Source organism: Hakea prostrata, chromosome 4 (assembly GCF_041222555.1).
Source record: "Hakea prostrata isolate BN-2017 chromosome 4, UWA_Hpros_2, whole genome shotgun sequence".
NCBI lineage: Eukaryota > Viridiplantae > Streptophyta > Magnoliopsida > Proteales > Proteaceae > Hakea > Hakea prostrata.
Window position 1 is genome coordinate 15,330,432 of NC_142603.1, and position 104,514 is coordinate 15,434,945.

The window sequence follows — 104,514 nt, forward strand, 5'->3', positions numbered from 1 at the left end:
AATGTAGCAGGATATGGTGGGGTGGTAAGGAATGCACTAAGTCAATTTCTATTTGCCTTTGGACAAGGTTGTGGTTAGCAAGATTCACTTACAGCAGAAGCTTTAGCAGTCAAATTAGCATTACAATGGAGTTTTCAACTCTCATTCCATTGATCACAGTTGGAAAGTGATAACCAGACATTGATTAACATGATCAAAGGTTCCACGACAATCCCTTGGAAGCTCTTTCACATCATTAATGATATCAAACTATTGGCTACATCCTTCTCCTCCATCAAGTTTGATCACGTACTCTGAGAGGCTAATCTGATGGTTGATTGCTTAGCTAAGGAAGCACCCCTCTTCCAAGATACTTTTGTACATTATGCTTCTCCTTCAAATCTTTATTTGGTTTCTCCTTTTAGATTCCATAGGTTGTAATGTTCGTAGGGGCTTTTCTTTCCTGGAATAAACTATGCTTTTATACCACACAAAAAAAAAAAAAAAAAAAACCACACATATATCTCTGACGATACCCAAAGTTCACTCAAATTAGAACCATTTATCGATGAGATACTGGTTCCTCAACTAGGTGTATAAGACGGCTTGCTTAATATATATTTATGTTTAAAAAAATAAAAATAAAAATCGATGATACTGGTCCACAAGAACGGTCAAAGGTCAAAAGTCAGTATTTATTGATTGACCATCCGCTGATTCCTCTCCTCTTCACGTCAACAAGGCGAGACTTCATTTCCTTCCACTCTTGTTCATTTCAATAATGCAGAAGAAGAAGAAGAAGAAAGAAGAAGGAATCAGAAACAAAATTGAAACCGGCTTGCCCATACATGCGACGCTTTCTCTACCTCTCCCTGCTCAATTATGGATGCCGGTACAGGATACCTGGATTTAACGTTGCAAACGCCCATCAACGGCACGCATGCATGGACATTTGGGTTCGATCGTCAATTAGTGAACGCCGAATGCGTTCAAAGAATTGGGTTCTGCAAAGGTATCTTCTATGGAGACGATCCCTTCGACTTTGTGGAACCAGTTATCCTTTTGCAACTTAGCATAATCACTCTCCTTACAAATTTCTGTCAGCTACTTTTCAAACCTTTAGGCCAAACTTCCGTCATCGGCCAGCTCATGGTATAATTTCGTGTTTGTATGAATTGCTTCTTTCGCATTTTGTTGAGTTCTACACTGCTAACCATTCTCTAAGTGTTAGGAATCCCTACCCACATAGAAAAGAAAATTTTCAGCTCACTTGATTGAATTTTCGCGCAATTGGGTGGAAAGGATTTACGTGCTACTCAACATGTACTAATGTTGTGCTTCCCGTCAGGGTGCCTTTATTGCAGGGCCGTCGGCTCTTAGCCGAAACCCCGTCATCAAGGAGAAGTTGTTCCCCAAACCATGCAGATACGTGCAGGAAACGTTGTGCTTGAATTCTAGTGTATTCATCTTTTTCTTGGCTGGAGTGAGAATGGATATGGGCACGATCAAGCACTCAGGAAAGAAAGAATGGGCTATCGGTGTCTTCTCATTCATAACGCCTATGTTTTTAACCATACCCGTTGCCCTGTTTTTCAAGTTTATGCTTACTCTCGATGAAAAAGTCCACAGAAACGTCTGCCTAGTTTCAATGCTCATGTCCACCACTTCCTTCCATGTTGTGGCTAGTTTCTTATACGAGCTCAAGCTTCTTAATTCTGAGCTAGGGCGCCTAGCCATGTCATCGTCCATGGTCAGTGTTTTGCTTAGTTGGATCACGTTGGACATTGGCTTGATAATCAAGCAAACAATGTTGAAGAACGATGGAGTGGATGTGTGCTTGAAGTTGTTCATGTCTACGGGTATTTTGGTGGTTTTGATTTTTTATATTGTACGACCAACCATGCTTTGGATGATCCAACAGACAGAAGAAGGAAGACCCATCAAGCAGAGTTACCTCTATCTTATCCTTATCATGGTTCTAGGTTGTTGCTTCCTGAGCGAGTTTCTGGGCATGCATGTATCCTTCACGGCAGCGTTTCTGGGTATCTGTGTTCCTGGAGGCCCACCTTTGGGTTCAGCATTGGAGGAGAAGGTTGATTGCTTCGTAACGAATGTACTGTTGCCACTCTACTTACTTGTGAATTTTGAAGACGTTGATTTGTATAACATCAGACTTGACAGTTTTCTCACAATAGGATGTTTAGGCCTGCTTGCAGCCTTAGGCAAATTCATTGGAACCCTATTTACTGGCTTCTACTTCAACATTCCCGTTTCAGAATCTGTCCCTCTTGGCCTTGTGTTGAGCACTCTTGGATTGCTTGATATTCAGTTCTACAAATCCGCACAATTGCTTGGGGTACGAAGCCTTCTCTTCTTTTTTCTTTTTTTAAGCTCTCTTGATCTATCTTATCACATGACATCTCATGCAATCTTTTTATAATATTTCATTTGATTGTGTATATCCATCTCTTCAATGGGCAATATATAGTTTCCTAATAGGATTATTATGGATTTTGCTAGGCCGGCCGGTGCGTCTGACATGGAGATGTTGTGGTGCCTAGCGTTGGATGAATGTCACATGGACTCTCCATCGAATCTCAACTGTACAAAAGAACAAGTGCAGATTATACCAATTTAGGTGAAATATACTGTTTTTTCTTGATCTGGACCAAACCATCATTTTGTTAGATTGAGATTTGATGCAGAGCACTTGGTATTCATCTCATGCTTGGCACTATAAGGCACCACCAATATGTCAGACGCACCAGCCTAACAAAAAGACACTGTAGAATAGGAGATGTCCAGGGTATATAAAACCGCATGAGATGCCATGACAAGATTCTCCATGTTAAGATTAACTAACAACACTGACATTATTCTCATTCTTCCTTCGTGCAGTTCATTGATAGCAATATCTTTGGGGTCATGAGTCTATTAATAATAGTAATAACAGGTTTCATTGGTCCTGTTGTTAGAGTGATTTACAATCCATCAAGGAAATACAAAAGCCACAGGAAACGAACCCTTCAATACACCAGACGCCAAAACGAACTTCCAATACTTGTTTGCGTCTACAACCAAGAAAATGTTCCTGCCCTCGTCAACCTCCTCGAGGCCACCAGCCCCTCCAAGGATCACCCCATGGCCGTTTACCTCCTCCAACTCCTCGAGCTCGTCGGCCGTGCAGCGCCAGTTCTAGTCCCTTACCAACCTGACAAAAACAATGACTCTCAACGCTCAGGCCGTGCTGTTTTCAATGCTTTCAAAATCTTCGAAAGAAATAACCCTGGAGTGATCACAATGCAAGCCTTCACAAGCATAGCTCCCTACGCCACAATGCACGATGATATATGTACAGTTGCACTAGACAAGAAGGTATGCTTCATCATTGTCCCCTTCTACAAGCAATGGCACATCGATGGTGAGGTTGAATCGGTGAGTCGCAGAAATGTTAATCAAAACGTTCTCATGATGGCTCCATGCTCCGTCGGTATACTAATCGATCGAGGAGCTGTGACTGGTCGCCGTAGATCCATCTTAGAGAGCTGGGTTTACTTCCGTGTTGCAATGATATTCCTTGGTGGCGCTGACGATCGTGAAGCACTATCTCTCGCAATGCGAATGGCGCAACACCCGAACGTTAATCTCTTGGTGATTCGACTGATCACGATCGCTGATTGTTGCTTTCTCAAGGATGAAAAGGAAATAATTTTGGACGAAGATGTGATCACGGATTTCCGGCTTGCCACTATAAATAGCAGTGACCGTGTTCTTTATAAAGAAGTTGGAGTGGCTGACGGAGTTGGAACGGTTAATGTGATAAGGTCCATTGATAACTCATGTGATCTTATTCTTGTAGGAAGAAGGCATGATAAGGATTCACCATTCTTGGAAGGATCAATAGATTGGCTTGAGTTTCCAGATGTTGGATTTATTGCGGATATGCTCATTTCAGCAGATTTGAAGAGCAGATTTTCGATTTTGGTGGTGCAACAACATGATTTGCAAAGTCGAGCTCCGACGGGCAAAAGTAGACTTGACCATATTTACAGTCGTGACTTGCCATGAGAAGTTATTGTACAGTTTTTAACTTTTAAAATTATCATAGTAGAATGCTGGGATGATTAAGTGATTTAGAGTAGGAAGAAATATGTAGAACTCCCAGTTTGCAGACTTGCAGTTTCCATTAATCTGTACAAAACTTGTTCATCAAGAGAACAGAATCAGAATGGAAGAGATTCCCATCGATTCCAATTGATTTTTATTTTTATTTTTTAATAATATTTGATTAATAAATATGGGATCTTCATTCTATATATATATTTGGAAATTGATTGAAACATGCGAGTTTTTGTAAGAAATAATAATACTTATTTGTTTAGGAGAGTATATATTTTGTTAACATTAATTAGGTTAGTTCAATTACCAACTTGAGAATTATATGTTAAGGCATGTTAATATCATTAAGAATGTAAGGAGCCTGAATTTACTAACCCAATACAAGGGAGAGGCGCTGTCCGAAGCATTATATGGTTGGATCCTTGTGGATTGCTTGCCCCCAACCTCTTCTTGGGGTAGTGGAATCAAAGTCAAATGTATAGACATTTCATGTAATGCAATATGAGATACTAGATGTTTTGAAATACGAAATACTAAGACTTAGGGCATCCAAAATAAAACAACGTTATGACATCTAGAACTCGAACTATGGTCCATAAAGAAGATGATGTTGTGACACCTAAAGTGAAAAATAATAATAATAATAATAATTTCCAAAGAGAAGACACCATCCTTAGAATAATATTTTGACATTTTTTTTTATTCACAAAAGAAAAGGGAAACATAGACAGAGAGAGACCGTCTCAAAGGTCTGGATGAGTGTTTAGAGCACAGTAGGTACCTTGCAACTCTTCCGGAATTCTACCGATATCTGAGCTTGGTCTAAAATTTTTAGACCACCATTAAAAAAAGGAGAGAGGTAAAGAGGCTTGGATCCTCTCTTTATAAACAACACATTTTCCCACATCTCAGAGCTGAAAGCACAAAAAAGGTTCTGAGTTTTAGAGATATTCAGGTTTTTATTTCAAAAAAGAAATTGCCAAAATGTGCACTTCATCCATGCATGGTTCTAAATTATGTTTCTCGTGAATCAGCTCGGATAGGTTGGCCTTCACTAAAGATTCCAAAAAACCATCGAGCAAGTTCATCTTGGGCACCTACCGACCCTACAACAAGAAGACTTGAGTTAGGAAAACTTAATGAGTTAAAAGACACCTATGTCATCCAAATTGTGTCCTCCATATTGTCAAGTGTTGATAATTGGGTTTGGGGATTTAGAGTTACCACCGAGTACTGGATCTCTTGCAGGATAGAGGTCGGATTGCAAGATGCATTGCACCGTTAATTCTTATTCCTCCTGTTCCATATAACATAATATTGAACAATTATAACACCAAAGACCCAATTTAACGTGTTCATGTGCCAATTAAACAAAGAGCAGATATGGATGCAAAACTGTAAAAAAGTTGTTGTGTCCAATAGATCAATTCACACACCCAAAGGGCCAGAGGCCCAAAGTCTTCTAATGATTTCACAGTTAAGAAAGAGATGACTCAAAGTCTCCTCACAGAACACACACAGAGAAGGGCAATCAGGCTTCCATCTAGCCACCATCGAGGCCACGAGTAGGCCTCCGTGGATCATTTGCCATAAGTGTATTTTATGTCCAGGAAGCAATTTTAGCTTCCAAAAGAACTGTCACCATTAATTTCACAGTCCCCCTTCGTATTTGGGCAGGTGGTAACAGTGACTGGGTTGCCTTCTTGGTAGTAAAAGATCAGTTAGAAAACGGGGTGAACACCCCTCGATTTAACTCCGAAGAGATAGTAATATCAGTGATACATTCCACAACGTGGGGAGGGAGAACCTGGAGATTTGCTTCAGGTGGAAATTTCTTTAAAAATGAAACCGGTGCGAGTCACCTAAGCTCGTGTGGCTTTACTTTTTTCTCTCTTTTCTCAAACTTACACAGGGGGGGGGGGGGGGGGGGGGGGGGGGGGGGGGGGGGGGGGGCGTGTGGCCCCGATCATGCTATAAAAAAAGTGTTACTTCCATTACCAATCTTCGGCATAATCCTGCCTCTAAAGAGTGTTGAAACAGAAATCAAACTATTCCATATAATCAAACCTCCTTTTCATTGGATTTAATGGTCAAGAAAGGAGGCAGAATAAAAGTATTTACCCTTAATGACCCTAGCCCGCAAGTATTGTGGTTCAGTCAAAAGTCACCATCCTTGTGGGTCTTAGTTTTCCTCACACCAAGGCCCCTCTTATTGGCAGGGAAGGTAGATTTTATACCAACAGATGAGGTATGGATTGGACTTCTCCCCAGTATTCCCAGTCCAACATTTGGAGGAAAGTAGTCCAGTTTATGACAAATTTGCTTTGGTATCTGAAAAACTTGTATAAAATAGGAGGGGGCAACATTAAGTGTCACATCCACATAGTTGGTATCGGACCCATCCAAATACCCGAGGGAGTGATCCACAGTCACTAGATCATGTTCACACGCAAGTACCAACCAGTCTACCTAATAACATAACCTTGGGCATAGAATGCTAAGTATCAAAGAATATTCCCAAAGAGTATCAAAATGGGAATAAAAAGAGTATCAAAGAAAAAGAAAGTAATCAAAGCTTCCAAAGTTCACATAGTTCAAGCATTATTCATTAAGTGGTAAATGTGAAATTCAAATGTTTCAACTTCTCTAATGGTCTTTGTCTTCCTAAGCATAGGGCCGAGCTCTGTATGAACAATCCTGACATGCACACGTGTCATCGTGCACGTCGTCACTCCTGTAATCCGGTATGTTGTAGGCATTGGTTGTCAACGTCTCCTAAGTTTGAAGCGTCAAGGCATCGTAATCTGCAACAAATTATAAAACAAACATTCTCACGAGAGATGAATTCCAAAGAACTCAGTGAATAATTCAACAACATATATCCACATAAGCAAGGCAAGAGAAATGAATGCATGATAATATGAAATGTAATGCAAATGCAATGATGCTCTTATACTCTAACCAATGCAAATCTCTAACTAGGTAGATACACATTAAGGTATGGACCACCCTCTTCTAAGCAGAGTCTCACATTAGGCCCTAACGGCTTCGACGGAGCTGAGGCGTCAAGATTAAGGTATAGGGATATTAGTCATCTCATCAACCATGACTAGGAATTATGGCCTCACCCTCTCACCACTACTATTGGCATTAGATATTGCACGTGTCAGAGTAATACCTAGTCCAATGCCAAGTCATCTGCTTAATCACACAATTCTAGGTTCAGTACATACCTTATGGCACCGGCTAGCTAGGTTCAATATCTCCCCTATCTAGGGTCAACGCATTATATGGCACCGACCAACTCGAACTACGCCTCCCCTTAACCTTATGATTGGGGGGGGGGGGAGTTCTCATGTCCTCTTATAGGTTAGCTACCGGTCTTGAATGCCTATGAGCCCAACCCTATCATATGCAACCGTATCATTGAATGACCCCCATCATGCAGTTGTGTCCCTCACGGGTTGGTTATCGATCTTGGGCGCCCACCAACCCAACACCACTACTACGGGTCACTCATCATCAATACCCCCGCCAAGAGGGTAAAGACATGATGGGTAGTACATAATCATGTGCAAGTAGACACCCTAGATATGCAACCTACACTACATGTCCATACTAAGGTTTCAAGGGCAATGGTCATGCCATAACCCCAAGTTAAGTCCATGCATAACTTTATAACTCACACTCAATCATAACACATCATGATTCAGCAAAGCACAGATATAGTATGATTCTAAGAAATTTCTAGTCCATATATTAACAAAAAGATTCATATAATAGTAGCATGTAACCCATCATAAATGTTTAATGATAAATCAAGCTTCAATCTTATGTGTTGGTGCAACCTAAAGAGGGGTGATTAGGTTGCAACTGGTGGAATTCCCCAATTCTTCGGTTTGATTGCAAATTCAAGGTAAATAAAAATTTTGAATGAAATTAAACAATAACAAACAATGACAACACAAAAATTTATAGTGGTTCGACTTTACAAGTCTATGTCCACTCCTCTTTTGGCCTTAAGAGAGATTTCCACTAGTGATTATCTTTCAATACAATGGGTAGAGATCAAACCCTAACAATCTATGTTCAATAGAGCAAGAGCACCCTTTACAATCTTTGTTCTAAATAGGACAAGAGCACCCTTTACAATATTTGTTTATATTAAGACAAGAGTATCCCCTTCAATCTTTGTTTAAGGGCAAGAGCACCCAAACAATATTTGTTCATGGGCAAGAGCATCCAAAACCAATTCTAGTCAACCTAGACTTAGAATATTTGAAGACAACAATATACAAGAGAAGGATGTTACCTAACAAGAAGTGTGACATGTACTTTACTTCTTGTGTGAGTGTGATGCAATGAGAGTGTATGCTCAAATATAAATGAATGCACCGCCAACACCTTCAATCACCTCAATCTTGGTTTCCACAAGTGTGACATTGTTTGTGGTAATGTTGCTCATCTTTCAGAACCAATGGAGAGAAGTAGAGATATAATCAAATTATGGAGAGCAATCAACTTTACAGCCTTGATTAAGTTCTCTTTGAGCAACTGCAAGTTGCCAAAAAACATTTTTGTTCCATTTGTGACATATTTGGTCACTTCTCTACTTAATAAATCCCAATTGGAGTGCTAGAAAATACTAGAGAAACTCGTGGGACCTAGTGATTTTAACCCATTCATACCAAATTAACATTGCAAGTTCAATCTTAGAGTTGATGATTGGTTTGAGGACCTTCTCTACATCCTTAGTGTTCACTCTTCCTTTCATCATCTCAAAGTAAGTTAGATAAAAGGAAGTGTTGCCGAACGGTATATTTCTTTGGAAAGATTTAGAAATACTTGAGCAACTTGGTCTCTTTGCACTATGATGAGATTTCCATGATCAAAAGTTTATAGACCTTATCTTCATAGTAGTTACAAGTCCTCTAATAGTGCTTTAGACCAACTTGTGAAGTTTGATCTAGCATGAACATCGACATCAAGGGGAGGATGTTTGGTGGAATGTGGGGATAGTGGTGGCTGACAAAGGTATTTGGAAGAAGATGGGTGAAGGGATTTCCCTTTCACCCACCTAAGGGTTGTGTATGGGATGAGATATAAGGTTAATTTAGTAATTTAATATTGTGAGGGTATTTTGGTCATCTAATATTAAGAGTAAATGGAGCACTAACTGAAACTGTTAAATTATGGGTTCGACATAATTTAGGTCACTTAAGGAAAACAATATGAGTTTTGGCCCAACTTAAGAGGGGGCAAACATAAAAAAACTCTATTATTTTTTGTTTGGTAAAAGATAACCACTATTTATAATGGAACATAAGATACATCTTTTTTTTTTTTGGTGGGGGGGGGGCAAGGAACAAGACGAGAAATCATAGTCATTGGAATTATGAAATAAAGGGAAAATTTTTAGCAATAGCCCTAGAGTTATCCCTTAATATTTTTGCCATCCTTGAGTAATTCAATTTATCAGACAAGTCCTCTATTACTAATTCCGTTAGTCTTAGTTAGTTTTTACTTGTCCATTTCCAAAGTTTCAATATTACCTCTATATCTTAAGTTTAAAAAAACTATTTATAATGCATACCTTCTCAATTTTTTTGAGGATTTATGATGAGGAGGAGAAGAAGTGTGGATGGTAGAGGAAGACCAAGAAACAAGTTAAGTGTGCATGTTTCATTTAAGATTATTATCATCCTTTTGAAATATTTAACTTGTTTATTTTAGCACTTAAGTGTGATTTTCTAAAAAAATAAAGATATCTTTGATATATTTTTGTCTTACAAGGGTCTCATTGATAAGTTGAATAATGTAAAGGATACATTAATTTTAGGGGTAAGGGGGTGGTGTCAAAAAATTCTTAAAAAAAAAAATAAAAATACATAAATAAAAACCTAAACTCCCAACCACGTGGTCCACATGGAAGCACAACAGGTGGCGATTTGCAAGTTAATGCAGTGGAAGAGAAGTCGTTGATAGGAATCGTGGAACGTTAGAAGGAAAGAAGAATCTAGCGACCAAAATCGCCGTTGCGGGGTTTTCTATTTTTTCTGATAAGAAAAGAATTAGGGGTTTTCTATTTGTCTGTTTACTAGGGAAGAAGTGAAGAACAAAGCTTTCGTGTGGAGAGGATTTCTGTGAAAAGCAAGAGGACAAGAGCACCGAATATAAAAAATGTAAAATCTATGTCGCCATGTGGACCACGAGCGGTCTAATAGCCGCTTCCCCACACGGCTCTACGTAACGGCCGAAACTTTTCGGGTAATAGTTGCATTTTATTTTTTCGTCATCACAAACTGCAGACTTCTCATCTTCTACTTTTCGCTCTTTCTTCGCTCATCGCCACCATCTCCTTAAGAATTAAGACCTCAACGCAATTCTCTTAAATGAAAGATTCGGAAAAACTGGGGACCGGTTTCGTCATCAAATCCTTCGAAGAGGTGACTGTGTATCTTCATCCAGGTGTACTGTTACTGGTTATTTTATCTCTGTGAGCTTTCTACTTTGGTTCACACGTGAAGGCAGTGGTTTCCTTTATTTTGTTTGTTTTTATTTTTGGGTTTTCTGAATTGGTTCTTTCTGGATTCTATTTGAAATTCTCTTAATTTTGAGTTTCGAGCTGCTGTTAGTTGAAGAATTTATCCATAGATGAGTTGAGTTGTTAGCCTGAGAGACGTACAGTTTCAGTTTATATGATGGTGGGTTTATTGTTCCTATTGTGGATTTATTGATATACTTTCGGCTATAGCTCGTTCGTTTACGTACACTCATGCACCATTTTTCCTCATCTTTTTTCAGTTTTGTGACTCTTGAATTCGGTGCCGCGGTTTCTTCTTATTTTGTGACTCCTGAATTCGGTGCCGCGGTTTCTTCTTACTTGTGGTTTTTGCGCTTTACCCAAAATCGTATGCTCTGTTGAGATTTCTATTCGGCGAGACCTTAGCAGCCAGAAATTTAGCTATGTAGTCTTTCCTATTATGATGAATTCTTGCTATTTATTCTTCTTTATCACAGAGACTTGAGAATACTGTAACATTAACAGATTAGGTGGAGGATTCAGTACTTCTTTTTCAAAAGTTACTGTCTTGCATGGAGACATTTCTAGTTTATTTTTAATGTTTATGTTGCTACTGTTCTGAACATATTGCCCACGTAATATGATGTGTTTTTGGAAGCGCTATATAGTACTTAGGTTACAAACTCACAGGATAGAAACTCGTTTGGTAACCGATAACATATAAACCAGATATAGGGATGAATTAATAACTGAACATTAACATTTAGATGGGGCTGAAAGTAAGATAGTTCAGTGTCTCGAACCTGCTGAACATATGCCCCCAAACTCAGTTGATCCAATGATTGGATCAGCCAAACTAGACGACGAACAAAATCAGTAACAGATAAAACATAATTTAGTAACTGTAGAGAAATTGAAATAACTCACAAACCAGAGGTCAGATGGATCTTCAATCCTGGTTGAAGGAGGCTCCTATTGAGGAGAATAACTGGTCAAAGATTTCGTCATATTCGATGGATGGATTGCTGCCTGAAAGAGTAAGTTTAGTATCTCTAACCAAAATATATAAAACTAATTCCAAGTAAATAATATTAATTCCAACCCTTGTTGGACCAATTACTGTTGGACAGGTTCTTGTTGGGTTTGGGTTTCCAAAGTCTAGCGTATACTAATTCCAACCCTTGTTGGACCAAATACTGTTGGACAGGTTCTTGTTGGGTTTGGGTTTCCAAAGTCTAGCGTGTTGGGCCAACCAGCTAAGTGACACTGCATCACTTGGACATGTTTGCTTAAGGGGTTTTACTGGGAGTGGGACAGTTGTGCGGACTACAGAAATATGGAAAAGTGAAATGTTAGGTTGGCTGGGGTGGGATGTTACTAGGCAAGTCCTAGAAAGCAAGTTTTCCTGGTCTGCTGGTGTGTCCTTCAGCTCACTTCTTCCGAAATCCCACCATATTTTCATGACTCTTGTGCTGTGCTTTGAAGGGAATCTGCCTGTAGTTACTTTCTCATTTTCTTCATCTTCGACTACTCTTATCTTTGTCAGCGTTATTGTGGACTGGTGCTGTGAATTCTGTTTGATCAACAACCAATTCACTGTCCTCTCTCCTTACTTCCATACTACCCTCTTCATTTCTCTTTATTCCTTTTCCACCACTTCCCACCACCACTGCATTACCATCACCTGATGCTTTATTCTATTGTTGCTGCAGACTTAGGGATTAAGAAACCTAGCAAGTTATGGGTTCTTGTTTCTGTGTGTGGTGTTAGTATGTGGAGAAGAAGAGGATCATTAGTGTCTCTCCAATGTGCAGCCTCTGCTGGAATGCTACAAATGATGTAGACTATTTTTGATTGCATTTCTCTAACACTATCTGGAAGGGGCTTTTATTCAAATGATGGCCCAGAAGTAGTAATTCTCTCCTTCAATAGAGAATTGATCGGGGTTGACAGGTCTTTTGCTTGGTCTACCATCTGTTTTTCTGTTGGTAACTGGCCTTTGTCCTGTCATCAAGTACATTCGAATGAAATGAAATTTCAGGAAATGGCCCACCAACATCATGTTCTGGTGAAGACAAACTTAAACTTCCAGAATGTTCCAGGGGCCCCATTTTGGGGCCTAAACATGCCTAGATGGCCTAACAATGGCATTCACCACTGATGGTAGGCCGCAATCAGAGTCTTCCTTCATCTTTATATTGAAATCATCACACTGGTCACCGTGGATGTAGCCTTCAGGTGAGCCATGTAAACTTTTGTCTTTTGTGCGTGTCTTCCTTTCATTTTTCACGTTTTTGTTGTATAGCTTAGCTCACACTCTAGGCTTCTGCATTAGATTTAGACCTTCATTTGTACTGAAATTGAAGCTAGTATCTCAATATCTGCTGCTTCGTGTCTTGACACCCCAAGGAACAGGCGCTTATTGTAACCTGAGATCTTGATGCCTTGTCACTGTCTCTGCAGACCTTGACTTCTCATGTTTGAAGCTTTTGGTTTGTTCTCTTTTGTTTTCTCTTTAGCTGTTCTCCCTTTTGTGATGGATTCTTGTATTTATCCCAGACAAAAAGTTCTAACAGTCATCTGAACATCCAGTGACATCTATGGTACTGTTATTGCATCTTGAAGCTTATTCTCCTTGTTATATGCTATCTTTTGTCATTTTGGTCAAACTCTACACACTGAAAACCGAGTTTAGCTTAAATTTTGGTGCTCTGATTTATTTAAAAATGGGAGATGCTCTTATAGATTTATGAGTGGATAGTGATTCCTCTACAACAACAAAACAAAAACTAAAAAAAAAAATAATTTAAAAAAAAAATAATATATTAATTGGTTGAGATGAAGAGGGCAACAGAAAAAAAAGAAAAAAGGAGAAGAATCAGCTTTGTTTTTCTGTTTTATGTTTTCTTTTCTTTTTTTTTTTTTTTTTTTTTTTAATTTAATAAAAAAAAAAGAAAAGAAAAGAAAAAGCCGGGCGGGGGGGGGGGGGGGGGGGGGGCCCGCCCCGCGGCGCGCGCGCGCCGGCCCACCCCCCCCCACCCTTGCCTCCCTCCCGCGGCCCCCCCGCCCGAGCGGCTTCAGCGCCGGCCCCCCCCGCCCGGCCCCCCCCCCCCCGGCCGGGGGGCCGTACTTTAGTAGAATGGCTTATTGATCCATGATCTCAAGCCCTTTATTTATAATTAAGTGGAAAGTAGATATTACAGGATAGAATTCTATTGAATACAAACTCTAACTTAACTCCTATACAAACTCTTATTAGACTCCTAATAGATCCAACACTCCCCCTCGTGAGGCATGATATTACTCTGCCTAACTTGCCTACATGGAGGAAATCTCTTTCTTTCAATCCCTTAGTGACATCTCTAATTGGTCTTCGATCTTCAGGCATGCGATAGCCCTTGTTCCAACTTTCCTTTGACAAAACCCGTCAATTTCAATGTGCTTAGTTCGATCATGTTGCACTGGATTATTGCAATACTATCGCCTTGTTGTCCAATATAACATCATGGGGTTTGGACTTGGACTCCAATATCTTGCAGCAAGCCTTTCAACCATAGTAGCTCACAAACTCCACGAACGATAGCCCTATATTCAGCTTCGTACTGATAAAGCTACCACATTCTGTTTCTTACTTCTCCAAGTGACTAGATTACCTCCAATAAGGTACGGAACCTGAAATTGACTTCCTGTCCGGAGATCCAGCCCCCGCTGCATCGGTGTATGCTTCTACTTTTAGATTATCGGTGGGTGACAAGTATTCCTTTTCCGAGTTCCCTTCAAATCCGTAGTATTCTCGATACGCCTTCATATGAGCTAAATATGGATCATGCATGAATTGACTCACTATACCTACAGCATAAGCATGTCTGGGCCTGGTGTGAGACAAGTAGATAAGCTTCCCTACCAGCCTTTGGTATCTTCCTTTGTCCACGGTTCTCCCTCTTTTCTTTAAGTTTAGCTCCAGCTTCATGGGGTATCAACTACTTTACACCCCAACATTCCCACTTCGATAATGATCTGGACATACTTTCTTTGGGATAGGTATACCTTTATTTGATCGAGCCACCTCAATCCCTAAGAAATCGTAACTTCCCTAGATCTTTAATTTCAAACTCTTTGCCAAGATAGTTCTTCAACTTTTGAATTTCTTCACCATCATTCCCTGTGATGACAATATCGTCTACATGACAATGAGAAGTGTGATGTTAGTATTTGACTTCTGACAAATAGTGTATGATCAACATTGCTTTGCTTGTACCCAATAGAAGTCATTGCCTTCAAGGCGTCCAAACCAGATCTAGAGACTGTTTTAACCCATATATTGACCTCTTCAACCGACGGACTTTCCCTGCGCAGATTGTCATCGGAAAAACCATGTGGGATTTCCATATGACCTCTTCTGCTAACTCCCCATGTGGGCATTCTTTACGTCTAGTTGGTGCAGTTCCAGTGTTTGTTCACAGCTCAGACACGTAACTCGCGGTATTTAGTTTCGCACGGGGCGGTCTCCCGATAATCATCCCATGGTCCGGTAAACCCCTTTGCAACTAGTCTAGCTTTCAACTTGTTGCTGATCCATCCATATTTTGTTTAACCACAATACCCATTTGCGCCCACGGTTTTTTTTCGGAGGAAGTGTACCAGCTCCCAGTGTCATTTTTCTTCATTGCCTCGCATTTCCTCTACCATGCTTCCTTCCATCTCTTATCGATGGCTTCCGCCAACTTTTAGGCGATCGATGACGAGAGGATATAAAGCACGGTAGGAGTCGGACAAAGAGTTATAAGAAACATATTTAGCTATGGGATGTTGAGTACAAGATCACCCCTTTTCTAACAAGAATAGGAAGATCGAAGAAGATACCTCGAGAATCGATTCGAGCGAGACCGTGGTAACTATCCCCTTTCTCCACCCGCTTTAGCCGGTTGTATTTCTTCCTCCGATAAGTCCGCACCTCTTTATTTTGGTCAACGGTTTTGAAAGACCCCAACGGTGTCTCACGAGTGGTCTCCCCTTGGCAGGTTCTTCACTGGTTCGAATTGAAGGGGAGGATTGGAGTCCTCGGTATACCGGCGAGTCTCCCCGGTCGGAAACTCTTCCGGGACTCTTAAGTTGTGTTGGTGTGTGAAAGGAAGATCTAGAGTCGGAAAGAACACCTCTCCTCTAGGACTCTCCCCCGGAGAGGTGTATAGTAAGGGCAAAACTCATGAAAAAGTACATCCATGGATACAATGGTTTTCTGGAGGGAGGATGATAACATTTGTACCCTTTCCGAGTGCGATACCCCAAAAATATGCAGCGTAGGCGCGGGGAGCCAACTTACTCCTGGCCGTGATTCTGCATAACACACGCATCCAAAACCTTTGGGGAAATAACAAAAGAAGAGGCTCCTAGAATCTCATTAGGACATTTAAAACCAAGTATCCTACGGGCATCCTATTCATAAGGTAAGAAGCAAGTGAGAATAGCATCACTCCAGATCGGTCGTGTACATTCATAGCAATCATAATGAACGGGCTATCTCAAGAGATGCCGATTCTTCCTTTCCCACCCCATTTTGGGCAGCCGATCAACGCAACTAGTCCGATGTATTATGCCGAGTCGGAGAGATATCTTTAAATTCACCATCAATATACTCTGCCATTGTCACCTGCAAGGATCTTCACAGGCATTGAACCGAGTTTTAATCATATTATGAAAATCACGAAAACATCGGAAAACTTCATTTTTTGTTTTAAAAGATAAATCCATGTAGAACGAGAGTGACAATCAATAAAAGTAACAAAGTACCTATGGCCGAGTGATGGACACACGTCGGCGGGACCCCACACATCGGTTGAATTAACATAAAAGGAATATTTTTCTATTATGAAGAGAAGGTAAATAAGTAGAACAGTCTCTTCGCAAAAATGCAGGCTTCACAAAAAAATCATCCTCATTCAAGAAGAAACTAAATCGGAAATATTTTCTAAGAGTTCCGGGGGGTGACCTAGCCTACGGTGCCACCGATGAAGGTCCGATATTACCGAGGACTCGATTGAGATGTAGTCGGGTATAGATCCTTCAATCGCTCGAGCAAATAAAGTCCATTGTCTAGTTTACCACGTCCAATCTCCTTCCCCGTTACCGATCCCGAAAGACACAATAAGATGGGAAAATGTCACTTTACAATTTAAGTCATGTGTAAGACTGGCGATAGAGAGCAGTTAGTAGAGAAAGAGGGAACATGTAAAACTTTAGACAAAGCGGGATGGGAATGTTGATGGTCCCTTTTCCAGATGGAAGAATAGGAGCCATCATTCAACTTTATCCTTTCGTTGGAGAATATTGTAAGAAAAAGAGGATAAACCCGTCATATGATCTGTGGCTCCGGTATCAATAATCCAAGGAGTAGAAACTCAAGAAACTTGGAAGCTTGTAAAGTTTTACCAGTAGCAAGGTGGAGTTGGTTGTTAGTGAGGAAGCGATGGAGAGGTTGTCCGGCGAGAGATTGCATACGCGCAGAGTTAACTCCTCCCGTGAGAGACCAACATCTCGAGAGGGTGCCGTGGAAACCTGCCGGTAGCTTTCATTTTCCTTTTTTTGTGCTCTTTTTCTCAAAATCCAGGCTTCCCTGGAGTTTCCAACAATTTTCCTTAGTAGATAGGGTTTGTGCGTCTCACACTTGACAATCTCCTTGCCGGATCGATTTGTGCACACGTGCTGTTTCTCCAAATAGAGTATGAAGCATGGCTATCGCGACTTTCCTCACATCAACAAGAGCATAAGCTGTTCAGTGTAGGAAAGGAGAACGACTTAAGACTTGTACTCGATCCATCGTACTCCCGTTCAACCTCGCAGAGTCTATACTCATCTTATCATGTGCTTCTTATAAGTCGCCACATCATCCGGATTGTGGGTGATAATCCCCATAATGATCCAACTCTTGCCAAAGAGATCGCACTCGTAATAGTGGGCCCTCGTTCCTTTTGGGTAGTCTCATGGCTTCTTCGTGCTCATAACCTCATCTTCCCACCGTCCTTGTTTCGTAGCCTTCCGTTTGGGCGCGATCGTAATAGATATCCACGGGCAATATTTGGAATCATGGAATTCAAGAGAAAGGACATAATAAGAGAGTCTCGAGATCCATTTTTCCCGGAAACGCCTGTGGTGAGGTTTGTGTGGTGCCCGTATGTATCCCGTCCTCTTCCAGATAGTTGTGCGTCGTGCCAAATCAAATAATTTGTCCCATCAAATCTTCCGAAAGAGGATGAAATTTGGGTAATGTTCGGCGGGGCGTCCATCTGTTGCCATGTTGAAATTGTCTCGTTCTTCCACCTTGTGAAAACGCGCCATGCAATAGCCAAACAATGATATGATCTCTCCCTTTTTTTTTTTTTTTTTTTTTTTTTCTCTCTCTCTCTCCTAACAAATAAACTCGAATATGAACCCTTGAAACATCATATATATATATAAAATAGGATTTTCGTGGGCTTATTTGGGAACAAAATATGGTTCGTTGGTCCGGTTTGGTCCGCTTGGGTTTTGGAGGGCCGCTTAATGGGTTTTAGAAGGGCGCTTAAGAAGGAGCGGGATTTAGAAGGGGTTACCTGGTTCGTGGCGGTGGGTGATAAGACTCGGTTGATGCCGTGGCTGAAGCGTGATGGCCATGGCAAGCGATGAAGCCGTGGCTGAGCGATGAGCGTGGGGAGTCTTCCATATCGTTCGGCGTTTCTCGTCGGCGGTTCCGTTCGAATTCGCTCCAAAAAAACTCGATGGTGATGGAGTGCCTCTTTTCTCTTTCTTTTCTTCCTTCTGGTGTGTCGTTTGATCCCTTCCCGGGCGTGGTTTCTGTTCCTTGGTTGTCTTGGTTTGAGCGCTCTGGGTTTCGCCTTCCCGATGCGAGAGGGGAGGAGGTGTTCCCTCTTCTCTCTTTTTTTCTATTCCCTAATCGAGTTAGGCTCTGCCGGTCGTTGTGTGGCTTATTGTCCGTCTCGCCCTTTATTTATAATTGTGGAAAGTAGATATTCGGAATAGTTCTTGATACCCCCCCTATACCAACCCTTTTTAGACCCCAAAAGGACCCCGCGGGGGGAACCCCCCGGGGGCGCGGTGGGGGCCCCCCCAAAATCCCGCCCCCCTCAAACCCCGGGGGATGTAGGCCCCAAGAAGAAGTTTCCCTACAGTGTCAGAGATCATAGAACCTCCAAAAGTAGAACCAAACCAACGAATCTCAATGTCCAGGGGTTGAGGATCTCTAAATCTAGGCCAAATAGAAGAGAGGGCAAGAAGCCAAATTGGATGGGAGAAAGTGCATGTAAAGAAAAGGTGAGGGATGATCTCATCTTTGGTGCAAAAATGCTGGACGTGGATGAGAAGGGTTTGGGTTGGGAGACAATGGTAGAAAGCTCTTCAGACGGTGAAGGCCGGGGGGGGGGGGATGTGGCCTTTGAACCAAGTGAGCTTGGCCTAGGGGACCGGAGGGGAGGGTTACAAATGTGATTCCGAGCAGAGGCAGTGGAGAAAACAGAATCCTTAAAGGGAACCTCAGGAGTTTATCTTGAGGGGGAGGGGGAAAAGAAAAGGGGGAGGAGACACCGGATGAGGTCAAGCGCAGGAAGGGGGAAGGATTGGGGGGGGGGGGACCGTGCTCTAGAATTAACAAAGTGAGAGAGAGGGCAGAGGGTGCTAAGAGTCAAGCCAGAAGGAGATATTAGCACCATCCACTATTTTGAAGGACATAGCAGAGAGAGCCAAAGGGTGAAGGGAGAGGATTTTTATCACCAAGTCTAGGAAGGGTTTGAGGGTATGGTGGGGGTCTAGAGTGAATTATTTTTCAGCAGGTATGAATGGAGTTTTCCTTGGAGGTGATTCTACAAATGAGTTTGAGGAGCTTGGCAATATTGAGGTCTTCAATTGTGGATGCTTGGGCCTCCAGATTTGGGCTTGCAGACAATGAACCATCTGATTGGGTGAAGGAATCTGGAAGTTTCTTGACCTTTCCAAGAAAACTGCAAAAGAGGGACTTCGTGGTCTGGATGATGGATGTTGGTGGTGGATGAAGTCATGAAGAATGATAATGTGATTATTTTGGGCTTCTGGTAGATCTTTAGGAGCTTGTACTTTGCCCTGCATCATTAACACATCCTGAAGTTACCTCTTTGATGACTCTTGTTTTTATTTCTTCCTAGCATGATATATCGAGGGTCAGGGCAGAAAGGCAGAAGACAAAAGGATAATATAATAGAGGAAGGGTCAATCTGGGGAGAAGTTTGCCCTGAGATTTCACTTGGTTTTCATGTAATTAGCTTTCTAGTGAAGGTGTTGTCTTCATATTTGGTTTCTTCCCTCCTGCTTCCCAACTCTCTCCTTTCTCTTTCTACCATTTTTATTTGATATTTATTTTCATAAGAACTTGACATATTATCACCAAAAGAAAAGAAAGCAAAAAGCATCATCATTCTCATTGTATTTGACAAAGTTTTAAGACATTTATATGTCATTTCTAGGCTAATTTCAGTATCTTCTGCTCTGAGCTAAACATCTCATTTTATGTTTATATGTTTCAGATATTGGAGACCTTTGGCCCATTAAAATTTGTCCTACCTCCCAAATCTCTTTAAAAATTCAACTTTGGAGAGTGTTGAGGTATGTGCAAGTTTTGGGTAGTTTTACTGTTCACATGAACAGTAATGTGAATAGTACCATGCTAGTGATGCTACTCTACTTTCTATTTCAATGTAGGAATCTTGCTATACAAGTTTTGGGAGTTTCTAGAAAGTATAGTTTCTATTTTCTGTTAGTTACTAATTTTAGAATTTTCATTTTTCAATAATTTATATTTTGGACAGATTTTAGGAGTTAGAAGACTAGAAAATTCTGTCCATAAGTTGTACTCTTTATTTCGTTTTTTAGAGGGCAAGATGGCTTGCTTCTCAAGTTGTAATCTAGACTATTGATATCTATAAATATAAGGCTGCGATTCTAGGAGTGCTAAGCTAGAATCGCAGCCCATTGTTGCTTCTTCTTCTTCTCCATTATCTTTCAAGTTTAGCTACTGTTTTGATTGATTAAAGCTTATTTTCTAACAGAGAGTATTATGAGCTCATGCTGCTAGTGGCATCCCTAGTTTAAGCCAATTTAATGGCCTTTTCTGGTTCTTTACAATTGTCCCATGAGTTGGGAATTGGCAAGAACCATGTATGTGGTAACCGATTCAAGGTACATAAGTTCTGTTTTTTGTTTCTTTATTATTAAGTATTATGTTGTTGAATTGCATTTGTTCTTTAATGTTTATGCTGCTGATTACATTTTCGATTCCTTGCTCAGAGCTTGGCAGGGAGAGGCCGGTTACATTTTTTAAGTGCCTCCTTTTCATCACATGCTTCGGTATGGTTCTTTTTTGACAGAGGATCTTTTGTTGATTGTCTCTATTTTTCCCCTAACCCTGCATTAAGTATATTAGGTCTGTTTTGCTTACTGTTGCTTTCTTCTTTGATTGAAGTTTGTTAGTGACTTAGTTCTATGTCACTTTCTGATTCCTTAGTTTTTTATTTTTTTTGGGCCTGTGGGGGGGTGTTTTTCTAAACCAAGCAAAAGAAGATTTGATAACCATTGGCATTTCAAAGTAATTGATCACTGAAAACATAAACTTTCCATACTTGAATCATCGATTTATTTCTGATTTAGATTGCTGAAGTTTGCTTGTCTTGTCTTTGATGTTAAGCTGTGGAACGTCAACTGTTTATGGTGCTTTATTGGCAGTTTGCTAGGACTTTAAAGATGGATAAAGATGTGTACTATTTGCAACTGTATCTCAATGTAGAAGCACCTGGGCAAGCACATAATATCTGATATCATGGCTGGTGATTCATGTCCTAACAAGCCTTGTCCCAACTAAATGGGGTTGGCTACATGGATTCTTGCCTTCCAATCAGCTCTGTTTGAGGCTGTACTAGATATAAGGCCTAAGTTATGCATATCCTTTCTCACCACTTCTCTCAAAGTTATCTTAGGTCTGCCCCTAGCTCTTCTAATTTCTTCAATCTGAATTTTGGATGGAGAACACATTTGGTGCATTGAAACTCTTTTCACTAGAAAATTGTTGATGTTTCTTCTCATATTGTCTGTGTCCAAAATACATCCTATTTAAACACTATTCTTTTTATTCAGAATGCTCTCTGGTGCTTAAAATCCACTCTCATTTTCTCTCAAACTCGATAATTTATTTATTGTTTTTTTTCTTCTGTGCTTCCTTTTCCAGTGGCAAGATGCTTGGAGTTTGCAACTTTTAAACAGTGTAAACAGGCAAACTTGTTCTGTACATTCCAGATGTAAGGATTTTATCTGCCGATCGTCTTTAGTACCAGGTCAAGCAAATGTGATTCCCATTGTGAACAAAGCTGCCCTGGGATTGACAAGGTATTTGTCTATTTATTATTTTTTTTGGAATTTTCTTTTTTGGGGGGGGGGGGGGGGGTGGGGGTGGAGGAAGAATATTTAGTTGTGAAGAGGACCATTAAATGTTTGTCCTGAAGCATGGAGTAGAAGTCAATTCTTTCCTTGAGAGTGTTTACACACCTAACCCTGAAACCTAGCCACTTCGTTCTTTGAGTACGAAAAGGGATGTCTTGGGAAAGAGAGTGTGGCATTGCAGATTTATTCTTCTGACTGGGTTGATGGTTTCCATGGTCCTTAATCCAGCTTCCATAAAGATCTGTTATAATTGGCCTAGGGTTCTCCATTATATTTTAGTTCACACTGATCTCCCTTAATCACAATTTAGAAGTTTAGAAATTCTTATTTAATAGTGCCCTCTTCTAACCTTCAATTTTCTGTTATTCTTTCATTTTCATGGTTAATTTAAAATTTATGCTATATAAATTAATTTTTCTGTTAAGGAATATTAGCATGAAGTTGACAGCATATGGGGCATTATTTGATGAAGTACTTGGGTTCCCTACTGCCTTTGTTCATAGCACAAATGCTGCTTATGTATGCCCCTATTCCAATTGATGGTTTCTGTCTTGGTTAAGATTAAACTTGGCAATTATGAGTGATTAAAACTATCTATTATCTAATAATGTTTGAAGGGCACTTGTGAGGACTCCTGTTATACTCCTGAACTATAAAGGCTACCATACATCTTAGAATTGTTTTATAGTACTCGCTTTGCTCTGCTTGAGGTGTTTATGCTGCTCTTAACTGATTGGGATTTGGCTTTAGTGTACGGAAATAACTTCTGTGTATGTGTGTTTAAATAACTAAATATGTCATATTGGAAATTGCCCATTGATTTATAAATATAATTTTATTTTGAAAATTACAATTATATCCTATTCTACATACCTTCCATAATGGGTAAAACTGAAATTTAGGATTTTATTTTACCAAGGGTAACATCTAGACTCTAAAGTCAATTAAAGGCAAGTAATTAAGGGCAATACTGAAAAGTCACAAGATATTAAGGGCAATTTAGGAATTATGAAATTATCTAACCATTAAACAACATTTGCTAATGGAGTGCACCACTGTGCACATTTCAAGAGACATTTTGGGGTGTCTCTGCCAATTTAATATACTTTGGGGTGTCTGCTTTTTGACAATCATCTTGGGGTGTCCTTGAAAAAGTTCCTTTTATTTTTTATGCTCAATTCCCCATAATAATAAAAAATGTTACAAAGTAAGCACGTCTGTCCTAGTGATACAATTTTGTGAACATCCAAGAACAATTCCATCATCAATGTCACACTCTTTTCTTTCTCATTGGCTACAAATTGGCATCCCATGAATGTCCCAGCTACTATACCAGTTTTATATCTGAATATTTCAAACTTCATATTAGATGATGTAAAGTAAAATGGAAACTCTGTTTGCTTTCCCATGGTTCTGAAGTTATGTTATGATTAATGGGTATTATTGAGGTTCTATCTTTGTGGGAAGGTTGGAATTTGGCAACTGGTATTTAACCCTGTTTCCTGTTGCTAATTATTTTAACACAATAGGGAGACCTTTTCCTCTATTGTCATTTGGTGTCTTAGTGACCCAGTCTGTCAAGCATTGGTTAGTTTAGTTTCTGAGTTAAAATCTTCCCCCCCCCCCCCCCCCACAAAAAAAAAAAAAAAAAACCCTATGTGAGGAGTTGTCCTCTGCAATGTAATTACTATAGGCAAGTCATTTTTTTGTGTGACTTTTTTTTTCCCCTTTGTTCATGGGGGTGGGGAAGCTAGATAGTTGATTCTTCTTTTCCCTTTTCTCGTCCATATTTTCTCTTCTTTTTGATTCTTATTTGTATTACCTTTTGTTACACCTGTTTGTGAAGTGATGTCATCCTTCTTTTAGATATAGTTTATTTATTCATTGTATCATGCAGACCATTTCATGCTTTACATGGAACTCCTCTTCTGCTTCAACTGGTTCCAGCCGTTGGTATCATTGCTTTCACTGTATGGGGACTCGGGCCACTCATGCGCCAAAGCAGGAATATGTTTCTTCATGTAATCCACTTTCTTTCCCCTTTATTATTGTCTTTCTCCCAAACAGCATATATAATTTCTATTTAAGAAAAAGCAGTTCACAGTTGAGAAATCTAAACAGAAGGGGATAATCCCAACATGAAAATTTACATCAGAAGCCAAGCCTACTTCAAACTTTTAAGTTTTACCATCCTAATTAAAAAAAGAAGGAAAAGACCAAAAGATTTTATTTCTTCTTTTTTCTTAGAGCTTGAATCAGGGTTTTGGTTTTTATTTCCCTTGTGAATTTTCTCTCTCTCTCTCTCTCTCTCACACACACATGAACTCTCCTGTTCTTCTCTGCAGAAGAGTGATAGCAGTTGGGGAAAGAGTAGTACGCATTATTTTATGACCTCTTATCTTCAACCTTTTCTGCTGTGGACTGGAGCAACACTCATATGCAGGTATCTTTGACATTACATTTCTGGAATGCAAGAATAAAGAGTTTCTCTTTTCCACCTAATATTTTCATTGCAGTCTCTGTACTTGGTATTTAATGGGTCAATGCTTCTTGTAGGGCATTGGATCCGGTAATTCTCCCTTCGGAGGCTAGCCAGGCTGTTAAGCAACGTCTCCTGACATTTGTAAGATCATTATCAACTGTGCTGGCCTTCGCCTATTGTCTATCAAGGTGAGAATGGTAGCTATAACAGTTATGCTTTTGTGAAATTGTTTACTCAAAGTTATTTGTGTTATTTAATTCTAGAACAATTGACCCCTATGTAGAACAAGTAACTAGCTTAATAATTTCCACTAGGATATTTGAGATTGTTGTAGATGGTTCAAGATCTCGCTCTTGACACCCATCTTGCCCCCTAAAAAAAGAGAGATCTTGCTCGAGATCTGGTTTTTTTCTCAGCCAACTTGTGGGAACTTGAGGGTCCATCTCGGGTTAGGTTGGCCCCAGAGTTGGTAAATACCCTATTTTAGGCCTTCAAAACAACTGGTGGCCTTAAATTTGTGAGAAGATAACCCTAAGTATGAGTTCTAACTTGATCCCAAGTTTGAAATCGAAATGCTACAAGAATGAACATGCAAGGTTATAAAATATGAAATATAGAACTATTACGACCTATAAATGAAAAGTAGGTGATAAGATACATTAAATAACTTAAATAGCAATAGAATTCCATCCATATGAGTACGATACAACATCACATTCTTGACTCTCGAGAGTACAATAATACCATCATAAGTTTATAATAGAAGTGTTGGGTATGGTTCATGCTTCACATTCTGTTACTGACGACCTTCCCTCCTGAGTCATGGGGTCCAGGGGGCCACCCTAGCGGGGTTACAAGTGGACAACGCTCCCGGGCTTGTAGGCCTTATATGATTTTGGGCCTCAGGTTTCCTTTGCAGTTTGGGCTTGGGTCCTTGAATAGCTGTTGTGCCCTTGATTAAAGAACTTCTCAAATGGCTTTATTTGATCTTCCTTTCTTGATGTAGATGTGCTAAAACCTAGTTGCAGGTTAAGATCTGACGCCAATCCAACATAAAAAAAGAAGGAAAAACAAAGGTTTGGAAGGTCTTGGCGAGTAGGGAGACGAGAGAGAGTGAGACAGGTCGAGATCACAGGTCGAGATCTCGACTTGTCTCGCTTGAGAGATGGCATTTAAGTTGGCTGAGTGGACCGAGATCTAGACTTGACCGAGATCTCGGTCGTGATTTACTACAAAGGATATCTTGCACGAGATCTCGTGGTTGTAGTTAATAATTGGCTTTGTCTATTGTCACATCATGGTCTATTGTTTTTAGAAGGCACATGCTTCACAAGTGAAAAAAGCTTTTTCAATTTGAAACAAGTTTGTGGACATGCCTTGGCACACTGGTTAAGCTGTGCTTTTATAAGCTTACGACCTGTTTCTTGGGATGAGTAAAAATGGAAAAGCTAAAAGGGAAGAATATGAATGAGGAGACTGTTTTTGAAAATAGATAATGGAAAAGAAAGTGTCATAGAAACATGAGCAGTGGGGTCATTATGGTAGATGGTCTGGGATAGAACAAGAAAAGAATAAGGTTAAGAACATAGCTAAATTTTTTCAGGAACTTAATATAGTTAGTAAAAGGGAGGGTAAGTTTTCCCTCCTAATGATGTTAGGGTTGTAAAGAATAAGGATGTCATGATTGGGACTCTGCATGAGCAAGGTCATTCAGTAGTTGAGCGGCAGAAAGGGGACATGTAAATGAAGGAACTGGCAGTATATAACTATAATTTGATAGCATTGCATACAAGAAGAGAGGCATAATTGTTATGAGCTACGTAAGCTTGGGTGATTTATTCTATTGCTTGGTAGAGAAAAGGAATCAAACACAAACCTGCAAACTCCTCTTATAATGGGGTATACATAGCTTCTTTCCTTTTTCAGCATTGCTTCCATTGATATTTTTAGTTGAATTTTTACTTACTTCAAGAATACTTTATCTGATTTTATATTATTTCTGTGGTTTTTTTTCATTATGCATATTCTCCTTGTTAGCACCTTTGGTTTGGTTGGCTTGTTAAATTTTCAATCACCCTGGTTTGTAGCAAGAGATTTTAAGGGGTAGTACTCATGGTAACCTGGTCCTCTCTCTGTGCAGCTTGATTCAGCAAACACAGAAGTTCGTTACTGAGACAAATGAATTGGGCGACACAAGAAATGTACACTACTGTTGCTTAACATTATGTAACTTGCATGCATGCATATCTAGTTTGTGGTTTTTTCATGTGCAATGTAGAACTGGGAAGGGATGACAGCTTATTGAGTTTCAGACTTTTAGTGTCAATTTCATTTTAAATTCACATCAGCTTTCGGTGTCTATCTTTTCCAAATCTGACTTGTGTGCTCACTTTTTTATATTTCCCAGTATATGAGTAAGTAGTTATTGGATATTACTGTCCATCGCATAGTTGTTAGGGTGCTAGGTGATCCTAGGTATTTGAGGCCCTTCCAAAGCGCTCTGGTGGTGCCTAGGCAGTCAAAATTGTGTTCCAGTATCATTTGTTAAACATATCAATTATCTTACTTGTATCATAAAAAATTCAATAATAAGCTACATTGAATCATTAAAAATCAACATTAAGTCAAATCAAGTCATCAAAAATCAGTATTTAGTCATGTTTAGTGCTCAAATTTCAACATAGAAACAGAGGATAGCAGTACTAAAGAAGCAAGCTATTGGAAGTTTGAAGCAATCAAAATATAGGTTGGCTTATATGTTCTTGGACTTTTTCTTTTTCAGGTATATCTAGTCTCACATTTGGTTTGTATTTTTCTTAGAAAATATGATCTTATCAATAAATAATTAAATTCTTTCAGTTTAGAGAAATGTTCTTATAAAAATTTGATTGATCAAATGATTATATTTCTACATGTGACTTTTTGTATCCAGTGGACCAAAAAACAAGCTTTCTGATAAATCTAAGATGGCTGAAACCTGATTGACATTGAAGGAATTATGATCCACCCTGACCTTATTTGGTGTGTTTGAATGCTGTCAAAATTACTTGAAAGAAAATACCTTCTGAAATATGTAAACAAATGAATATTTTACCCCACTTGTGGTTTTTAGCAGTGTTTTATCAATATTTAGATTCATGTAATTTTTAGGTTCGAGAAAAACCTCAGCATTTGAAAGCTGAATCTCTCACCTACAGTGAAAAATCTGGAGTTTTTTCTTGAACTGGGAGTTGACTATTTTGTCCTTTTGAAATTTTTATTTTTGAACTATTTTTATTGGATTTAAATAGGGGACTATTTTCTTGTTTATGAATAATATCTTAAGTAAATGTAAAAACATTTACTCAAATGATATTTGGCATAAATAAGTGCTAGAACTTGATTACCAATTAATCCAATGCAAGGCACCCTATAATAATGCGGCAGCTGCCTAGGCCCTTATAAATCCGCTTGATCATCTAGGTGGCACCTAGATGATGTGTTGACAACTATGGTCCACCATTTTGCCTTTGGGTAGTGATTCAGATATCTAAATGTTTATGTGCAATGGACTGGAGGATGGACAATTTGGGCCCTGTTGATTAGTACACAGTTTTTCTTCCCATCCTTAATTTTGTCCTAGATTGAACTAATCCAAGTAATAGCCAATAATCAGGCTCCTTACCAAAAGGTGAATTTGCTTAGGTTAAAACAGGGGAAATAGTTAGTTTATGGTGGTTTAATGGAGTTTTGGGGTTTGAGATTAGGTATTAGATTTACTAATTCCAGTGGCGTAACAAACTAAGGTAACCAGTCTATAGGGAATCAGTGGCAAGGTAAAGATATATATATATATATATATATATATATATATATTGGTTGTTGTCGTTTTTTCCTCTTTTTTTTTTTTTTTTTTTTTTTTGGGGGGGTGTGTGTTGGGGATCTAGTGTGAGGGCTTAGAATGGGAATTTTGGTTGAAGGGGTTCACTGGTCACAATCCCATCGAAGTTGGGTGTGGTTCCCTATTTGGGAAGTGCAGAACTCTGTCAGACTAGGAGCATATCCATGGTTACCACCATCCACCAAAGGGCTGGATCTAGTGTGAGGGCTTAGAATGGGAATTTTGGTTGAAGTGGTTCACTGTGCAGAATCTCATCGAAGTTGGGTTTGGTTCCCTATTTGGGAAGTGCAGAACTCTGTCAGACTAGGAGAATATCCATGGTTACCACAAAAGGGATGGCCCAGTTGGCAATGACCAATGCCTATTGGCGAAGAGGTCAGCATCTGACTCTCCCTAGTGGTATATGTAATAGTCCCCACCCCCAATATACATAAAATTGTCAGCTCCCCCCCCCCCCCCCCCCCCCCAAAAAAAAAAAAAAAAATCCAGCATTGGGAGTCTGGGCTGAGTATGAAGTTTGGTAAAAATAGGGAAGAAAAAATAAAAATGGGAATTCACGTTTAGGAAAAATAGCACTGCTTTCCATCTGCAGTTCCAAGGGGTTGGGATTTGAACATGTTGTTTATAAGTAATCCTTGAGAGCTGGTTGCTAGACTGTAGAATAGTAATGGAGATGCAAAAGAGAACCAAAGCAAACTATCCAGACTTCCCTCTGCGATGTATCAACTGGATCAAACATTCAAACGCCAACCCCACAAAAATCCTTTAACGGAGAAGAAGAGCAGTTTTTCATTGATTCCAAGTTTTTTCCGCAATATTTGTCCCCCTCACAACCAGTTATATAGAAGACTTGGAACAGATTAATAATCCATCCCAATTAAACACTTAAAAGAAAACTACTATAACTACTTGAATTGAACTACTATGGTTCAACTTAAAACACGAACACAAGATGAAAATATTGAACTAAAGCATCCTGACGCAACCCAAGTAGCATTCACCACCGTCTGATTCTCACTGAAATCCCTGTTGGTGGCTGCTGCTGCTTCTCTTCCTGGAGTGGCAAAATCATCTGTTTGCCTTTTAGGTTAATTTCTTTTTACTTTGTCCTATTTTCTCTTATTCATAATACCAGCCTTATCTGTGATACAAAGACTGTACTTTGTTACCCCTTGTATCAACCATGTATTATGCGAATTTCCCCAGTTCCCTAGAAGTTAAGTGACCACTGTGCATGGCTTGCCTAGACATCTTGGCGATTGAGGACCAAAGATGTGGTTTCCCTAGGTGGGCACTGGGACAAATGTTTAAGTAGGATGTCTTTCAAGTTACAGGTTCCACTAATGTGCATGCGTGCGCGAGCGTGGGGGGGGGGGGTTTTTAGTTTACTTTTATGGGCAGGTTTTCCATGTCTCCTTCAAGTAAAAGGTGGTATATTCTAGTTTGAAACATGGAATAAATTTCCGTTGAAACCTGTGAAATTTGGACCAAAATGCTTGCAAAATCTCGAATCGAAACGAAATTCCCAATATTTTGTATCGTTACCAAGTTCTAACTGAAATTTCACATGTTTCATACCATTTCGCAGGTTTCGACCAAAATTTTGTAGGTTTTGCCTTTAAACACCTCTTAAGCCACATAGCTATACCCAACAGTTCCAAACTTTCCTTTTTATTTTTATTTTTTATTTTTGTTTTGTTCATGCTTTGAATGATCTTGTATTGCTTTGAAATTAATATATGTCTAGTCTAGTGCTATGATTTATGACTGGGTGTTGTCAAACTTATTTTTGATTATTGCTACCATTATTTCTAAGTTTCTAATTTTTAAAACTATTTTCTAAATTATGTATTTTATAAAATACATATGTGTAAATGATATATGGGCTTGAACTTAATGACACCATCACTTGATCTAGTTGGTCATTGTATTTTGTTGACTTGTTGTATGTGTAACCATTCTACCAAACAATTCATGTATGATGATGATTCTATGCTTGTATGCAATACAATATATATTTGTTGAAACCAGTCATTTGTTGGTATACTTGAATGATCTTTTCAGTGGTTTTCTTGGAAAAATACTATTTCCATTGTGCTTACTATTCTTTAAATAGGTAGGAGGCAAGAAATTAGATGAAATGGAGGTCTACATAAGGCCCGAAAACTAGGGTCCAAATTTCAAAAAAAAGTACCAGGTTTCAACCAAAATTTTGGTCAAAACCTAGAGATTTCAGTTTTTGTCTGGTTCGAAACTTAGGTTTCAACTGAAATTTGCACCATGGTTTGAAATAATTATTACTTCGGAAGCACTATTAATAGATGATTGTTGTTTGGCCGGCAACATTGATACTAGCGTAAAGGGTTGAGTATGCATTGTGCCCCGTTACATATGGAAAATCTATATTTACTAATCCATCTTTTAGGATGTTGCTTGTCTAGAAAACCTATTGCCTAGGATGTACTGTCTAGGATAGTGCAAGAGTTACTCTCCTGGTTTGATGAGTTGGTGGGATCATGTAATATATGGTTGTGATGTCTATCATCCTTGATGTACATAGTTGTGAAGTTCACCTAAGGTGGTGGTTGGGGGGGGGGTGCCTAAGCACTTAGGCATGGTTTGAGATCTTGCAATATCTAACCGAGATCTCGCTATTTTGAGATAATGAGTCGAGATCTAATGCGAGATCTCCTTTGTAGTAAATCTTGATCAAGATCTCAATTTGGACTGAGATCTCAATCCACTCAGCCACTTTAAATGCCATCTCTTGAGTAAGTCAGGTTGAGATCTTGACCTGTCTCAGTCTCTCGCCTCCCAAATCGCCGAGACCTTCCAAACATTCATTTTTGCCTTTTTTTTGTTAGATTGACCCCAGATCTTGACTTGCAACAAGGTTTAACACATCTACTTCAAGAAAGGAAGATCAAATAAGGCCATTTGAAGAAGTTCTTCAACCGAGGCCGCAACAAGCTATTTATGGGCCCAAGCCTAAATTGCAAAGGAAATCCCATGGCCCAAAATCATGTAAGTCCATTACAAGCTTGGGGGCACTGCCCCTTGACCAACACCGTGTGCTTTGGGAGGAAGGTTGTTGGCAACAGACTATTAAGGATGAGCCATACCCAACACTTCTATTATAAACTTATGATTTAAATTGAACTATGATGGTTGTATTATTGTAATCTCGAGAGTCGAGAGTGTGATGTCGTATCATACTCATATGGATGGAATTTTATTGCTATGTAAGTTACTTGATGTATCTTATCACTTGCTTTTCATTTATATCTCCTAATGGTTTTATATTTCATGTTTTATAATCTTGCATGTTCATTCCTGCAGCATTTTGGTTTCAAACTTAGGGTCGAGTTATAACTCATACTTAGGGTTGTCTTCTCACAGATCTAAGGCCACCAGTGTGTTTCAAAGGCCTACAATAGGATAAATACTAACTTCGAGCCCAACCTGACCCTTAAAACCCCCCAAGATGGGCCCTCGAGTTCACTTGGGTTGGCCGGCAAAAATACCAGATCTCGAGGGAGATCTCGCCATTTAGAGTGAGATCTCTCTTTTTTGAGGGGGTGCGATGGGTGTTGAGATTGAGATCTTGAACCCCTGCACTTAGGTGACAGGGAACTTGCTTGGGTGACAAAGGCGCCCAAGTATTTTTATTTGTATTATTGTTACCAATGTGTACCTATTCCATGGGGGAGGGAGGAAAGATGTGAACCAGGAGGTGTGAACTCATGATCTCTTGGTGGGGTGGGTTTTTTCGCTTCATACTTTCACAAACTTCAGTAAGCAAATTGATATTTTTTAATCTCCCCTCTCTTGTAGCATTATTTATCATACTACATTATATTATCTTATATCATAAAAAATCAACATTGAGCTGCATCAAGTCATAGAACTCCACATCAAGGGGTGTCAAAAAATGGGGAAATTGTCAGCACCTTCCCCTGAGTTACTCCAAAATTAATGCTACCCCTTGATTTATTCAATTTATTAGTCAGACCCCCTATAGGGTGACAATATATCAATGCCACCTCCTGCCATTAGGAAATCACAGTTAAGTGCAAGGTAAAATTTTCAAAATGACAACAATATTCCTAAATGGAAAAACCTATGCTCAACCATAGTTGTCAAGGCGACGAGGCAATGCATGGTGGTTTAGGCTAGTTGAGGTGCCCTTCGAGGCGCTTTCGAGATGGTCAAGGCGTTTTAAGTGAAGTTTTTAGAGTACATCCCTTACAAGCATACACTCTAGTTCATTATAAATATATCATATCTAATATAATAAAAGAACTAACATTAGGCTATCTTAAGTCATCCAACATACTAGAAACCACACATACTAGAGTTTTTTAACACTGTAACAGCATACCTTAGTAACATTGTAACAACATACTAGAGTTTTCAACAAAAGCAAATGCTGTAAATGGCCGTAGGATACTAGAATTAAGTGATGAACGCAAAAAGGGGGATAAAATTACTGTCTCAGTAGGTTGGGGGGGGGGGGGGAACTCCCCATAACAGAGTTTTTAAAAATAAAAAGTTGCTGGAGACATTCTGTCGCCTGAGAAGATGGTCAACAAAGACTTGAAGAGTTGCCGAGTGTTCTGCAAATATCAACTGAGAAGAGGCACTAAAAAATATCGCGGAGTGGCAGAGCTGCCACTGCAATGTTTCCATTTTGTTACTTCTGTGATAAAGAGTAACCAATTTTTTGTTTTTCGTAAAAATAATAAGGTAACAGTCGCCGGAGTGAGTCGAGTCACAACACTTCGCCCTTCGCCAGTGAGAGAGAGAGAGAGAGAGTTCAGTGAGAAGAGAAGAGTCCAATACGGTCGCTGCAAGTCGCTGATGGTTGCCGCTCGAGAGAAAAGTTCAAATCATGCTCTGGTTTGGTGTTGCAATTTGCGAATAGCCTTAGATTAATCTCAATTTTTTTCTTTTAATGTAATATATGTTGATCCCATGTAGCATTGGTGTAAATTTAATTGTAGTTCCAACCAATAGGGATTTTCAGATCAGAATCGAATGCTCTATGTATCGCTTGTTTGGGTTTTAAAAAAGAATGAAAAAGGCGGATGCCTTGAGGTCGAAGACGTCTGAGGCACTTGAGGCGACGCCTTGGACCCCAAGGCGACCACCTTATGGAGCTTCCATAAGGTGAGTCTGGCCTCACCACTTCCAGCATGCCTAGGTGACACCTTAACAACTATGTGCTCGACTCATTCTTCGTCTTCCTCTATCGTCTGTGATCAGTCCTCTTCTCCATCCTTGCATCTTCTGCATAATATCTATTCTCTCCCATGAATATTTTCCGTCTTCTCCTCCATCTTTTTCCCATCATTTATCTTCTTTGAATCCTCATGTCATGAAGACCAGATAAGAAGATTTGATTCTGTCTCTTCATTTCACTATGTTAATGTTCTCTTCTTGCTCGTGATTTCTGTTTGTAGAGAAATAAGTAGAGTAGCCCTATATACATATCTCCTCTGAGTAACCCAATTCCTTCTCAGAATAGCAGGCCCTCTTTGTGTCTGTGATAACTCATACCCAGTTGAAAAGCAATTCAGACAAGAAACTCTAGAAACCAAGGTTGCATCCAAGCATTGTGTCCTAAAAACTTTAAATTACATGAACTCCCATAAACACAAGAACTATAGACCTAGTGTTCTTTTCCAATTAAGTACATGGATCAGTGTACCTGAAAGTCAGCTTATTCTTGATCTGTTTACCAAATGAAAACATGCTTTAGACCGTAGCATTTTTTTCCCTTGAAGTTCATCTATTCACTATGAAATGTTGACGTATGTCCAATCTGGTCATTGTTTTATCTATTATTCTATTCCATAAACGCATTGACCTAAACAACACTCTGTAAGAAATAGATAGGCTTCGAATTTGCATTTTGCCAGCTGTAGTTGATTCTTCTCAAAATTGCTATTGCTGTAACCTCATTGGACTTGCAAATATATGAATATATGAATATATGAATTTATTCCCTCTGAACTCTAAAGTGACTGTGGCCTTATTCTGATCTGGGTCTGGGTTTCACTTTCTCATACTAACACAAACATGTTGTGTGTCTTTTTAAGAAACTTGTAGGGAGTGCTTTCTGTTGAGAATATCATCTAGACCTGTTGAACAGACTTACTCTTCTTCTGCGTCATGCATGCTGCAACTAACCATAAATGGCAACATGTAAAAACTCAACCTTTTGTTAAACTAAACAGGGTTAACCATCTGCAGATAAATCGGAAAAAATGAGCTTATTTCGGTGGAAAAAGCCTTGGGTTGAATTACATATATGTTGGGCCTCTAGTCCACCAGGAATTTTTTGTAATTGGTAACTTTGCTGAGAATGTGTTGGAGGAAATAATATGTAATCTTTTTACTTTATTAACTACTCCAGTTAAAGTATTTCTTTAATTTACCTATAATTTACTATTAATAGTCGACTCGATTAGGAACTATGAGTCTGGCATTTTCTTTAATTCGCTTTCCTTTGTATTATGTAGAGTTTAGTTCCGGTTAAGACCAACCCACCCAGCAAACCTCTGGTTGTTACGTCTTCTGTTGCTACAGTACCCAGTTATTATATCCCATTCATCATTTTGGGAGATAAAGGAAGGCGATGGAGAGAGATGAAGCTGCTGCTTCATATTTTTCTCAGATACAACAAGGGAAGAAGGAATGGGAGTCGAAGAATTAAAGTTACCTTGATATGTTCCTTCCTTTTCTTTCTGTTTCTAAACGTAGGGTGTGGGGGGTAATGTTGGAAATGGATAACTAAAAACTAACAAAGTCTAGTGGTGTTAGTAATGATAAATTGGGTAACTCAGGGGGTAGCATTAATTTTTTGGGATAACTCGGCAGATGGCACTGAAAATTTCCCTAAAAAATTTAAGATAGAACTAGAAGATAACAGAACTGAAGAAGAAAACTTTTGGAAGTTGAAAACAGCTTAAAGTGGGGAAAGAAAAAAAATAGAAGCATACATTTGGTTTATACTGGTCTCGGAATTGGTCATCATCATTGTATACATAGTCTTACTGGTGGAGGGTTGGTTTGGAGAAGGGGGAAAGTTGGGAAGGATCAGAATTGCAGTGGGGGAGGAAAGAAATCACATAAAAAGAAGAAAGGGAAGAAGAAGAGGATGGAAGTGCATACGCATCGCCATACAACCTCTCAAGTGGTTAACTCACTTCATTGTCTTAAATCCATCTTTAACGATGGGTAATTGCATCCCTATAAAGATAAATACGGGAGTCCAAAAAGTAAGACTAACTCTTTAACTAGGAAACCAAGAACAATTCAGAAACCAAATATCCTACATAGCTAACTTCTAAACAAGATATAGTGAACTTAAAATACCCAGATAACATAAATTCCTAAAGATCCATTCTTATAGAGAGACGTGGTGGTGGGATAGTGAGGTTCAAGCTGCCATTAGGAATAAAAAGGTTAGTTTTAAGACATGGCAAAGAACTAAGGATGTTGAGGATCTTCAAAGGTATAGGTTAGATAAAATGAGCTAAGAAAATTGGAAAGAAGGGAATTGAGTTATAATAGTTGGGCACAAGGAGGGAAAAATCTATTTATAAATGCTAGATGAGGGTAGGAGGTAGTTTGACATGTTGATGTTTAAATGGAGTGGTAGTTTAGTTTGTGGGGGTATTAGATGGGAACCTATTTCTCTGTTTACTAATGAGCATTCTTCGACTTATGTTTGGACGATTCACTTTTCACAGGCGTGTCCGACTTATATCGTTTTCGTGTCCGGTGAGCTTTAAGGAGGATAACTTGGAAACCGGTCTGATGAATCCCAATTGGTATGGAAAGCTTAGGAACCCTGGACTAGTTTGGTTGACTGTTGTTTAATAAGATTATGAGCACGGGATGCCGATGATTGGAGGAGAGTGTTGTGGTTCCATTTACATAGGAGATATTCAAAGTTGTAATAACTATGAGGCATTAAATTGATGAGCATACGATGAATTATGGGAGAGATTTAACCGGTTGAGACACTTAACTACGGTTCGGAGCCAATTTGGGTTTATGCCGGGAAGATTCCGGAGGCTATTTACTTATTGAGACTTATGGAGGTATAGAAATGTAGGAGACCTTCATATGGTATTTATTGACCTAGAAGCTTATGATAGGTCCCTGGCGTTATTTGGCAAGTACTAGAAGAGTGTTGCAAGTAATATGTAGATATAGTTAAGGATATGTATGATGGTTGGTGATAGTGTTAGACATGGGGGGACAGTGATTCCCGATACAGTTGGGCTACATCAGGGTCAACTTTAAGCCATATCTATTTGCTGGTTGATATTAACCAGACATTGTTGAGGTCCCTGGTGTATGCTTTTTGGGATGATATTGTGTTGATTGATGAGACCCAGTGGGGATTAATACCAAATTAGAATCATGGAGAGTAGCTTTGGAATCAAAGGCTTTAAACTTAGTAGATCGAAGCGAATATCTAGTTTGTAACTTTAGTCATGATCGGGCGATGATGAAGTGGTGATACTTGCGATAAGAGATTCGTCGAGTGATTGTTTTAGGTACCTAGGTTCAATCATAAGTAAAGAGGTGATTTAGAAGATGAGGTTTCCAAGAATTAAAATAGGGTGGATGAGTGGAGAGGTGCATCCGGGTCTTATGTGATCGCTATTCCATTAAAGCTTAAGGAAAATTTTATAGGACCGTTGTCCGCCAGCTATGATGTGCGGTGCGAGTGTTGGGCTGTTAAAAGAATCATATCGATAAACTCGGTGTGCGAATGAGAATGCTAAGATGGATGAGTGGCAAAACTAGGATGGATAAGATAAGCGATCATATTAGAGTTGGTGGGAGTTGCTCCCATAAGTGATAAGCTTAGAGAAAGTCGTTTGAGGTGGCACGGCCCGTTCAACGGAGACCTATAAATGCTCCTGTTCGGAGAAGTGATATAATCCATATTGAAGGAACTAGAAGAGCTAGGGGTAGACCTAAGATAACCTTAGGAGAAGTGGTGAGAAAGGATATGTATAGCTTAGGCCTTGTATCTAGCATGGCCTTGAACAGAACTGATTGGAGGGCAAGAATCCATGTAGCCGACCCCATTTAGTTGGGAAAAGGCTTATTGTTGTTTTTTTTTTTTTTTTTTTTTGTCCCCCCCCCAAAATGCTGGGGGGGTGGGGTTTGGGATAATCCAGGGTAGTGTACCTACATCACTCACATAGTCTATTTGGTTTTATTGTTCTTAGAAATTTTTCAGTAAGTAGTTAAACTACTCTTGACTTGGAGGCCTGCATTTTTTTTTTTTTGCGCGAGAAGTTCATAGGTTCAATCATAAGTAAAAGAGGTGATTTAGAGGATGATGTTTCCTAAAGAATTAAAATAGGGTGGATGAAGTGGAGAGGTGCGTCCGGGGTCTTGTGTGATCGGCGTATTCCATTAAAGCTTAAAGGAAAATTTTATAGGACCGTTGTTCGACCAGCTATTATGTACGGTGTAGAGTGTTGGGCTGTTAAAAAGAATCATATAGATAAACTCAGTGTGGCAGAAATGAGGATGCTAAGATGGATGAGTGGCAAAACTAGGATGGATAAGATAAGGAATGATCATATTAGAGTTGGTTTGGGAGTTGCTCCCATAAGTGATAAGCTTCGAGAAAGTCGTTTGAGGTGGTACGGCCACGTTCAACGGAGACCTATAAATGCCCCTGTACGGAGAAGTGATATAATTCAGATTGAAGGAACTAGAAGAGTTAGGGGTAGACCTAAGATAACCTTAAGAGAAGTGGAGAGAAAGGATATGCATAGCTTAGGCCTAGTATCTAGCATGACCTCGAACAGAACTGATTGGAAGGCAAGAATCCATGTAGCCGACCCCATTTAGTTGGGACAAGGCTTATTGTTGTTGTTTTTGCTAGAGAAGTTCGTTTGTTAAATGACTTAATTTTACATTAGATCTTTTGTATTAGGTAGAACATAAGGCCAGCTTCCAACATATTTAATGGTGCCTAAATTTCTGAACCAACCCCCCCCCATCCGTCCCCCCCTCACCACCACAAAAAGAAGAAAAAGAGGTGCTTAAGTTTAATGTATAATTAGGAGAGTTATATTCCATTCAAACTTTATTTGATGTGTGCGAACAATGTCTAAATCACCCGAATAAAAACATCGTTTTATAATTTTATTTGTAAGAAAATGAATATTTTAATGCAATTGTGGTTTTAGGAACGTTTTACCATATTATGATTTGTGGAACCTTTAGATTTGGGGGGGAAAAAAACTCCAGAACAAAAGTCTGAATTGCATTTGTCAATGTCCAATTCTTTTCCCTTGAACTGAGAAGTTGGCTTTTTATTTTTTTGCAGTGTTATTTGTAATTATTTTTATTGGATTTGAATAAGCGGGGTGGGGTTGTTTGCATATTTTTGAATTAATATTTTAAGTAAATGATATTTGGTATAATTAGGAGAGTTATATTCCAGTCAAACTTTATTTGATGTGTGCGAACAATGTCTAAATCACCCGAATAGAACATCCTTTTATAATTTTATTTGTAAGAAAATAAATATTTTAATGCAATTGTGGTTTTAGGAATGTTTTACCATATTATGATTTGTGGAACCTTTAGATTTGGGGGGAAAAAAAACTCCAGAATAAAAGTCTGAATTGCAGTTGTCGATGTCCAGTTCTTTTCCCTTGTGAGAAGTCAGCTTTTTATTTTTTTGCAGTGTTATTTGTAATTATTTTTATTGGATTTGAATAAGCAGGGTGGGGTTGTTGGCGTATTTTTGAGTTATTATTTTAAGTAAATGATATTTGGTGTAAATAAGGGTCAAATCTAGAATGACAACACCAAAGTGGCCGTTGCCTAACCCCCTCAAGATCCACCAGGATGCCTAGTCAACACATAGGTGATGCCTTGACAACTATATTGCTGCAGCTTGATTGCACATTAAAGATCATACTTTGATTAGTCAGATGATAATAGAATTTCATTTCCAAGTACTTGATATTTTTAGTGCCATGGAATAAATTTCAACTGAAATATCTGCATTTTTCAAAATCGAAACGAAACCTGCAATATTTTGTCCATTACAATGTTTCGGTCGAAACAGACCAAATTTTGACCAAAACTGGTTGATTATTCCTTATGAAATCCTCCATTGACCTTTCTGCCCTGGTTTTTGCAGCTTAGGTTTTGACTATATTTGCTTATTTTTCTTGTATTTGGTGATTTCTACCCATTTTCACTCTATTTCCACAACTCCTTTGCCTTCAAACAGCTATTTTGCTGCTCCTTTGCCTTCAATCACCTCTTAAGCCACAACAGTTAATTCATGGGTCCAACTTAGTGCTGTTCATTGATTCAGCTTCTTAAGTTCCCTTTTGATTTTCCTGTAATTACCAAAGCGTTCCTTGATTTATTTCCCCGTCCATCACGTAGGTTACCTAGGCGGCATGACTGTGTGTTTTGAATGCAGACTTTTCTCTTGTCAAGAGTCTGAAGCTTATATATGCCTGAAATCAAAAGTTTATTTTCTTATTTTTGTCTTTCTGTTTGTCCGTCTCAAGTACTATTGGTGTTGCTGCTTTGAATATCTCATCAGGATATATGTGCACTTTTCACCCTTATTCTTCTTTTTAACATATAGTTGGATCAAACTCTTCCTTAAGCTTATCTTGAGGACACTTCAGGTATAGCTGTTCATCTACAATTAATGTTTTTTTTTGGGTTGTTTCTGTCAGATGGGTTTCCAGTTTGCTGGTAAAGCTGTATACACTGCAGTATGGGTTGCTGCTGTTTCATTGTTCATGGAGTTGTTAGGCTTCTCTACTCAGAAGTGGCTTACTGCTGGAGGTCTTGGAACAGTATTGCTGACACTTGCTGGTCGTGAGGTATTGTTTCTTGCATCAATCTACTGGTAGAAGGAAAGTAACTTTAATAATGCCTGGAAAGGTGATGATGCTTGTATATGTAGGACGTATCGTCACTTCCTTCCATTCTTTATTTTGATTGCATCTAGCTTTGAGTTTTCTTGAAATGCTTAGTATCCTTGTTAATGTCTTCAGATATTCACGAACTTTCTGTCAAGCGTGATGATCCATGCAACACGGCCATTTGTTGTGAATGAATGGATCCAAACAAAGATTCAAGGCTATGAAGTTTCTGGTACTGTTGAGGTTTGTACTAGCCGTAGAAAATCTACATTTTAGAACTAGGAAAATATGGAAAACATGGGAAAAGAAAGATTTCAGGGGAAGAAAAGGAAATAGTCTACATGTGGATGCAGCTTGATATCTCTTGCTGCATTTATGTATGCTTGTTTCTCTGTTCGAGGAAATACACCTGCTTTTAATTTTCTTGAGTGGGCTTGAAGTGCTATGCTACTTTGCAAATTGAAAAGAGGGAGGTACCAACACATGTTTATTCTTTTTCTCTCCTTCATCCTTTAAGGTAACTTTTGATAGAATTTTATTTCTCTCCCACCTCCCCACCCCAAAAATATAAATTATATTGTGATTTGGTAGGCTATGAAAGACCTTTCATCAGTTCTCTTTTATTTCATAAGGTACTGAGCCTTTAATGCACTTCTCGATCTATGTGACTTTTCATTGTTTCAGCATGTGGGCTGGTGGTCACCAACAATTGTAAGAGGTGATGATCGTGAAGCAGTTCACATTCCAAACCACAAGTTCACTGTGAATGTTGTGAGGAATCTTAGCCAGAAAGCTCATTGGCGTATCAAAACACACCTTGCCATCAGTCACTTAGATGTTAATAAGATTAATGTGAGCACCCAGCCACCCATCATGTCGTTTGCCATCCATGCGCTGTCAATTTCTTTCCTTCAGATCAATAATACTTGCATACTATTTTTGTATGTGCAGAATATTGTAGCCGACATGCGTAAAGTCTTGGCAAAAAATCCTCAAGTGGAGCAGCAGAAATTGCATAGGAGAGTGTTTCTAGAAAATATTAATCCAGAGAATCAGGCTCTCTTGGTAATCATCTTTCCCTATTATTTGATAGTTTAATCAACTTAAAAGCCTCTATGGGCTTTTGTGATGGATTTTGGTTTGCTGGGAAAGTCTGAAGTCAAGTTATATGAATTTCAGCTTATAATTTTAGTTATGTTTCCATTTGTCATTTTTCCTTGTACCGTACCGCAGTATTACGATAGAAAATTGAGAATCTTTATGTAGAGGATTTTTTTCCTTTTTCCTTCAAGTACCTTTTTTCTAGAACTCTTTGACGGGAAAAGACTATAGCAATGGCAATAATGTTGTTTCCCTATTCATAAGAGTTTTTCCTTGGAATTCATAAACCTATGTATGATGTCTTGTTTGTTGGCAACTTTCTAAACCATTTAGAAGAATCAGTTTGATTCAGATTAAAGGATCTGAAAGAGCTAGGGGCAGGCTTGAATGACCCTAGTAGAGCTAGCGAGGAAAGATGTGCTTAACTGGTCTAAGTATGATTCTGAACAAAGCTGATGGACAAGGATCCATTAAATTGACCCAATTTAAGTAGGATTGGTGAGCTGTTGCTGGATTTGTTTTGCTTCTCTCTTTTATTATTAAATATTTCATCTTTGCAAGAATCTATGTAGTCGATCCCATTTAGTTGGGAGAATGCTTTGATGGTGATGTAGTTTTCTTTACAGAATGTTATGATCAACTGGTAATGCCTTCTCCCTGCCCTGGTATGTTTTACAGATTCTGATCTCCTGCTTTGTGAAGACCTCACATTTTGAAGAGTACCTCTGCGTCAAGGTAAGAAGATTTAATTTATAATTTATATTTCCCTGAACTGTCGTGATTGCTACTGTCCTAACCTTGAACTTATTCTGGCACTCATAATTGGGAGTCTGTTACAATATTAAATTGTTGGACATATGAATGGGATATTTGTATCAATGTGTGCACCTCTGGGGTCGGGTGTTTTCCTTTCTTTTTTTTTCTTTTTTTTTTTGTTGGGGGGGGGGGAGGAGGATATGGTTGTGTCTCTTTATGCGGGAAGATGTAGTGGGTTTCAGAAGGATGAATCGCTGAAAGAAAAATGCGAAGCTAGATATTTCACTTGCCAATTAAGAGAAGGGATTAGAAAGGGTTTGGTGGAAGGGAGGATGGGTCCTCAAGTTTCTTGTGTGCAGTTTGCTGTCAAATAGTGAAGGGAAAGGAGGAGTTTTTTGGTCAGTTGAATCCCTTGGTGAGTTCCTAAATGGTAAGATGTATGGGCCAACTGCAGTTAACCTTAACCCCCAAGTAATTGGTGTTGGATACCTAACTTTGCTCTTCTCAAGTTCTTGTTGGCATAAAAGTAGGTTGTTAAAAACTCATCTATAAGAAAGCTTCTTGATAAGCAAAGGAAATGGATTGAGCTGGCCTTGAAAGAATGGAGTGCTCCAATATTGCTTCTGCTGAAATCCTTTCTTGGTAGATTTGTGTTCATATTTGTATCTGGTTACATTGCCAATAATCATGTTTTTGTTTTTTATGGGCACAGTTGTCACACCTCCTGTCATGCATTTCTAGTTTGTTGCTGCATGCGTTGGTAATAATTTACTGAGCTAAAATGAAAAAATGGAACAGGAAGCTATTTTGTTGGATCTCCTAAGGGTCATTAGCCATCACCGTGCTCGGCTTGCCACTCCCATCCGTACGGTTCAGAAAATATACAGTGATGCTGACATGGAAAGTGTGCCATTTGGGGATGCAGTATTCACTCGTCCTGGACCTGTTGCTAACCATCCAGTCCTAGTGATAGAGCCCCCATATAGAATTAGTGGCGATGACAAAAAAACTCGCCCAGTTCGTTCAAATGAAGAACAGGATGCTAAGGTTGTTACGACATCAATGCCCGAGTCCAAAGTAGAAGCTAAGGCTGCAGCAGCATCTGACAGAAGGGGACATGTGAAAGTTGGGGCAACATCTGACAACAAAGGAGATGCAAAAGCTGGGGTAAAATCTGATGACAGAGGAGATGGGAAAGTCAGGGCAACATCTGACAACAAAGGAGATGCTAAAGTTGGAGAAATATCCAGTTCCAAGACAGATGCTAAGGTAGGGGCAACATCTGACAAGGGAGATGCGAAAGTTGAGGTAACATCTGACAACAAAGGAGATCCAACAGTTGGAGTACCATCTAACAACAAAGGAGATGCGAAAGTCGTAGTAGTATCCAACTCCAAGACAGATGCTAAGGGTGGGGCATCATCAGCTAACTCCAAGGCAGAATCAAAAGTTGCCGTGGCATCTTCATCTGATACCTCGTCAAAAACTCACTCAAAGACACCAGCTTCAGTGTCGGAAAGTTCAGTCCGGGCCAACTCAGACAGGCAGCAATCTAAGAAGGCAGCAGTTTCTGCAATCAACTCACTGACAATGCAAGAAAGTGAGAGATCATCAGTTGCACCCCTTCCAATACCCAGGCCTGCCTTAGAAGAAAATATTGTTCTCGGTGTTGCTTTAGAGGGCTCAAAGCGGACCCTCCCAATTGAGGAAGATCTTGGTCCATCTTCCTCTGCAGCTGGAGAGGATAAGGGATTGGCAGCCTGCCGCAATGGAAATGGATCTCCTGGTGATAAAGATAAGAGGGACAGTCAGATATCTGCAGTTCCAGGCATGGGAGCTGGTGATCAGCGAGACCAGGAAAGGTGACTCATGCAATTTTCCCCCATCTTTTGATGCCAATCAATTTTTCTCTGGAAAATGCCAGAAGCTGTCTTTTTGAAGGCTTGCATTACTTGGATGTAAATATAGGCATTGAATTCTCCAAATTGGTGATTGTTGAATGTGTAGAATGTGGTTTAGGTTCAGGAATCAACACCACCATCATATGTATAAGTTGGGGGAATAGCAACATCGTGATTGTGTATATGTATATACTATTTTAGGAGAGGGGACGAGTATTCTGATCCCCATTCTCGTTAGATCAAGTCAGTCATCTTGGTGATGAACGTCTGCCTTTCATGGCCAAGGATGTAAATGGAGCAAATTGGAGCGGGAATCACAATTTGAAATTCTGCCTGATTAGCGTATATGCATTCAAGTTTTCAGTTGGGCGTTTGTCGGAGGCATCATTTATGTGCGAGTTTGAATTCACTGGCTAGTGGGATCTGGGAAGTTCTCATTTCATTGGTGAAAATGGGCTTTACATCTTGGATGGTTCCTTTGGCTCTTTAACGTGCACCTCCGTTTTGCAGTGGAAGTTGTAGAGCAGAGCCTTCCTAGGATGGCCAATCTTACTATAACCTCCCATGTTTGATTCTAACGTTTTAGGGGAGACTATCATTTTACCCTCATTTAAGACACTAATTTAAAAACCAAATATGAACGTCTTCATTTAAATCATTACCACACACACATAAGGTGGGTGAAGAAATTCTTCCTTCACCCATCTTCTTAGATGGATTCCAAGGATCTGGTGAATTATCCTGAACCTTGCTCAAATCCTCCAGTGGCAGGAGAGACAGCAGGCGTTGATTCGACCAGATCTTCCCCGGTTTTAATACTTTCGAGAAATTAATGAGTAGATAGTGTATGATCTCGAGTCTCTTTGACTCTCTAATGTCGAGTCTAAGCGCAAATTTTTACAAGCATGACCGAGTGAGATTTCTTTTTTCGATAATGATCAACCGACTGAGGCGACTGACTTTGTGACAAATAACTCAGTGATTTTCAAGCCAAATTCTAGGAGGTTGGAGTGTTGATTTCAGCTCTTATTTCAAGATAAGAACTAACGGTCTTGTCTGAAGTGAACTGTGTCTGGGAAGTTCAGACTCTCCCAAGATCAAGATTCTTCTCTGGAAAACATGCTCAGCTGGCCTCCCAACGCCGGAAATTCCGGTGAAGCGGAGAATGCCAATTGACCCCATATATCGAATACATGGAGAGGCTTTGGAATCTATTGATCACATCTACTAACAGCCCATACTCGCGTTGCATGGTTGGCTTCAGCTATGGCATTTCATCTATCCCTTTCTATTCCGTATCCATCCGATTTTTTTTTCTGTGAGACCTAATGTGGTTGATGAGGGGTTAAATATTGTGAAATGGTTTGCGACACTGGGAATCTACTTAAAAAAAATAACAAAAAGATAAGACTGAATGCCAGCCTCTGTTCATTTTTTGTTGGCAGCTAAGGAATGCTGGGTACATGCTGGTGTAAAGGCCTTCGAAGAATATTGGGCAACTATTACTCAGCCTTCAGCTTGGTTCTGGCAAGTTCAACAAGTCTCTCAATTCTTGGTCGCCTCCACCATTGGGCCTCCACAAGATTAACTGTAATGCTTCTTTGAATTCCAGTTTCAGAGAGATCGGGTATTGGAGTGATTCTTCGATGTCCAGAGGGTTCCAGTGTCTTGCGGCTCTTTTCCCCCTACTGTTCAAGGTGAGGTAATAGCTGCTCAAGCAGAACTAATAGGGCACACTGGCTGAGGAAACTCAATGTGCAAGGTGAGGCTATGTATTAATGTTTGTGAACTTTACTGTGCTCCAAGATGTATCAAACAGCTACCTGCTACAATAGCCTGGAAATCTTCATCCCCTGAAGGAGCGATAAATTGGCATACTTCAGGGTCGTTCCAGCCTGTAATCTGGATCTCATACGTACTGCTCTTTCTGAATGCTTTCGTTACTTGCCAGAAAAATAAAATAAAAGAAAATTGCCAACCTGATTCAAGTACATGGTTTCTAAGGAACAAGATATCAGAAACTTAACATTCCTATAATTGATCATACCACCAAATTGACCTTATTTGTGAAAATACAGAATAAACATCTCAACCGCCCTTTAGGAAAAAAAGATATAGAATAATCTTCCTAAACAAATGGACGTATATTCTTCCTAGACAGAAGCTGCACAGGCCACAAACAATGGGAGCAAAAATATTGCACTCAGACATGCAACCTTCTAATAATTGTTGCTAAGCTTGGCACATACAGTCAGGAGCAGGGTATGTGTATATGGATTGTTTCTCTTTCTTCAATCTAATTCGCCCTTGTCGATTTTTGTGCCCTTCCACAACTGCAAGTTGAAACTCTGGCCATCCCATGCTCTTATTCAGGAAGAGCTGACCCATTAAAGCCATATTAGGCCTTATTGTCTTCAAATTCTCATATGTTCGGTGTCCAACCTGGTCAGAGGAAATAGACTTCAATTCTGTTAGACTGACTGCAGAATTTTCAATCATTTACTCCAAATGTGAAACCTGTAGTCTACTGTCGATCTCTACATTATTAAGTACATCATATAAATATACAGGATCGAACATTTTCATCATCCTTAACTGAGGAATCAGACCGACTGAAGCACTTATTTGGAACCAAAACCACATCTATAATTTCATTTTGGACTTTCAGATCCACAGAACAAATAGAACCGATTCACTCCTGTGTAGGCGTTAAATCAGATTCACTTCTTTTTATTCACTCCTTCGGCAACAGAATTGTTGCAGTGTCTAGACAAACCGAGGCATTGAAGGGTGCTTTGACACTATTTGTCAAGATACCTAGACACCAAGGCAATGCCTCGCAACTATCTTTGACATGGAAATTCATGAGGTAGCACCGTCGAAGAAGGGGCCTCCCTAATAACTTCCCTGATTTTATTAGGTGTTACTGGTGAACCACAATTAAACCCTTTTTTAGAAAAAAGAGAGAACACCAGTATGAAAGAATATTTACCAATGCGTTGTGCATGTTGCCAGGAGATGCAGAGATGAAAATGTCACTGTGCATGCTCACATAATAATCCAATGCAGCTAATAAAGAAGCCTTTCCTTCAATCTTGGCACGTTCTTCAGTGGAAGCAAGACTCTTTTTATCTTCCATCAATGGAAACAGCATGCGCAAAGCCGCAATCCTAGCTTCACCACCATAGACCTGGAAACATAAAATGTTCTTGGTTCAAGCTCTGAACAATATGCAAAAGTTTTCCCATATACAGGAAGGGTGCATGATGAACCTTGTGGGAGGCAAGATAGAGGCGGGTGGTATTGTCAAAGCCCAAAGCTGCCAGCAGCAATCCGATCTCTTCAGGGGTCAATGGGCAGCGGCCCTGATTTCTCAACTCCTCATCGGTAAACTGAGAATTTAAGACTCTTCCTTGCCAAATCACTTGTCTGTACTTTGCCAGAGCAAGTTTTTCTGATTTGCCCCCGCCAAAATCACAGGCTGAATGAGCAGCCATATCCTGGACATTGAAATTATTAGTGAAAATCACATAAGCTATTAACTGCTTAGCATACCATCCCTCCCTCTCCCAGCCCAGAACACTGTAAAGTGTTTTTTTTTTTTTTTTTTTGGGGGGGGGGGGGGGGGGGTGGTTAACTAAATAATCTCAAATTATTTATGACAAGGGGTAGGCTTAGTTGAGCTAAGAAAATAAAAGTCAGCACCAAAGTAGACCTATTTTGGGCTACCAATGGCTGGTACAGGTTTGGCGCATGGTCATCCAAAAGACCAAATAAACACCAAACTAGATGACTGCAAGGCTTCAAGCATTACATTATTTTTCAGCATTCAGGTAAGACCAATAAAAAGGTTGAAAAGAGAACTGCTTATAAAATTGCAGCAATCACCCATTAAAATGGAGTAATTATAAACATCCCAGGTCCTCTGCATCAGATATTCTAAGTAAAACCACCAGATGGTGTGCTCCTTCGGGGAAGTTCCTCATAGCACCCCCAACTAGACTGATACTTCAAACTTCCTAATGACAGTAAGGCTTAATTTGTTTGCAAGGGGAATTAAAGGGAAGTGAAAATTTTATAATAAAAAAGAGACTTCTGTGAATATTTGTAACTGTTACTCTATGTGATGATAGTACTAACTAAAGTTCTGCAAATCATTCCATATTTGGCTATTAAATTTCATGTTACTTTGCATCTAATTCCCTTCGATTTTTAGGGTTGAAAATTCCCTTTGATTTTGAGTTGTGAACAAAGATTAAATGAAAAATGTATCATTACTTACATTTCAAACTTTTGAGTTGTGAACAAAGATTAAATGAAAAATGTACCATTACTAAATTTAGTTTGAAATTTTAGTAGCTTTCACAATAGCATGGGTTAACAATTACAAAATTTTTATCTTTTAAGAAATGAAAATTTCAATTCCTTTTTATTCCCATTGGAACCAAGTGAAGCCTAAAGGTTATGGCACAGTAATATTTTTTGTTTTAATGGACAATAAAGGCCCACAATTTATTCAGAGGATACACAGATTTCACTTTTTGAGGTTTTACAATTTCCCTGATAGCATTAGGAATTTGAAAGCCTGATTGGTACACCGGCCCTTGTTTCACAAGGATTTTGGAGTTTTTAATTTTTATATATTATTTTCTTGCATTGTAGGACTTTAGTTATACATTTTTCATTCTATTATTAGTCAAGAAATTAGTGGTTAAGTAGCATTAGGATTTAGCAAGTTCTGTTTTTTTTTTGGGGGGGATTTTTATTAAAGAATAATTTCACTCCAGGTGTTCTCCTAGAACCCCCCTAAAAATGGGAGAGAGGAAACCATATATTCTCTGGCCTTTTGACTATACAAATTGAATGGAATAAACTTTAGTTTCTAGTGGTTTTTACTTCTTAGTATGTGTTTTACTGATTGGGTTAAAGGTATCGATCTAACATTGATTTTCTTCCATCTATTCTTGCTATATTTATCTTAATTCTGGTATTCTTTCTGCTACCAAAAAAAATTCAGGTATTCCTTCTCTCTCCTTCAACCTTTCAGATCTATGTTTCTCTAATTGTTAACGGAACTGTCCATCGCTAACAGTATCTATTGCTTATACTTTCCTTATTTTCCTCTACTACCATAAGCCCTATCCAGTCCTACACAATTTGACTATATTTCTTTGCAGTGTGGCATCAAATTTTAAAAGGTGTTACTGTTCCAGGACAGGTGTTATTGTTCCAAACCTCAAGAATCAAGCATTTTGCAGCTAATACCCAACATATACCACAAAGTTTTAAGTATTCTATATCATCCATAAAATCCAAGCAAACAATAAACCAGCAAGACATACATAAAATGACATGAAAGAGGAACAAAACATACCTTATCAAACCGAAGATGTAGAACAACAAACTTCCCAGCTCCCTCTTTATCTTTTTCACCTGTTGTCTGCTGCAGAAAATCACTTCCTAATTTTGCACTTTTATTTGGTGAATACCGGAGGCGACTAACAAGGGCATCACCCAACGCTCTGATATGTGGAACAAATATCAATGCTTGAAAATTTACTTTACAACGTAGTCGTTGAATGTCCATAGGCAAGTTGTCAAAAGCCAAACGGTGTGAAAAGGGAGCGATAGCAGCAATTCCATAGCTGGCACAACCAGAATACATATCCAAGTTTTAACACTTAGCTGGAAATAAGTTAAAAGAAAATAAGGTACATTTGGCATAGAATATCTTTCATTCCTCACAATGGCAGGACCCCTCGTGCACTGGATACACACTTTTTAGGGCAGGGGATCTATGCCAGGACAATGGGAACATGGGAGGGGCACCTCGCTATTCATATACAGGTATTACACAAGGTCATGAGACCCTTCTGTTGAGCCCACATAATTAGATGTGTTTAGAGAACAGAAGGGTCCTGTGCGGGAAGTCACAGAGGGGGGAGGGGGGGGGGGGGGGAGGAGGGGGGGGGGGGGGGGGGGGGGGGGGGGGGGGGGGGGGGGGGGGGGGGGGGGGGGGGGGGGGGGGGGGGGGGGGGGGGGGGGGGGGGGAGGAAGGGGGGGGGGGGGGGAAAAAGGGGGGGGGGGGGGGGGGGGGGGGGGGGGGGAAGAAGGGGGGGGGGGGGGGGGGGGGGAAGAAAGGGGGGAGGGGGGGGGGGGGGGGGGGGGAGGGGGGGGGGGGGGGGGGGGGGGGGGGGGGGGGGGGGGGGGGGGGGGGGGGGGGGGGGGGGGGGGGGGCCTTTGAGCCAATTCATAACTATAAAAAAATTAAATTAATTAGCACACTGTTCTGGTAACTCAAGAGACAGATACATATGATTTCAATTTTCTCCAGGCAGGTGATTGTGATTATTTATGTTTCAGAGAGATTCTTAGGGAGCTCTTTTATTTATTTTTTAACTTAATGTGAGGTTTGGGGGGGGGGGGGGGGGGGAGAGAGCACCCTGATAGAAATCGTACAAGAGTGGATTCAATAAAGAGTACCAACCTCTGCAATATTGGCAAGACATTCTCTAGATACCAATTAGCTGAAGCATGAACTGGTGCTGTTTTGATTCTGGTAGCTCGAATTGCTGTTGCATAATACTCTCTTGTGCTCCATGAGAAATCTTCAGGTAGCTCTTTAACTATGGAAATTTCATCCCTCAGGACCTCAATAAAGTGATCCACATCAAATACTTCTGTAAATGTACTGCAGAAGAAAGTACGACGTCACCAAAGCTTCCATCTTCAACGAGTTAAAGTAAACGAACTGGTTTACAGACCGTAACAAACAAAGTACCTTGAATCTTTCCAAACAGGATTTACTTCAAGGTGTGGAATCACAAGTGTTACATTCAAAATTTTAGCAACGGCAACTGCATCACAAATCTAGAAAAGGAAAACAATGAGCTACAATAAGGAAAAATTATATAGAGAAGGAAAACAATTAGCTAAGATAATAGAAACACTAGGACTTCAAAGACAAAAAAGGGCAGCCAAATTGTTAAAAGATAAGACTTCAAATGCTTAAACATAAATTGCCTACCCCCATTCTTTGTTGGTTCAATCCCCCATCCAGAAATACTTGGATATATCCCTGAGACTTTCTTGGTAAAGCTACCAAAAAAAAAAGGGGGGGGAGGGGGGAATGAAAAAGTATCAGTGAGGGAACTTTCTTGGTAAAGCTACCAAAAAAAAAGGGGGGGGGAATGAAAAAGTATCAGTGAGGGAACCATATATCATTTTATGCAACATAAAAGTTACGGGACAAATTTGACATATAAAGTATAATGTGCAGAGCTTCTTTTCATTCTCACCAGGAAGTTCTGTAGATTTAACACAGGGTTTCCATCCTTGATGAGGCAAGGGAGACCAAAGATCGAACTGCTGAACATTTGACTGAATAAGAATGACAAAATTTCTTAGGTCAGAGAAGAATTCCTTAAGAAACAAACATCTTTATGTGGAATTTGGCATAATAATTTTTGAATTCAGTTAACCATCTAACAAAGCATTATACTCACAGTTTGCCTTCTTATAGCACCTTTTAGAAGTGGCAAGTGCCTAGGTTTAGGAGCGACCCATTCCTGCATGGGGCATCAAATGAAAAACAAAATTAACACACAAGTCATCAAACTACTATTGGGGCAGTAGGACATATGTACATTCTATACAATATACTGAACTAGTCAAACATCTGGATTGGATGCATTTCTGTTTTTAATGAGCTATATCCACCGACTGACTAAGAAGTCCTTAAGAATCTACTTAATTTACATGAGACCATGAAATAATCATCAAAAGAAAGCGAACTTCAACAACCAGGAAACAGAAAGTAAACAAAGAAAAATATTTTCTTACATTGGATTTAAAAAAAAAAGGTAACTACTTAACAAAGGAAATGCAATAGAAGTGTCAGAGAAGCAGATAAGACAGCACCAATGTGGCACAAAAACAAAAGAAAGGGAATTTAGTTTTTCCAGAAGGACAATGGCATGGAAGGACCATAAGAATCGTTCCTCTGCTGGTCAGTAAACTAGCACTCTACATAAGCACTGACAGCGCCGAGATCCATTTATCAGCGAGTCAAAGTCAACTAGGTCATCTGATTCGTGGAAGATGACGATATCTTGGTACAAAGCACTGAATAAATTAGCTAACGACTTCCCCAGGTAAAACTAGCTGATCTATAGTCAACAAATCCTGCATTTTTGTCTAAAACTAATTAGCTCCGCAAAAGAACAAACAACGATGCGAACAAGCTAGCAAGCAAGCTCGGAAGCCGACCATTTTCAGGTAATTCAGCTCAACTTAATAATCACTAAACAGAAGTTTCACGGAAAAAAAAAACTAGAAGCAGAATCTAGAATATTGCAGAAAATCTCACGTACCGAGAAGACAGAAGGAGAAGCATGGCCCAATGGAGTGAAAAGAGAAGGGAAGAAAACCGGGAGCAACAGCACCAATAGAGCAGCAAAAGCGCCTCTCTGATACTGATAACTATAGTGAGGTTTCGCCATCATCGAAGCTTCTTCCACTGATCCAGAAAGAAATCTCTAGCCTGAAGAAACCCTAGTTTTACCAGAGAAAGAGTTCATCTAGAAGCAGAGTTAGTAGTCCGTTATTAACTCCTTCATTCTCTACTCATCTCTCTTACAAAGAAGACATCCGTACCACTGGACTGCATTGATTGTGTAAGCGCGTCTTTCTCGAGGGCCCTACCAAAACGAATAAAATAATAGATATATTTGCTTTCAAGATACCGTACGAACCAATGGAATCACTTCACGTCGCCATTTCGTTTTGTTCCTTTTGAGGTCTGAAAGAGAGAGAACATTCCCCGAAATTGAAGACTATCGCTCAAAGAGAGAGAAAGTAGCTGTTTTTTTTTTTTTATGGGTTGAAAAAATAGCTGCTTTTCTACTTTCTCTTCCTTTCTTCCTCGCTTTCCAATTTCCATTGGTATCCTAAGCTTTCTTGGGTCAAAGCAGTCAATCTGCACTACAATTCGCAGGGAATCCATGACATCAGATCACCTCGGCACGCTAATGGGGAATAGAATGACATCTAAAACCAAATCCACTCTCAGTGGACAATATAGACCACTGGTCTGATTCCTTTTTTATTTTTTTATTTCTTCACTTTAAAATTTTAAATGGTTCTGGTCCTTCTTGGGACCTTTACCGAAAAAAAAAAAAAAAAAGAAGAAGAAAATTCAGTGCCACCAAAGAATTTCTCTTAAAATTAATGTCACCCGTTGAGTTAACTAACTATTCAATCAAATCTCTCTTCTTTAAGAAATCAAGCTAGATGCAGATGTAAACATATTAAATATTTCAAAAAAAGAAAAATAACCTTACTTGATTCATTTCTTTCTCTCCTTCTTCTAGTTATGACTTCTTCTTCTAAACATGATTTTTTATAAAATTTAAGCGATATTATTTATGAATAGTGTTTTTAAACTTAGGATGTGGAAATAGTATTGAAAAGAGCAAATTGCACTTACGCCCCACTTTATGTTTAAAAAATACATGGACCCCAAAATTAGATTTTTATTAGATATATTTGTCAAATTTATTACTGAAAACAGTTAAAATACTGTTTATTTAAAAAAATATCCCTATAAACTATAATAAACAGTATCTGAAAACCAGGTTTTCAGTCAATCTCCTAACCACATTTGGCACGTTACTTTTGAGGCCTAAATCACTGAGATATAATTGATAAGATTGCTCATTGATCTTAAAGATTTTTCTACAAAATGTCTTCCTAATTCAAATAATTTTTAGGAGTTATTCTATATAGATTCTCCTCCCTAATCACATGTGGCATATTGCCTTTTGAGGCTTGAATCATTGGAACAGAATTGGTAAGACTATCTATTGACCTTGAAGATTCCGCTCTAAAATCACTTAAAAATCGCGAGAAACTTTGACAATATATCAGTCAATTCGGTGATACACTGCGAAATATTGCCAAATTTTCGTTGATTGTTGGACCATCTTGGTTTCACCCCCAAACGGAATTTTGGCAAAATGTTGCACTATGCTTGAAGGAGCCTATTACTCTATTAGGGATATTCTCCATTTGAATTTAAAAGTGGACTCCAAAACAACTCAATCTCAAATTCAAATTAAAAAGTTCAAACAATTTTGAATTAGTCAAACCTTATCTTTTGTAACATTTTCGTTAATTGTTGAAGTTACCATTTGTATAGTTACCATTTGCATCAAATTGTACTAAATCTCTTGTACTAGAGTTATTATAAATATACTTGGCTACCCATATGTGAAAGGCAAGCCAGCCTCATTCAAAAATAGTCTCTATAACACTGTTAAAAGGCTGCAAAAAATAATGGAAGATTGAATTTAATTGACGTATCCAAAGCATATACATATCATACCAAGTGCTGACCAACAATCTTCTAGCAGAAACCAGAAGAAGAATACTGCCAAGTTACTAGGAAGGGACTACATTAACCCAGGATATTCCCTGTTCTTACAATGGAATAATTAGTTCAAGGACAAGCTAGAGACAGTAGTTGCAGAAGAAAGGAAGAAGAAGAAAGGAAAGGAACAATGAATGAATCAGTGGTCTCATTCTTCGGCGGCAGCACTAGCATTGCTCAAATCCACAGAAAGATCAAGAGTCTGCAACATATAGGAGAGAGAGAGGGAGAGAGAGGTCAAATAATTAGTGTTGTAACCATTTGATGTGGAACAAAGTAAACTGATTAATGTACAAAATAAACTACTGTACTAAGGACATGTGCATTAGTGCAGGCAACAATTTAATTGATACAGAGACATTAATCATACATGCAGAAGACCTTTCCATGGAAGTGATTGATTAGTAAGATAAAAATCAGTCTAAACTGGAAAGAAAAAGTACCTTCCCTGTAATCTTACTATACATGTCGAGCACGTCTTTTACTGTGGTCTCAAAGTGTGTTGTAGCATCATAACTCTGCAATGAATTTACCTTGTCAGCATCTTGAACTAGAGTCTCACATAGAAAATATGAACTGGAAAGGTTATGCTTATATTGTGGTAGGAACGGTGACAAGTAGCATTTAAACCATTTGAAGCATACTATAACCAATAATGAACACATTCAGAAACACATAAAAGATCTTTATTAAGATAAAAATCAATAAAAAGAAAAAGCCAGAAAGAGGGACCGATTCCTTTTTTCACAACATAGGTGTGTCTGCTTAAAATGACAAACAAATTACTGGCTGACTGTCTTACAGAAATCTATGAGGTTTCAGAAATTAGGCTTCTCCATTCTAACTGTCGGGGAAAAGGAGAACAGTTCACAAGGATTTTGATCTACAATCTACCATTAGTTGACATGGTCTACAGGAAGCAGAAAAAGTTACAGTTTATACAGGGCAACACAAAGACAAAGGATGACACGATCAGCAACAAGGAACAATTAGGCACACTAATCATGAGGTCAAGTCCTCTCCTGAGTACTCAAATGGCTCAAATTTCAGCCTTCAATTTTTGTGGTCAACATTTCAGTAGTCAATTAACTGTGACATGCAAAAAAGAGAATGTAAAGAATACATAGAATGCTTACAGAAGAAACGAAGCAGTTGTCCTCGTGGTTTTTGATGGGTTCGTATCTGTCATAAACATCAAAGAACATCTCCTCTACTGGCCCAAGTAGATCTATCCCAGGCTTCAATTCCACTTCAGGTTGGTCAGTTTCTGCTTCTGTTGAAACAAAAGCAATGTATTTTCCTTTTGGAGCAACATTGTGGGAATACGAACTGCAGAAAAGGTACCTACAATAGCAGTAATGTTAAGAAGAACACTTGAACTATCAAGTTTCAGGGAGTATATGGTACAACAGGTTTTCTTATCTTCCAATACAGTATCTACACCAATAGCAATACCAGGAGAAGAAGTTGCACTTTCAGGAATTTCAGAATTCCTACTTTCTCAGGAATCCTATTCCTAGTCTTCCGCAGAGTTCTGCTTCAGTTTCAGTTTCTTTCCATTTTTAATCCAAGGATGAATTAGGTCGCTATAAATCCAGTCCTGTTTCAATTTAGTATTGTTTTTAATGTCCGACTTCTATTTGATTTAGGACCACGTACAGCTGGTCAATTGGAGTGTTGGTGAGTCGGTTTTTGAGTTGTTATTAGTATTTCACTGGTCAATTAACTAGCTATTGATTAGTAACTGGTTAAGGCTACTTTTGGTCAAGTTAGGAGTAGCCAGCCATTTGGGCACAAAAATAACAAAATAAAAGCTCTGTAATGTGGACTTTAGGCCCCCTTTTGTTTATTTCAAGAGTGTTTGCTCAGTGGATTCTGAATGTTATTGCTGTTAATTCAGAAAGAGTTTTAGAGGATATAAAGCCTGCAGTAATGTCCATCCAAGTCTTCTCTAATTTAGGAAAGTAAATGTTAGTCTAACAAGGAAAGTAAACCAAGTCAAGATATACCACAATAGGAACACTCCCCCTATCATGGCTAACTACAAATGGAATATTAAACCCATGGTCATCCCATAACAAAAACAATCATTGGGAATGTTATGATATAACTACTTCCTGGGAATTCATTGGCACAGTCTTTGGGTCCAGATCCTGTTACCAAGGTATCCATTTTTGCTTCTTGGATAAGTTTTACTGAGATATACTTGATGCTTTATTCGTTACTAACTGCAGCACTTTTCTGGGAAATGGAGAGGAGACAAAACATGAAAAGAATTTTTTGTTGATCACCAATACCCATTCAAACTTAAAATGTGTAGTCTACATTGTTAAAGAAATAATCTAAGTTTGAAGTTCACAAATCTTAACACTATCAGAGCAAACGAGAGATAATGAGTAGTTAAACCAAGAGAAATAAGGAAAGCTATATGTAAGGTTTGAATCTGTCCGTGCATGAAAATATACAGTTACTTACTGTATGTGCATGCCAATGCCATTCGGCTATATCAATAGAAAAACATCAAGGAAATTCTCAATACATACATGTCTGACTTCCGCCCAAGTTGTTTTTGTGGTAGGATAACCTGGACTGAGTGAGAGTCTTTCGTGTTTGGTATGGGATGACTCATTATACAGATTGCACGAGCAACTTTTCCTACTTTCTGCACCTGTTAACACATGCAGGGATTTACAATTCATATCTATAACAGAAGATTTTGGTAACCCAAAAACAGCTCTCCTTCTTTGCTTGCTTGCTCTCATGGTTTAATAAAACTTTTTAATTGCTTGTGAACTGGTTAGTGTCTACCTTGTCAGGCAAATAAGAAGGATCACATACAACTTTCTTGCATTTTGCAGTTTCCCCTTCAGAAGTTACACCAATAGCTTTTCCATTTGCATCAAATTCTACCTGTCACCCCAGAATCAGACGATGATAGATTTTTCTAATATTAACAGTGTATTTATCATAGATTTTTCTAATATTAACAGTGCATTTATCCTTTTGCTTTGTGTACAAGAAGATTCTTCTGAGTTCTAGCCAATTAAAATCTTTCTTTCTTTTTTTTTTTTATTGTTGAAAATGTGAAATATATAATGGGCAGTCAAAGAAATTAAATCGAGACACGATCAATGCTTCAATATTGAGTAACCATGGTAGAAATAAATCTTGGGCAACTGTATTGTTGCAGAAATATGTAACTGCGTTGAGTATTATAACTTCATACGACTTGGAATGGTTATTACACTTTTCTTTCCTTCATCCAATCAATAAGCATTTATTTTCTCATGAAGAACTTAAACATATGCTTAACTGGAAAAAAGAAAGAAAAAGAAAAAGGGAAAAAAAAGGCCTGAGAACTGAAATCTTGTTTGGAAACAAGCAAAATAAAAAAAGCTGTCCATTTAGAAACCTCATAGATGTTACCTTGCACTCTGGTTTGTTGAGCATATACGTGCCACCATAAACAGCACTAAGACGAGCAAATGCCTGGGAGTATGAAAATATGTCAAGCTATATAAAGGAAAAAGGAGATCAGGGAAAAAAACAAAAGGAGGAGAAGATCCTCCCTAAAAATTCACTCAGTTAAGATGATAGCCTACCTGTGGTAATTCTGCCAATCCATAGAGTGGATAAATATATGGGGACCCTCCTTGAAAGCGTGCCAAAGACTCTGCATACAGCTTTTTGAAACAAAGAACCAGAGACAGTTGTAGATTAGTTCTGCATGAAGATGTTTCAAAGTAGAGGGGGAAAATATGAACCGTAATTGTTCATAACTGAATGGAAGTATTCATCAAGAAGGGAAATCAACACATGAAAGTAAGAAGATAAAAAACGAAAGTTGTACTTGTTCTCAACTTTCACCAATTTTAAATCGAGAACACAAACAAAATTTTGAAAGGTTCAACTGATCTTATATCAGAAATTACAGGCTCTTATCATGGGATATAAGAACATGTTCTTTATTATCTCAAGGGTTCATACAAAGGCTGAAGGACTTCAGACATTTGCTATCTTTGTCGGATCCTAAAATCCTAGACTCAGCCAGGATCTTGATGTTTGTTGTGCCTATCAAGTTTGATGAGGATAAAATAATTGGCAAAGACAGAGTTTGCATTTATATCAGTTCTGCCATGGCAACATGGAATTTACATGCAAACTACTGAATGTAATTATGGATTCAAGTTAATGAAGTAGAATATTTCAAATAAGATTGAAGGAAAAGGTAGAAAATGTTCCTAGTTCACAATTAGACATTACACAATCAAAGGAAGCAAAAGATGCTTAGTACCTTCATCTTCTTCACAAAATCCATGGCAGGTGTATCCAAGTAGCTATCATCATTGTATAGGGCCAAAGCATGGCCAATAAAGTCGACTGTGTTGTCATCTAAACCATACTTTCTGCACAGGGTAGAAATTTAGTGTGTCAAACTATAGATCCAAATTCAGAGTAAAGTGGAAAGGAAGTTGAATTTTGAATGTCATTTGAGACGAAATTCTTTGGGTAATCTGCCTAAATGTTAGCTTATAATTATAACAAGATGCAGTTTGATCTCTGAAGCACAGCATAATCAGTAAAGCAAAAATACAGTTGCTCTAATATTAATAAATACTGTGACTACAAAATCTCTATCCATGCCTATATAATGAAGCAGATGTTGTCGAAGAAGTTAAACCAACTAGCATGGCAAGAATGAACGGCAGCATGATACAACCAGATCCTAATCTATCTAACTTGGGACCTGTTAGAGTATAACACTTTAAATTTCATATTACTGTACCAGTACAACCACAAGCACACACAGACCTAGAAGACACTGCTTGAAAATTGAATTTGAATGTGAAACCACCAATAATAAAATAAGAAGCATTAAAAAGGTAGGTAGTCTTGGTATGGGTTGCTTGAAGGCTATATCAAGCATTAGTGAAGTTGAAAAAGAACAGTCAAGGATATTATTACCATTCAGTAGCTAACACCTTTTGTCAGAACCAATGATAAATCTGAATGGCAGTGAGCAGTACTATTCTACTTAATGTCACTTCTAAGTGTTCAGAATCAACGATTAAGTTTTCCTCTATTTTACATAATTTCATTTCAAAGTGTGAAAAATCAAGCCAATTCAGAAATTTGGACAGACAGCATTCATACATTCCAAGGAGACATCATCCGAATATTTTAAATAAATGGGACCTCTTTACATCTGTTCTCAGAATCAGGCAACTGATTGGGCAGTTCTACAGTGTTATACTTGCAAGTGTATGCTTTTACTGGCAATCAGAGTGCACCACTAAATCTTGGCCCTTAGAGAATGAAGGCCATATACCAGAGCACTAACCACTTCTGAAGGGTTCCAAGTAGGTGACTGGGAAGGCCCTAACTTTTATCTCTCCAATTTATTATTGGACAAAGTGGCCTTACTTGGACTTGAATCCATGTCCTCATACTGGCAGCATGAGCTTTCACCTTCACACCGGGCAGTAGTCCCTCCATTTGAGTACGGAAGGATCTAAGTAGAATTATTTATCAAGTCCCAGCCATATTATTACACAATTGTATTTGTGATACTTGACAAGCAGGTTACTGAAATGTCTCAAGTGTCTAATTTACTGACTTTTAGATCACTACTGCCTACTTGGTTAATATCCAATAGAAGAGTAATTCCCAAATTTTTGTGGTGGTGTAAAAAGTAGACTCAGATAATTAGATTCAAGGCCATGAGCAAACACCTACCTTTGTTTCTCTATCCCCAAAAGATAAGGGAAATGGTGTTTGATCTACATGATGAATAGAACTCTTGGTGTGTAAACCCTCCACCTGTATTGCTAAATGATCTATGGTGACATGATTAAAGCAGTGCTAATGTACTTGCTAAGAGAAGCAGAGTATTTTCTTCTGAAAAATGTTGACTGGTATAGGGGACTGCCGAGTTGCTAAAAATATTTGTCACGAATTCAATGTAACATTAAAAAATGGAAAAATAAAAATCCTGAAGTGAAATATTGAAATCATGTACAGTGAGTATTGAGTTAGAACAAAGGTAAAGTAGAAAGTGTAGAGAACAAGGCCAGTACGAAATAATATCTCTTGCTGTAACTTTGTTCAGGTCCAGCCCTTCATGAGATTTTGGATCATTTTCTTCATAGTCTTGCACGTAAATAAAAAACTTCCGAGCACGGCGCTTTTCAAAAAGTCCCATTAGTGGGGATTTCAGTGCCTCGACATCAGTGGCTGGAACTTTATTAACCTGCAGAGTACAAAAAGTTGTTTTTGCTTTCATTCTAAAAGTATTATTTGAAATGTAGAGCTTCAAAATGATTGCATACTCATTAACATTTAATAACAGGCACAGAGACATTCATCACAGTCAGGAGAAAGACAGCATACCTTCCCTTTGCTATATACATAACTGCCATCAACAGCCTTGAAATTGAGATACTTAGTAACATCAGTATGAATGAGGATACGTACTAAAGCACCGTTGGCCATCATGAACTGCCAAATCATATAGCAACTTTCATCAGGAAGGAAAATGTAACATAGAGGGAACTTTTAAATTCACTGTACAGCTGCAATTTCAGGATTCATCTATTAAATGTTGTGAATGTGGAACGCAAAGCATAAATCAAGAATGAATCTCATATTCTATGAATTAGAGTTTAACAAATCGCAATCAAAAGCATTCAATTCTTCATTCACCATTGAAGCTGCATCCAATCCCAGATCAAGAAGTACTTCACTTATCAAACTTATTGTAGGCAAACACAAAGCACGAGAAATCCATTCTTAGGGTTTACTCATTCTATTTTAATGTCAAATGTGAAACAAATATGGACAACATCAATTGTAGGGGTTGGCCAGTCAAAGATTCAACTCTAAGAGGGCTGAACTTGATTGCATTTGACTCTAATTGATAACAGGATGTCAATGAGTTAAGATATGTAGGTATCTAAATTGTTGGTCTTCCAGATGAAGCAGTTATTGTGAAACTAAAACCAACTGGTGGTAGTGAGGGTGCAACTTTATTACCTTATATGGGTCATGTGGTAAGTCCCATTTTCAGAATGGAACACAGACCTTTTAATCCCAACAATCCCTCCTCAGCATTCGTCCAGTGACTCAAAACTGCAACATTGAGTCAATTCTCAATTGTTGATCTTTTGGATCAAGTGCTTATTGCTACGCTATAACCAGACCAGTGGAGTGAAGGCACGACTTTATGTCCTAATACAGGGCGATGAGGAAGTACTCATGACTCATGAGGAGACACTAACCTACAAGCCCCGACATGAATTACATTTAGAATCTAGTAACCGACTTCGGATTTAAAAAATTCCCAACTCTTTGAGTTGATTAGGGTATCCTGGTGTTAGATTTGAGTCTAATAAGTAAGTTCATATGTTGCCAGTTTTGGTTTTGATTTTGTCATTTTCCAGCATGAGTGATTCCATCTTTAAATCCAGGCCCTAATTTTCATGACTATTGTTTTGGCTTTTATTTTCATGAATGAAACTTAACGTGTTGCTTGACTCCATTGTAATACTCTCTCAATAACTATGGTCTTGAAATCTGACGTCATTGGGATGGTCTGCAAAATACAGGGAAAAGGGCATACACTTTGACAAGGTTATCTATCTTGGAGTTTCAAAGCAGGAGTTCTTTATGGAGAACCATATACAGTCGAGTCTCTTGCACTTCATGTTTTCTACAAATTACTGAAAATTTCATTTTCTTGCTTCTTGTTGCTCTGGGGTTATTCCTAAAATCTTGGAAGTCTGAAGCTTTTATGACTGAAAAATGGCCATAAGTGTTGATTCCAACTTACTTTCCTTTACTTCTCTTCCCTTTAATGTTTCCTTCAACATTTCTGGTTCAACTGAGAAACCCCAGTACCATGACCAGTCCTGATCTTCCCCTCTGATTCTTATAGTCCTTTGTTATTGTAGTCAAAGACTAATTGCTTTAGTTTCCACAGCAACTAGCTGCTAACAACTGCTGTCCTACCCTGCTCAGTACAATCAGGAAAGAAACTAAAACTATGAAATAGCCCTGAGACTTTGGTCCTTGACAGCTCTGTAGAAATTATTACACTGAGAACCTCAGAAGCATAAATTATTGTTTCAGAGGCTCCAGGTTTCCCAAATTGACTAAAAAAGTTGTTACTTGCAACCCCCAAGTAAGAACCTATGGAACTTGGGGACTACAGTTAGATTAAATATGAAACAGATAACACTGCTGAAGTTTATGACGTGTATTATGGAATAAAAGAAAGCTTCATACTCATCACTATCTACACTACATAGTGATGAATTAGAAGTTCTGAATACCTTGGGGATCATATCAACGTTGTACTCTCTACTTGAGCCCAGTTGTTCAGGAGGCTTGTCATTGCCCCTAAATCGCTTCCAAAGCTGCCAAGTACAAGAAAAGAGTCAGCTAAACACAGTGATGAAATAAATCTCACATAAAAAATTAAATCAAACAACAAGGGCATACTCATACAATGAACCTCACCTGAACTAAATTAAGTGAGGTCGACTCTCCTCCGTAGTAGTCATTTCTATCCATATGCAATACCTATTTCAAGTGGATTGAGACAGCATATTAGGCAACTCAACATTATATCGATTCCAGATACAATTTGCAGGTATTAAAAACAAATTGAAGAATAAACTTCAAACGCAATCAGTTGACTGATATCACGTTTAGCGTGATCCAAAGTTACTCAATCTTCCTATTACACCCTAAAAAAGATAGGAACAAAGAACAAAAGAAATCAAACTAGACATTTGTTAATTGAAGAATTTGGCATTGACAAATGAAACCAGTAAAATTTATAACAAAATTATTAGAGCAAATTGCACTGGCACCTAAAATGGAGGCCTTAAAGCACTAATACCCCACTTTATGTTTAAAAAACACAAAGATCCCAAAATTGGATTTTCATTGGATATATTTGACCAATTTATCACTGAAAACAGTCCAGATACTATTTATTATAGGAATATTTTTGGAATTGAAACAAAATAAACACTGATTTAACTGTTTTCAGTAATAAATTGGACAAATATATCCAATAAAAATTCAATTTTGGGTCTTTGCCTTTTTTAAACATAAAGTGGGGTGTCAGTGCTTTAAGGCCTCCATTTTCGGGTGCCAGTGCAATTTGCTCAAGTTATTATACTAGTAAATACATAAAGAAAAACATTTAGGGTATAGGTTATTGAGTTTCACACATAAAAGTTACAATTAAAGCATAATCTGAAATGTTGTGCAGTTAACGGTGTAGTTTATCTATGAAATTCTGAAGGATATTCTGAAACAGAGAGAAAACTATATTTTCACTCTTGGTGTTCATATTTAAGATCTTCAGTCAATGGCATCATACGAAGCAAAGACCAGCGATCGAGCAGAACAGGTTACATACTTATTGTCTTTGCTAGTAGTTTTAACACAGAATTTTTTCTCTTTTCTTCTGAGAACAATGGATAAGGAAATGATTTAGAGAGGCTTACTTTGAGGCCATCGACGGATAGAAGACCACTGATAATGCATTCCTTAAGACCCGTGCCCAGAACTATAACGTCATATTCTTCATCCATGGCGAAGAGAGTTGCAGAGTGAAGCAGTGAAAGAGCGAGCTAACGAAGAGAAAACAAGAACAGTGAGACAAAAAAAAAATAAGGGCGAGATTGAACGAAAACGAAGCCAGAGGAAGAAATAATCAAAATAAATTCTTTTACTTTGGAGAGCTGGTCTCCCTCCGGCTCTCGACGTCGCGCATTTACCGTATGAAACCGGTACGTTTTCCCGACTAATTCAGGCAGCAAATTGTAGTGATGACACGTGTCTCGTTCTTACTTGCCATATATTTGAACTCCTTTTCCCTCTTAAAGAAAAATCACTTGGATAACCATGGTCCATCCTTTAATCTTCATGGATGACCGGGTAAACCGGAATTCATGTAGAACCATGCAGTCAATAAGGAGTCTGGATCGGCTACCCGTCGGGGGAGAATAGACCCCGACGGCTTTACCATCATAAATACAAGGGGACTCAGGGGTTAGGTGATGGGATTTTTTTTACCTATGGGTCCCACAGGATTTGTGGTGATAAAACCGTCCCTGACGGGGTGATGATCCGGATTCGTCCATAAGAAAATATATTTCCAACTAAGTACAGGTACAGCAAACTCTGAATTGAATGGGAATATCAAATAGAACCTTTGCTTACTAATGGATAACATAAATTAGATGGACAGCAAGGAACGGAAGAGGAAAAACCTCAACGCTTTTCTATGACTCAAGTAAGTAATGATCTATAGTTGTGTTACAATTTCTACTTTTCGACTTTCTTGTGTGCAGGGATACATAACTAATCACTAAAAGAAGTAAGATAGAGTGTGGGAGGAAGATGATGAAGTAGGGGCTACATTAGTGGCGATTTGGGATGGATTACAACAAGCAAAACAACAAATATCCAGCTAAAGGAAATCTAGTGCAATCAGTGAAGGCAGCACAATTACTCTCCATGCCATATCAAAACACTTGGCCTCTTATTTATACACCACACGGGGTGAAACCGTGAAAGTTCTAATTAAGGCAAATTGTGCTTCGTTTTGTAACTTTAAATTAGACCTGTAAAGTGATTGGATTCGACTTGGATACATCAGTATCAGAATCCAAATTCGATTAACAAAACTAATATCTGTATCTGAGTCCGAATCCAATGGAAATTTAGAGAATGCATCCGAATTCGAATTCGAACCATTACTGGATATCTGATAATAATTCGATATGATAAACTATCCGATTATTTATTGGTGATGTCATTTTTTTTAAATTTCTGATTTCTAATTACCGATTACCGGATTCCGAATCCAATTATCAGCCCTTATAAGAAAAAAGAATATTTAATATTTTACTCTAGTCGGATAATTTTCGATTTCATATCATCCCGTTACCGATTAATGGTTTCCAAATCCGATTATCATTCCTTTTCAGGGATAAAAATGTTGAATACTTTGTTGTATCTGGATAAAATTTTATTCGAATATTACCGATTTGATAAGCAATTATCTGAATTTAAATCCGCACGCTTATCGAATGGATATAAATATTTTCGATAAGAAAAATTTCAGATACAAACACCTTTAGGGCCTGTTTGGTTACATGAGTCTGGAGATTTCAAATATCTAGAGATTTCAAATTTATGGAGTTATAATTTATAAAATTAGATATTTGGTCGACGTGATTTTTGTGAATGTGCAAATGTATAGCTTTTTTGAAATCTTTGGATTTCACCCCTTACCCATAAATCTACAGATTCACATTTTTAGTGTAAAAAGGTGAATCTCTAGATTTCATGAATCTAGAGATTTTTACAACCAAACAGGTATGATTTTCAGATTCATGAATCCAGAGATTTAAAATCTCTGAATTCATGTAACCAAACAGGCCCTTAATGAATACAAATGCAAATTTAGAGGTTTATTTCAGTTATCATTTACAGGTCTATCTTAAATTCCCCACCTCCCTCCAAACTTTTACTATTAGAACTACTAATGTTGTAATACCTGACTCTCTCACCAGCGTCTACAGTTCTTCCCATGAGCGTAGTAACTACTTTTAGGTAATATATAGTTTGTTTTTTTTGGTAAAAATGAAATAGAATCTTCGTTGGTTGTTGTGCATATTATGTTCTGCATTTTTTTTATGGGGGTAGAATCATCTTCTTTACATCATGGTATACTGTATCATGAATTTCAAATATTACCAAAAAATATATCATGAATGTCACTAACCTTCAATGACTATGATTATAAACAAGATGGTATAATTTTTGGATCTTGAAAATACCACGTGTTTCATATTAATACATATTTTATTATCTATAATTTAATATAAATATTTTCAAAATAATTTTTATATAGATAATTTGAAATTAAGATATTTTCACCATTCAATTTTCGATGCACACCATTATAATGCATAATTAAATCAAAAAATTAGAGGTAAAATTACCGATCAAACCAGTATGTGAAAAACAAAAATTCACTTGAACCATACTTTAGAGTAGGGGTGTCAATTTGCAGTTCGAACCGCACCGGCCAGTTATAGCCCGAACTGGCCTGGAACCGTCCGAACCGAACCTTAATGGGTTGTGTTTGGGCTGAGGTGGCAGATCCCGCACCAACCTGAACCCAAACTGCAACCCGTTATATAGTTTAACATTAAGTATTATTTGAATCATCATATTACCACTAGGTAGTTGTATAGACTATCGAAAAAATTGAGCATGAATTCAAAGATCAAATAGTCATTCTACTATTTGTAATAAATAATTAGAAGGATTAAGTATGAATGTCCAATTGAATGTATCAAATTTGTTTAAATTAAGTAAATATTTATCAAGTATATAAATGTTGATTAAGTATGATTATATTTATCGAGAGGTATTTCTTTTGCATATTAACTAAATACCAACAAAAAAAAGAGATGGATTTCATAGAAAGGAAAAAAAAATCAACATTCTCCCAAAACAAGAACCCAATTTCAAGATAATCAATCATAGCACAAGTTATAATTTAAAAGGGTTTTTGGTTTAAAGATTTGTTTCAAGACTCTCCAGTGGAGCCTAAGGAATCAACTTGCAGTTTCTATGTTACTACTTATTATTTGAGTTATTGATTTCTATAAGGTGGGTGGGATATCTAAAACATGAAATGATTTTTCATAAAATTGATCGATAGCAAATGTGTTTTCCATAGAATGTTGGCTCTTGTTGTAGGATGCTTGACTATTTATTTTTATTATATTTTTCTTACGTACCATAAATTCTTAGTTCAAACCGTTAGTCAACCCGATAATAAATCGTTAGCTCAAACCGTTAGGTTGAACCCAAACTACACCAAACCAAAACCGGTTTGAAACCGTTATTTTGCTAACGGACCATGTTTGGGCTGAGTGTTTTTTAGCCCTAAACTACCCCAAAACGCACTGTTGACATCCCTACTCTAGAAGAAACAATGCTTTCATTTTTGTTTTTTGGTCATACAGAACAATGCTTTCACTTACCCAAAAAGAGAGAGAGCAATGCTTTCCTGAATCATACAAGCAAATCACTCTTGCAGACTCATCAGTCAACCCTCCCTACCCTTTTTGAGTTGCCCAACAAATTCCCATCTAATTTAATTTCGTCCAACCCTGCCATGAGTGCTTCCCGAGAACCTCTTGTAGGCTTGTAGCTAAGAAGAGCTGATGACCTTGAGTTGTATCATGAGTTCATGACTTCAATTTTCAATATCCGTTTGATTTCTTCTATCAAGTTATGAATCTTATCCAACTATTGAAATTATTTAGATTTCATGACTTGAGGTTAAATTCATGATATCCTCCAGAGTTGATGATGGGCATAAAAACCGTCACTCACATGATGATTGTAACTAAAGAAAAGATGAATCAATTCAAAGGATTAAGTTGACCATTCAAACAGTTCATTTTTAATGAAACACAATTATAATGGTGTTGATTTCGTGATTAGAAATCAAAATCAATGCAAACATACAAGGAATGAAGTAACCAAATGTATTATTAAGTCCTCAAGAACATAAAAATTTTCGACGATTCGACCTCAATATGTCGCACAAAGACACTACCTGAAAAGATGATTTAAGAAACTGTTATCAATGTGCCAATCCTTTCAATCCCTATCAATTCTCTAGAAATTCCAATACATCCTTCTGCAATATGTTTTGTCACCCGCAATATATTTTGTCCTTCTTATGTTTCCATTACTTAATCATCCACTCTTCCCCTCTTATGTTTTTACTATACCCTCAAAACAAGATTTAAGGTTCATATAGATACAACTTCAATTCATTCAACTATTAGAGGATTATGTTTCATTACACCTCAGTGAGCAGTCTGAGAAAAACCCAAGAGAGTTGGAGTACTGATTTGCAAAACCCAGGTTCATAAGTCACAATTCTTATGCCTCAAATCATTTTCATTTAAATGTCCAGGGATTATGTCAAAGAGAGCTGCGAGCAAACAGAGATGTTCATATAGGGATGCGAATAGCGCTTCAAGAAAGCATACATCCAGAGTGAGTTTTGTGTTTCTACTATAACGTAATTACGACCATAATGTAATCTTGAGCTTCCCTTTGAGTTGGTTAGGTATTCATACTTGTTTCAATGGTCACAAATCGAAGGGCTTGTGGGAGTCAAACAAGCAAGACTAAAAAGGAATATATATAGAATTAACAGTAATCACCATCGCCACCATCCTTCATGTTCCATTGGAGTAAGGTAACCTGCAACAAATTTAACGCCAAAACAATACAATAGAAAAAGATAAAATATAAGGCAATGCAGTAGGTGCAACATTGAAAAATATCAAATATTTGAGGGAAGAAATTAATATAAATCACCACTCCAGGAAGCAAACAACCTGTCGATTCAAAGTTTCAATCCACCATAGCAGCAATATTATGAATAGAGAACATCAAACGCCTAGGGTTTTCAAGTATGATCTTCTAGAGTTTAAAAGGGCTTTGGGGCTTGGAAAATTACGCATCTTTAACAACATTGCACCAGCCTGAACAATGAAAGGGCATAAAAATCCGCAGGGCATTACCATCTACTGGTAAAAAGAAGAAAGCTGGACCATGGAATGATGGAATGGAGAAAACGATTTTAATCATACCAGAAACCAGAATAGATCAAAAGCAGAAATGGATCATATTACAAGAAAAGAAGATTCAAAATGTAAGTCAAAACCAAGAACAAGAATGTTGAGCACTAAAGAACAAGACATATTGTAGTCTATGCTGTACTTTCCTTCTTTTAAGAACTTGGAACTTCTTTAACTGTCTCATTAGTGTAGCTAAATAACTTCTGAACCATATCCTACATTAATTCGATATCTTCCAATGCCCATTCTGACCATTCTGAATATGCAAACATTTTGTCAGACCTTATCCACATCTCAATATCATGCATGTATATATAATTTTTCTCCAAGATTCACATCAAATGTGATTACACTTCTTCCATGCATTTAGGCCAGCCAACAGTGTTTGCCCCAGTTAACATCCCACTCTCAAATTTCTTTTATCAAGGAGTTACCCTTCCCATCTTATATCAGAATGAGCTACGGTTACTTTTGCAACTCAATCTGGAGATCTCAAATTACATCAGAATACTCAATTCAAGATACTGTTTCACCCTCCAGTCTTTGTAGATAACTATGACAATAATAGGCGAAGTCACTGACGTAAAATCCTACTCTGAAGCAATTTTTCTCTGCAGAATGATACAATCCGATTTCATTATATTTCATCTTGACTTTTATTTATAGAACCCATAAGCTTCTCTAATACCCTTTGTATCAAAATTTAACAACAGGAAATTCTCTGTTGGCTCAAGAATCTCAACGCTAGTACACCCCTTATAAGCAAATCATGTCAATTAATCAAATATCAAACTTAACACAACTTTGTTATTAGTAAATTAACTATAAACAAACTTGACAAATCATCCAATGATCAAGCTTTTCATGCCATTGTTCCGATGGTTGCTCTAATCTCCCCTTTTCTAAGTTCCTATAATCTTTCTCTCTCGGGGAATTTCATAGTCAGTTAATCCATAACCAAAATTTGAGGCTATTCTAGCAACTGCCTTTTGATAGGTTAACGGATAACAGTCATACAATCACATAAAGTTATTCCCATCCTTTGCCCATTACCTCCCCTAATTTGACTCCCATCAATAGGTTGAATTTCATTTGATCCTACTACCATTATCAAATTCAGACCTTTCAATCTTAGACAAATCATGTTTTTCATAAACTCAAAAAAATCTGCATCTCTTGATTCTCTAATGACGCCTGCATCAACATGTATTCTATAGTTTTAACTTTTGATCACCAACAATCCTCACTATGTTTTGCATACCAGAACGAAGTCAAATGTTTTGGGTGCTAACTTCCTTCTAATCAGGTTCATGTACTCAAAACTTTGCAAATATCCCCAACTTGACCTACCTCCTTGTAGCTTCTGTGTTATGTAATGGGAACAGATGCACGAGTACGAGAAGAACACAAGTAAAGCATACTCAAGGAATCTACCGCAGTTCAGCAAAATTATCTATGTCCACTAGAGAGAAATAGATTCCATTATTCCTTAAAAACCTCATCACTCTCACACTTTATAAAGTGCTACGTACCCTTTGCTTGCCTTATTTTCTAAGTAATTATCCCATGGAGACTATTAATGGGAAAATCCAAAACCCTAATCCCATGTAATTACAAATCTATCCCTACACTAGCCATTGACCGAAAATCCGTTTCAATTACAATTACAGCCAAAATCTAATTATATGGACCCGCAGAATACAAGACATACTCAAACCCGACGTTATGCCACAAATCAAAACAAGAAGTTTAGATTTCTAAAAAGTATTCCCTTAAGAGGATATAACTTATCCCTGCATATGCATCGCTTCTGCATCTCCAAGCTCAGGTTGATATGGGGCTATGATTTCAAGCACTACCCTACCCCATTTTCTTCACATCTTTTGAGAATCAAACTGAGCTGCCCTTTTTATCAGTTTTTAACCTGACAACATTTCTATCCGACTGATTAAATCACCAACTCAGCCCCTTTGGCAATGCCATCAGCAAGTGTAGCACTTTTGGCCAGTTAGAAGGTCAACTTGTTCGACAGAATGGAAGAACGATAAATATGAAAACACAATGACAAAGAAAGAAACCAAGCTAGACGAAACTCCTCACCTTTGGCAATGCCATCAGCAGGGGGAGAGGAAAGCTACTAACAAACAACTCGTCAGTTTCACCTTACTTTCCTAACCCCCAATGCCACCAAGTTGAACTTCAGTTTGATTTTAATTCAAATCTATCTTCCAAGCAGGAAATGGAGATGAGCAACCAAAAAATAAAATAAACACAGGAAAGGCTGTAATTAGGACTTACCCCAGCTTCAAAGAGGTATCAGAACTGTCGTTATCCTGGGTTGGTGGACCAAAGGAGCTGCACATATTAGTAACTGATTCTGATGATTGGCCCTCTTCATAGACTATGGTCTCTGATTCAGGGGCACAAGCACTTTGGCCTTTGGACAAGTTCACCTGCAGCCAGAAATAACTTTCAACCATCAAAAAGCAAGTATAGCAAACAAATAAATTTTATAGTGTCATAAATCAACCCTTACGCATAGTCTAAGTGTCTACGACAAGGTCAGGTCATTCTTCTGATAGAAGGTCTGAATCGTTAAATATTTCTTCAATACCTTCCTTTCTATTTTTTGTGGTTCTAGAGATTCAGAAAAAGAGTGGAAAACACATTTTCAATCGTGGAAAACGCATAGAAAAATATTACCGAGGCAAAAGAAACAAACGAAGGCATTCCAAGACAGAAGCAAACCCATGTAAGCCTTAACCTAGCAATAAATCAATAATTTTTTTGGCATTCCGAGACACAAGCAAACCTATGAGAGCCTTAACCTCGTAATAAATCAATTATTTTTTTTGGTAAACAATAAATTAAGAAGTTGACTCCATAGGAAAACACTCACCAGTTGTCTCAATCGCTCGTTCTCCTCCTCCAATTGTAATCCCTTCAAATGATTTTATAAAATAAAACATAAATACAAGAGAATAAAATAATGCAAATAGAAAAATCAAACTATATTAACTTACATCGCAAGTTGTAACTAACAGCTAACAATCACCCCTTATTATTCTTTTCTTGGGGGTGGGGGTGGGGAATGCAAAGGAATGCGTACTCAAAGGTGTTAGAACTCAAGTGCCTACTTAAATCTCAAGAAAGATCATTTTTCCACTTGTTGAATGTAAACAATAATAATAAGAACTTTTAATTCACTTCACTTCAGTTTTAGCAAGCACAGCACAATCTTGGCTTAAGCTCTTAATTTCTAGGCACAAGTTGATAATGAAGTTATCCATTGAAACTTCACCTAAGTCATCCCTTTAGAAATTGTAACGAAATTTTCCTTCTTCAATAGGTCTTAAGATACTACACATAACTCTAGTTCATTTTAAACAAATATCAAATTTTCAGAAATGTCCCAAGCTTTTTATTTTCTGTTTCTAGAGTTGCAAGTATTAGGTTTATCCTAAACAATATGTGGGCTTGGATTAATTACTGGGGTTAATAATTGATGGGGTCTAAACACATCGAGCAAATGCACTACCATTAAGTTTGAAATGGGTCAAATCAATCTATTGTGGAAGTGGACTAAGATTTGGGATTACTATTATAAATAGCTATGATGGGATCCCTCCAATCCTTCAAAATCTCTGTTCTCTTCTCTCTCCACAAGAAAGAGTTACGGTAGAAAAGACGAGGAGATTGGAGAAGGCTTTATCAATTGGAGAAGACTTCATAACTCAACAGGATTGGATTAATTTTCTTCAAAGACAATGGTATAACGTATGTACAATCCTCACTAATATTATATCGTATTCAAGTTCTTGTATGGTTTTTAATTGATGAGGATTTCCCAAAACCTTAGATATTCTAACAATTGGCATCAGAGCCATACCATACAATACTATAATCACTTTAATTGATTATATAATTCTTTTCTGTTAACTACATGTTCTTTAGTCATGAATTTTTATAAATCATATTGTATGGTTTTAACGGGAATTTCTTTTGAGAAAGGAGATTCATAAAAAGAAAAGTTCCAATTATGTTGATTTGATTTTAGAGTTTGTCCAATGAAAGGATCCAGGGTTTAATTGAAACCCTATATCATTATAGAACTAGATTTTGTTAATTTGATTTTTTATTGGGATCCAAATGGGAGAATCATAATAATTTGCGTGAACTATTAATCCATGAAATTTTTTCTATTATGTTTCTTGGGTTTTTCATGAAATTGGGATGATGAGATCATAAATCCTGTCATGTAAGGGCGATTTGGGTTTTTTTTTGTTTTTATTTTTATTTTTTGGAGAAAACGGAAATTTCTTTCATCTAGACGGTGTGCTTCATCTGGCCACAGTAGACCCCACCCCATATGGTCAAAGCAGACACAGGACTAGAAAGAAATTTCGTCTAGTAAGACGAACATCAGTCTGAGCACATAAACAATTTTACAAAAAAAAGGGGAAGAAAAGAAAGGATTTAATTGTTATGATTGTACATTAACCCCTTAGATGATTGTGTTGTATACTAATATGTTGTGCGTATTTTCGTACTTCAACTACAAAGTTTGGATGGAGATAATAAGAGGATTGTATTCCACCAAATTGGCATCACCACACCTTCTTATTGTCTGTCATAGCACGATACACTGTGTCTGCGATATATTGCCGCGTTGTTGAGGGGCGACATGACTCCCCCCAGCAACACGATATATACTATATGTCGGCGATATATCGCCCTGTGTTGTATATCGACGATATAAAATTGGCGATATATTGCTCCATTCGCCATATATAATAATATTTTATTCGTTTTTTGCCGATTTTTCGTTCGATTTTTGCCAAAGTGACATAGGACCTCTACAGGCTCCGAGGGCACTGCCCCCATACCCCCGCCAAGAGCCGTGTCCGTCGACAACAATATGTGAAGCATGAGCCATACTCAACATAATTGTATAATGATTAATGAATTGTAAACTTTAATACATCTCTTACTAGTTGTGTATTTGTGTTTTCTTTGCATATTTCCATTAATTTATATGAATTTTCCAAACTTCCAGTTTTGCCCGCATATAGTCGGACATGTGCCAATTAGAAACTTTAGATTAGGTGATATTTTAGGTCAAAATAACACTCCCAATGTGTTTATTGGCCTCAAATTAGGCTACACGTTAAATTTCATGTCAAAATGACCCCAAATACCCTTCGAAACATTGGATCAATTTTTCATCAAACCCCCTCAAAAAATCGGGCGACACCCGGCGACATGTCGGTCCATGTGCCATAGTAGTCAAAGTTTGGTGACATTTGCCCAAAGGTGATGTTATCTAAATAATAATAATATATGCACTCGAGTGGGAATAAGTAATAAATTTAAGGAATTTCAATTACCCAAAGGTAATGAGATTTTCGAGTATTATTGTTGCATTCAATTTTTAAAGGTGTGTTAATACATTAAGATATTTGGGAAGCATAATTTAGAAATTTCTTATCACCCAAATGTAAAAGAAATTTTCGAAAGTTATTTCTATCCCGCAGTATTTGCAAGATTACATGTGAGGCCTTGTATATTTTAACCAAAATGTTGAAATGTTACTTGGTTGGCTCATGTTGGCCAAAGTTTTAGTCTTTAGCATGTTTGGTATAGTTTTTACATACATGTATACCTGAGGGTGGTGTGTGATTCTTATTTCATATGATCACGATATAATTGCTTGAATGTCTTTGTTGTGCTCTCAGTTATGTTGCTCATTTGAACCTTTGTTCTCCCCTACAGATATCTATTCAAGCTAATACTATGGTTTCAATCCTTGCTCTCTCTGGGGAAAACTATAAGATATGGGTAGATAAAATAAATGCTACACTAGGATTGTTTGATTATGATGTGGCTCTTAAAGAGCCAAAGCCCACTGACCTTTCCGCTACAAGTACACATGAGTAGAAGCTCAAACATAATGAATGGGGGACAGCCAACAAAAATTTTTATTATAATGAAAGTCCATCCTTGAGTCCATGAGTGACAATGTGGAGATGAAAGACATTGTAGTAGAATATCTTGCAGAATAAAATCAGTGTTTGAGTTATCACAAAAGGGTGAGAAAAAAAAACAGATGTCCAAGCTGACTTCATCTACATTTGATGGTACGGGAAGTGAAGAGAATATTTTCTCGAGATGTCTTCTACAACAAATAAATTAAAGGATCTTGGAACAACAATCTAATGATGAATTTTTAGTTCATCTTGCTATCAAATCTCTTCCAGAGTCATACGCTACGCTTAAAACTTCACTTAATATGAAGACAAAGGAAAAGACCATGAAAGACCTTATTTCCATATGTGCTCAAGAAGAAAGCGACAAAAAAAAAGGACAAGAATAAACAATATAAATCTAGTTGAAAACAACCAAGCATCTGCTAATGGGTTTCACAAGAACAAACAAAACTCTTTTAAAAAAAACAAGTATTATCCATATAACAAGGAAAATCAAAACCATAATGATATTTCGTGTTATTAGAGTGATAAAAAATGACATTTTAAAAAATATTGCAATGTACGTAAATCTTGGCTTGAGAAGAAAGACGCTAAGGATGGGAAGAAAGAGTAATCAAGGAGATGAAGCCCATTTTCCTTAGTAATTTTTTATATTTTGATGATTGAGCTTATACACCCGTTATTGTTATTTAACAGTTTAATTGATTTTATGATTTGTTCTAATTAAATTTATGCTTGTTTAGTGGGAGAACTCAGTGGGAGCTAATAAATTGTGTGTGTGTGTGTGTGTGTGTGTGTGTGTGTGTGTGTGTTCCTCTTATGGATGCATGCATTTAATTGTGCTTCGTTAAAATGTTTCGGAAATGATGGTTTTACCATTGTCCAAATGTGATTTTAGTAATAACTGACGAATTGGGTATTGACCATGACCTTGGGCCTAAATGTGTGTTGGCCTTGAATGTGACAGTGTTCAAGGCAACCCATCAATACAACCATTTTCAGGGGTATGGCGAAGGATTGACAAGGAATAACGTTATTTATGTAATCACAATTGTTGAATATTCGTTGTTAATCTCATTTTGGTTTAGTTAGTAAGTAAACTTCTATTGTGACTGATAGAAAGAAATATGTATATGATGAGACCTATATTCTACTATTGTTCGATATTGGTGAACTAGTAAACTAAATCAATGATTAATGGCAAATTTTGTGATTGAGATTCCATGGACACATCATTTTATGGTAAAAGAGTAATTAATCTTAGCCCAAGTGGGAGATTGTAAGGTTTATCCTAAACAATATGTGGGTTTGGATTAATTACAAGGGCTAATAATTGATGGGGGTCTCAACATATCAGGCCGATGCACTGCCATTAGGTTTGAGATGGTCATACCGGTCCATTGTGGAAGTAAAGTAGGGTTTGGGATTGCTATTTTAAATAACTATGATGGGTCCCTCCAATCCCTCAAGTTTTTTGTTCTCTTCTCTCTCCACAAGAAAGAAGTAAGGTAGAAAAAAGAGGAGATTGGAGAAGACTTCATTACTCTCAAGGATTGGATTAATTTTCTTCAACAGATGATGGTGTAAGGTATGCATGATCCTCCCTAATATTATATCGTATTCTAGTTTTTATATGGTTTTTAATTGATTAGGGTGTTTGGAAAAACCCTAGATATTCTAACAGCAAGTATAGAGAAATGAAATCCATATAGAAAAGAATTACGTACATAAGTTCTATAAGTTGTTGAGAATTGCAGCATCGTTGGTGCACAAAGTTTCTATTTTGGAGAAGTTTCTATTTGAAAAATCAAAATTTCAATTTTGATTACTTCCTATTTCAGTTATTTTTTATTTTAGTTACTCTAATTTTTTTATTGCTTGGTTGACAAGTAATCTCCTTAGGATAACTTCCTTTGTAGTAAATTTGGGAGATTCGATGCAATATATAATTTCCTTTTTACGGTAACTTAGTTTAGAAAAATTTTCGAAACTAAGACTTGATTTTACATCATAAATAAAGTTACAGGGTAGAGTCCTAGATGCATGCAGTCTCTCTCCCTCTTCTCTTCTACTCTATTCATCTTTTATCTTTCTAAATTTCCTTTCAATCTCTAGGCTGATTACAGAAGCAGAAATTCTAACATGGTATCAAAACAGGTTTAATTAGTCTAGAGCCTGCTTTTTCTCAATTGACTACTCAGTTTTTTTTTCTTTTTCCACCCTTCCTTTTTTTCTTATTTGGTGAGCATCCACCAATGCCTTAAGCATGCTTTAGATCCTTCGTCAAATAAAAGCTTGAAGTGATCTTGTTTTTGCTACAATTGAAGACCCTAAAGGAGCCAAGGAATTACCTATTATTTCCGCTGCACAGCCTATTTCCTGAATACGACTGACCTGGAGAGAGAAAAAATGGTAATACGGTTTTCTTCTTCACTAACAAATGCAAAGGATTTTGCACTGATGCTTCTTCAGATAAATTGATTTATTTCTGGTTTTACAATTACCGCAACCTACCTGTGTTCATTGGATTATTTGCTTAAAGATCTGTTTGGATGCCTGATTTATTATAATTGTTAACTGTTATCCCATTACTACCTCTGTTGCCCAAGATGGATACTACCCTATTCACCGGAATCGACCTCAGCCCCTTATTCTTCTGATAAATATAGGTTTAAAATGGGTCTTTTTTTGCTGCTCCCCGTTGTTACATAATTAACAGAATCCCCTGCATGGTTTTATCTCTTGGTAAATAGAAAAATATATTATTTGGACTGCAGTTTGATCCACTGCCATCACAAACTTGTTTGTTGCTGCGGCTGTTTTACTGAGTATTTATGGTCGAGGAGAAAAAGAAAAAAAAAACTGTTGATACCATATTGCTTCCCTATTGCTGCCCATTGTTTGTTTCAATTGATACAACTTGTTGGGAAATTTTTTTTACATGGTATTGCTGTCCTACTTACCTGATTCGCCTGCAGCCCTATTTTTTCCTGCTTCTCAGTTTACCAGAACCTACTTCAATGGTGTTATTCTTATGGCCGATGGAATATTATATTAATGACCATTAGTTTTACAACAATTTCTTCTTAAGTTAATTTGCTACTTTTTGGATCTTTAGGACATACTACTAGTTATCGCTCTTCGTCTGATATTCATTGGTGGTTCCCTTACTGCTAAGTGATCTACTACTTTTGCTACTACTCCGTTTGAGTTGACTGGTGGTTCAGAATTTTCTCTATAATGATTGGAAGTTCTGGTACTTGAATTCATCAAATAACATGGTTCCTTCAAGTACCCAAGTGGTTCCTCAGTTTAGACTTTGAAATGTTGGTAATTTACCTTCAATATTTGTCCACGTGTAATGCCTACACGGGAGGGGGAAATTGGAGCCTTAGTCCATATCTACTCAAGTCTTTTAAAAAGTAGTACTTGTAAAGATCTTTTACCCTCCTAAAATGGTATTCTAAAGTAACAACTATCCACTTGATTACCTTTTATCAATTCTTCTTGGCTGTAGTAACCCATACTACCTTTATCTACCTATTTAATGCATAACAACCCATACTACCTTATATGCCTCCTTGCATACCACATTTACCTACCTACTTGGTCTGTAATAACTTATGCTACCTTAATCTACCTACTTTATTAGTAGTAACATATACTACATTTTACCTATTTATTTGACATGCAGCAACCCATACTGTAATTTGTCTACTTTTACTTGTCTGCAGTTACCCATGCTGTCATTTGTCTCCTTACCTGGTTTTGATCAAGTCATACTGCCTTTTACCTATCTACATGATCCGCAATAACCTATATTGCTGCCTTTTACCTACTTATACATTTGCCTACTATTTTGCCTTCTTGCAAGAGGTTATGTGTGGACATTGGAGTTACAATTTTTATCTATTAGTGTGGAGATTCCTCTTACGATTGGCATTATTTGGATAATGTATTTTATGCTGCCATACTTATGGATTTTGTTCATCTTCAATATTGTTGATTGCTTTCATTATTGGATGGTTCATTCAACATGAAAAATTAAAGTTTTTTTTTAAAATTGATGTTGATTATCTACTAGGCGAAGTTCTCTCAGTGTTTATCAATGTCTGCTATTGCTACACGATTCAAGTGTGGCACTGTCGTTCAAATTTATTCTTATTGTCCAAGCTAGAGTTTTCTTTGTGTATACTCCAGCCAAGGGAAAGTGTAGAGAATTGCAACAACATTAATGCACAAGTTTCTATTTTGGAGAAGTTTCTAATTGAAAATCAAGGCTTCTATTTTGGTTACTTTCTAATTTTCTTATTGCTTGGTCGACAATTAATTTCCCTATGATAGTTTCATTTTTAGTAGATTTGAGAGATTCTATGTAATATGTAATTTTCCTTCATGTTGTAACTTAGTTTAGGAAACTTTCCTATTCTAATACTTGATTTTACATTATAAATAAAGTACCAAGGGAGAGCCATACACGCATGCAAGCTCTCTCCCTCTTTTCTTCTTCTTCACTAGTCTTCTATTCGTCATTTTTTTTTCTTAATGAATTTCCTTTTAAGTCCCTAGGCTAACTATAAGTGCTGAAATTGTAACATAAGTAACCTATCACATTTGACAAAAATACTACTAATTGTAAAGCCATTGTATATTCCTTCAAATCAAAAGAATTTAATGAAATTAAGATTAATTATACTAAACAAATTTAGAAAGGTTTAGAAGTTCTACCATCATCCGAGACAATGATAACAAATTTTTTACTTTAAACATAAATAAAATTTCACTTTCTTTTCTTCCTTTTTGTATGGCACTGTTATGCACTGACAAAGGCTTACCTTTTCTCCCTACATGAATAAAAATATATTATAATTATAAATAGGCCAATAGGTAAAAAGGAGAAAGGCCAAGGGGAGAAGGAGAGGGTAGGGGTGGGGGAGAGAACACATAGTCTAATGACACTTAGGGAAGAAAGAAGGGAACTATCTTGGCCCCAAATGACAATAATATACGAATTCCTTAGGGAGTCTACAAGAGATTTATGAACAAGAGAAGAAGTCTTGGGGCTGACATCCCTATAGATGGTCTTCCAAATCAACTTAAATATTAGGCTTTGGATGATCATTTGTTAAAGTTTCACTTCATCCAAATGTAGGCAATGCATGTATCAAAGAGAATCTTCCCCATCATATCAACAATAGTCAATGCCCCGAAGGAGCTAAGCAAGCAACACTCCGTCTTGAAAGAATGAGGACGTCTGCATCAGGGCTAGACATAAGCAAGGACTCGTGTCCAAATGGGTTTAAGAAAGATTTACATTGTCTGAGATATCTTGTAAGGACACTTGAAGACATTCTCACTTGTTTTACCATTTAATCAAATTCAGCTAGCTCTCTTTGTTTCAACATAAAATATTCCCTCAAAATTTTCATGCTACATTCACTTCATATGTGAAAAGTTTCGCCCATTAGAAGCTTTTAAATGTTTTTTCTTTCCCATTATAAAATAAAAGTTCGAACATTTTCAACAAGCACAATTTTACATAATTCTTTTGAAGTGAATTCTTTTTAAGGAAAATCTAATATATAAAATTTTATACCAAATCAAAAAAAGCCAATGCAAAGGAAATATCTCTCTAACCTTTCTCTGAAGCGCACCAATCTCTTCCATAATTCGTTCACTCTGGAAACCATAATGAATTTTATATGTAAGATAATGAAATACAAAACTACCCAAAACAATAGACAATGAAACTCAGATTATCTTGCCTGGAAAAGGAAAACAAAAAGAAAAAATAAAAATTCAGATTATCAACTTATGGGTCATATATAATCTGTTAAAGCAAAAGCGAAACTGATACCAACCTTTCTTTCTAAAACACGCCTCAATCCAGTTTCAAGGGATTTCTCCAGCTGCTGCAATTCCTCAATATTTAGCCCTTGGAGCTCTTCACCCCTCATCCTCCTAAAATGCACATGAACTTCTGACATTACATGCATGCATGCATCTGTAAACGGTGACAAAGAAACCCCTCCACCCCAAAAAAAAAAAGAGAAAGAAAAGGATAGGCATATAGGAATCGCATTCTGTCTCACAAATTAATAGGAAATAAAAAACTGTTAGGTTTGCATGGCATCTACACCCAAATTACATATAGAGCAAAATGACCCGCCCATTTAGCAAGGTAGATATCCCTCTCTAAAATAAATAACAACTCCATACCTCAGTTGAAGGCTCTTCTCTGCGACTTCCTTGCTCAACCTGGTATAGTTGCCATTCTCCAGCTAAAGAGACACCATAGCATTCCAAGTGAATCAAACAAAACCCATCAGATTTTTACACGCAGTGGAATCCGCACAAACTTTAATTTTTATAGACAGAAGAAGTTAATCAGTAACTTATGCATCTAGCTTATTTTTCGGCACTTGCAACAAGCTACTAAAAAAATGAGCTAAAACCCATTTATATTCGCATATCAAACGGGGAAATGCCACCTCTTCTACGCATCTAGTACAACTAAAATCAATCAACAATTACACAGGAATGATATCAAATGGTTCAAAAGTATAGAGTTACCTGCAACTCGAGGGAAGGTTCATCAACCTTCTGGAGGTTCTTTGAGTGCAGCTGATGCCTTTCCACTGTCTCCTTCACACTGGGAAACAACAAAAAATTAACGTTCTACAGCTTAATGACATATTAGATTCCATAGATGATTAACAATTATTATTTCAAGGGCAACTTTATTTAGTCCACAACTTTCCAAACTATTGTACCGAAGAGAGAGACCAGTAAAGCAATATTAGATTGCTATAATCTTCTTCTCCTCCATCCATGAAATACTATAGATTAGAATCAAAACCAAGCCACCAGTAGTGACCTTTAGAACATAATGAGAAAAGCTCACTAAATTAGTGCTCAAGGCCACAAGCTTCCGCTAACCTGCTCCTCCCCCCAAAATAAATTTGTGGAATCAATAGTTTGGTGGCAATACTGTTTACTTTTACAGACATGATAATGTTGGGTTAAAGTTATACCAAAAAATCCTTAGTACAAGGTTGCGTTTACTGAAAAGGAATTCTTATCTTCCTGAGAAATAAGCATAAAACATTCTATTGGTTTTCCTGTTCTTTACCATGTTTGGTTATATTATTAGCCTCAGGCCAACATTTATAGTTTATTTTGTTATTACTGTTATTATATACCTATATTCCTTTCATGGTGAACAGCTGAAGTCTTCTGCTACCATCATTGCGGGTTCTACATATCCTATTGTATCTTTAATCAAAACTTCAGAGGAAAAAATAATTTCTTTTACATATGTCTCACTTTTCCACGTTGAGATATCTGGAAAAAAAAAAAAAAGCCAGCAGCACCCCATCACTCAGGTACTAGAATGCCTTGTCACTGTAGTGATGGGATAGTGTGAGAAATGTATTCCTTCTGAGTTTCTTCTAACACCACGAATTCCTAGAGACCATTTATTACCATATATTCAGCCTCTTGTTAAAGAGAATATTCCATGATGAGTTAATAGTTAAGTCTCCAACCAGAGACATGTAGGAAGTTCAAGCTTAAACTTAACCCAAGGCACCCCATTCAACGTGCTCGCACTCTAGTGTTTGGTATGGTCTCCCAGTTTCCCACACATTTGCAACACTTCTTCCCAGAACTCGTTCCAGCTTTACAACTTTCATCACAAAAGCTAAGCAAATCACACTACGGTAGCATCTGGTAGCTAACCCACATAGCTTAAACTTAACTCGAATACCCACTTTTTTTTTTTTTTTGGTAACAACTCGAATACCCACTCACTACTTGCTAAGAGTGATTTAAATGCCAATCTTCCGGAAACCCTAATGCACCCTTCATCAACTAATACCACTGATCGACTTCAAAACCCTTGTCCAAACATCGATGGCGCTGAAGGTCAGATCAAGTACTCTACGAGGATACTGAAAACCTAAATATTACACATCTGATTATTCAGAAACTAATTTTGCAAACCTAATACAAGCACAAGCACAACAGAGTAAAATTAACAAGACCCAATCTTATTAGTATCATGAAATCCCTTATTTCATGTAAAATACTACAGATTAAATATCTAGGAAAAAAACCAGCAATTTCTGACTCATGGGATCAATCGGAAGTCGGAACAGCTATATAGAGAAGGAAGCTATGAGCTTTAGGTTTGTACGATAATGTTTTTGAATCTCCTTTATTACCAAGGTAACAAGATGAATTCACAAAATGTTATTCCCACCCTACTAAGCCGGACTTAACTCTATATTTGCTAGAGTGAGTTACTTCGGAGTCTGGGAACTAAGTGGTTGAGATCTATTAGGGGAAAAAGTAGCAAAAAAGGAAAGAGTCTAAGTGGTAGACTTCAGAAATTTCTATATACAACCTAACATAGAGAGAGTAGAACGCGTTGATTTCGGTGCAGTGCAGTTCTATACCATATTTGTTTCTCTGATTAGCTTTCGTTTCCTGAATCCTCAACTCAACAATCCTAAACCTCCGATGAAAGGAAAACTCAAGTTCTCTTGACCTTAAAAGCTCTCCCAAACCCTCTAATGGCCATATAGAATGAGATAGAACACATGCATTAAGAGAGAGAAAGAGAGGGGAACCTTGAGGTAGCGTATTCAAAGAGCTTTCCTGTGGACGAGAAGATGATAATAGCAACCTCAGCATCGCAAAGGATGGAGAGTTCCGCAGCCTTCTTGAAAAGCCCTTTTCTTCTCTTTGAGAAAGTCACCTGTCTTGAAGTAGCGTTGTCGATCTTCTTGATCTGAATTTTTTCTCTCGCCATTCTTTTTTCCCTTCACCAATCACCCTAATATCTGCACAAAATGAAAGAAAATCGCAAACCAAACCATCTTGATTCACAAAAGTAGAAAAAAGAATAATGCTGAAAGAAATTTGGGATGCCTATATAGAAGGAAAAAGTTAAAGATGGGTTCAGAAGGAAAGAGCGGTATTTTTCCTAATTAAGGGAATAATTTAAGAGAAATCAGGAACCCTACCAGAAGAAAACGAAACTCTAGAAAAAGAAATAAAAAAGCATTTTCGATCCAAGTGATGGGAGCCCTGAAATACCCACCAATACGAGTTCATCGAAAGTGTAAACAAGCAACACGCACAGAGAGAGACGGAGATTGGCCCGCTTCCCTCGTTTACCACCTTTCCTGTCTGGTTTTGTTTTGCTTTGTGTTCGGGTGGTGTTGCTTATTAACCCACCAATAAGTGAATAGGAGAGTGAGCGAGGGAGGAGCAGGCTCAGCTGGGTGGTATTCAATGATGTGTGAGAGAGTGAGAAGACATACTTGGAAGAGAAAATTTGCTTTTTATAGCAATAAAAAAGATCTTTACTTCCAGTCCTTCACATCTGGTGGAGAAAAACATTAAAAGTTGCTGAGAAAAATAATTTTATAAAGACAGGTCGAAATCCGAGGCTCCAGTTCTGGAATCATGAATGTGTAGAACCCACTTCAGCATTCATCGCGCTTCGAACGGATGTTGTCCCAGCCAATGGTAGCAGCTCAGAAAGCATCAATTTTATCTCACTAAAGATATGGTGCAACTCCGCGCGTGTCCGCTATCATAGAATATCTCCTACGCCATCCCCGATGCTGAGGATGGGTCATCCACGGTCATGTGAAAGGGAAATTTATTCATTTTCTTTGTGAGAAATATACTATTCATTTCCCTCCCAAAGAGAAACATGGGTTCATAAGTCACATCAAAAATTAAGATTAAATTAAAAAAAAAATTCTCTATTTTTCAAATCCAACTACAACTACTTAATTGATGAAAATATGGCAACCATATTTTCTTGTCAAAAATTGACAGAATGAAATTTTTATATCGAAAGGGAAGGTTTGGCTCGCACAGCGATAGTTGTTTAGAATATAAAGAAAGTCAAGCAAACACTAGGTTGCTTCTTAATGGAGAGGCCGTGGTTTTGATTTAACTAAGCCTATTGAACTCCATGACAAAAAACTCTAATTCAAATGTCATGTGTTTGAGCTTCAAATTTTCTTAGACTTAGGACTGAGTTCTTTGGCTCTTCATTTCTTCATTTGTGTCACCAAATTCATAACTTTTTCTATTGAATTGGGAGTTTCACACTTAAGAATGTCTATTCCATATTATGACAATTACTTGCTATTACAATTGGAATAATTTAGGAAATAAGTGGTTTTTCTCAACTAAAGTTTAATCCTGACGAGGTTATTCAATATATCTCTTATCAGGTTTATAAATAGATGTAATCTACATTTTTATTCATGTCAGGCTGCAAATTTGGATAATCCATCTACTCTGCCTGGTCAAACCTCCTCTCACTTATGGCAAACCATTACTAAAACTAGTCTTGTAATTGTAGGTATCCACGCTAGGACATTGTGCCCTTATGGCTGCAGTTTTTGCCTTAAACATAATGGTTGCTGTTGGACGATCCATGCAGGTAGTCCTGACGAAGGATAACTATTAGACATGCTTCTGATTGTTCTCCGTCAAGTGTTGACCTTGCTAAAGAGTCTAGTCCATCGATCCATCACGTCTACCTTTCTTTGCCTCAATGGTATCGATTATTACCTTAGCCATCAATCCCCCTAGCTTTTGCACTTGGAGGTTGTATGATAATGTTCTTATTTATGGTTGATACGGGAAAAATATGAAGAAACCGGGTTCACCCTCAGTTCAACCATTGACCTCGGTCAGGAACAATCTGACCGTTTCAGGTTCGAAAGAACATGGTTTAAAGGTAGCGTGCTAAGGAAGAAACCTTGCATGTTCAGTAGGCGAGCACACGTCCAGGAATTTCATAATGGATAATCCATCAAGGGGTGGTTATTAGCGCTCGCGGTAGCAAACGATCGTGCAAACTAGGGTAACTCCCTCACCAGCAACAAAAGATCGTGTGATCAAGGGAAGTTGTCCATCACCCCACGATCGGATCTAACTGTAAAGATCCGACAGCTACCAAAAAAAGGCTCGAACGAGTTCAACAGACAGGATTAGAAGGTAAACACTATATAAGTCATAACCTACGTAAGAAGAAGGTAACTAAATCGTATTCATACTTTTGCTTTGCAATTAGCCAAAACCTTTGTGATCAGTTCATTAACTGACTTAGCCTTCGGAGGTGGCCTCCCGACCCCCACGGTCAGGCCACATTTGACGATTGTTTTGCATATCATTCATCAGTGATCTAAGGGCTGAGTAGATTTTGGACGCATCAATGGTTTCTCGTGTTTTTTTTTGCATTTTTGAAATATAAATAGCCTAAAACACGTGTACGTGTAGGTTGGTCCGTTTCTTATATACTTTTTCTTATTTTCCCCATTTTGTAAGCGAACCAATGCTTTAGCATAGTCTTAAACAGATTTTGAGATCTCATGAAAACAAAATACTTCTTTTGAAAAGGTGGAGGAGCATTCTCGTCTTTTTTACATTAAAACATAACTTTCTATTTTGAAACCCTAAGAACTCAAAGTTTATTGTCTATTTCATTTGATTTTTTTTTTTTTAACAAATTTTTGTTTTCTGTATAACCTAAATGATGTTAGCATCCAGCAACAGTGAAAATGCATTGAAACAAGAAAAACTATTTTTAGCTTAAATATGAACACATAACAAAATGTTACCATATAATCTCTTAGTACCCTTTCTTTAAAAAAAAATTTGAGTTTTTCACTTGACTCCCTTAGTGGGGCTGAAACCTCTGGCTCCTTCTCTTAAGTGGGAAAAATTACTCTTAATTCACTTCAATATTGTTAGTTACTCGCGCATAACAGTGTTCAGTTAGCCTCTGTTAAGTAATTCAAATTTTGAAACTTAAATGACAAAACTACCCTTGTATGATGTGTTAAGACCAAACTACCCCCACCATTATCACCGTAGTTACCTCATCCCATATCAACCCTTAGACGGATCACACATCTTCTTCCTGTACTTTACCTTATTGGAAACCACCCTCCACCCCCTCCCCCTTCCGGCCACCGCCGTCCCCACCTTTCCCCCGACAATGCCGGAAATCACCCACCACCATTAGAAACAGCGAACCACCCAGTCGTTAGTTCCTGCATTTAAGGTTTACCACTTGAAATTACTTGAGGCTTTAGCGCGTTTGCTTTCAGAGATGGCGGCTTGGTTCCTACAGTTCATCTGGTTTGAAAATTCCATTGATCGAAAGAACTACAAATTCAAACATGGGAATTAAATAATCAAATCTTATGAACATATACCATGGGTTTCAATAAAACCTTATTGACTGAGACCAGCCCAAACCTGCCTTGAGCTCAGCCTGATACCAACCCAATTTTGTAAACCTGAAGGGCGGGCTTGAGTTACAAAATAATCAAACCTAACAGGCAGGTTGGGTCGGCTCGAGGTTCAAGCCTTGGGCCAATCCAGTCTAGCCCAGTCTGACCCAATGTTAGTTTATTTAATTAAAGTTATACTTAAAACTTAAATTTAATACCAACAAGGTTGCTCAGTTGTTAAGACCAACACCGCTCAATTAAGAGGTCGTGGGTTCAATTTTTCCTACGTGCATATTATCCATTTTGTTTCCCACTAACCCTAAATATCTAAATAAGGACAGGGTCAAGGTAAACCAAGGCCAACCTAACCCTAACCAACCCTATCATAGTTAATTAGGGTGGGCCGAGTTGGGTCAGCTAGCCCTGTCAGGGTCAAGTTAGGTTGGGGATTTTAAACCCTTACCGAGTTGGATAGGGCTTGGGTTTCACTTTTAGTCTCTAGGGTAGGGTTAAGGTTCAAGGTTGGCCTAACCCAACTAGCCCATTGCCACCCTAATATAGATAGTTAATTAGGACAGAGTCAACTTGTGCTTCTTTGTTTCGACACTTGAATCCTATTGAAAATAAGAACTCCTTCAAAACAATCTTTCTCTCAATTCAAATCCCTTTCTTTCTTGTTCATCTCCTTCGTCATTCTCTTACTTTGTATCCTTGATTATCCTTTAGGTGTTTGAAAAACAAATAGATTTTTTTGTTTGTTCAAAATTTCTCTCCCCTAGATGTTCTTAATAAGGTTTCCCTTTAAAATTTCTTCTGTCCGTCTTCTTTTTTTCCTTTTTATGTCTTCTTTAGGTGTTTGCAAGCTGTGCTTTCTTTCATCAAACCAATTTCCTCACCTAGGTCTTGTTGTCACTCGCAACTCGTAAAATGGTTAGGGTTTTCTTCCCCCCGATACTTAAAATGGAACCCATGGAGGAATTGACAATTGTGGTGGATCAATTAGCTGAGGTTATTAGGGAGATATCTAAGTCTCCCGAATGCCGGAATACATCCAAAAAAATGTATCACAATTACAATCTTTTGAGACCGATGAATCTGTTAAACTCTCTTTGTTGGCTCCTTACTTGGAAATTTCTAGTGGTGGGTGATCTCCAAAGGGGAAGAGAGAAGGTGGGGGTGATGGTGGTCGACAGGGGGAGGGGTTGTGGTGGTTTTTGGCAATGGTGGGCAGTTTTTAGCAATGTGCATGAAGAATATGGGTAATCCCTTCACCCACCTAGAGTTTGGGTATGGGATGAGACACAAGGATAATTACCAGTTATTCAAAATGTCTCTCCCCTAGACATTATTACTAGGGTTTATTTTCAAAACTTCTTCGTTTGTCATGTTTTTATCCTTTTTATGGCTTATTTTAAGTGTTTGCAGGTGGTGATATCTTTCATCGAACTAGTTTCTTTACGTGGGTCTTGTTGTCACTCGCAATTTGTAAAAAGGTTAAGGTTTTCGTCCCCTTTGATACCTAAAATGGAACCCATGGAGGAATCAATGGCTATGGTGGATCAGTTAGTTGAGGTTATTAGGGAGATATCTGAGTTATCCGAATGTCATAATACATTGAAGAAAATGTATCTCAATCTCCTGTGATGGATGAAGTTATTGCACCCACTTTGCCAACTCCTTACTCAATAACCGCTTGTGGTGGGTGATCTTAGGAAGGAGAGGATGGAAGATGCAAGCAATGGTGGCCGGTAACGGGAGGGGGAGTGGTTGTTTCCAGCAGTGACGGGCGATTTCTGACAATGTGTAAGAAGAAGACGGGTGATGAGGGAACCCCTTCACGCACCTAAAGGTTGGGTATAGAATGAAACACAAGGGTAATTACAGTTATAATAGTGGGGGTAATTTAGTCATAACACATCATATAAGGGTCGTTTCGTCATTTAAGTTTCGAAATTTGAATTACTTAATAGATACTATTTGACTCCGTTATGCGTGATTATATAGTAATATTGAAGTGAATCACAAGTAATCTTTTCCACTTAAGAAATGCTACAACAGTTTCACAAAAACTCAAAAAAAATCATGGTATGTTACTTGATGTTTCTTTTGTAACTAATTGTTATATACACTGTGGTTTAGAACAAAGGGGGTCGCCTAGCACATCTTGGCATGCCAGTTATCGGATGAATGTATGTTGGCTTTGAAGAACGTCTCTCAGTGAATGCCACGTGACATTTACAATTTCGGAAAACACCTTACATGGCACCCGGGATTCTACTTATCGGAAAAAGTAACATTGTAAGGGGATTCAACTCATCTTTATCCAGACGTCAATCAAGGCATTAAATTCAATATTAAATGCTCTGAGATGCATTAAATGTCCAACGCTCATCAGTAAATTTCTCATTTGTTCATGTTTTTTCGAGTATTGAATTGGTCCCTTACGTTTAGTCTACTGAACTAAGGGTTAACTGTCCCATCTAAGCCCACGTGATTCTGAGCTCTTGATCAATTTGGGATAAGGTGTAGTTGGCAGTTGGCTTGAAGTTTCTTCAGGAAGATTGAGCTCTTCACTTGGTGATTAAGTTATCCACCGTGTACAATCTCAATCTTTCATCTTGATATGGAAGATTGGATGGTCACGATAAATCCTTACGAGATCAGAGGTATGGAATTGGTATAAGCAATATACTCAGCACAAATAAGGGCAAACCTAGTTACAATAACTCTAGCATTAAAATTCTCCTACAAGTTCCATAGAAGGCATTCATTATTCCAGCATTTACTCCTCAATATGAGAATTTGTGTTTTTAAAAATATGACTTAATCATTTGAAGTAGCTTCCCGTCCCCAGAGACAATTTACTCTCACATTTTTTTTATCTCCAAGAACTTGGTTTGGACTAGAAGTGAACCAAATTGCACGCAGGCAGATTTTGAAAAAACACTAATTAATGACTATTTAGATGGCTATATACGTAAGCTTGTAAGCTTAATATCTTGACACTAAAACAGTGGACTAATGCTGGTTTTGTTCCATGACGAGCTGTATATCTTGTTAGATGCTGTTTCTTCTTCATCTTTTATTTTACTTTCCTTTTTTTCATACAAAATAGAAGAATGAAAACATGAGCAAAACCGACTTAGATGTCCATGTCTGAATTTACTAGTAAAGAAAAACTCTTGTTGTTTGGATATTATAACATAGCATTGAAGATACACCCAACTTCACCCAGAAAAGAGGTTACCTTCAGGCTTCATCCAAAGAATAAAAAATTAAAATTTTAAAAATACACCCCACCCACAAATTTGGCAAATCTGGCAAGCCTTTTTAGACTTTTTATATAATACCAATTTGATTTTAAAATTAAAACTAAATTTTTAGTGCTATTAAAATTATTATTTTTCTCTTTATCAAAAAAAAAAAAAATTTTTATTATTTTTCTTAGTTAAAGGCTTAAAGCGACTGAATGCTTGTAAAACCAGAAAATTAACACTGAGTTTCGTACTATCTTTTCTTCCTCTTGAGCTATCAAATACAGCTTTACTTGCATGCACTAGACTAAATCAATCACACGATCGGTGATGTGAATGTGATAGACTTTATTTCCCCTTTTTCGTTTTTCACAAAATAAAGAAAACCAAACGGAGTTAAAAGGATGTCTTGGAGTACGACTGGAACTGCTAATCTGCTACCATTTTACAATGACAAACAACCAATAAAGTAACATAAAATATAACCTGAGAGCTCTTCTTTGAATTACCTATTTGTCATTCATTCAAATGGAACTATTTCAGGCTATGTTAGTTCATTGAGGAAAGAATATAGAATTCAAATATCATCTCCAGAATAAAGTTATTTATTTATTCAGAAATGCATTGATATGAATCTGAGAAGTGTATTATGTAGTCACTACATGAAAAGGTGTCAAAGTAGTTGCTAATTGTAATTGATAATGTGAATGGTGCATACACTGCTAGTAGTTGGCAACAGAGATGCTACTTATTCTAATCAGACATGACAAATGTTGATAAATCAATGGTTGATATCTATTAGAATTAAAAAGATAGCATTTACATAAGAAGATGTCACTGCATTACCAAAAAGCACATCCATTAAGTGAGAAAATGTTCCAGATACAAAAGTTTACACAAAAGTTGATGAAATAATTATTGCTAACCACCTTTATCACGACCACATAATTCTCTAGTCAACATATCATGCTTTAATATATACTGGTTTCAAGGATTTTGGTTGTAACCTTAACATTCCTATCGTGGGACAAGCTTAATGATTTTGATTGAAGACACATGAGATGAAGAAATGGTGGCAAATCTCATTTAGTTATAAGAAAAAAATCAAATATTTGAATGAACACTTAGGCTCTCTTTGGTATCATTGTCCTTTTTTGATTTTTCATTCACGAATCTGATTGTATATATATACTTTTTTTTTATTTTTTTTGGTAAATTATTGATTGAGTTTGGAACTGTTTAAGAACCTAATTCTAGCTACTAAAGAAAAGTAAAAACTAAAATCCAAAAAACTGGCCGTAGATTATATTTCACAGTTTTGTCACATTTGGAAGGATAGAAAATTGTAAACAGTTAGATGGTCTATTGTGTTAAGAAAATATGTATACCACACAATTACAATAAATAAGGTAGACACAGGGTTTACTTGGTTCGGAGCAAAGGTCCTACATCAAAGAATGCATCTTGCAACTCAGGATATCATGCACTAACTAACATAAAGAATAAGATTTGTAAGATTTATAGTACAAGATACTCACCTATTTAACTTTCAAATATGATGCAACCAATACACAACAAATAATATAGTGACAGAAGATCACTATACTTTAAGTGTTGCAATCTTAACAAACATGAAGAACCTCACATATCCATGTCTTCCTCCATGCTAAACTGAAGTCCAAAACTCCATCAGCTTGAGAGATCCTGAAGAGGCGAACCCAAAGAACCAAAGCCGAATAGAGAAGAACACCTAAAGACCAAGAGAATAAACCTTAAATATAAACAATGAGTATTTATAAACCCAATGCAATTACTAAAAAGCCTCTAAAAACAAATCAATGGGTCATATAAGACTAGCCCTGAACAATGACGACGATGCCCCTATCGTGAGCATCATATTACAACATATTGGGGTGATCCTAAATTGAGATATATTTTTGTTTAATACGTAATCTCAATGTAGACATTATGGACCTCTTTGGTGAATCCATTAAGAGTTTATAATTTTAAAAACATGTTTTTAGAAGATGAATCACTTCGAATGTTGAGAACTTGTTGAGGAATTTGTACGAACACTTTAAAAGTTGTTGTAATCATGATACTTTGTCAGAGTTGAAATTTACTAGGGTTATTTCCTTTAAGATATTTAAACACCTCGATTTGTGCAATACAGGCAGCTCAAACCTTTAAGGTTGCACCCCATAAATGTTACTTAAAGTATAATCAAATTATGTTCACTCCCTAATAGAATAACAACATGGGGGAGAGAGGGAGAGAGAGAGAGGGGGGAAAGATAAGGAGGAAATTCATTGTAAAAAATGAGATTGAAAATGAGTTTATATAGAGCCCCCAAAGATTGTAAATAAAAGGATAAGATCACCACCCTTTGTGAAGATATCTTTAACTCTCTTTATGAAAATACCTATTCAAGTGAATACCCTAAAAAAAAGTATCTCAATAATGACATATAGCATATAGAATTCGATCCTTAATTCCAAAGATATATTATATAAGTCCTTACTATATATAAACCACATAATCAATTATTTGTAAGATTAAAATTTTCATTATAAAAATCATTAGATAATGAGACATGATTAAAAAATATATTTAAATAAAAAACAATACACATTAAATTTTAAACATATTCCTAACATTCTTAAACAAATCTACAAAGTTCTTCTCTACCCAGATCCTCGGCAAAATCAGCTTTCTGGGTTGCAGTTTCATCGATTTCAGGTCTATATATTCTTTTGAGGGCTACCTGGGTTACTGTTGTGTCTTTGGAAGAACGACCAATAGAAATCGGCCACACCAGTACGCTCCTTCAGTCTTATCTTACATATCTAGAAATCCAATCTTACTTTTTAATTCTTATTAATTTACAAAAAACACTACGTTATATTGGTCAAAACCTGCACACATTCTCATATGGAAAACCTCTGAAAGGAATATTATATATGGTAACACGTGTTGCCCATTTCTCTCTCCCGATTCCTGACAAGTTCACATCGAACGAGTAGTCTTTGTTCCACTTCCACTTCCACCCGATTTAACCATGAATTACAGGTACGGATTCATCAGTCACTGTTAAAAGAATCACATTTACCAAAATAAGTATCAGCTGGCAGAGTATCTTATGTATGAGTGTAAATCTTTAGAGATTCGGCTTTGAGTACGGGGTTTGGCTGGTCCCCACGTGGAAATATCCTTATACGTATCTATATTTGACTTAAAAGATATGATACATCTGGATATGTCTTCCCATTAAATCACACTAAAACATATTAGTCAGAGCGATACTATACGTCTCTTAAAATCACTTGACCAATACGATATTCGATATCAATACTTTAAACCTTGATTAGTGGATCACCTTGTCAGGAATCAAAACTGGTCCACCTAATGATTAATTGAGAATTTGAGATGTGTTTGGTTCTAGTATTTTATTATCAGGTAGGATCAGATTCACATCCTCTATAATTCCTTTCCATACAATTCTCTATAATTCCCTTGAAAATTGTAGGAAAAGGAATTACAGAAGATGTGAATCCAGTAGGATCTGATTTTAGTGATTGAAACTGGTTGAACCGATAGAACTACGTGTTGAGATGTATATAAATTCCACAAAAAAAAATTAATGACAAATTTGTCCCATGGTAAAATTAGGACTAAGATACTTATTTGCAACTTGTAATAATTGGGTTGTTTGAAGAAACCATTACTTGAAATTCTTAAAAAAAAATATCAGTTCATGGCTCTAGGTCTCAAGTTTGCAAGGGATACGCATATGATCTGGTTCCAGTTTTAATCCTATGGAACCAACCATTAAAGAATTGAATCAGCCCTAAATTCGACCAATTTGTATCTGTATAAGCAGCAAGACAGCCAATTGCTACGTTTTTTGGGAAGAAGAGGTTATGCTCTCCCACTAACTACTCTATTGGCAACAACAAATAAAAAGATTTCCCCTTGTTTTAACGTGATAGCCAACTGTTTGTTTTTAAATCGGTATCGAATATCGTATCAATCAGGTGATCTTAAGAGATGCATCGTCCTGTATCGCTCTAGCTAATTTATTGTAGTGTAATTTAATGGAGAGATGTATCGTATCGGCTAGTATCGTATAGTATCGTAGGATACTTTAAACCTTGCGTGAAATATTGTTGGAGAAAAATGTGGGTCCCACACGAGGAGCTAAACAAAGCGTATACATCCAAATTCGGATCATCACCACAAAAACGGTGGGCCCCACACTGAAAAATATTATAAAAAAAAAAAAAAAACTCCCGTCACTACCCCTGGGCCCCCTTGTTTTTTGTGGTGGTAAGTCGATGGGGAGCATAAAGTGCTCTCGATGGGGTCGCTCATCCGGATTCTATACATCCCTAACTCCGTTGGGTGGGCTCCATTCAACGAGTCCGGATCACCGACCCCGACGCGGAGCACAAAGTGCTCCCCAACGCTTCCTGACCACATATATCAGTGGGGGCCCACGGTGAAAAACACTTTTTGGAAGAAAAAAAATAATTTCAACACCAGTGGGCCCCACTGATATATGTGGTCAGGAAGCCATGGGGAGCATAGAGTGCGTGCTCCCCCGACGCAGAGAAGATCCGGATTCCCATTCGACTAAGAAAAGATGGGAGCAGGGGCAGTTGGTGAAGACTGTAAAAGAGAAACGTCACCTCATCAGTCAACCATTGGAAGTAATTTTCTTTTATTTCTTTTGCCTTTTTTTCCCATCAAATAATTGAAGTGAACAGTAAGACTGTTCAGTTTTCTAGAGAGAAAAAAATATGTGATAAAGATACCCTACCACTTCTCTTCTCATGTCAGTTTCACTTTTATTCTTTCCTACTATAGAATCTATCCTAATACCTAATTCCTTTTCAGCTTTCAGTCACTATATTGGAGAGTTAGGTGATAACGTAGGGTTTGTTGCTTCGCTTTTAATCATATATAATATAAATGGATGGCTGCGGCGTTCGAAATGGTGAAGTGTATTGATTCTATAGACTCCATTATCTCCATCTTATCTTCTCTACACCAGAAATGGAAGTTCTTCATCTGCTCCTTCTGACTTTGATTCCTCATAGGGTTCCAAGTATGGTAGATGGAATAGCATAAAGCAATACTTTTCAGTTGTCACTATTCGTGAAATGGACCTATAGGTCCCACCAACTCTTTCTTTAATATTTTGTCAAACTACTAGTCATTTCCTTACCAGAAAACATTGATAGTCATGTGTTAAAGTAATGGTAGTATCCAAGCAAGTCATGGTTTCATGTAACCACCGTTTTGGATCCAAATCCTAAATCTAAATAGCTTTTCTTACACCCACCAAAAAAAAAAAAAACCTATAGGTGCAAGGGTTCTTAGTTATTTGTACATTAAATAGGTGAAGTTTGATTGTCTTGGCTAACATCTAATAGTAGTTTCAAGATCTTCAATGATGGGGTTTGAGATATTCTATTTGGACTTAATGGTAAAGGTTGCATCGTTTGGGATCTTTAAGTCTTTATCTGTTACGGGCTTTGTGGTTAAAGGAGTACATCCTGCTAGTTTTCCCGCTTCTATGCAAGCTGAGTTTGTACAATAATGCTTTTCTTCTAGGAATTAGACTCCATCTTAATGATTGCATTTTATACTCTGATTACTTAGTATTAAGTGCATTGTTCAATCAAGGCCCAACCTCTATTGACAGAGCAATAGTAGGTATTATCATGGAAGAACCTATCGCCGAAATTCGGTGATTTCGCCCCCTAGTGAACCGAAACCAGGGGGTGAAACAAAATTGTTTTAATGGCGCCGGATTTTTCGGGGAATCAACGAAAATCGTCTGATCGTTGAGGGAGAAGAAGAAGAAGAAAGAAAGAGAAAGAAACAGAAGAGAAGCAGTAGCAGCGACGGTGCTGCTGTAGTTGGAAGAGAAAACAAGGTGATGAATGTGAGTTTTAACTTTTTTGATAGTGCTTTGAACCACACACGTGGTTCATGGAGAACCATGAAATTATAAAAAGAAAAATAAAAATCATTAAACGTAAATACGAGTAGACGTTTTGTAGAATAGCAAATTTGTAGGGATATTTTATATTAATTTTTTAAAACTATTGTTTAAAGTTTAAACGTGAGTATTTTGACGTACTTACCTTATGGGCTTTCAGCCCAGGTAAATATCGACAAAATCTCGCCTAGATTTCGTTCCTTGGGTATCATTGATGATATTCAACACCTCCTTCATTTTATTCAATTTGTTCCGTTGGGATTTATAGATCCTAAATCTTCTCATTTGTTTGCTACTGAATGCTTGAAACATAAGCTATATATTCAAGGTTTGGTGGACTGCACCATCCAATTTCACTGTTGATACTTCTTTTTTAAAGTCTATAACCATTTCCAGACATCTATTTACTAGAATTTCCAGTTTTCTCTTTACTGACAAATTTATTGAAGGTGATCATTTAAGCCTCGACATAGACAATAAATATTTTATTTAATACTTCACTAAGTTTTCAAGTTTTCTTTTTTGGTAGAGAAGTTTTCAAATTTAAAGTAAGAGCAGTGGGTACTGCCTAAGCCTTCTATTAATTATTTTCAGATATAGAATAATAATGATAGTACAGGAATAAGCCTTATCCAATCATACCGTACGTTAGCATGGTGATCACACATACAACCATAATTATAATATGGATACTTTGAAATTCTATATTTTATATAAGAATAAGATAGTGATTTTTCAAACGTTCCAAGGGGCCGAGAGGGTTACATGTCTTGTCATAATCATAATAATGATTTTTTCTCAAGAAATAATGATATGTTTCATAGTAAGATTTGGATATTTTATTTGATAATTGAAGTCATTACAGATTCACTAAAAATGAGTTGAGTATTTTGTTTGATAATCGAAGTCATTGCCTTTGTGAATGGAGATCTATTTTGTGATAAAATGTTTCACATGAATGCAAACCACGATAGGACGTGATATGAAAGTCGTCGATGTATGCTTTAGCCGCCAATTTGTGTGTATCTGTGTCTGACTCTGCCAGTTGTGTGTATCTGTGTATGTTTTTGTTATACAAGAGTCGAAAAACTCTGTCCTGGAATAAAAATATTTCATATTTTTGTGTAGTTAATAACTTTTGGTGCGTTAGCCTTATTGATCACTTCACTGGTGCAAGTTAGACCATACGACAACCTAAGTGATCTCTTGGTTTTTTATTGTTGTATTTAGATTTAAGACCCAAAATTAGCACCAGTATTATTATCTGCATTCACACCTCTTTCCATTAATATTTTTTCTTGAACATTTTATAATAAAGCTGGTGCCACGATTTAATCAAAAAGACAAAGTTGTAGCCTTGTAGGCAAGGTAAGTGAGATGCCCTAGTGTTGACAAAAGAAAAAAAATGATCCGCTAGCTTTGGTACCAACCCTAATACTAGTTGCAACTTGCAATCACATCAAGCCTTGTTAAAGCACCAAATCTTTTTCTTTTTGGTGAAGTTAAAGCACTCATTCGGACAAATGTGAAAGAATTATGCCAAACTATCAATCTTGGCGAAATTCCTTCAATCTTGTGCATTTAACATGCGAAATTTTAGACCGTTGGATCCAAAATTTCTATCGAGATTTCGATCCAGCAGCCTATGTTGTTTCCCATAACAGTTCTACACATTAAATGTGCAAGACTGAAGCATTTCTGTTAATGTGCAGCACTGTGCTGTTTACATCTACTGTATATTTTGCACAATGAATTTTCAACACTGTAGGCTGCAGGTGTTGTGCATTAATTATGCGGCAACTAAGCCAAACGCCAATCTTAGGTACCTAATACCTTTAGGCATGGGGAAGAACTATTACTGCTCAGGTCTCTAACCTATATGTTTTCATAAGTTCTTGGATTTTTTCAATGAACTTGGACGAAAATGGATCCTAATGGACTGGGCTTGGTACAACGTACATAAGATCTCAGTTCAAACTGGACTGGAAACGGGGCCCAATAAAATTCGCTGGAATTCAACTATTAAGCAAGAACAAAGCAGGACTTTGGTTGTTTTGGTGATCCATGAAGGCCGTCACACTATAATGCGCCTAGGTCTGGCTCAACCCAAATGCAAATAAAAGCAATTCAGGCTAAAAGCTAATACCACCTGGTGGTCGATACAACCAAACAGAAGAAGAGCTTTGCAGAGAAAGAAAGCTCCGCAGAAGCTTGATGAACTGGGCTTCTAATGTAGATAGTCCATATTTTCTTTTTCTTTGAAAATAAAAATCCAAGATTGGAAAAATCTTAAAAATCTTAAAAATGGTTGAAGAGAATTGGGCCGTGAAAGAATAAGTTTACCTTGACTCAATTCTAACATTTGTTAGGTTGCAAACCATAACACCAAAAAGAAAGAAAGATAGTGTGGATAAGAGTAATAAAAATATGCATGGCTGGGTTACATGGTTCAATCTTTCAAAAAAAACTTTGCATCTACAGAGGGAAGACCAACTTGACGAGAGAGTTTGTGTTGAATTCCCCTAATTTAGCCCTAATTTAGCAACTATCACTCAAAGGGCTAAATTAGGGGTATTTTCATAATCAAAGGGTTACTAACTTGCTAATTCCTGGAAGAATTTGAGACTTGACGTGAGAGTTTGTGTTGGCCCATTTGGGCTAGAACTGGGAGGAAAGGTCACTAGAGTTAGGGGAATGATGTTCCTAAAGCTTGGGATGGATCTAATGATTAGATTACTGTGAATCTTGAATTTTAGGTCTAGTTCAAAAATCACAAAAAATTCCAAAAAAATAGAAAGGGGGAAAATAAGGGCATTAAGGTCATGGTCATAGGGTTTGGGAGGGCGGCCAAGGGTAAGGAAGGGGTTGGGGTTGTTGTATATTTACTTGGAGTTTGAAGGTAGCATGCCGTTAGGGTTGGACTAAAACCTGCTGAATTTGAAGAAGAAAATCACTAAAATCTGCAATGGCCATCCCAAGAAAACTACAACCTTGCCTCTAAATTGGTAAGTTTATTCATCAAATTCACATTCTCTTACAATGAAGTTACAAGAGAAGGAAAAAGACTTGGACTCTAATAACTCAACTAGGAGATATCGATCTTATAGACTATGATCTCCTTTATAACTTGATAAGGTCTGACTAAATGATTGTAGAGTGGATAGACTGAATGCGGTTGAGTTGGTCTAAGCCAAGAATGGCAAGGAGATCAAATGCTATAAGAGTTCCGAAGACCCTGTCGAGCATTACAAAATCTACACTGCATGTTCCTAGATGTAAGGTAAAAAACCATAATGGCTGGGAAGGCTCCCTACCAAATACAAGTGAACCCAATCACTATTTCAAGTAGGGATGCCCTACATTTGATGACCAGAAAGTGACCACTCTTAATTGATCCAATGGTTAAGGTAAATCACTAACAACTATATAAGCCTATCGGTTCATCACACGAGGTATGCACTCGTTAACCTACTTTAAGTATTCAAGGCTCTGTATACGTAGCTCACACGGTTTTCTTTAAGTTGTTGCAGTCCACTGACTTGATCGTCAAAGATGTTCCCCTAACAACAATTGGTTTGGCTCGTTGTTTTGCAAGTTCATACCTATTCATGGCAATAGTCAAGTTTTTGGAGCAACACAACTCAATAAAAACCATAAATAAATATATCAAATATAAATAAGTAATATAATTTTCAAAGTTCTTTAAGGGTTTTTGAAAAAATCAAAGATGCTATGTCATCACTTTAACTAATAGAGCTTAATGGCAGGGGAACATCAGTAATAACAAGCAAAGTGTAAGGTTAGATTAGTAATTTAAAAATATATATAGGATAAAGTAATAATTAAGGTATAATATAAGGGCAACCATAATTATCCCAAATTTCAATATAATATCTTATAATTAGATTCCTTTATAGGATACTCGACCTTGATGACCAAAAAAATGATTTAATTGTACTATTCAAATTTGTTCAACATTCCGCCTTTGCTCTAACGTTTTTTACCACTCATTTTGTGTAATGTGTGGAGCCCATGTGAGACTCACTAATGGTTTTACCTATGAATTTTATTATTATAGTCAAACGTGGGCCCACACAAAATGTATGTGATAAAAAAATGACAGGGAGGTGATCAAGACTCCTTCATGGTCCGAGCACTAAGAGTTTTTATGGATTTCAATTGTCCCCAAAGGACAAAACACCGCAAGGCGAAACAACAAATGACCAAAAGTGAGCAAAGCAAAAAAACAAAAAAAAAGAGGGTAAGAAGAAAAAGAGAAAAAAAAGAAGAAGAAGAAGCAAGCCTCGTACAAGAAGAAAATTTTGCAAAAAGGAAAACCAACGTCCCCCCCCACCCCCACAAAAGGAAAAATGAATTTGATCAGTAAGCTGGTTTTCAAAGCTTTAGGAGTCGTTGCACGACGACTCTGTTTTCAAATTAGGAGTGCATGACATAAGTTTAGTTGAGGTACTTCATCGAAGACTCGAGAACTTTGTCTGCAATCTGCAACTAGAGTAGATTGCAAGAAGATGATGACAATGAAGTTGTTGTCAAAGGCGAAGTTGAAGTCTTCATTCCCAACGACAACGAAAATAATAAGAATAACACCATAATAGATCGGAGAAATTACACAACGATAAAGGAAATTTATAGACACAACATTCTTCTTTTGGTATTGTGATTCCATTTTCTAAGTTGTTTATTTTTCCTATTTTCCTTTGAAGGTCTTGTGTTTTATAGGTTGTGATACATCGTTCGTTCTTCGTTGCAACCTTTGGTTCATTAATTTTGAATCTCGCGTCCGTTCTTCTATTGATCTTTTTTTTTTTGATAAAGGTTCTTCTATTGATCACCAGAAACAAAGAACATAAGCTGAGCCTAACTCCTTCAAAGGAGCCTGGTTCGAGAGAATTCTTGACAACTATTTTGTATGATTGGCCAAAAAAAGAGGAACGATGTCAAACCCTAATCACTGATATCGGACCCACCCGACAACCTGCAAGAATGATCTACAGCCACAAGATCCACAGTTATATCATTAGTAATAAATAATATACAAAATATCATAATTGATGAACAAGAACAGTTTGTAATTAATTAAAGAAGTAAGTGAATCAATAAATCCAAACCAAATTGAAAGATATCAAGATATGTCTCAAAAGAGCGCATCCTAAGGTAGGTAACAATATATGAAATAAGATTTATGACAGTGAAAGCAAAATTATCAAAGAAATGTTTCATTATGTTTTATTATCTTCCTGCATCTTTTTAGGGTATTCTATCTTGTATTTCTCAATCTACGGAGTCATAAGTCCTTCATTTATAAACCAATCCAAATGACAGATGACCTGGGCTCTCTTCCCATCAATAGGTGTCATAAGAGCATTTCATGCACTCAAGGAATCTTCTTGTTGTGTAGGATCAGATCCTGTTGTCGCCTCCAATATATTTTTAGAGGTGTTCTCCCACGCATGGGGATCTTCTCCTATTTTTGTAAAGTCATCTGAAGGAAACAAGATAATCCACAAGGATGAGTTCTAACGAACTCAGTAAGACAACAATTTCATATATACACCTCAATCACATAGTGAATAGCATATGAAATAATCAAATGCAAAGTTTTGAAATGAATCTAGCAATCTAACTATGTGAGTCTTAATTGGGCATGGGGTAAAGGCATCCCTCTCGGACTATCACCATCTTCTTCACTGCAGGTCATACGGGTTTAGGTCAAAACTCAACAAGCCATTCTCTAACACGCACGTCCATTTGGTATGAGACAATATGCAAGTATGCCCTCTCGAGTGTGTACGGCCCGCCCTCCTCTAAGAGGTCTACTCACTATGATCCCTCAGGCCTTTTTGGGTTTGGGGGTGCAAGGCATCCCTCTCGGACTATCACCATGGGGAGTCACATGAACTTAGGCAGTCACCCGAGTCACATGACTTAGGGCGACCCCCCATGCCTCTCACAATCGGATATAGTATCCTCCCCCCTAGAGTCATCGTATCCTATGGCTCCAACCAACTCGGACTATGGACTCTTAACCCTATTGGTCATCTACATATAATAAACAAGAAGCTCTCATGTCCTCTCAAGGGTTGGCTATTGGTCTTAAGCACCCATGACCCCAGGCTTATTATGATGCAACCTACCAACGAATGGCCCCCATACAATGTGATCATGTCCTATCATGGGTTGGCTACCGGTCTTGAGTGCCCACAATCCCGTCGCCGATAGGATCAAATCGACTTTGTAAGTGAGTTTAAATAGCGCTCTGGCTTTTAGCTTTGCCAAACTTTCATTGGAAATTTAACATAGACCGATCTGCAGGGAGTTGTTTCACCTTTGGGACCTCTTCTCCTTACCTAGCTCCGTAAGGTTTTCCCCTTCCTGAGAGGGATTTTTCCCATTTATTTGTCTTTAATTCTTCCTCTTGCAAATAGATCTTGGGGAATTTCTTGAATTAAATAGTATTGATTGCAATACTTCATCTCATATTGGGACACCTTTTATTTAATACTTTTTCCTTGGATGTTTCCTCATCTTTCTCCACGCTTTTCTTTTGTTTAGTGTAGGTTGAATAAATCCCTTTACATCTTTTTTCATCTATCTTGTATGCATCTTCTTTAACTTTTTTGAAACTTGTGGTAGATGCTTACTTGCTTTCTGTTTTATTTTAAGCCTGTTTTCTACCAATAATGCATCTCAAATTTCTTTCTTTTATGTAGTTGTTTAATCTAAATTGTTTGTTTGTATAGTTTGGATTTTGTTAATGGGACCTTCATATGCATTCCCAAGATGAATCTCTCCATTTGAGAACTTGTAACACAACTTAGTCAGAGATCGATTGCATCCATCATTGGTCCACATTTTGTTTCTGATGGCACTAGCTTCAAAGGTTCATGTGCTACTGCTGATTTATTTGTTGTTAGCCTTTCCCTTGCCTTTTTAGCTGCTATCAGAGCTTTGTCTCTCATCTTTATCAGCAACTGTTAAATTGGGAAGAAGGTAAGAAAGACATAGGAAAGTATAGGACATACCTATATCTAATCTGAGATGCATTGCCTTTTTGGAATGGTTGTTAACTTGAAATGCATAAACTCATCTCAGTAATATCTTTTAATTATTTTTGTGGTTGGTTATAATCAATTGTTTTGGTATTATGTTTTGAGATTTTTTGTTTGTCAATGTTCTTTCCTTTCTTGTGGTATATTGATGGTGAAAAATTATAATCAAGTTATGAGGCATTGACATGATATTGGAAGCTTCTTTTTTTATTTTATTTTATTGCCTTGGTGAATAAATGTCTCTTGGTTAGTGGTATGTAATGATACATGTGAACTATGGATGACTCTTTAAAATGTTCCAAGTTTCGAAGAGCACGGTGTGGTTCATGCTTTGGTGGGTGATATTTTTAATTGGTTTTTCCATCCATATATTAAATGATGCTTGCCAATGAAAGATACCTGGGAACTTGCCGTATAGAAATTGAGCTAGAACTTGAGTTGGGTATCTTTCTAGCATGGCTCCACACCGCTCTGTTCTTCTAGTTAGGTTCTATGAGTTTATGGGAATTGATGTTGGAATAACATTGTTTAGATTGACATTGTTCTCTAGTTCTTTAAATATGAGTTGATACTGATCAAACTCTTTTTGTCAAGCAGTTGTTGTTATATATCATATTCCAAGATCTCTTACTTTTGTGACATTTTTTTTCTATTTT

The 104,514-nt window shown here is 37.6% G+C and overlaps 5 protein-coding genes across 9 annotated transcripts; 2 read left to right on the plus strand and 3 right to left on the minus strand.

The window, feature by feature from the left end:
* The first annotated feature begins 861 nt into the window (after positions 1 to 861).
* Positions 862 to 4,047, plus strand: LOC149018131 (cation/H(+) antiporter 15-like). Its single transcript, XM_089152452.1, has 3 exons — positions 862 to 1,131; positions 1,328 to 2,335; positions 2,878 to 4,047. Exons 1-3 carry the CDS (start codon positions 862 to 864, stop codon positions 4,045 to 4,047), a joined length of 2,448 nt encoding a protein of 815 aa, XP_089008578.1.
* A 6,263-nt stretch (positions 4,048 to 10,310) lies between these two features.
* LOC149018132 (mechanosensitive ion channel protein 3, chloroplastic-like) lies at positions 10,311 to 44,400 on the plus strand. 3 transcript variants are annotated; one of them, XM_089152453.1, is made up of 15 exons: positions 10,311 to 10,544; positions 20,170 to 20,248; positions 20,692 to 20,821; positions 20,930 to 20,989; positions 21,864 to 22,021; positions 23,973 to 24,096; positions 24,421 to 24,518; positions 24,632 to 24,745; positions 26,698 to 26,758; positions 40,191 to 40,340; positions 40,515 to 40,625; positions 41,067 to 41,234; positions 41,334 to 41,447; positions 42,162 to 42,218; positions 43,038 to 44,400. In XM_089152453.1, exons 3-15 carry the CDS (start codon positions 20,744 to 20,746, stop codon positions 44,103 to 44,105), a joined length of 2,361 nt encoding a protein of 786 aa, XP_089008579.1. In that variant the 5' UTR covers positions 10,311 to 10,544; positions 20,170 to 20,248; positions 20,692 to 20,743; the 3' UTR covers positions 44,106 to 44,400. The 3 variants fall into 3 exon arrangements, with proteins under 3 accessions (XP_089008579.1, XP_089008581.1, XP_089008580.1); XM_089152454.1 differs by lacking the exon at positions 10,311 to 10,544 and adding an exon at positions 10,564 to 10,802; XM_089152455.1 differs by lacking the exon at positions 20,170 to 20,248.
* Positions 44,401 to 46,154: 1,754 nt separating this feature from the next.
* On the minus strand, positions 46,155 to 53,146 carry LOC149018133 (O-fucosyltransferase 31-like). The gene is made up of 10 exons (XM_089152456.1): positions 52,513 to 53,146; positions 51,646 to 51,708; positions 51,439 to 51,520; positions 51,168 to 51,238; positions 50,922 to 51,010; positions 50,628 to 50,831; positions 49,515 to 49,785; positions 47,413 to 47,640; positions 47,133 to 47,330; positions 46,155 to 46,582 (listed from the first exon to the last, which is right to left on the minus strand). Exons 1-10 carry the CDS (start codon positions 52,642 to 52,644, stop codon positions 46,373 to 46,375), a joined length of 1,548 nt encoding a protein of 515 aa, XP_089008582.1. The 5' UTR covers positions 52,645 to 53,146; the 3' UTR covers positions 46,155 to 46,372.
* Positions 53,147 to 54,471: 1,325 nt separating this feature from the next.
* Positions 54,472 to 64,353, minus strand: LOC149018134 (guanosine nucleotide diphosphate dissociation inhibitor At5g09550). Its single transcript, XM_089154296.1, has 14 exons — positions 64,316 to 64,353; positions 64,088 to 64,213; positions 63,087 to 63,149; positions 62,900 to 62,983; positions 60,960 to 61,067; positions 60,647 to 60,819; positions 58,864 to 58,975; positions 58,172 to 58,252; positions 57,996 to 58,058; positions 57,378 to 57,479; positions 57,113 to 57,237; positions 55,706 to 55,913; positions 55,013 to 55,087; positions 54,472 to 54,771 (listed from the first exon to the last, which is right to left on the minus strand). The coding sequence occupies exons 2-14, from the start codon at positions 64,172 to 64,174 to the stop codon at positions 54,718 to 54,720; spliced, it is 1,335 nt and encodes a 444-aa protein (XP_089010422.1). The 5' UTR covers positions 64,175 to 64,213; positions 64,316 to 64,353; the 3' UTR covers positions 54,472 to 54,717.
* A 3,891-nt stretch (positions 64,354 to 68,244) lies between these two features.
* LOC149018135 (MADS-box protein SVP-like) lies at positions 68,245 to 84,651 on the minus strand. 3 transcript variants are annotated; one of them, XM_089152459.1, is made up of 9 exons: positions 84,285 to 84,337; positions 83,889 to 84,101; positions 81,829 to 81,907; positions 81,475 to 81,536; positions 81,117 to 81,216; positions 80,893 to 80,934; positions 72,168 to 72,209; positions 71,567 to 71,721; positions 68,245 to 68,888 (listed from the first exon to the last, which is right to left on the minus strand). In XM_089152459.1, the coding sequence occupies exons 2-9, from the start codon at positions 84,068 to 84,070 to the stop codon at positions 68,864 to 68,866; spliced, it is 687 nt and encodes a 228-aa protein (XP_089008585.1). In that variant the 5' UTR covers positions 84,071 to 84,101; positions 84,285 to 84,337; the 3' UTR covers positions 68,245 to 68,863. The 3 variants fall into 3 exon arrangements, with proteins under 3 accessions (XP_089008585.1, XP_089008583.1, XP_089008584.1); XM_089152457.1 differs by lacking the exon at positions 84,285 to 84,337 and adding an exon at positions 84,362 to 84,651 and having other exon boundaries at positions 68,246 to 68,888; XM_089152458.1 differs by lacking the exon at positions 84,285 to 84,337 and having other exon boundaries at positions 68,246 to 68,888; positions 83,889 to 84,255.
* Between the last annotated feature and the right edge of the window lie 19,863 nt (positions 84,652 to 104,514).

What these genes read in the sequence shown, in the direction of transcription:
- LOC149018131 (XM_089152452.1), top strand. Translation starts at nt 862, where the DNA reads ATGGATGCCGGTACAGGATACCTGGATTTAACGTTGCAAACGCCCATC. An exon ending in CCGTCATCGGCCAGCTCATG is followed by an intron (nt 1,132 to 1,327) that starts GTATAATTTCGT and finishes GCTTCCCGTCAG; the next exon opens with GGTGCCTTTATTGCAGGGCC. An exon ending in AATCCGCACAATTGCTTGGG is followed by an intron (nt 2,336 to 2,877) that starts GTACGAAGCCTT and finishes TCCTTCGTGCAG; the next exon opens with TTCATTGATAGCAATATCTT.
- LOC149018133 (XM_089152456.1), bottom strand. Translation starts at nt 52,644, where the DNA reads ATGATGGCGAAACCTCACTATAGTTATCAGTATCAGAGAGGCGCTTTT. An exon ending in TGAACCAACAAAGAATGGGG is followed by an intron (nt 51,011 to 51,167) that starts GTAGGCAATTTA and finishes TTCCTTTTCTAG; the next exon opens with ATTTGTGATGCAGTTGCCGT. An exon ending in TCTATCTTGCCTCCCACAAG is followed by an intron (nt 47,331 to 47,412) that starts GTTCATCATGCA and finishes TTATGTTTCCAG; the next exon opens with GTCTATGGTGGTGAAGCTAG.
- LOC149018132 (XM_089152453.1), top strand. Translation starts at nt 20,744, where the DNA reads ATGGCCTTTTCTGGTTCTTTACAATTGTCCCATGAGTTGGGAATTGGC. An exon ending in GCTGCCCTGGGATTGACAAG is followed by an intron (nt 22,022 to 23,972) that starts GTATTTGTCTAT and finishes TGTATCATGCAG; the next exon opens with ACCATTTCATGCTTTACATG. An exon ending in GCAGGAATATGTTTCTTCAT is followed by an intron (nt 24,097 to 24,420) that starts GTAATCCACTTT and finishes TCTTCTCTGCAG; the next exon opens with AAGAGTGATAGCAGTTGGGG.
- LOC149018135 (XM_089152459.1), bottom strand. Translation starts at nt 84,070, where the DNA reads ATGGCGAGAGAAAAAATTCAGATCAAGAAGATCGACAACGCTACTTCA. An exon ending in GAGAAGAGCCTTCAACTGAG is followed by an intron (nt 81,217 to 81,474) that starts GTATGGAGTTGT and finishes TGTGCATTTTAG; the next exon opens with GAGGATGAGGGGTGAAGAGC. An exon ending in GATACCTCTTTGAAGCTGGG is followed by an intron (nt 68,889 to 71,566) that starts GTAAGTCCTAAT and finishes AATTTGTTGCAG; the next exon opens with GTTACCTTACTCCAATGGAA.
- LOC149018134 (XM_089154296.1), bottom strand. Translation starts at nt 64,174, where the DNA reads ATGGATGAAGAATATGACGTTATAGTTCTGGGCACGGGTCTTAAGGAA. An exon ending in CCTCACTTAATTTAGTTCAG is followed by an intron (nt 62,984 to 63,086) that starts GTGAGGTTCATT and finishes TGTACTTGGCAG; the next exon opens with CTTTGGAAGCGATTTAGGGG. An exon ending in ACAGCAAGAGATATTATTTC is followed by an intron (nt 58,976 to 60,646) that starts GTACTGGCCTTG and finishes TACCCTGTGCAG; the next exon opens with AAAGTATGGTTTAGATGACA.